Genomic DNA, 144,179 nt, shown 5'->3' on the forward strand with positions numbered 1-144,179 from the left:
CCTGCGCAGATGAAGATGGGACAAGTGAGTGACAGTCCCTTACACATGAGACAGGAGGAGGGAGAGCTCAGATTTCCACAACATAGAACCCTGGGATTCTGAAAGATTCAAGTCAGAATTCTGTCTCCAGTGTTGGCTGTGTGGCCCGTACAACATTCTTCCCCTCTCTGGGCCTCACTCCAGCTGGAAATCGGAGTCTGAGAGCGCTTGGCTGTTTGCCAGGCCTGCTTTTGGAGTGATGAATTTATTTTCCATTTCAGTTTTTTTGTCTTTTCCTGAGACCTGGTTTCTTGTAGCCTAATCTAGACTTGAACCTCCTCTACATACAGCCTTGAAGTTCTGGTCCTCCCGCCTCCACCTCACAAGCGCTGGGACTGCAGATGTGAACCACTGTGAGTGGCTGGAGCCATGATTTCCTTTTTTCTCTTTCTTTCTTTTTGTTATTAACAAATTTTCTGTTCATTTTATGTACCAACCACAGGTGCCCCTCTCCTCCCTCCTCCCGCCCCCCAGCCTTCCTCCCCAATCCACCCCCTATTCCCACCTCCTGCAAGGCAAGGACTCCCACGGGAGTCAGCAGAGCCTGGTACATTCAGTTGAGGCAGGTCCACGGCCCTCCTCCCTGCTTTGGAAGGTGTCCCACCATAGGCACTGGGTGGATGATTTTCAATTGCAGTTTTCAAACCCAGAGATTGAACCAGGACCTTAAGAATGCTAAGGCTATGGTCTAATGCTGAGTTATACCACCAGTTTGTCAAAAATTGTATCACCATGGAAAAATGAGAAAAGTATTTCAAGTGACTGCTCTTTTTTTAAAAAATGTGTTTGATACATTCTGCTCCTAGTTCCTGGGCCCATGTACTATGTACACATCCATTCAGGGTTGACCAGTACTGGCGGTGGTGGTGACATCTGTTAAATCCAGCACAGGAGAGGCTGAAGGCGGAGGTTGGCAAGTTTCTGGGCAACCTAGACTATCAGACCCTGTATCAAAAAAAGAGAATAAGCCAGGTGTTTTGGTGCACACCTGTAATTTCTGCGGAATTCAAGGCCAGCCTTGTCTACATAGCATGTTTGAGGTCACTTTGGATTACATGAAATGTATCACACACACACACACACACACACACACACACACGCGCGCGCATGCACGCACGCAAGCACGCACACACGCACACGCACACGTGCACACGCACACACACGCACACATGTATACATATACACACACACACATGTACACACACACATACACACACACACAAACTGAGTGTTAATTGATATCACACCTGTTGTTTTATGGAAAGCCCTGCACAACTGCACAGAATGTGAGTGTGAACATTCACACACTCACGGCCTGGAAAGGAAAACTGCACAAAAGGAAACATGGATCATCCTTCCTGAATGGGATCTCGGTTGTTTCCGTTCTAGTCATTCTCACTGTTTTGAGCCAGCAGCACACTTAACTGACCTGACAGCCTCTCAGCTCATTTCCCAAACCTATGGTGTGTCTGTGAGAAACCAAGGTTTGCCCTCCGGGCCGAGCACTTAGTGATGATGAGGGGCAGCTGACCACTGCGCCAACCTGGATTCAAATTTGAATTATCTGTCTTCTCAGACTCAGTGCACAGTCTGTCCTGAATTGTCTGGTTGTCTGTCCTGAATTGTCTGGTTGTCTGTCCTGAATTATCTGCTTGTCTGTCTTCTCACTGTGCGGTCCGTCAGGACAAGGTGAGATGATGTGTGCTTAGTTCTGTTCGGTTTGATTTCCTTCAGAAAACGTCTCAAGTAGCCCAGGCTTGCCTCAAACTCACTATGTAGCCAAGCATAGCTTTGAATTGCAGACCCCCTGGCCCCCACCTCTCAAGCTCTGGGATCATATTCAGGCCTCTGCCACCAAGACCGATTTCTTCCCTTTTTGGTTTTTGTTTTGTGTACATTTATTTGTTGCTTGATTTTTGAGACAGGGTCTCACGCTGGCCTCATTATGTGGCCTAGTCTGATCTCAGATTTGGGATCATTCTGTCTAAGCCTCTAGCAGACTAGGATTGCAGTCGAGAAGCACCAAGCTCATCGGACATAATTTCTATGAAGTGTTCACATGGAAAACGCAGCTGGAGATATACAGACCCATTTCTACGGCAAATGTACCTTTAGGAAACTTGATGATCTGGAGCCTCAGTTTCCTTGCTTATTCCTTGCCTTATTGTAGCACCGATCAAAATTAGGACACAGTGTAGTGATGTACAAACTCAGAACGTACAGAGTAATCCCTTTTTAACACCCCATGCTTGAATAATAATTTTGAAATTTACAAAAATGTAAAATGTCTTTAACATTTCAAATCCAGCTAAGTTTTCACTAAAATATTGAATTATGAACATGTAAGAAATTGGCTTACTTCATAGGCCAGGCGTGGGGGTGGGGTGGGGTGGCCCACGCCTTTAATCCCAGCACTTGGGAGGCAGAGCCAGGTGGGTCTCTGTGAGTTGAGGCCAGCCTGGGCTACCAAAGTGAGTTCCAGGAAAAAGTGCAAAGCTACACAGAGAAACCCTGTTTCGAAAAACAAAAAAACAAAACAAAAAAAAAAAAAAAAAAAAGATACTTCATGTTCTAAAGGATAATTACTTGTATTTCCTGCTGTTTCTCAGGCTTCATCACTCCTTAGGAATCTGGCTATTGCTAAAATGAGGAATTGCTTTTTTAAAAAACACTTTCTCTGTTATAAAAGCTTAATTTTTAAAAGTCATACCCTTTAAAAGTCACTGACCTCTTCTTTCTGATAGCTCCGGAATTTCACTGGTCAAGGACCTTATGTACCTGGGAAGGGGTCCCCAAAGGGGGCTCTCCTTTGCCTACTGAGGCAGCGCTGGGCTGAGACTCCATGACAAGATGACAGATGAAGGACTGCAGACCAGCAAGGTCTATGAACCTCCCTTGAAAGATCCCTACCCTGACCCCACACGGAAGCGGGATTCTGCCAACCTTCCCTCCTTCACCAGCTCCGCGGCTGGACTCATCATGGCTGGCTGCGCCTCTCGGGTCCTCCCATGGGTCTCCCCGCAGCAGACCTGGGCAACTTGCATGATACAGCCTCCCTGGCGTCCAGATCTCAGAAACACAGGAATGTATGCCTACACCCCTGGCTTGCCACTACCCGGTCATGGACAGAGGATCCCACAGCACTGTGAAATCTCACCCTCTTGTGGCCACTGATTGACATGACACCCATTCACGTTGGATGAATGAAGCCAGAAGGGTTTTGCTGTGGATATTTTTAAGTCCGGGCTTTCTGAAGGAGAGCCTAGCGCCCTGTTGCACATTAGGCACTTAACTTTGTGCACGAACCAGTATTAGCTTATGTTATATATGAATGCACAGATTACTTAGGAATGGAAACAATATGACAACTTTTCTTCTCTGTACCAGGTGGCTCCAAAGACACAACTCTATCATTTGTCATTGCCTGTTAGGTGTTTCGTCTCCACTGGATAAGGCTGGGACTGCTCATGAGATGCCTACAAGAGAACTTAGATTCTAGCAGACTTGAGGAGATAGTTGGACAAAAATGCAGTCTGCTTAACTTCTGTGGAAATGATCCCAGTCAGTGAGAGTTCATTTTTCACAAAATTCTAGAAAACTAATGTGAAGATCCTGGAATAAACAGAAAATGTGATTGCCATTTCTGGTGACACCAATTTCTTACTAAGTTTAAGGCAAATGTAAGGCAAATGTAAGGCAAAAGTTGTTCACATCAAAAGTCTAGAACACAAACTCACAATAGGATAAATCCAAGTTCAATCATCATTTCATGTTAGCCTCATTGCATGGAACTCTCATTTTTTTCAAACCACCAGAGGAAGATATTTTCAAATTTTATCCAGACTGCTAACCATTTATATACCCTGTTGTCTTACCTCATATTGATCAGCCATTTTTTCTCCAAAAACATCCCCAACTTTCTTGTATTTAATTAGAGTTGCTTGCAGAGTTTTGGAGGAATATATTTACTTCAGCAAGAGCAACTAACCACAGGCTTCACTACAGAGGAACAGACTTTGTCTTCCTCCAAAACCCACTAATTGCCTATGTATGGGATCTTTTAAACCCATAAAGGAATGTTGATGGCATACTCTTGTGCAGTTAACTGTGGCTTCTTAGAGTCCATGTGGTTGAGAGTTACATTGTGTCCAGAAGAAAGTATTTCTCAACACTCCTTCATAAAACTAAGCTTTTACATTCTTTTTTTCCTCTTTTACAGTGCTTCCTTAATATTGGAAAGATTCACACAGATTTCCTATTTATGTCTGAGCACCCAACAGTCACCTATTCTCAATGATTTGTCCAGTTATTAGACTCTGAATTTCTCACCAGCCCCTGTAAAAAGAAGCTTCTCTTATTAATGCAGAGAACACCACCAATACTTAGAAGAAAAATGAGTACAATTTTTAGTTACCCAAAAAATAGTAGTAAATTCCTAACCAGGGCTTGTGACCTACCCAGTAGGGGCTTTTGATCATGTTTACCCTATCAGGCCTGAATGATCTCCTGTGGTGAGGCCTCAAATCCAGTTTCACACATTATAGTTATAACTTAGTAATTTTATATCTAAGACCACGGATGATTTTTTCTCTCCCAGCAGGCTGCACAGTAATGTTTCTCACCCTAACATTTAACCAACAATCCCCAGAGCTGCAACAGAACAAAGCTGCAGCTTCCCCTCCCCTGTGTCCATGCCGGCTGGAGATCCCACAGACTACGGCCCCTGGCCTTCCCTTCTCCTTGTTGGTGTGCTTCAGTCTCCAACGCCGGCAGATACCCCTGCTCAGCCACAGGCCACACCAACCAGAATACCAAGTAGGCTGCCTGTGGATATTCTCCACTGTCTCTGTTCCCCCAGACCCAGTTCTCAGGGTCACCCCTAGTGCTGTGGCAGAACATCAGCTGCAGCTCCCCTCTACCCTGCCATGACATGCCTCCTGTGGATCCCACAGACTATCTGTCCTTAGTCTCCTCTTCCTGCCTCCTGTGCCCCAGCCTCCAACACAGGCAGACACTCACTGCTCAACCACAGGCCATGCCTTCCAGAAGACCACCAGGTAGGCAGCCTGGTGGACCTTCTGTACTCTCCCTGCTAGTCCCAGACCCAATTCTCAGGGCTGCTTGCACAGGAGTCCATTCAGCTCTTACACAGTCTTAGGGGACATCTATTATTTGGTAGTTCCTGTAAGGTTACTGGATAAATTAAGGTTGGCTGTCTGAAAGCCTTAGGCTTTTTCTATGTTACCTTATAATGCAAAATTGAATTTGGTGCCCCTTTAGATTCCTCTGTCTGGGTCTGAATATCTCTATGGTCTGTTTTAACAAGTTTTTCTAAGACTTGTCTCTTGGCACTCATATAAACCAACTTTTTTAGGGATAAAACAAGAATGATCAAACTGATAATGTTTATAATTGATATTACATAAATCCCATCTAAGTTAATTATCCTCACATTTAATTTTTCCACTTTCAAACCATCTAGCATATTATCAAACAGAGACCAAACTCCTTCCATTGTAATCGTGTTTCCCATTTTTTAATGTAGGAAAAAACTCTTTTTAATTGCTCCTTTAAAAAATCCCAATTGACATGCTAAATCTATTTATTGACAGTGATGATTCAGATGGCAGTGTGGCAGTAGCCCAAGGAGGGGCCCCAAGGAAAGCCACAACCCACCAGGAGAGGAAAGAAGCAAAAGAGCCAGCTGTCTGCACGGGGGAATGTATGAAAGCAGCTAACTCCTGTGACTTTTGGAGCCCAAGAGCTTATGGAGTTTGCTGCAGATAGGCTGCAAGAGAAACTTAGGTGGCAAGGTAGGATCTCCAGCCCAGGTAGGGTGGAGATTCTGGCTGCATGTAGCTCCAGCCTGAGCCGGTGGCTGCAAAGCCATAGGCAAGTGGCTTTTTCATGGATTTGTGCCCCATGTTGGGTGCCAGATGTTGCACGAATTCTAAATGGTCTTAATAAAAACCCAGAGCCAGATATAAGGGTGAGGCAGAGCAAGCCACAGCCTCTACCTCTTACCTCACCAACTCTTCGGTCTGAAAAAGGGTGAGTTCCTGTTTTCCTCCCACTTTATATGCCTTTCTCTATCCAGCCATATCACTTCCCCATCTCAACCTTCCTAGTGCTGGGATTAAAGGCGTGTGATTCCAAATGCTGGAATTAAAGGTGTGTGCTACCATTGCCTGGATCTGTTTCTCTTTTAGACTGGATTAATCTTGTGTAACCCAGTGTGGCCGTGAACTCAAAGAAATCACACAGATCTCTGCCTCTGCCTACTGAGTGCTAGAATTAAAGGTGTGTACCACCACTGCCTGACCCCTGTGGCAAATTCTGTGGCTGACTCTGTCCTCTGATCTTCAGATAAGTTTTATTTCTTGGATTATAAATGATATATCACCACACTGTTCCTATATACAAATCAAACAAGTGAAAGACTAGTAAAATAAAAACTTTTAAGACATTGAAGAAGATATAAGAAGATGGAAAGATCTCCTATGTTCATGGATTGGTAGAGTTAATATGGTGATATTTTATTTGTACTGAAATGTGTAGATGAACAGTCTTATTAAATAAGAAACACAGAGCCAATCGCAGAGTTAAAAGCCCAAGAGGTCAGAGCAGTAGCTGAGAGCTGAGCTTACCCTTCGCTGCCACTGCCATCCTTCCTCTCAGCAAGAGTGCTACTTCCTGTGTATTTTCTGTCTTTTTATTGACTTTCTGTTCTGCCTTCTCATTGGTTGTAAACCCAACCACACGACCTCCTTGTCACTGCCCATCTATAGAGACCTCCAGGTCTTCTATGGTTGGTATTGAGATTAAAGGCGTGTGTCTCCATGCTGGTGGTATCCTTGAACACACAGAGATCTGTCTGTCATGTGATCGGGATTAAGGGCGTGTGCTACCACTGCCAGACTTCTGCTATGGCTTGCTATCAGCTCTGACCCCCAGGCAACTTTATTTATTAACATACAAATAAAATCACATTTTAGTACAAATAAAATATCACCATAGAAATGTGATTTTATTTGCCTGGGGGTCAGAGCTGATAGCAAGCCATAGCAGAAGCCAGGTGGCGATGGTGGACACCATTAATCCCAATCACATGACAGGCAGATCTCTGTGTGATCAAGGATACAGCCAGCATGGAGACACACCTTTAATCTCAATACCAACCATAGAAGACCTAGAGGTCTGTATAGACGGGCAGTGACAAGGAGGTCATGTGGTTGGGTTTACAACCAATGAGAAGGCAGAACAGAAAGTCAATAAAAAGACAGATACACAGGAAGTAGGTCTCTTTCTGAGGGGAAGGACGACAGTGGCAGCAAAGGGTAAGAAAGGGTTTTTAGTATCAGCTTAGCTACTGCTCTGACCTCTTGGGCTTTTAACTCTGCATTTGGCTCTGTGTTTCTTATTTAATAAGACTGTTACATCTACAAGTTAATATACTAAAAATTGGCCCTCCTACCTGTATTAGTTAGAGTTACTATTGCTATGATGAAATGCCATGACCAAAAGCAAGTAGGGGACATAAGGTTTTACTTGGCTTACATTTCCACATAGTAGATCACTGACAGATGTCAGGACAGGAACTTAAGCAGGGTTGGAATATGGAAGCAGTAGCTGATGCAGAGGCCAAGAAAGGGTGCTGCTTACTGGCTTACTTAGCCTGCTTTCTTATAGATCCCAAGACTGCTAGTTCAGTGATGGCCCCACTCACAATGGGCTAGGCCATCCCACACCAATCACTTATTAAGAAATGCTCTGTAAGGTTGCCTACAACTGAGACTCCCTCTACTCCCATAACTCAAGTTTGTGTCAAGTTGACATAAAATTAGCCAGCACACTACCAAAAGCAGTCTATAATTCAATACTATCCCCATCAAAATTCCAACACATTTTTTTTTCACAGAAATTGAAAGGCTACTTTTCAGCTTTATATGGTAACACAAAAACCCAGGATACTAAAACAATCCTGAATAATAAAAGAATTGCTGGCAATTTTACCACTTCTAGCCTCAAATTGTACTATAGAGCTGTAGTAATAAAAACTGTATGGCACTGGTTAAAAATCAGACATGCAGATCAATGGAACTTAATTGAAGTTCCAGACATAAGTCCACATACCTGTGGACACCTGATTTTTTATAAAGAAACCAGAAATACACACTGAAAAAAGACAATATCTTCAACAAATAGTTCTGGTCAAACTGGATTGCTGTATGTATAAATATACAATTAGATTCTTATTTATCACCCTGAATAAAACGTAACTCCAAATGGATCAAGGACCTCAACATAAGGCTAGATCTGCTAAATCTGACAGAAGGTAAAGTGAAGACTAGTCTTGAACTCATTGGCACAAGAAGAGACTTATTGAACAGGAAAACAATAGTATAGGCATGAAGGTTAATAAACTGGACCTCATGAGACTGAAAAGTTCATGCCTCTGCATGAACACCATCACTGGACAAAGTGGCTGTCTACACAATGGAACAGATCTTCATAAATTACACATTCTATTGAATGTGGCTAACAATGGCTTATGTCTAAAATATATAAAGGACTAAAAAAAATGGACATCAAGAAAATATTCCAACTGAACAATGGGGTACTCAACAAAACACAGAATTCTCAAAGGATGAAACACAAACAGCAGAGCAACACTTACAGATATGTTCCACATCCTTAAAAATCAGTGAAATGCAGATCAAAACTACTTTGCGATTTCATCTTACACCAGTAGGAATGGCCAAGATCAATAAAACAAATGGTAGCCCATGATGGCAAGGATATGTTGTAAGGGAAACACTTGTCCATGGGTGGGTGTACAAAAACTTGTACAGCCACTGTGGAAATCACTGTGGTGTTCCTGTCTCAAGAATCATCTACACCACTCTTCGGCATATACCAAAAGGACTGTATACAATGGGAACACTTGCTCATCCATGTTCATTGCTCATCTACTCATAATAGCCAAAAATTGGAAACAGCCTAGATATCCATCAACAGATAAATGGATAAAGAACATGTGATACATTTACACAATGGACTAGTATTCTGCTGTTTAAAATAAATGAATTTTGCAGTTAAACTGATGGAGCTAGAAAAAATAATTTTGCATGAGTAACCCAAACCTCAGCTGATGTCAAGACACCTTCTTGTTTTTTAAAGCATATGAGAGAACAATCTACATGATGAAGTTCAGCTGTCAGCACAAGGTATAACTGAGCCACCTCTGCAACTCAGCTTCTGTGTGAGGACACACTTACTAAAGGATTTCAGCTCAGCATTGCTGGTGTCTCCTTAATCACCCCTAATTTCTCAGCTCCAGCTTGCCAGCATCAATTGTCCCAGTAAATCAAAGATTTTACTTCAGTGGTGCAGGTCTCATTAGTCATGGCTAATTCTTCAGCCCTACCTGAACAGACCCATAGATTCTTTATTCAAGGTATCAAATGGCCCTGATAGAGCCCTTAAACTTCCCTCTAAACTTCACAGGTTGGGCCTCCATCAGCTGCACTACATTGAGCATTTTCTTCCAAGCTCCAATACAACAGGCCACTGAGCTATCAACACTCAATGGCTTTTCTAGCTCAAAGTTGCAAAGTCTTTCTCTGATCCTCCACCAGACAATGTTTTCAGGTCTGTCTCAGCACTTCATACAAACCGGGCTCCCATTTTTTTTTTCCTTAGGAGGGTTATTATTACTGTGATCAAACACCATGATCAAAACTACCTTGGTGGGGGAAAGGGTTCATTTTGCTTATATGTCCATATCACTGTTCATAATCAATAGAACTCAGGTCAGGAGCTCAAGCAGGGCAAGATCCTGGAGGCAGGAGCTGATGCAAAAATCATGGAGGGGTGCTGCTTACTGGCATGTTCCTCATGGCAGGCATGCTCCTCATGGCTTCCTCAACCTACTTTCTTGTAGAACCCAGACCACTAGCTCAAGGGAGGGGGTGATGACAGTCACAATGGGTTGGACCCTCCACCTACTTTTACTAATTAAGAAAACAGTCTAGCCTGCTAACAGCCCAATCTTATGGACTCATCTTCTCAATTGTGTTTTCTGCTAAGTTTGAGCTCTTTCCTTGGCTTCCTTCAGGGCTACTATTGTGTTAGGGAAAGCTACTTGAAGTGGAAAGCCTTATTTGACTGGTATCTTGAATCACAATCTACTGAAGGAAGCCAAGGAAAGGACAAGCCATACGAAATGTGATTCCTCTCTGTCCATCTCTCCTAGAATGAAACTAAGAAGTGTCTTGTGTCTGCTTCCTCAGTTGCTGCTTTTGCGTCCACCCATCTTTAGACCTGCTCTCATCCAGAGCTGGACTTCGGCAATTCTGCATTATTACAGAGCTTGATCTGTATAGGAATGCCAAGGGGTGGAGCAAAAGACCTCCCCCTAGCTCAGCCAAGTGTAGACCCTTCCAATCACCTAGAAACCATGAACATGGTCAAACAATCCACCAATGCAGCTCTGCTGGGTAAAGCAAGCTCAAATCGCACTAGGAAACCTTTGTGTGCCTTTATAAACTCTTGCTGTTAAGGGCTGGAAATGGGACAATGTAACAATTCTTATGAAAGCTGATGTTAAGAATAAAACCTATGGTGATTCCTTGGGAGAATTGGCTATGCAAGAAACTGAATCTTCTATAGAACTTATTACTCAAGTGGTTATAAATAAGCATGAGAAATAGGATGTGGAACAAATAATTTAAGAAGAAAACCTTAGGAAAATTTTAGAAGCTGACAAATTATAACTGAATCATTAGGTTTTCATCCCCTGCCTAGAAACACAAAACTAGTATGGACAAGGAAAAGATTTGATTCTAAAGTTAATGACAGGCCTTGGTGCCCTCCTGAAGGCAAAATAAGCAGCTTTAGGAATCTTGATGTTCCTTTACTCTTTGCAGAATTGTAATAAAGACAGAGACCACATTGAAACAAGAGTTTATGACAGAGACACAAAGAAAACCACCTTGGCTCAGTGAACTGCCTGGCTGCTGAGCAGACTTGTCAGACCAGTACTTCTCTGATTGTGGAGAGAATAAAGAGTAGAACATGGTATTTCAAAGGTCACAGGAAAGGGTGGTGGTCTTATGTTAGATATAAAATAAAGAATTTAAACAAGGGACCGAGGAATTAGATTTCTGTAGGAAGATCAAATATTCATGATAGTAGATTAATAGAATAACAGGTAGTGGGCAATAACTTCTGATCTATTAACTTACTAGTCAAACTTAAATAGAGACATCCTGTCTAGTCTTTCTGTAACTGCAAGGCTTTATGACACCAATGTTAAGGAAAAGGATATTGAATTAAAAGAATTGATTTTATTGTAATGTTATATTTTAGTTCTCATGAAATTTACTATTTGCCCATTTCATTTCTTTTACTTTGATATGCTTATGTAATTATGGAAGACTTTAGAAAATGTATGTACCATGAAAAGACTTCGTAAGCAATGATTAAAGTCTGTGACGAAACGATTTTGTGTATAAATAAGGCCTGTTAGAGATACGGGTTGCCAGAGTAGGACAAGCCATACCAAGATGTGACTCCTCTCTGTCCATCTCTCCGAAAAGGAAACTAAGAAATGTCCTGTGTCTGATTCTGCTGCTGATGCTCTTGCATCCACCCATCTTTAGACCCTGCCCTCATCTGGAGCTGGACTCCACTAATTCTGCATGATTACAGAGCTTGATCTGCCATGCCCAGACCAGGCCCTGCCTGGGGAGTTAGTCTGACTGAGTTCCCTGCTGGTCTTCTGCTCTGGCTGGAAGAGAGCTGCATAGCAGCTTTTCCAGGTTCCTGCTCCGTTCTAAGGACACTAACCCTGTGTCTCTCCAGTCCCTTTCCCAGCACCTTTCTTATCTGCCCTTAGATGACCTGAAAATCCCCAGGAAGCCACTTCTGTGTGCTGACTGAAGCTAGGCCAGGTTCCCCACCTCTTCTTACCTGGAATTGGAGTCACAGCAGCTACAGCTGGGCTCAAGCAATGTGCCCCTGTGCTGAGAACGGAGCCAGGGGCTAGCTGAATCCTAAAATGAGAGGAAGAACAAGAAGACATAAATCAACCCAGCTTCCCATGCTTAGAGCTTATAAGCTCTATGGAAGTGTGCCGTGTGAGTGAGATGGCTCGAAAAATCGTAAACACTTAAATATATGGGTGTGCGTTTCAGGGGGTGCTGAACAGAAGGGAAAAAGGAGCAGGAAGGAGGACAGTGAAGTGTGGGGGGGGTCATTTTTAGGGTGTCCCAGGGAAGTTTCAGATAGATGGGTGTCATAGCAACTAGGCCATGGCAAAGAAAGGGACAGAGCATTGTGGGAATCCCTCCAGTGTGGTAGATTATTATTTTTAGGTGTGTTACTTTTGTTTATGTTGCATTTGTTTAACTCTGTGAAGCTGTGTTACTGTGCCTGTGTAAAAAAACCTGATGGTCTAATAAAGAGCTGGCCAATAGCAAGGCAGGAGAAAGGATAGGTGGGGCTGGCAGGCAGAGAGAAAAATAGAAGGTAAAAACTGGAGTGAAGAGATCTAGGAGCCAGAGAAGGAGCAGGACCCGGGGGTCAGACACCCAGCTATACAGCCAGCCACAGAGTAAGAGTAAGATTTACAGAAGTAACAGAATGGAAAAAGTCCAGAGGCAAAAGGTAGATGGGATAATTTAAAGTGAAGAAAAGCTGACATGCAACAAGCCAGTCTAAGGCCAGGCATTTATAATTAAGAATAAGCCGCCATGTGTGATTTGTTTGGGAGCTGGGTGGTGGCCCCCAAAGAACAAAAGACCAAAAACCAAAGAACACCCCAGTGAATTAGAGGAACTGGAAGCAGGCAAGCAGAACTCTACATTTTTGGGTGAGTGGGCTAGGAGGATGCCGCTGGTCATGCAGAGCCTAAAAGGTAGAGGTCATAGGTGTAAGGAGGACTATCACTGACACAGCAAAACAAGGAAAATGGGAAAACTAACCTAATTGGAAGGTGCTAGAGGGCCTCAGATACTCACAAGTCTGGTCCACTAAGTGGCAATGGTCATCACTGTGTCTGAGATGGCGAGGGCTGATAGCTGTGGCAAAACTAGCTGGCACATAGGGACTCCTGTTGTTCTCCACAGGCTCCTGGCCTGGTCTGCTACCAGGCCTCATAGAAACAGTGTGTCTAGGGGGCCTCCAAGGGGGCTGAGAGGCTGCAGAGAAGAGGCAGGAAGAGCATAGAGCTTCTGCTGGCTGCTGCTTGGGCAGGCAGTGGAAGGAACACAGTAGCATGCAGCCCGGGGAATCTCAGCAATTTCAAGCGTTAAGGGCAGGGAAAGAAAAAGTCCAATTGTGATTGGAAAACAACACCCTAAACACGAAGTGGTCATGCGAGAAAGCACTGGCCCATCTTACCTTAAATTCTTGGGGATCGCTTCACAGAACTTCTTTTACTTTGTCTTCTGCCAACTCAGAACAGCTGAAGGATATTCTTCACAATTTTTTTGTTGATGACTTACAGGATCTTTCTTGGCTGGAGCATTTCCTGGAAGATGTTCAGCAGTATGTCACCTAAGTCAACCAGGCCATTTTCTACCATCAACCTGCTGTGGGATGTTCTGTATGGCAAATGTGTTGCTCTGATTGGTCAATAAATAAAATATTGATTGGCCAGTGGCTAGGCAGGAAGTATAGGCGGGACTAACATAGAGGAGAAAAGAAAGAACAGGAAGGCAGAAGGAGTCACTGCCAGCCACCGCCATGACAAGCAGCATGTGAAGATGCCGGTAAGCCAGGAGCCACATGGCAAGGTATAGATTTATGGAAATGGATTAATTTAAGCTATAAGAACAGTTAGTAAGAAGCCTGCCACAGCCATACAGTTTGTAAGCAATATAAATCTCTGTGTTTACTTGGTTGCGTCTGAGCAGCTGTGGGACTGGTAGATGAGAGAGATTTGTCCTGTGAGCCAAGCAGGAAAACTCTAGCTACATCAACCAGAGCAGAAAATGCAAGATACAGTTGGATCAGATCTGGTCTGGATTAAAGATTTAAACAACAGTCTGTCTGGATTAAAGACAGACTCAGCAGTACACTGAAGATCTCTTAAATGAGAATTTGCCTGTTCTCCATAACTTAGGCCCAGGAGCTACTTACCAAGGCACTCAGGTATCAGCTCATCACAGCTGTCCATGATAAATACATTACAGACATAGAGTTTGATGTTGTTCTTGTTGTTCTTATAAAGGTCAAAGGGAGCTTGCCAAGGAATGAAGATCAGTGCTCAGAATTCCAAGTGACCTTCACCAGAGAAAAACCCAGGAGTACATTTCAGGATAGTATTGTTTCATGTCCCAATATCAAACATCTGACATTGGATCAATTCCACACTCTTGAAGACCTAGTGACTGAATAGAAACTATAGGCAACTACAGAGAAGATAGCCCTAATACCAAGTCATCCTAGAAAGCTAGTAGCAAAATGTCCCTCCAATCAGAACCCTGGCTGTAAGGGCCACCACGCTGATTCCCACCAGAAGGGAAAAGTGAAACAAACCACTGCCAGGCACAGACTTCCCTGAGTAGATCCTAGTTTGTGAAGTCACTTGGTTTCACGGCTTTCAGTTCTCAGCTATCAACCAGTTAGGAAAGTTGTTCCCTACCACCTCTAGCACATTCAACGCTCCTCTCCAGTTTATACAACATGCACCTTAACTGCCATGTGGTCTTGCCTATACTTGGTGAAATGGTTAAAGAATTCATCATATCCCTACTGAGTGATGCCAGAAAAGTTTCTTGTCCAAATGGTCTTAGTCTTATTCAACTCTTCCTGATTAATGTATTTCTCCTTGATCGTCTTGGTTTTTTTTTTTCTTATCTTTGCCACCATCATCCTCATCTGTTTCCACATCTTCAGTCTTACGCTTCTCCTCACCATCCTTATGTTCCTCCTCTTACCTTTCTGTTCCTCTGCCTCTTCTTCACTGATCTCCCTCTCTCCTTCCTTCTCCAAATAAATCATCAAATGTATTAATGAGTTGTGGAGAACTCAGCATCAATGAAGCCAGAGGCCAGGAGCCAACACAGCAGCCTGTTCACACTGCCAAGCCCGTACTCACATAGAAGGTGACAGGTAGTCAGTGTTTCCTCATTACTTCCTTGACCCTCCTCTCCTCTAAGTAGTCTGTCTGGTCTTCTTTGAGGTGAAGGATTACTTTGGTACCCTGGCCAAAGGGCTCACCTATAAAGAGATGAGTCAGAATAAGATATGAAGACATGGAGTTAAGACAACAATTAAAATATCTGACAATGATAGAACACTTTAAAATACAAGCTCAAGACTTCCTCCTGAGAATTCTATCAATCACCACAATGTAGAAAGTCAACTCACTATAGTCTGCACAGACTTTAAAGGAGCCACCAGTAGCAGACAACCAGGCATACTGTATCATTTTGCTTTGTGATTACAGCCACTTTCTCTCCCACCAGAGAGCTAGAATAGAATCTAACAGCAAACTGCTCAATCATGGAGAGGCATGCAACAGTTGGCAAACAGTTTTAAAAGTTGAGAGAGACAGTAAGATGGTTCTGGAAACATAAAAGTGCTTGCTGAGCAAGTACAACAATCAAGAATTCAGTCCCCAGAACCTAGTGGTCAAAGCTGTCCTCTCACCCTCACATGTACTAACTCTAAAAATTCACCACATACGCCAGTCAAACAAGTTTCGAAAAATTATCAAGCCAAAAGCAGTAATGAATTGAGAATGGTGTAGATGAAAGGCCACACACTTGGATAGCCTCCATGAAAGTTTTTGTGCTAGACTTAGCAATAATCTCCAATTTATTTACGAAGTCAGCCTTGGTCATGCCAATGCCTGTCCAGCAAGGCCAGCCTGCTCTTCTTAGGGTTGGAGATGATGTCAAGTTTTAGCTCTTTACTGTCGCCCAACTTAGAAGGGTCTCTCAGGCTATCATAGTGAATTTTGTCCAAGACCTATAAATACATATACAGAGTCACATTATTCCATTTGTCCAGTCCCTTTCAAACTTGTGACACATTTTTGGGATCAACTGCTGCATTATATCACTCAATCACTCACACTACATGTCACACTACATGTCACTTCTCCCACTTCTAAAAAGTTTTAAGAATACAACAGAATACTCACATCTGAAGCATTGGAGATCAACTCCTGAGGAAAATACATAGCTTGTATTGATGATGGGGGCAGGAGGTGAGCAATTTCTGCCTGGCATCTAAGAATGAAAAGATGGTGTATGACCAGGGACCATGATGGCTGTATATTTTAAAATCCAAGAGTTCACCTGTTTCAATTAAGTCCTGATTCAGAGGCACAGTTAAAACAGCTTCCAACTCCCAGGAGATGAGAACTGCCACTTCTTGAAAGGACCGTGAAGCTACAGCGAAAAGAAAAATCAAGAGTGAAAAGACAAGACAAAACAAACAAACAAACAAACAACAAAGGAAGGTTGTTCAACCAAATGGGAAGTCTTACTTTCTGAAAGGTATGTTATGAGGTCAGCTAGGTGCCTCAGAAGCTCAACACCTGCTGATATACCTTGTAAAAACCCAGAATGAAAGCGTTAAGTACATTAAGAATCCCACACAATCCCTGATGTGCACATATAAATGGGAAATTCGTTAGCAGTCAAATTTTCACTTGAATTAAGAACAAACTAATAGGAACGGTAGCCATTTCTATGTGCTGTGGCAAAAATCCATCAAAAGAGTTAGCTGTTCCATCCAGTAGGGCAAGAGAACCCATTGGGCAGTAGTGGAGGCGCTCAAGGGGCAATTAAAACAGGACAAAGAATGTGTGAGGTAAAAGCTCCACCATAACCACATTGAGTCGATCTGCATAGGTCTAAACACAAGAAAAAAGGTGATCCAGGCATGCCAGCCACACTCGTCATCCATGAACATTCATGGGAAAGAGCCACTGGGGAAGGGGCACCACCATACACTCTCCCATCATCAGGCAAGTGGACCCGGGCACAAGAAGTTTCCACAACAATCTGTGCTTTGGGGAGAAGAGGAGTAGGTGAGGAACCTATAAAAACTCCCCTTGCCTGCACCATCCCCATTTCTCCTCAGCCACTGGGGGAACATTCAAGATCTGGAAAGGGAAAGCACTGTGGGAAAGTGTCCCTGCCAAAGCATCCCTGTGGACTCCTTCCCCCAAATGAAGCAGGTTAGGAAACAGGTCCAACACAGGTGGCAGAGTCGGCTTCCCTGGGCAGCGCTGAGTCACCAACAGGGCAGCCCTCCACCGCCCAGATGACTGGACCCAGCGGCCCCGCCAACAATGTGAGGGCAAACACGGCTGCGTGCCCAGTCCGTGGCTCCCCCGGGGTGGCTGCCCACCACCTGGGTGGGTCGAGCCCCCGCCTCGCGCGCTGCCGATCCGCCCGCTCCCAGGCACCCGGGGAAGACTCGCGGCAGGCTTGCGCCGGAGTCAGCCACAAGCATTGGAGACTCTCCAGGCACCTCATCCCAAAGGTCACCCTCCCTCCTTTAGGACACATGAGAATATGGGGAGGCTCCCGGGGAAGGAGCCGCCACCGCAGGAGGCCAAGGCCTTGCCTTGACAAGAAAGCACCGGCGTAGGACACAGAGCGGTGGGCTGGGATCCTCTGAAATTGAGATGTATGTGGGTGACTTGGAGAGCGTTTCCCAGGGTGAGCCCGGGACATCCCTGGGATCTATTAGCCTTAAAGGAGGGGCTTCTAGCTGCCCAACCGTCGTTGCCGCCCACCTTGACGTCTTGACGTCAAAGTCACGATTTCTGGAGCCGGAGGGAAGGAATTGGTTCCTGGATCTGGGCTTGCCCAGGCTCTAGCCGGCTGTGGCTGAAGCAGCGGGAGCTGCCGTATTATGATTTTTTTCAGCAGTTTCTGGTCAGGTAAGGGAGAACCAGACCTCTGTCTTTTTCTTCCCAGGGGTGTGGGAGTACGCCCCAGAGCTATGAGTGGTGCTGGCGAGTTTGGCAAAGTTCATTCCAGAGGCAGCATTTGTGGAGCAGGGGAACTTAAGAGTGAAGACTAGGAAAGACCCAAAGCTGCCTCCATTTCCTGTTCTTTGAAATAAGGAGTGGCTGGGGCGTAGTCAGCAGACTGCTTGCCTAGATCCAGGATATGGTAGTACATGCCTGCAATACCAGCACTTAAGAGGTGAAGGCAGGAAGAACAGTTCAAGTTCATCCTCATGTACATCTTTTCTCACAAAAACAAAGTGAGCATAAAAGAAAAACTAACCTTTCTGTATCTAGGCCACATTCCAGGTGTCTGTACTCCGGCCTCTCCCTTCTTTGCGGCTGTAGCAGGGGGACTCTGCAGCCCTCTGAGGTCAAAGCAATTTACCATCCCTTTATACCCAGGCCTAACCTTGGGTCTTGCTCAATCCGGAGACACAGGCTGCCCGCCCGCCTTCTGTCCTCTTCAAGGGGTTAAGCCTTGGGAGGACACGGACCCCAGTACACACGGAGCTGTGGAGAGGAAAAAAGGTTATTTAGTCAGAGAGCCTCTGAAGGCACCTGGTTTCTGTCAGCATGAAAAGGCAGGAAGATGACACGGTTTGGGGACGTGGAGAACAGTCACGGAAGGAAGGATGGAGAGGGAACATCATCAGATCACATGATACACCAGTTAGGCCTGCCACCCCCACCCCCGTCCTTGTGATAGGTCTCTCTCAGCCTAGGAGTCGCTTGAGCTTGGCTTAAGCAGGGATCCATCAGAGCTGTCAGTGAGAGACTGTACCCCTTGCATCCTGACCCCTCAATCCCAAGTCCATCTGCTGAGGCTCCCTCCCTGGGGTCTGGACATCAGAATCCAGCACAGGGCAGAAGAAAGCAGAAGCTGGCTAGGAGAGCAAGTCTCTTTACCCCTGCTCATCCCAGACAGAGAAGGTAATGAGCAGTATTGAGAAGGTAAAGAAGCAGGCAGGCAGTGTAGTCCTGTCCCCATGTGGTCACACAACTGCCCTTACTAAGGAGAATACAACTCTCAGAGCCAGTCCCATAAACAAAGAAGGCTGTGATGATTCCCGCTGTCTCCACTTCAGCTGGCTTGCCTCTCCTAAAAGATGGAAGGCAGTGTAACATTAGGAGAGCCTAGGCCAGCCCTGCCCCAGCGTATCAACCTACATCCAACCCCAGCCCACCTCTTGGAGGGTTATCCTCCACCCTGTCTCTATCCCCGTCCACAACTCAGCATAAGCACACCATGGGGGGGGGGCGGGAGGGGGATGCCCTTACCTCCACTGCCCCTCACAACCCCCTCCCCACCCAGGCTAGGCATTCTGCTCCCACTGGCTTCTTGCAGCTTGGAGACTGAGTACTTTCCTATTGTCATTTCTTGCTATACTGAAGGATACCCCTGGGACTCTTTAATTAAGTCCTTGCAGATGCCACCAAATTCCCTCATGGCCCCACCCACTTGGGCCCAAAACACATGCAGAGGCTGGTAAGGTAGTCATTGGAAAAGGCAAGGGCAGGCATGAAGATGACGAACCAGTTGTCACCCTTAAAGACCAAGACAGGTAGGAGAGCTTTCCCACCATGCATAGCAACCGCAGGGGAAACAACAGGAGCCTGGTGATCACCAAACTTGGCAGACAGTGCCCATCTTTACCAGGCTGCACGGAACAGACAATACCTCAGTCCAGGTCATTCCTCGTACTCCACTCAGGGCCTGTAGAGACGTGGAGAAAATCTCTAGGCCTGATTACCTTTTGGGGTGCTGAGTGCCAGGCGCACAGTGGTGGTACCTGTGGAATACTGAATTTTTTGGAATGCGCATTTTTTTTTAAATTTCTGGTTTTGAGACAAATTCTCATATATCCCAGGCTTGCCTCAAGCTCAATAGGTAGCCAAGAATGACCTTAAATGTCTGATCTTCTGTTTCTACCTCAAAAGTACTGGGAATGCATGTGTGCACTAACCTACTTGACTTATGAGGTACTCTGGATCAAACTCAGGGCTTCAGGAAGTATGCTAGACAAGTAGTCTTAACACCTGAGCCACATTCCTAGTCTCAAATACTGGAATATATCTTATGATATGGGTATACATGTGTGCATGTAGATACACACACACACACACACACACACACACACACACATACACACATCTCTGTCAGGTTATCTACCTATTCATGGTACGTGTGGGTAGGAGAAATGTCTCAGTGGTCTAGAGTGAGTACTGCTCTTACAGAAGACCCAGGTTCAGTTCCCAACCCCCACACCAAGCAGCTCACAACTACCCAGGTCCAGGGGATCTCATGCCCTCACCTGGCCTCTGGGCACCTGCACACACATGCATGTATCCACAATCATATATCCACATAATTTAAAAATAATTTTAAAATTATAGCTAGACACGGTGGCACATGCACTCAGAAAGCAGAAGCAGGTAGATCTCTGTGAGTTCTAGTCCAGACTGCTCTACATAGCAATTTCCTAGACAGCTAGCACTGCATAGTGAGACCCTGTCTGAAAAAAAAAAGAAAAGAAAACAGAACAAAAACAAAAATAATAATCTTAAAACCTAAAAAATTTGTATACATAGTTACAATTAAGTTATGTCTAAATTTGAAAACAATGGTTGCCTTAGCATTGTATTTTTTTCCCCATCTACAGTGCTACAGGTAGAACCCAGGAGACATGCTAGGCATTCCCTCTACCACAGAGCTGCACTCCCAGCCACAACTTTATATATTCTTGGGGGTCCCTCTTGGTCTCCCTTGGACCTTTTTGATCCCACAGAGACTGTAGCCCATCCTCTACTTACCCACATGCAAACAGCTGTGAGGCCCCAGCCTACACAGTCAAACACACTGAAATGCAAGAAACAAGACACAAGAACGAAGTAGCTTCCTGGAAGAGAGAAGAGAGACTCAGACTTAGCCCCTGTCTCTCTTGGGCACAGCTTCCTCACTGTAAAGTAGAAGAGATGTTTCCAGCCAAGGGCAGGGGGACCAGGCCCATGAAGATCCAGCTGGCAGAATCCTCTCCAGGTTGCATACATTCTACCCTTGTTCCTGCTCTAGACTTTGGCTGAATCCATCCCAGGGATCCACAACAGCCTTTCTCCAGGTACACTGGTGCCTGAGATGCTGGATTTGACCTTAGCAGTCACAGCAGGGAACAAGGCAGTAAATACTGTGAAGTTGAAGCAGAGGTTGAGAGCCAGGACTGAGATCTGGAGAGCAAGGGTAGAGATTCATTCAGGTTCTTGGTTGTTCATAGTTGCTGTGTATAAAAGACCAAAGAAAACATGCACGCACGCACGCACGCACACACGCACGCACGCACGCACGCACACACCCTACCCACAGCACGGAAGCCAGAAGAAGGCCCTGTCTCAGGTCAGAAAGGGCAGTGGTGAGAGGGTAGATACAGCAAAATGTGAGGAAGGGGTGAGGAAGGGAGGGCAGGACACCTCCACTCTGAAGCATGACACTGATAGAGTTGTTTCTGCACTTTTGTGTATTTATTACATCAGTTGTAGTCTAGTTTGTATTGTGATTATTTGTTGGTGTGTCTTTTTTCTCAGCTGGAACAGGAACCCTTTAAGACAGGGATCTGCTGAGCTACAAGCATTGTAGTAACTTAACTACAAGCACTCTACTTACTGAGCCACAGGCACTCTACCCACTGAGCTACAAGTACTCTACCTGTTGAGCTCCAGACTAAGCCAAAGCTGTCTACCCTCTGTACTACAAGCAATTTGCCAGGAAGGCCACAATAACCAACACCTCTTCCTTGTTTCCCCATCAGCCCTCTCTTCTCTGAAGAAAAAAAAATAGTTTAAGGCAGAGCAGTCTTGTTGTTCCAATCTTAGATGGCCTTTTAATAGAAAACCCAGAGCCAGATATCAAGATGAAAGCTGAAAGATCAGAGAAGCAGAACAGTCAGCCACAAGATCTTACCTCTATGAAATTCTCAGCCTAAAGAGAGTGAGTTCCTGTTGCTCATGCCTTATATACCTTTCTCTGCCTAGACATCACTTCCTGGGATTAAAGGCATGTATGCTTCCAAGTTTTGGGATTAAAGATGTGTGCCAACACTGCCTGACTCTGTTTCCATTGTGGCCTTGAACTCAAAGAGATCCAGACAGATCTCTGCCTCCTGAGTGATAGGATTAAGGATGTGTGCCACCACTGCCTGACCTCTATGTCTAATTTAATGGCTGGCTCTGTCCTCTGATCCTCAGATAAGTGTATTAGGTTATATAATATATCACCACATTTCCCTTTTTTGTCTAATAAAAAGGTTATAACTAATATAAGAAAAACTATATACAATAAGTACATACAATATATACAGTCAATAATTACATTAACAATATCCAGTCCATAAACATTTGACAAATTCAGAGAAAATGCTCCTATTTTGGTGAGTCCAAAATGTACCTAATTCACTTTTTATCTTAACTTGGATTACCAACACAAAACTGTCCTTTGATGTCTTCCAAATTTTATACCTCTTTAGTGAGTTTCTTTTCTGAATTTGTTAACAAGGAAAACTATAACTATCTAATCTTCAACTCCCTCAGAGACCCAAGGAAGAAATTATATTACCTAAGTAAGCAGGAAGTGCAAACAAGCAACTTCCAAAAAATGTGAGAAATGACAGAAACAGTTAGCTGCCTGGACAGTCACCCAAGGTTCCTCTGCAAAGTTAGGGCATCCATCTTTGGCTTACAGACCTAGCATATCTGACAGACTCATCTGTGAAGCAGGATTTTCTGAAGGGCCTTCCCACCTTGTCTTGGCAGGGTTTGGCAGTCCATCCTTTTGTGTCCTACTTGTCCATTTTGGACAGCATATTATCAGCAGTCGAGGCAAGGGCATTTTCTTGCCCAGTGGCTAACTTTTGCCATGAAGAAAGTAAACTCCATATGAAGCTTCTTCAGTGTCCATCATCTTCTCTGAAGTAGATTGATTCTGCCAGGAGCAGACATGTCTCATAGTCATTAAAAAAAAAGAAAAACTCTATATTATTAAAGCATCTTAAATACCATATTCTGTAGATCTCTGAAGTGTTTGAAGATGACCTATCTAAAATATATTTCTGTTTAACCTTGAAAATATACTTAATATGACTACAAGTTTGATTGTAATGACTATTAACTTGCATTTCTTATATCCTAATTAGTTGGTAATGACTAGCAATTTATATTATATTGTTAAATGAACTATATAGGTACAATACTTTGAACAAGATTAGAAGTGTATATACAGTATATTCTAACAATTAATCTCAAATTTGTATCAATATACAAAATTTGTAAACAATATACAAAATCCAATCCAATGTAAAATATTTAAAACTAGTAGTTGCTTTCTAAAAGTAGATTCAATAATCTACCTTTTTATCTTATCATATCCATATTCTCTGTTTTTTTCTTTTCAGAGTAGATTCAATAACCTACCCTTTATCCATCATTTCTATTTTTTTTCACAGTAGATTAAATAAACTACCTTTTATCTTATCATATCTATATCCTCTTTTTTCTCTTCAGAGTAGATTTGATAATCTGCCCTTTTATCCTATCATTTCTATATAATACATTTCCATATCATATCCCCTTTCTTCTTCTAGAAAAAGATTGACTATGACAAATAACAATTTTTAAACAACCCCTAAACAAAGACAAACATCCATAACCCATTTTTTGGGAATGTGGATATAGTTTTCTAGGCTACTTCCTATTGATTAGGGGCACTGGTAGTCTTATGGGGACACACAAAAAAAAATTAGGATTATGGTCAAGTCCTGACTGGTATAGTCTGTGAAGCTGGATCATCTCAGCTAGTTGTCTTGATATTGTTCTGAACAGTTTGTAATCCAAAGCCAATCTTTGGATGGTGTTTGTCAGCTTGGTGGCATTATCATAGTCCTGATGGAATCATCATTGTGGGGTCCCCTCATCTTTTTGGAGACTTCAAAGTTGCTGTTAAATGTGGTTATGGTTCACTGCAGAAAATCTTTTTTTGTGAGACATTTTTTTTTCTGGATGATTTGTCTGTTTTCTTCAGATATCTCATTTGTCCAGTGTTCTTCAGATTCCTTAGCCTTCATTCTCCTGAAAGACAAAAACAAAATCATTCCCCAACCCTAACTTTGGGGAGTTTCCAAATCTAATCTTTATCAATTTTGATTTATGGTTTCTCCTGAATTTTTTGTTCTCTCTTTTATAGATGTTCTATCATTCTGAGCAGTATAGTTTTTTTACAATAGACATTAGGTTCTTTAATTGCTCTGGGAAGGAGTTTTCTCCATGACGACAGGACAGGAATGAACAGAATTTAACATGGGGGCCTGAGAGAGGCTTCTCAGGGTGTTTCCAAATGACAAAGGCAAGGGATTACCCTTGTCTGTCCCTTGTTGACCTACATTCATTAGTCCAATGTCTGCCTTTGCCGCACCTTCTGCATAATCCAGAAGGGAGGAGCATTCTGTTGCCATTGTTCCTTGAAAAAAACATTGTTTCTAGGAATGCCCTGTTTACAATCCCTTTTTAGATGACCTTGTTTACCTCAATTGAAACATCTGACATTACTGTTTTTCTTAAAACCTTTGGAAATCACCTCTCCTATCCAAGTATCCTCATGGTTGTGAGAATCAATATTCATTGTATCTTGGATCCATTCCTCCAATGATGCTGATCTTGCCTTTAATGGCATAATTACCATTGTATATTAGCATTTTCAAAAGCCAGAGATTCAATTATTATTTGTGTAGCTTCTGAGTTTGGTATCATTCTATTTACTTCTGAAGGCAACCTTTGTAAGAAATCAGTGAAGGTTTCTTTTGGGCCCTGTATAAATTTTGTAAATAACTCAATTTTCTTTCCTATTTCTTCAGTTCTGTCCCAAGCATTCAAGGCTGACATTTGGCATAAAGCTAGGGTGTAGTCATCATATAGAGATTGCCTTTCTACATTAGCACTATCTCCCTATCCAAGAAGTTGATCTTGGGAGATTTCCATACCTCTGGCCCTACTTCATTGTTCAATGATCTTAGCCTCATATTTTTACCAGGTCCTCAATTGTAATTGGGGACCAGCTTCTAACACAGCTGTAACCAAATCTCTCCAGTCTTGAGGAATAATTCTATTACAAGCTGACCATGAGTTTAATATCTGCTTCACAAATGGGGAATACAAACCATATGACACTATAGCTTCTTTGAATCTCCTCAAATTTAACATTTGCACAGGAGTCCAGTCAACTCTTACACAGCCTTGAGCATTTGGCAGTTTCTTTAAGGTTACTGGATAGATTAAGGTTGGCTGTTTGAAAGCCTTAGGCTGTTTCTCTGTAACCTTATAATACAATACTGAGATTGGTTCACCTTTAAATTCTTCTGTCTGGTTCTGAATATCTCTATGATCTGTTTTAACAAATTTTTCTAAAACTTTTATCTTGGCATGCATATTAACCAACTTTTATAATGATAAAACAAAAATGATCAAACAATATTTATAATTGACATTACATAAATCCTCTGTACATTAATTATCCTCTCATTTAATTGTTCTGTTTTCAGAATGTCAATTCTATTAACAGAGACCAAACACTCTCCATTGTAAAAATGTGTCCCATTTTTTAATATGAGAAAAAACTTTCTTTTAACCAATTTCTCCCTTTAAGAAATCTTAATTGACTCACCAAATCTGCTGATAATAACAATTCAGATGACAACGTGGCAGTAGCCCCAGCAGGTGGCCCAAGAAAAGCCAAAGGGAAGAAATTAGAGAGCCAGCTGTTTGTATGGGGGAATGTGTGTGAAAGCAGCTAATTCTGGCATTTTTGGAGCCTGGGCCTTGGGAGTTTGCTGTAGAGAGCCTGCAACAGAAACTTAACCAGTAGGATACTGATTGCAGCCCAGGTGGGGTGGAGATTCTGGCTGCGTATAGCTCTGGCCTGAGCCACAGGCAAGACTTTTTCATGAATTTGTGCCCCACAAGTTGGATGCCAGATGTTGTTCAAATCTTAAATGGTGTTGTAATAAAAAACCCAGAGCCAGATATCGGGGTGGAAGCTGAAAGATCAGAGAAGCAGAGCCGTAGCCAACCTTGCCTCACCAACTCCTCAGCTGATTCTATTTCCTCAGATTGAAAGCCTCTGAGTCCTCACTCAAAAGAATCTCAGCTGAACTGCCTTAATTCCTGTTTCTCCGTGCCTTATATACCTTTTCTGCCCAGACATCACTTCCTGGGATTAAAGATGTGTGTGCTTCCCAGTACCTGGGATTAAAGGTGTGTGCTACCACTGCCTGTCTCTATTTCCATTGCGGCCTTGAACTCACAGAGACCCAGACAGATCTCTGCCTCCCCGTGATAGGATTAAGGAAGGGTGTGTGCCACCACTGCCTGACCTCTATGTCTAATCTAGTGGCTGGCTCTGTCCTCTGATCCTCAGACAAGTATATTAGGTTAGACAATATATCACCACACGGTCTACTCATTGTAGCTTCATCTTGTGCCATTGTTTTCCCCCAAAAAAACTACAGGTCCCTGGGTGCAGTGTGAGGCCTTGTTGCTTCTGTCCAGTCTGAAAGGGGAACAGCTGCTTAGCTCAGGGTTTGAGTCTGATGGGCATGATGTGTGTGCTTAATGAACAGTGAGTATCTCTAGCTAGACTGATGACAAGTTGACCACATGAAGAAAAAACACTGTATTTGTCAGAGTGACTAAGCCATTGCATATGTCTGTTCTCCAAGACAGCACGACACATGTGGTAAATACCTGCTCTTTATCTGCCATCTAGAATAAAATGAGATTTAATCGTAGACTCAGATATTGTATTTTAGGTGTTTTCTACCAGTTAGAAAAGCTGACAGTAATGTGCAATGATGGAAAATGTGAGAGCCCCTCAAACCTTTTCTCATGAAGTGACTGATCAGGGGTTTGTGATGGTGTGTTCCTATTGGAGATAATTTTCTGTATTTATCCTAAGATCACACAATCTTCCCTAGTAGGGAAGCAGTCATTTTCCTGAGCTGTGAGCTTGAGATACTGTCATTAAACTCTGCACTCTTGCCTTACCCACTGAGCATGGCTTCACCATAGCTTTTCTTAATATTAGCCATTTTGACTAGGGTGAAAAGCACCGGAAGTTGGTTTTGACTTTGCAGTTTCATGACTTACTAAAGATGATGAGTGCTTTAGAACATATTTTTGGTAGAGATGACTCAGCCATTAAGAGCACGTACTGCTTTTTCAGATGGCACTGTTTGCTTTCCAGCTCCCACGTGATGGCTTACAATTGTTTTATGTCCAGGGTTATTAATGCTATGTATTTACACTGAAATTTTGTGTGACATAACAGAATGATTTCATCAGAAGACATAGATTGTTTCAACTGACTTAATGAGATATTTGTGTAATTTATAGAGAAGCCAAATAGAAACTTTTCTACATTAATGAAGAAATTTAAAACCTGGTTCTATATATTGCAGACTATGAACCAGGATTTTTTTTTTCAAGTCAGAGATTCTCTGTGTAATAGCCCTGGAACTCTAGGCTGTCCTGGAATTCACTCTGTAGACCAGGCTAGCCTCGAATTTATAGAGATATGCCTGCCTCTGCCTCCTAAGTGCTGGAATTAATGGTGTGCATCACTACCACCCAGCTGAGCCAGGACTTTTTAAGGGGAGAAATGGGGACTTCTGAATCCCTAAACTCTTGCTTTCTATGACCTTCCCCTTAAGTATACTATCTATATGAAATATGTGCTTATAATTACAGCTTAAAATTGGTACTTTGCTTGGGAACTTTCTCTGTATCTTAAAGAGGTTCCAAACATTGGTAAGAAATATTTGCAAATTAGAATTTGTATTTCAAAAATAATTCACATAGTACTAAAAAAAAAGAACATTTAAAAATGTAAAGCAACCAAGTGTTGATTAGTGGTGTTTTATTTCCTAATGAGACATTTATATATGATTTTATTAGTTATCAAACACTTTGATGTGTTTGAGAGAACCTGAGACCTGACAATGGTGAAGGTCTAAGGTCTTAATCTGGTGACATCATAGGCCAAACAAGGCCTATAATTTGTTTAACCAGCACTGTATTATTAAAAACAAAATGGAATATATTGTTTGTATTAAAAAAAATCCTGACTGTCTTGGAGTGAGAGGGTAAGTAAGGCTTCTCCAAGTTACATGGGGGCAGCCTTTTGCCCATTACTTCAACTCCATTCTCACTTTAAAGTGTCTTATTGATATTTTGTTGCCCCAAGCAGTGTATTGGTTGCATGCTGGTACCACAATGCAATTTCTGTCCAACAATTGTCCTTTATACATGTGAAAGCCCACCAGACCTGGCTTCAATCAAGCCCTCCCCAGTAGACTGGTGCCTTCCAGACCTAAGTCGGGCTGCACCAGGCCAAGCTGCAACCACCTTGAGGATGTTTTTACTGTCTGTTTAAAATTGCCATTTTCTAGGTGACAGAAGTTACACTTTAGGCACCTGACCAGTGCTTTTTAGGTTTTTGTTTTTTAAATGAGAGTTTAAAACAATTTAGTAAATGAAAATTAGATTGCTTTGACTCTGTGATGGCTCATAGTTGTCTGTAACTGTGTCTAGGGGATCAGATTCTCTCTTCTGTCCTCTGTTTGGACACTCATCTGGTGCACATCCTTATATGCAAGCCAAACATGCAGTCATAAAATAAAAATAAGTAATAATTTTAAAAGTTAAAAAGTTTACACATGTGCATCTTTTGGCTTTTTTGTTTTGTTTTGTGAACTCTGTGCCTAATTTTTGGATTATGCCATTTTTGTATCAGATGTTTTGGACTTCATGTGTTTAAGCAGAACTTTGTACCGTCTATATATTAACCTTCGTAGTGTAAAGAAACCTGATTGTTTATTCCACTCTCTTAGCTGCACTCCCTCTTTGTATTTTCCTATTACTTCCACAGCATTTCACCGCATGGAATCACTTTACAAGCTACCCTGGTTATGTTCTGTGCCTCTGTAATCTATTTCAGACAGTGTTTACTAATTTTTTGAAGCATTTGATCATGTTTTTCTTTTGCACATGGACAATCATTTTGCCAACATAGAATGTTCAAAGGGATCTTTCTTCCTGGGTTCATATTTGACACATTTGCCTAAATGAGGTCGCAGCAGTTTGTATTTATTTTTGGGCTCTGTGTTCTGTTCCTTTTCTTCTATGTTCCTATAAAGGACAAAGCTCCTCTGTCTCTGGGACTCTGTATTTAAGGTAATAACCGCAGAAATACTCTTTCTTAGGGTTAATTTTGACATTTGTAGCTTTCCTCTTTCCATATCCATTTTTGTGGAAAATGTCATAAAATTTGGCTGATGGGAATTGCATCAATTCTATCACCTGCTATTAGTAATGTAGCCTTTAGCCACTTTGTTTGCTGTCAGAGTACATGGAATTTGTGTAATACTTCTTTTCCTGTGTACCTTAAACATTTCCTCTTAGAAGTCATTTAACTCATTACTCAAGCCTTATTCCTAGATCTTTTTGAAGCAACCTGAATGGGTTAATTTTCTACTTTATTTATGAAATTGCTAGTACCTGGGAAAATTAGCCATTTTTTGTTTTAGTTTTTGCAGTTTTCAATAATGCTTAAAGCATTTATCAAGTCTGGGAGTTTCCCATTGGGCCTGTGGGAAGTTCTGTATGTGATGACATCATCATTAAAAAGGAGTTGAATTTCTCCTTCTCCTACATGTATCTTTGTTTTCTGTAGGCCACACTCATGACTCTGGGTTAAATAAGACCTGAGAATGAATGAATCATCCCCTTCTCTCTGTGTTCCTGCTAATGCAGTTCATGGTTAAATTACTGGCAGTATTTTTCTTCTCTTTGCTTGGAAATAGTGTTTGTTTTGTTTTGTGAGTTGAACATAGTTTTCCCCTAGCTCCTCTCTATTCATCTATTCCTCATGTAAAATGTCTTATTTCCTGTGTTCTCATGGATACCTTCTGATATTTTCTGTATACTTTGCCTCTAATTATTACCTTCAGTTCTGTGTGAGTGAATGACCTGAGTTATGTCGTAAATCTCTTCATGTGCACTTTCTTCTCCATGACTTTTAAAATCTGGTGTTTGTGCAGTGATATGATTGATGGTTGTTGTCTTTCAGCACCCTACAAACATCCTTCTGTCTGGAGGAATGTTGACATAGCTGTTGGTATCATTCTGCTGTTTGGGTCTTTTCCTGGGGTAAATGTGGTATAACATTGTCCATAACAGAGTTGTATTAATTTTAGGTTTGTGCTTTTTTACGTCTTGACATGAAATGTCAACAAGGATTCCTGTCTTTGTTCCTGAGACCGAAACTCAGATAAGAGCAACGGGGAGATGGCTGAATCTGTGGTAAATGCACCCCAGGTTAGTTTTGTGTCCATATTTATTTGAAAAAACAACTGAAACCATGCGATTCTTCATTCTCTGTCTGGTAATTTCACCTGAAGTGTTTATTGCATATGATTCTTTTTTCTTCTCTGATAATCAAGATTAAGTCTTTAAATCTTGTCAACCACACAGCACAGACATGCCTCATTGTGTCCTTCCTTGTTTATTGCTATGAGGACATATATTTTCATGGCCTTAAGACTTGCAGTTTGGAAAGAGATTCCATTGTAAGTGATGATTAATGAAATATATTGGTGCCTAATTCCTAAAGAAGATAGACTTATGTCCTTATATGTTAGTGAGGAAAGAACGTCGCATGTGCCACATGGGATGCATTTAGGGATGGTCAGTGTCAACTTTTCAGCCAACCTAAGCAGATCTTGTCTGCTGGACCTGGGATCTGAGGACCTGAAAGAATGGGGCAGACTGCAGTCTAATGCTGTAGACAACCACACTTCGGTTTCAGTGTTCTTTTATACACAAATGTAACAAAGAATGCAATGATTCAAGGAAGGTTGTTTGAGATCAGAAAAAAACATGTAAACAACTGTCAGTAAGCACATGCTAAATATTAACAGAGCAGACCTTTCCCAGAACTTCCTCAGGACAGACCAGTTTAAATATAGTTGCCTGGCACATACTATAGATTATATCTGGGAAAGCATGGAAACAAGGCAGAAGGCCATATCAGATTCAGGGTACACTGACCAGATTGGGTTCTATAGCTATGTTCTGACATCCAACAAGAATAAATGTCTTATTAATTTAATGTAAATGTTTGTTGCAGGAGGTACAAAATCATATCCAAGTATAATCCAGGGAACAAAATGCACCTGATGTAAGAGGCCCTCTGCCTTTTTCCCTGGAGCTTCTCTCACAGTTCCCCAAAGCTTGCTCACCATGTGTTATTCTTTTGACTGTGTTCTGACATCTCCCCTTTTTTCATTTTTTTAAAGCAACAACAGTCAACATAGTAGATAAAACTGAGTGTTCTCAGGCATTCATTCTTGTTTGTAGCTATCAACATTCTAGGAGAAGCATAAAAAGACTTATGATAAGTGCAGTGCTCGATGCAAGAGCTCTCACCGAGCTGACGCTTTGCCATCGGGAACAAGGGTCCATATCTTGCAAAGCATCAGCAATTTCTTCTGCCATTGATTGTCCTGAGATTCCAGGTAACTGCTTAAAAAGTGTCTGAAAATGTTCATTCTGGTACACAGGGGTCTAGTTCTTTATACTATATGGGACAGGACAATGGCTGCAGGTAGGGCTGAGCATCCTGAAAATGCCAGGAAGCTTGAGTACTAGGTTTCCATTGGGGCAAGTTTAAAAATTTTAAAATAAGTAAAGAGTAAAATAAGTAAGTAAGAGTATCTCAGGGAATAGTTGCTCCCTTTTTATTTTTTAAAAGCTGCTTTTTAAGGGTAAAATGCGTACATTCTACAAATCTTTGATATTGTTGGTTATAAGGGATTCTAGTGATATATTGAATTTGCCATCAATAATAGAATTTCTTAAAATTCTTACTAGTAAAAGCTGGATCATGTCAGTTTTTAACTGTATAGTAATACCCATAGCAGTGAATGTCTGCAGCCAGGCAGAAATAAGAGCTATGGAAGAGGGTAATTTATCTAACTTGGAATGCTGAATAGTTAATATTTTATCATGAAAGCCTCGAACATCAATACTTAAATTGTCATGTGACAATCTTTACTGGGGGAAAAGTATGATTAGCAAGATCTCATAGTCATTGTCATCAACAGGAATGTTATTCTCTTTCCCAATTAACAAAAGGAAGCACAAGAGGATTGGGTACATAAGTGCACTCTGTCTCAGCAATAACAGGTGCATTCAACAGAGAAAGATAGCAAACCCAGCAGTTCTGCAGTCATACCCTTCCCCTGAGATTTCACCAACTCTTTTCCTCGGTCATTCATTTCTTTATCTGAGTCATCGTTGCTAGGGAGAACTTGTTCTTTTGGTTTGATGACTCGGTCACTCCATTCTCTTTCTTTTCTTCAGGTGTAGCTTCTGCACATGCATTGGAACCTCTTTTCCCATCTTTCACAGGTCAAGTCAGTCTTTCAGGTATCTACACTGACTATTCAGCACCTCGAGGGAAACAAAACAAAAACCACAGCCCTGACTCCAGTGAATTATTGAAGTCAGGCCATTCAGTTGGCCTGACATAACATCTCTCCAAATAACTGTGACCCTGAATTGTTTTGGAGGGGGCCAAAAATGCTTTACAGCAATAAGGCCATCTTTGCCCAAATTAAAATTTTTTGGGAGGGAGGTTCGAGACAGGGTTTCTCTGTGTAGCTTTTGAAGTCTGTCCTGGATCTCTCTCTGTAGACCAGGCTAGCCTCAAACTCACAGAGATCCACCTGCCTCTGCCTCCCAAGTACTGGGATTAAAGGTGTGTGCCACCACCACCTGGCCCAACTCATTCCCTTCTTTCCTTCCTTCCTTCCTTCCTTCCTTCCTTTCTTTCTTTCTTTCTTTCTTTCATTCTTTCTTTCATTCTTTCTTTCTTCTTTATGCTGGAATTATGCCTTTCATTCTACCTTCACCCTTTATTTGGAATAAAGGGCAACATTATATTTTTAAATGAATAAACATGGTGATAAAAGTGTTGAAAATAAGTATGGCCTGAAATTTGGAGAGCAAGTAAGTGGTTTTCCAGTTTGGGGGTAGGAGAGAAAACAGATGCAAGATCATCTCCAAAGGAAAATAGAACACATACTCAGTGAGCCACCAAAGGGTTAGGCTTCCACTCACTAAGGGGAAGCTTTATTTTTAAATAATGTTTAAGTTGTCCATCAGCTCTTTCCATGAAAGACTGGCCCTGAGGATTACATGGAACACATGTGTTATGGGTTATATCAGACTGTTGGCAAAAATTCCTGAAAAGACTTGGCAATGTATGCAGGAGCATTGTTAGTTTTAAAATTTTTTTGTTTTGTTTTTGTTTTTTGTTTTTTTGAGACAGGGTTTCTCTGTGTAGTTTTGCGCCTTTCCTGGAACTCACTTGGTAGCCCAGGCTGTCCTCAAACTCAAAGAGATCCGCCTGGCTCTGCCTCCCCATGCTGGGATTAAAGGTGTGTGCCACCACCGCCTGGCAGTTTTTAAATATTTTACAGGAGCATATAATGGCAAAAGTCAGTGCTAAGTCATCTGAATTATTTAATAAATATTGTTACTAAAAATTTTATTATAAATTATATTATCTGATAGACAAGAGACAAAATATATCCATTTAAATTGCCCTCCCAATTAAAAGAAAACCAAACTTTGGAGTTTATTCAGATATCAAGAACAAGGTATTCATGCCACATCCTATAGGTTCTGGAAAAAGAATTATGTATATAGAAAATGTACTCTTCACACATTATGTGTATCATTATATTATTTATGTATGATTTATTATATAAAATATATTATAAAATGTATTTATTATGTAGTATTATTATACAGTGAATTAGACATGCTTCTAAGTACTGACATAGATTTTTTTTGTTTTTCGAGACAGGGTTTCTCTGTGTAGCTTTGCGCCTTTCCTGGAACTCACTTGGTAGCCCAGGCTGGCCTCGAACTCACAGAGATCCGCCTGCCTCTGCCTCCCGAGTGCTGGGATTAAAGGCGTGCACCACCACCGCCCGGCCTGACATAGATTTTTAAAATGAATATTATTCAGGTACAATGCACTAACAGAAATTAGTATAGATTTAGATTTTAAATGTGTTAGATGAGAATTGCTAAATGTACATGCCTATGTGACCACAGCCACAACAATTGGTAATATTTCTGTGATAGAGCTCCATAGATAGAAAAAGCTCCATCAAATTTCTCATTCACCCTTTTTAGTATTTCTGGATGTAGGTAGACATGGCTCAGAATTTGAACATCACAGGTAAATTTTTTTAAAGTTTGACTTCTTCTGAATCAAACCTGACAATATATGCTTTTTGTGTCACTTTTAGTTTTCTAACTATGTGTGTGAAATTCACACAGTTTTTTAATGTGTCAGATGTTAAGTACAGAAAACACAGCATACAAAAAGCATTATAGATGCACTATAACATATTTATGCAGTTATCTGCTAAAGTACAGTTAGATGATGATGATGACGATGATGATGATGATAATGATGTTGAGTTTTGGTTTTTCAAGACAGGATTTCTCTGTGTAGCCTGGCTGTTCTGGAACTCTCTCTGTAGTCCAGGCTAGCCTCAAACTTGCAGAGATCCACCTGCCTCTGCCTCCCAAGTGCTGGGATTAAATGAGTGAGCCACCACTACCCAGCTATTTAGATTATTTATAGTTTGTGTTAGTACCAATAAAGTCATTAAGAATATTTATACACAAGTCTCCGAGTCAGCACTATGCTTTTATTTCCTTTGAGTAAATACCAAGAAATGGAATTATTAGAAATAAATGTCAAGACTAGAAATATATACTTTAACAAAGTAAGTTCATAAGTAACTGTACATGATATTGTCAAAACTCTTTATCCAAGCTGATAATATTGCATCTTCTTCACTAGAAACTTTAGATAAGAATAATATATAGAAGTAAGTAAAAAGAAAGAATATCATCTTGAATACTTCTAGGAGTTGGTCTATTCAATTGGCTATTGGCCAGGATAGAACAAAGAAGCAAAGAAAATTAAAACTTTACAATTATTTCTCTCTCTCTTTCCTACCTCTTTGAAGGAGGAATATGTTTTTCCTGCTCTTTGACATCTGAACATACATTTATCTGGCTGTTGTCCTCCAGAACTTACACTAGTGGCCCTTTCTGATTCCTTAGCTCTTCAGCTTTTGGAACAGCTACACCATCAGCTTCCTTCATTCAAGTTTTTAGACTTAAAGTAAGCCATGGTCCTTGTATTCCTGGGTCTCCAACCTATCATGTCTCAGTCAAAGCTTGCATAATTGTATGAGCCAATTCCCTTATTAATCATCCTCCTCTACCTGCTTTCCTTCCTCTCTCCCTTCTTTCCTATTCTCCCCCTCCTTTCTTCTTTCTTTGGTTAAAAGGAAGAGAAAGAAGAAAAAGGAAAGTGATCCATTGTAGAGACAAATGTATCGTTACATTGAAAAATGATATTAACTTTGAAATAATCATTATTGAGAAGAAATAGCAATTAATGCTTTGTGTGTTTCTTAAGATGTATGTGATAATTAAGAATTTTTGTCCAGCCTTGATATGAGCGATTGTGCCTAGTCTTATTGTAACTTGTTATTCTGTGTTCAGTTGGTATTCCTGGGAGGGATAGCTCAGGGGAAATGGAATAGGCATGGCTCTGGGGTGGGGGTGGGGCTGGAAGGTGTGGATGGAGGGGAAACCAGTCAGAATGTATTGTATGAGAGAAGAATAAATAAATTCAAATTAAATCTAATAAACTAATTGCCTTCTGTGAGATGGTAAAGAGGTTGTTGATGAGAGAAAAATGAGATTCTCAAAGGCTAACCTTCCTAGAATGAGTGGCATAGAGTACCAGACAAAAGAGATGCACAGACAGGGAATCCCCCACATAAGAAGATGTTTCTCCTCAAATCTGCTGGTTATATACCAGGTCATGCATATTAAGAATGCATTCAGTGGTATGGAAAATAACGATCAGCAGTGTTTGGTGTTCACTCAGAGACAATATAATATTTCCTGCTGCTTAGCCCAGCCTGAGTGATTCCATGGTTTATGTAACACTGGGAACAATGTCCAAAGCATTTGGAGAAATGTGCTGTTATATTCAACCTCACAAACCCAAAAGACAAGAAGAGGAAAAATGGCTGTTTCTAAATAACTTATAGAGCACATCACCCAAAGGATATTTATGGACTTATAAACATTTAAGAATCCAGTAAAGTAAAAGTCAAATTATTTGAAATTTTATCAACAAGCTTTCTGTTATTGTAACAAGTACCTACAATAATAAACTCACAAAGATGAAGAGTCTACTTTTCCTCATGGAAGTTATGATTAATAATCACCTAACCTATTGGTTTTAGGTCTTTTATGAAACAGGTAAGGTTTCCAGAAATAGTCTTATGAGCATGGGCATGCAAATACTTGGAACTTTTTAATGGCATTACTGAGCAATTTATGGAGAAGTAGACTTAGAAGAAACAGAGACTCACTGTCTTGAATCCTAATACTAAATATTTTAGCACTGTAGAAAGTATAGATGACAGAAAGAATATGTAGCTTCCACTTGAGGAGATGTAGTTAGCAGTAAACTGATTTATTTCTATGGCATTTGATATCACATAGTGATGATATACCTATGGGTATTTTTGTACTCCTGAAATCTATTTGTCTGACAAGAGTTCATGTACATATTATTCTCTTAATTCCAATGCTCAGTGGTAAGTTCTTAATGTATCAGTATTTCCTCTTTTTCTTTTGTTTTATTCTTCAGAGCGGGTACTATTATGTGAGCATTTCTGGCCCCAACTTTCTATTGCATGATGTGGAATATATCATTAGAATTTTCTAAAAAGTGTTGACTTTGTGCTGTGCATAAATCACAATTTTCAAGCATAAACAATTGCCCCTTTAATGATTGTATTCTTTTCTTTTGGAGGAGAAAAGCTCCCCCACCCCGTGTTTTTCTTTCCCTGAAGCTACTATATTACTCAGGTAGAGATTCTGATGAGGTTGAAATGGACAAGTTGACATTTCTTTCTTTAAAAATTTTATTTAGCTTATGGGTATTCATCTGTGCTACCTGAGTACATGATGAGCATAAAGTCCTTAGGCTGGCACCAAAACCTTGGGACTGAAGTTGGGCACTGCAGTGAGCTGCCTTGCATATAGAGAGAAATAAACTTGAAAAATCTCTCTGAAAGAACAGCAAGTCCCTTTACCACTAATCCACCTCAATGTAAATTTCCAAGTTTACATTTCTGATGAACATTTGTCAATGAGCCAGTATATGACGTTGCACCTTCTATTATCAGAAAAATAAAAGAAATATCATAAATGATATTTGTCTATGCAACCTAAAATCCTCTTAAATGATTGAGCTCAATATTGAAGAAATGAATAGAATTGAAATTATGTGATTCAGATTTTCAGTTGAGCCAATCTCATGAATGATGGTATATTGAAAATTAATGGTTATTATCATTCTCACAAAATAATACATTAATTTTGATCACAAGAGAGCTTTCTATTTCTGAATGCATTGTCACTTAGGCCATTTGTTTATACATTTCTGTAACTATTTTGTAGCAAAACCACATACTGATTTTGTGAAAGTGGTACTCATCTGTATTGACTTGTGTGGTGGTAATCTAATTGTACTGAAATGTGATTTTGATTGTATGTTAATAAATAAAGTTGCCCGGGGGTCAGAGCTATTAGAGCCATAGCAAGAGTGTGGCGGTGGTGGCACATGCCTTTAATCCCATAGATCTCTGTGTGTTCAGGGATACAGCCAGCATTGGAGACATATCCTTTAAGACCTAGGGGGCTGTACATTCAGACAGTGACGAGGCAGTCATGTGTTCGGGTTTACAACCAATGAGAAGGCAGAACAAAATACTATAAATAGACGAACAGACAGGAAATAGGTCCCTTTCGGGAAGCTGAAACACTGCAGGCGGAAGGGTGAGATTTTAGCTCTGAGCTCTGACCTCTCGGCTTTCTCTTTTACATTGTTTCTGTGTTTCTTATTTAATAAGACGGTTGGTTACATCAATATCTGGCACCCAATGTGACAAGAATCCATTAAAAACCGCTTGGCTTGGCAGCAGGTCCGCTTTCCCACAAGGGCAGCAGACGGCCGGCGGCGGCCGGCGGCGGCCAGCGGCAATCGGCTTCTTAGTCCGAGCGGCGGCTTCTTAGCCTGGGTCTAGGTCTGCTTGAGCTCAGGCTGGACTATCGGTGAGCTGCTTGCTTAAATCCTGCTTGCTGAAAGCCGGTGTTACAGGTGTTACAAACAACTCAGACCTGCCCTGCCGAACAGGGCCCTGCCTGTAAAGCCAACACACATGGTCGGAGCTTAAGGAAGCCAGACCCAAGCCTTGACTCGGCACAAGAGGGAACACGTGGCTGGATTTAAGCTTTAGCCGGCTACGCTTTCTTGTGCGTTCTCTCTCTCTCTCTCTTTCCTCCCTCCCTCCCTCCCTCCCTCCCTCTCTCTCTCTCTCTTTCTCTCTCTCTCTCTCTCTCTCTCTCTCTCTCTCTCTCTCTCTCTCTCTGGATTTACACTGGGACACTAGGTGGCTGCTTTGAAAATCCCCTCGGATTTCTACTGTTCTATGCAGATTTGGTAAGTCATAACATATCAGATATTTTAAAGGAAACTATCTAAAAGAGAATTTTTTCCACATTAAAAAACAAATGGGTTTTATGTGTACATTGGAAGAAAATTGGTTTTTGTTCGAAATTTTAGGCAGTCTGACAATGGAACAACTATATAATATTAGTATTGGTGGAATTATGCAGCTTATCACTATGCTAATCCACATTTTAATATTTAAAAAGATAGTCAATTTAAGTGCCAGGATAACAGCTTTAGAAGAACTTGTTAAACCTGTAAAAATTCAGACAGAAGAAATTAACAGTGAAGTTGTTTCAAGTCGGGATCATAAGGTTGCAGAAAGAAAGCCTGTTTTCACACAGTCACCCTTAATTTATCCTGTAACCGTACAGCAGATGCCTGATCAAATGGCTACACAAAATATTTGGGCTCCAATTGAAATGTTGGATTTAAAAAGGTTTAAGGAGGCAATAGTATCTTATGGCATGCATTCCCCATATGTAAAGCAAATGTTGAACTCTTGGTCAACATATAATAGGATAATACCACAGGACTGGCGGGACCTTGCACAAGGTGTTCTGGAACCCAGCCAGAGACTTCAATTTCTGACCTGGTTTAAGGAGGAGGCTAAAAACATAGAAAAACAATGGAGGGATAAAGGAATACAAGTTTGCCAGGATCAGCTTATTGGAGAAGGCCAATATGCTTCAGTACAAACACAATGTTTATATGATGTCCAAACCCTAATTTTATGTCAAACGGCAGCCTTGAATGCATGGGACAGAGTTGAGGAACCAGGAAAAAAATCTGAGTCATTTACAAAGGTGAAGCAAGGCCCAAAAGAGTCTTTTACAGATTTTTTACAAAGACTGGCTTCAGCAGTAAAGAGAATGGTCTCGGATTCAGAAGCTGGTAAGGCAATAATTGAATCTTTGGCCTTTGAGAATGCAAATGCAGCATGCAAAAGAATAATCAAGCCATTAAGGGCAAGATCTGCACCTATGGAAGATTGGATTAGAGAAACAATTAATGTTGAGGTTGATGAGCATGATGATACGTGGGTAGGAGAAGTAATTTCAAAAGGTTTGAGGAGTGTTAGATGTTTTGGATGTGGAAAGCAAGGACATTTGAAAAGGGACTGTAGACAGGTCATTCCTAAAAAAAATGTTTCTTCAAGGAACAATGGCAACAGAATGCCCCTTCCTTCTGGAGTATGCAGAAGGTGTGGTAAGGGAAAACACTGGACCAACGAATGTAGATCAACAAAGGACAGACAGGGTAATCCTTTGCCTCAGTCTTCGGGAAACTCCCAGAGGGGCCTCACGCAGGCCCCGGTTGCAAATCCAGTTCAAACCTTTCCTGCAGCCATAGAGGAAATCCCTGCTCTGAGCGATTAAATAACCAAATGCCTATTGGAATAAATCATGCTGGTCAGGATGATGAAACAGAGAGAATAGAAAATTCAGGAGAAAACATAAAGAAAATTTTTTGGCAAACTTCTATTAATGAACAAAGACCAAAATTAACAATAAAAATAAATGGTGCTTTGTTGTCTGGTCTGGTAGACACAGGTGTGGACGTTACCATAATTGCACCAGAATTTTGGCATCCAACTTGGCCTCTTCAGGAGGTAAATGTTCAACTGTTAGGAATTGGGACATTATCTCAGGTGAAACAGAGTGCAAGATGGCTCGAATGTATAGGTCCAGAAGGACAGAGAGGAAAATTAAAACCATATGTGGCTAACATAACTATGAACCTGTGGGGTCGAGACTTGTTGCAAGAATGGAATACTCAGATTAACATCCCTCCAATCTCAGAAACAAATCATAAACTAGCACATGTTACTGAGAGAAATATTAGAAGATATTGTTCTAATGAGTGGTCACCAGCCATCCATATTATACAAGAACAGGGCACAATAACTGATGATCTTCCAAAGACACCAACAGCTCTACCTTTAAAATGGTTAACAGACAAGCCTGTATGGGTCCAGCAATGGCCTTTAACAACAGAGAAACTCCAGGCTTTAGAAGAGCTGGTAGAAGAACAGTTAAATGCTCAGCATATTGAAGAATCAACCAGCCCTTGGAATTCTCCTGTATTTGTTATTAAAAAGAAATCTGGTAAATGGAGAATGGTAACAGACCTTAGAGCAATTAACAAAGTAGTTCAGCCAATGGGCTCTCTACAATCTGGGATGCCTTTGCCTACTCTGTTACCAAAAGGATGGCCTCTCATAGTTATTGATTTAAAAGACTGTTTCTTTTCAATACCCTTACAAGAAGAAGACAGAGAAAGATTTGCTTTTACAGTGCCTACTTATAATAATTCTCAACCGGTTAAAAGATTTCAATGGAGGGTCCTCCCACAGGGAATGTTGAATAGCCCAACTCTGTCCCATTGGAAGTGATACGTAAAAAATTTCCTAAATCTATAATTTATCATTATATGGATGATATTTTACTAGCTGACTCAAATGCAGATACTTTAGAAATAATGTTTGAAGAAGTAAAGAAAATTTTGCCTTGCTGGGGATTACAAATTGCTCCTGAAAAGATACAAATAGGAGATTCTATTAATTATTTAGGATATAAAATAGAGCTACAAAAAATTAGACCCCAAAAGGTGCAAATTCGGAGAGATAGACTACAGACTCTTAATGACTTTCAAAGATTATTTGGAGATATTTCTCATCTATGAACTATTGTTGGGGTAAAAAATGATGAACTGACTAATTTGCTCAAAACCTTAGAAGGTGACAAGGACTTAAATAGTCCAAGAGAATTGTCACCTGAAGCTGAGAAAGAATTGGCCTTGGTAGAAAAGAAAGTGCATGAAGGACACGTGGATCGTATTGATCCAAAGCTGGATTGCATTTTGGTTATTTTACCTTCTAGGCGTTCTCCTACTGGAATATTAATGCAGAGGGAAGATATTATATTGGAATGGATATTTTTACCAAATAAACCAAATAAAAAATTAAAAACTTATGTGGAAAAAATCTCTGACTTGATTTACAAAGGAAAATTGAGACTTCGTCAATTAGCAGGCATAGACCCAGCAGAAATTGTCGTACCATTAATTAAGGAGGACATTGAAAAATTATGGACAGAAAGCAAACCTTGGCAAAGAGCTTGCAGTAATTTTTTGGGAGAAATTAACAGCAAATATCCCAAAAGCAATAGAATTGATCTTATAAAGAGAGCTGATTGGATCTTGCCTCGAATTGTATGGCAAAAACCCATATCTGGAGTTTGTACATTTTATACAGATGCCAACAAAGAAGGAAAGGCAGGTTACAAATCAGAAAATTTGAGTAAAGTGGTTGAAAGTCCGTATAATTCAGTTCAAAAATCAGAATTGTATGCTATTTTGTTGGTATTAATGGATTTTTCAGAACCTCTCAACATAGTAACTGACTCTCAGTATGCTGAAAGAGTGGTGTTACATATTGAGACTGCAGAATTTATCCCTGATGCTTCAGAATTAACTTCACTATTTATTCAATTACAAGATACAATCAGGAAAAGGAGTCATCCTTTATATATAACTCACATTCGATCCCATACTGGTCTGCCAGGCCCTCTAGCACAAGGCAATGATGAGATTGATAAATTATTGATAGGAAATGTGCTGGAGGCCTCAGAATTTCATAAAAAACATCATGTCAATAGTAAAGGCTTAAAAAAGGATTTTTCCATAACCTGGCAACAAGCCAAAGAAATAGTAAAGAAATGTCCTACTTGTTCCTTCTACAATCAAACGCCATTACCAGCAGGATGTAACCCAAAGGGTACTCAGAGAAATGAAATCTGGAAGATGGACGTGTTTCACTTTGCAGAATTTGGAAAATTGAAATATGTACACCACACTATCGATACTTATTCAGGATTTCAATGGGCAACTGCTTTGAGTTCTGAAAAAGCTGATTCTGTAATCACTCATTTGCTAGAAGTTATGGCCATCATGGGTATACCTGCACAAATCAAAACTGACAATGCTCCATCATATGTCTCTGTTAAAATGAAACAGTTTTTTGCTTATTACAATACAAAGCATATTACAGGCATACCACATAATCCTACAGGTCAAACAGTTATAGAAAGATCAAACAGAACTCTAAAGGATATGCTAAATAAACAGAAATGGGTAACAAAAACCCCCAGAAATAGACTGCATAATGCTCTTCTAACTTTGAATTTTCTGAATGCCAATGAGAAAGGAACAACAGCTGCAGAGAGACATTGGATAATAGAAAAAACTACAGAATTAAATCAGCCTATATACTTTAAGGATGTGCTGACCTCAGAATGGAAACCAGGGTATGTATTACATTGGGGACGAGGTTTTGCTTTTGTTTCTACAGGAGAAGATAAGCTGTGGGTACCATCAAATTTGATAAAGGTTCGATTTGAACAAGAGAGACCTCTTAATTAGAGGAGGTGATAGTTCATCAACCAGCATGAACATCCAATTTAAACTAACTTGTATCAATAACACATGCCTTTTTATTTAATCAGATAATAACTTGTCAAAAGGAAACATCCCCAAAATTAGTCTTGGGGAAAGGTTTTTGTTTTTGTCTTTTAGGAGAATGAACGTTAAGGAATCTGAAGAACACTGGACAAATGAGACAACTGAAGAAAAGGGACAAATCATCTATCCCAAGAAACTGAGTGAAACGGTGTATGGGTATATATTATCTAAAAAAAATTTTATGTCTTCCTAAATGTTTGTTTCTGCTTTTCTCTAAAGATTTAACACTATTAGTCTTCTAATAGTCCTAGTTCAATTAAAATTTAAAGCTGACTTTGGAGTTGGAGAATGGCTCTCTCCTTCTTTAAAATCAAGCATGTTGTTAAAAGGAAAATGCAAACTCCCTGTATCATGCCAGAATAAAAGAGCCATCTTCTACTATGGTACAGGACAAAAGCAAAATTAATTAAGGGACTATTCTATTACTAATCTCAACTCTTTTGATTCTATTCTGATTCTTTAAACTTTTCTTAGAGTATAAATTTTATATCAAAATTTACAAGATTAATATACATATACATTTTAGACTTTGTTAAGATATGAATGGTCATATAGAGTACTAACTAATTCTAGAAAAAAGGCTAGCTGCATATATATGTTTTTGTGTTCAAGTCTCTTATCAATTTTCTGCAGGAAATCGCGGCCAGGCCTAACATCAACTGAAGTCTCCAGAAAGAAGATGGGGCCCCACAACAACAACAATTCCACGTGGACAATAATAATATCATTAAGCTGACAAACATCATCCACAGATCAGCTTTGAACTACAAGGTGCTCAGAGCAATTTTGAGATGACTAAGATGATCCAGTCTCAAAGGCTACTTGAATAAGGACTTGAGATAAACCCTGAACTTTGGCATTATACACAGGCTGGATAATGAAGGATATATTTACCTTTCCTGGAATTTGACAATTAACCTAAAATTTTTCTTTCAGGATAAAGAAAACTTCGCCCATACCCAGCAGGAAGCAATTTTAAGAATACGACGCCCACATTCCCAAAGAGGTGGTGTGGGGCGGGTGGTTTTTTGGTCTTTTTAATGGGTTTTGGGTCTGGGATAATTTTCAGTATTTAGGGGGGTTGGTTACAAGTTGTTGTCAAGGGTTAGGAAAAAGGCTAAGCAAAGGAGATTAGATTTAAGGTTCTTATTTTAAAAAAATAAAATAAAATAAAGAGAAAGAAAAGAAAGAAAAAGACAATTACTAGTTTTAAATACTTTACATTGGATTGGATTGTTTTATATTGTATACAAATTTGAAACTGATATTGTTAGAAAATGCTATATGTATATTTCTAATTGTATTTATACCATTCATTTAACAATGTAATGCAAATTTCTGATCCTTGAATGTTATTATTACCAACTATTAGGATATAATGAAATGAAAGTTAGTAGTTAGACATTACAATAGAACTTGTAGTCATATTAGATATGTTTTAAAAATTGAGCAGAGATGTTTTAGATAGGTCATCTTCAAACCTTTCAGAGATCTACAGAATATGGCATTTAAAATGTTTTAATAACTTAGAAAATTTTTCTTTTTTGACACATGTCGGCTCCTGGCAGTACCAATCGACTTCAGAGAAAATATGGGCATTGAAGAAACTGCATATAGAGTCAACTTTCATTGTGGCAAAAGTTAGCCACTAGACAACAAAGTATCCTCGAATCAACAGGACAAAATGGACAGACAGAACACGAAACAAGGGACTACTGATTCTTGCCAAAACAAGTGTGGTTATGGCTTTATCAAAAGGCATCTTCTGAGGCCAGAACAATATGGCCCCATCCCTGAAGTGGCCTTTGCATCCGGAAAAGGTACGGTGCCCTTTTCTTCAAAGGCAGCTTAACAGGCAGAGGGCCGATGGCTTCTGGTGTGCAATGGAACAGCAGCTGAAAGTTCTTGCCTCTCGAAAGTAGACTGGCATTTAATAGAGGGATGTGGAGAAGAAGGGGATGCTGAGATGAAGCCATATATACACAGCCAAGAAGAATGGACAGCTGAATTTAAAAACTGTCAACAATTTCCAGAATTTAAAATCCTGAATCATGGCAGGACACTAGTGGAATTCAGGTGTTTCTGGTACGTGGAGTGCTCTCACCCAATGTGAGGTTGAACTGTTGACCTTGTGTACATCCTACATCACAAATGTATCTGTCAGATACACTAAGCCTATAGGCTGAAGATGATGCCCCAACACTGCGGAGAAACCTCAGGTGACTGCCCAGACAGCTGGCTGTTTCTGTCAACTCACAAATTTTTTGGAAGTTGCCTGCATGCACTTCCTGTTTTTATTTTTGTTAGCTAATATTATTCCCTTCTTGGGTCTCTGAGGGAGTTGAAGATTAGTTAGTTATGGTTGAAGATTAGTTCATTATAGTTGAAAATTAATTAGGATAGAAAGTACATTAGATACATCTTGGATTTACCAAAATAGGATAGATAATGGAATTACTTTCTCTGATTTGTCAAATACCTGTTTAGTTATTTATTATTTGTATATATTGTATATAGTTACTGTACTTTTGTATATAGTTTTTCTTTTGTTAGTTATAACCTTTTGCTTTCTTTTTCTTTTTATTAAAATAGAAAAGGGGAAATGTGGTGGTAATCTAATTGTACTGAAATGTGATTTTGATTGTATGTTAATAAATAAAGTTGCCCAGAGTCAGAGCTATTAGAGCCATAGCAAGAGTGTGGTGGTGGTGGCACATGCCTTTAATCCCGTAGATCTCTGTGTGTTCAGGGATACAGCCAGCATTGGAGACATATGCCTTTAAGACCTAGGGGGCTGTACATTCAGACAGTGACGAGGCAGTCACGTGTTTGGGTTTACAACCAATGAGAAGGCAGAACAAAGTACTATAAATAGACGAACAGACAGGAAATAGGTCTCTTTTGGGAAGCTGGGACACTGCAGGCAGAAGGGTGAGATTTTAGCTCTGAGCTCTGACCTCTTGGCTTTCTCTTTTACATTGTTTCTGTGTTTCTTATTTAATAAGATGGTTGGTTACATCAATAGACTTGTGTCTTTCAAAAAGTTTAGACAATATTAACATTGTCTAACACTGATTTTCTTGTTCTTATTTCATGGTTGTCAAAATATTCTCATAACATAACCTCACAAGTTATTTGATTCTGTGTGTTATTTAGAACATGTGGTCTATGCAATGTTATTACAGTACTGTTAAAAATCAAGTCTCTGACTTTAGTTCTTCCACATTCTGTCTCTGTTCTACAAAGGGTGCATCTTTGCACCTGGTCCACAACATCCCAACTGAGCATTTTAGATTAGAGTTAGTTAAGGCCTGGTTTCAGACAGAATTGATCTGTTGTCCATATGTGAGCAGCATTGACAGTTGCAGCATTTGGAAGCACAGTTTTTCTTATCGTAACTTTTCTATCTGAGATGAGACATTGGGATCCTGTTTGATACCAACATACCCTTCAGAAAGGTACATCCCTGCATGTACAACTAAAATGTGTATTTTATATTCCATATATATGTAAGATTGTTAGGTCATTCTCTTTTCATAAAAGTAAAAAAATAGTATATAAGGTATGCGTATTCTAGAAATTTTTTTTCCTTTATTTTTCTTTTTTTCTCCAATTCCCTCCCTCTACCAACCCTTTCCCCCCATCCACTCCTCTGTTTCTGTTAAGAAAGTGGCCGATCTCCCATGGATGTCAACAAAGCATGGCTTATCAAGTTGAGGTAGGACTAAACTCCTCCCCTTTTATTAAGACTGTGCAAGGCAACCTAGTATGAGGAATAGGTTCCTAAAAGCCAGCCAAAACATTAAGAATAGGCCCTGCTCCCATTCCTAGGAGTCCTCCAAGTAGACCATGCTACACAACTTTCACATATGTAGAGGGCCTAGGTTGGTCCCATACAGGTTCCCTAGCTGTCTGTTCAGACCCTGTGAGCTCCTGTGAGCCCAAGTTAGTTGCTTATGTGGACTACCTAGTGATGACCTTGACCTGCATAGCTCCTACAATCCTTCCTTTCTTCAACAGGATTCCCCAAGCTCATCTCAGTGCTTGGCTGTGGGTCTCTGCATCTGTTTCCATTAGTTACTGGATGAAGGCTCTCTGAAGACAACTGGGGTAGTCATGAATCTGATTACAGGAGAATGCCAGTTCAGGCTACATATCTACTATTGCTAGAAGTCTTAGCTGGGGTCATCCTTGTAGATTCATGGGAGTTTCCCTTGTACCAGGTTTCTACTAGACCCCCAAATGCCCACCATATTAAGACTTCTCTTTTAGTACTCTCCCCCTTCCAACCTCATGTTCCCATCCCCACCTATTCCCAGTGTACCTAGGAGATTTCTTCTGTTTCTCCTTCCCAGGGAAATTCATGAATCCTTTGAGCTCTCCTTATTACCTAGCCTGTCTGGGGTGTGTATTGTAGCATGATTATCCTTTACAGCTAATATCCACGTATGAGTGAGTACATACCGTGATTTTCTTTCTGACTAAGGATGACCTTTTTTTCTAGTTATGTCCATTTGCCTTCAAATTTCCTGATGTCATTGTTTTTAACAGCTGAGTAAAACTCTACTGTGTAAATGAACCAAAATTTTCTTTATCCATTCTAGGTTGTTTCCAGGTACTGGCTATTATGAATAATGCTATTATGAACATAGTAAAGCCAGTGTCTTTGTGTTACAGTTGAGCATCCTTTGCGTATATGCACAAATGTGGTATAACTGGGTCTTGAGGTAGATTGACTCCCAAGTTTCTGAGAAACTGCTATATTGATTTCCAATGTGACTATATAAGTTTGCACTCCCACCATCAGTGGAGGAGCATTCCTCTTGCTCCCCACCTTTCTACCATAAACTGTTATTAGTGTTTTTCATCTTAGCCATCCTGACTGGTGTAAGATGGTATCTCAGAGTCATTTTGATTTGCATTTCCCTGATGCTAAGGATGTTGAGCTTTTCTTCATGTGTATCTTAGCCATTTGAGATTTTTCTGTTGAAAATTCTCTATTTAGATCTGTACCCCATTTTAAAAATTAGATTATTTTGTTTTGTGATATCTTGTTTCTTGCATTCTTTGTATATTTTGGAAATCAGCCCTCTGTCAGATGTGGGGTTGATGAAGATCTCTGCCCATTCTGTAGTCTGCCATTTTGCCCTATTGACAATAGCCTTTGCCTTACAGAAACTGTTCAGTTTCATGAGGTTCCATTTATTAATTGTTAATCTCAGTGTCTCTGCTAATGGTGTTCTATTCAGGAAGTTGTCTGAAAGTATCTTTTAATACAATTTACTTTCCTGTTTGTTTTATGGATGTAAATGTATTTGCCAGAATGTATGTATGAGTGCTTTATGTGCCTCCTGTGTGTAGAGTTCAGAAGAGAGAATTGGATACCATGGAACTGGATTAGAATCACTTGTTTGGTGCCATGTGTGTGCTGGAAACCTAACCTGTGTTCTCTGGGAGAGCAGCTAGTACTTTTGACTGCTGACCCATCTCTGTTTACCCTCTAGGAAATTATTATCTTTGAATAATTGTCATGCCTCATGTATATCACAAAACTGTCTCTAATTCCTTAAGTCTCTTTTACCTAGTGTCTTAGTTATAGTTAATTATTTTCTGTAACTAAATATCATGACCAAAGCAACTTAGGAAAGAAAGGATTTATTTGTCTTGTACTTCCATATCACTGTTCATGATAGAAGAAAGTCAGGACAGGAATTCAAACAGGGAAGGAACCTGGAGGCAGGAGCTCACACAGAGACTGTTGAGGGGTGCTGCTTACTAGTTTGCTCCTCATGGCTTGCTTACCCTACTTTCTTGTAGAACTCAGGACCACCAGCCCAAGAAAGACACCGTGCACAATGGAATGGGATCTCTCCTATCAATCATTAATTAATAAAGTGTTCTGAGGCTTGTCTGTAGTCTAATTATGGCATCCTGTATTTTCAACTGAGGCTCCTTCCTCTCTGATGACTCTAGCTCATGTCAAGTTGGCATAAAACTAGCCAGTAAAACTGATCCCTTGTGAATTTGACACACAAACACATCACTGTTAAGCCTCAACCTTTCTTTTCTTGTTTATTCCCAAGATCACATATTAATATCAACACCAAAATATAAAACATTTTAGAAACTTAAAAAGGCACATGATCTCTATAAATTCAAATACTTTAAAATTCAATCTCTTTAACAATTCAAAATCTGTTTTAAAACCTAAAATTTCCTTACAAATTCAGTCTTTCAAATGTGGGCTCTTGTAAAATAAAAAAAAAAGTGAAATACTTCCTTCAAGAAGGAAGAATCAGTGCAGACTTGCCATTTGATCACAGGAAAACAAAATTCCAACAACATAAATAACTTAATGTCTAAAATCTGGGATTCACTCATGAACTTCTAGGTTCCTCCAAGGAGTGTGGCTCCTTCTGGCTCTACCTGCACCACACACAGCTTGTCTTCTAAACTCTGGCAGGTTTTACTCCAAGACTGTTGCTGTTCTTGGTGGTCATCCCTTAATACTAGAATCTCCCAAAATCCTGGTGTCCTTTGCTGAAACTGGGCTGTACCTTAACCAGTAGCCTCTCCTGGTCCCTCTTCAGGAAGTCCAGACCTGCCACACAGTGCCAAGCCTTAGCCACTCTCCATGACCCCTCATGCCTTCATAACTAGTACCACCTAGGGGATTCTTTACCTCACTATATTCAACTAACAGCATGATAAAGAACCTTGGCAGCTTCTAGAACACAGCTTCTGTGTGCTGACCCTGAGGAATCACTTCCCAGAAGATCCTACCTCAGTGATGCTTATCTCTCAATCACGGCTGCCGATTCTTTACCCATAGCTAACCAGCATCCATTGTCCCAACAAAGCAAAGGTTTTACTTTGGTGGTTCTAGTCTCTTCTTAATCATAGCTGATTCTTTAACTCCAACTAACCAGATAACACAGATCCTTCACAGAAAAGGCCAGAACAATCTTTGCTTCTCTTGTAAACGTCACAAGCCAGGCCTCAATCATCTATATTGTTTTCAAAATTTACATCTTTCAAGTAACTACAAAACAGCTCACTGAGCTCTGAATACTCAATGGCTTTTCTAGATTAATGTTCCAAAGTCCTTTTACAATCCTTTCAAAAGCAACGTGATCATGTTGGTCACAGTAATACCCCACTCCTGGTACCAGCTTGATGTAGTTAGGGTTACTATTGCTGTGATTAACCATGATGGCCAAAGCAACTTGGGGAGGAAAGAGTTTATTTGGCTCACACTTCCATACCACTTTTCATCATCTAAGGGAATCAAGATAGGAATTCAAATGACAGGAAACTGAAGACAGGAGTTCATGTAGAGGCTATGGAGTGAAGGGTGGTTGATGGCTTGCTCCTTTGGCTTGCTCAGGTTGCTTTCCTATAGAACCCAGGAGCACCAGCCCCAGGGATGACACCAACCAAATGGGCTGGGCAATGCCCCATCAATCACTCATTAAGAAAATGCCTTTCAGGCTTACCTACAGCCTGATTTTATGGATACAATTAGTTAATTGAGGTTCTCTCCTCCCAGATGGCTTTAGTTTGTTTAAAATTGGCATAAAAAGAAAGCATTTTGTCCAGCAGCACATGGTGAATGGATAATTTTTCTTACAGGGTCTGCTGACATTCAGGGATGTGGCTGTAGACTTCTCCCAGGAGGAGTGGGAATGCCTGGAGTCTGCTTGGAGGGATTTGTACATTGATGTGATGTTGGAGAATTACAGCAATTTAGTCTTTGTAGGTAAGTACTTTTCTTTTTTCTTTCTTCCTTCCTTCCTTCCTTCCTTCCTTCCTTCCTTCCTTCCTTCCTTCCTTCCTTCTTTCTTTCTTTCTTTTTTTACTCTTGAGACAGTTTCTTTGTGTAGTTCTGGTGCCTGTCCTAGATCTTGCTCTGTAGATCAGGCTAGCCTCAAACTCAAAGAGATCTGCCTAGCTTTACCTCCCAAGTGCTGGAATTAAAGGCATGCACCATCACTGCACACACTGCCTAACGCTTTTTTTTTTTTTTAAGAATACTTTCCTTGTAGGATTCTTTTTTTGTTTTTTGTTTTTTTGGGTTTTTTTTTGTTTTGTTTTGTTTTGTTTTGTTTTGAGATAGGGTTTCTTTCCTGGATCTCACTCTGTACAGCCCAGGCTGGCCTTGAACTCACAGAGATCCGCCTGGCTCTGCCTCCTGAGTGCTGGGATTAAAGGTGTGCACCACTGCCGCCCAGTTCATTGTAGGATTCTTGACTAATCTTTTCTATTTACCTACTTTGTGCATATGTAAACTCTCTGGAATGTTTAGAGACTACCAGAAATAAGAGAGATTCTAGTAATAAATGCAAGTTTTTCATGGTGTTTCCTTCTTCTCTGTTCTCTGCAAGAGCAACCAATGCTGTATACTTCACAGTTTCTCCAGCACTTTTATCTCGTTTATAATGAAACCTTCAAAGGGAAAATTGAATATTCAGAAAAAGTAAATTCATTGAAGTACATTTAGTAATTGAAATGTTTTGATTTTACTATTATATTAAACTATTTGCCTATTTCTGATTTTTAAAAAATAGAGAGGTTTTACAATAAAGAGGTGATTGTGGTAAGCATGTTGTTTATGTTTAATCTTTCCATTTATTTTGAAATGTGGTTCCTACATTTATTCCTAGCACAACATGATTTTAATCCTACCTCTATGAAAACTGAAGCAAGAAGTTCTGGTGAGTTCTGTGTGTAGTGAGTTCATAGCTGGCCAAGGCTATACGGTGTGATTCTCTCTCATAAATATAAACAAGAAAACAAAGGAACATCCTACATATTGTTATTCAAAGAATTTCTATCTCAAAGTACATTATTGCTCAATCACGTACTACGTTCTGCAAGGTATGCAGTTTAGATAACAATGAAAAGGCTATTATTGATCCTTGAAGTTTGATGGAAATTAAGGTGGTAGTTCTTTTGAGCATTCACTTAATGATAGAGAAACACAAAAGACCTCTATTGAGCGCTCTGTTCCTATGAATTGCTAGTTTTCTTGTTTTTGAGAAATTAAGGATACATTAGTTATTGAACCAATGCCCATTAGCCCAATTTATGCTTATTTTCCAGGGAAACATCATGAGAAGGTCTTGGATCAAGGCTCAAAGCACATTGTCTACGAGTTTATGAATATTCAAGAGAAGTCTCATAAATGTAGTGAACTTGGAAAAATGATTCATGAATCCTCCAAGTGTACATCTTACAGCACAAGTGATATCACAGAAAACTGCAGTGAGTACAGATGTGGAAACAGCATGGAAGCCTCTATTGATTCATCAAACCTAAACAGACATAGAATTGGGAACATTGGAGAAGACCCCTGCAAACATAAAGGCTGTGGGAAATGTTTAAATTTGTGTTCCATCATTAGTCAAAATCAAAGAATGCATATTGGGAAGAAAGAACACAGAAATGCAGAGTATGATAAATCATTTGACTCTAAACATAAACTCATGTGGAAACAAATCCTTAGTGGAGAGAAAGCACAACAATGCATGGAATGTGGAAAATGTTTCTGGGACTACTCAAGCTTCAGTAGACATCAAAAAATCCATTCCAGAGAGAACCTCTACAAATGTAAAAAATGTGGCAAGGGCTTTTATCAGTTGTATCAAGTTAAAGACCATTATAAAACTCATACTGAGGACCGGCCTTACAAATGCAGTGATTGTGAGAAATCCTTTACCAGTGGCTCATATCTTAGAAAACATCAGAATATTCACACAGGAGAGAAACCATATATATGCAGTGAATGTCACAAATGCTTTAGCCAGCTGACATACCTAAGATCCCATCAGAGAATTCATACAGGAGAGAAACCTTATAAATGTAGCATATGTGAGCAATTCTTTACATGTGGGTCAGGACTTCGAAAGCATCAGAGAATTCATACAGGAGAGAAACCTTACAAATGTAGTGAATGTGAGAAATCCTTTACACATGGCTCAGATCATAGAATACATCAGAGAATTCGTACAGGAGAGAAACCATACAAATGCAGTGCTTGTGAGAAAACCTTCACATGTGGCTCAGGTCTTAGACAACATCAGATTATTCATAGAAGAAAGAAACCTTACAAATGTAGTGCATGTGAGAAATCTTTTACTTGTGGCTCAGAACTTAGAATACATCAGAGAATTCATACAGGAGAAAAACCTTACAAATGCAGTGAATGTGAGAAATCCTTTACATGTGGCTCAAATCTTAGAAGACATCAAAGAATTCATACAGGAGAGAAACCTTATAAATGCAGTGAATGTGAGAAATCCTTTACATGCAGCTCAAATCTTAGAATGCACAAAAGAATTCATACAGGAGAGAAATGTTACAAATGTACTGAATGTGAGAAATCCTTTACATGTGGCTCATATCTTAGAATACATAATAGAATTCATACAGGACACAAACCTTACCAATGTAGTACATGTGAGAAATCATTTATATTGTCCTCAGATCTTAGAAAACATCAGAGAATTCATACAGGAGAGAAACCTTACAAATGTAGTGAATGTGAGAAATCTTTTTCGTGTCTCTCAACTCTTAAGAAACATCAGAGAAGTCATATAGGAGAGCACCCTTTCAAATGTAGTGAAAATTGCAAAGTCTTCACTCCCTTCTCAGGTCTAAGAAAATATCAGAAAATTTGTACTGGGCAGAAAAGTTTCCATAGTAAATAATGTGGCATATACCTTTTCAAAGCTGTCACTAGAGACCTCTGCATTCTCTACACTAGAGTATCATTATGAACATGAGAAACGAGAAGGCCTTTAAGTAATGTTCAACTCATAGAAAACATCAAGAGATTATGCTGAGAAAAAATTCTGAAAATGTGACAATGTAAAAAAATTTTCATTAAAACATTTTTTTCCAACCTCAAATACTACATACAAGTCCAAAATGGAGAAGCCTGAAAAATGTGCTATAGTGCAGTAGTTCCTTGGAGACTGAAACATTTTGTGCTGAAGAGAAGCTGATTAAAAAGGAAGTAGCACCTCTGTATAACTTCAGGAAGTCCCTGAAACTGATAGGATTAGCCATACATAACTCCCATGAAGAAACTCAGACCATGCTTTTAAGCATGCTGCTTAAAAGAGGCTCTAATGAAATGAAATGAACCACCAAGAAAAGACACTCTTCAGCCTGTAAATATGCCTGCACGTATGCTCTGGAAGTCCAGGGTTCATAAGCTGTATCCCATGCTGGGTTTGAGTTTCATGACTTTTGTAAGCAACTCTTTCCCCACATTCCTGGTAGTGACCCCAATAAAATTTCTTGGCTCAAGAAGATTGACTTCAGTGGCATCATAGTTATGTCTGTTGTTGGTTCCCATTTTTGTGTAAGTAGATGCATCTCTATGTTGCATCTTCCCAGGAAAGTTTTATCATACATGTGCTGACCCCATTAATTGTTCCTCCAAACTTGTTTTACACCAGAAAATTGAAATTAGAGAGGAAGCTTTTTAAGTGTCAGATTGGTGCTTCATTACACCTTAAAAATTCCACTTTAGAGAACCCGAAGAAATGCATTGAAGCTGTGAAACATTTACACAGAGATACCGGTGTAGGCTTATTTGAAAATTAAATGTTGAGGAAATAAAAAGTAAACCTAAAGTGTATAGTTTGCAAACACTTACTGGTGACCACAGAGGTTAGAGGAGTATTGTTCAAACCCCAGTAGCAAGCTGTTAGGATCCATGTGATGTGGTGCTGACAAACAAAATCAGGTCCTCTTGATGAATAAAGAGTTTTCTTTATTGATGAGCCATCTCTAGCACCACTTATTTTTAACACCAAACAAGCCTGATGACCTGAGTTTGATCCCCAGAACGCGCTTAAACATGAAAAGAGAAAATTGACTTCACAAAGTTGTCTTCTGACTTCTATATATTTATTGTGGCATGTGCATGTCCACATACATGCAATATAATAAAAATGATTTTTAAAGTATTTCAGGTGACTATAGTTTTGTTTTTGGGTTTTTTGTTGTTGTTGATGTTGTTGTTGTTGTTGTTGTTACCTTGGTGCAATTTCCAACCGTAGTGAAATATACTTATACATTTTGCTTCTCAGTTTTATTTTATGGATAAAGTTGATTTGCTCATAACAGTTATAGCCACAAGACTGTGTTTTAGTTTTAGTCTTAGTGTTTAGAGATACAAAGATGTTATTACTGTTGACATTGTTGTGAAGCAACCATTAAAGTGTCATTTACTATTAAGTTGTTATTTTACTATGTCTCTCAGGCAGTATCTAAGGAAAGAGAATAGTGAGTTTGAGGCCCATTTATACTACACAGTGATTTCCAAGTAGCTTGGTCTCTTGGACCTCTCTCAGATTGGAGATGGGGAAATCTTTTCCTACTCTATAAGCTGCTACTTTGTTCAGTTGATGGTATCCTTTGCCTTACAGAAGCTTTTCAGTTTCATGGAATGCCATTTGTTAATCTTAGTGCCTGCACTATCAGTGTTCTGTTCATAAAGTCATCTCCTATGCCAATGCATTCAGTGCTATTCCCCACTTTTTCTTCCATCAGATTTAGTGTACCTGGTTTTATGTTGATGACTTTGATCTACTTATACTTGAGTTTTTTACAAGATGCTAAGTATGAATCTATTTGTATTCTTCTATGTGCAGACATTGTTTGACCACCACCATTTATTGAATGTGATATTTCTTTTCTATTGTGTATTTCTGTCTTTGTTAGAAAAATTAAGTGTCCATAGGTGTGTGGATTTATGTCTGGCTCTTGAATTTGATTTTGTTGTTCAATATATCCCTTTTATGCCAATACCTTGAAGTTTTTATTACTATAGCTCTGTAGTACAACTTGAATGCAGGAATGGTGAGACCTTCAGCAGTTCTTTTATTGTTCAGGATGGTTTATCTATTCTTTTTCTGTGTTGTATGTGTGTGTTTCCATATTAGATGAGAATTTTCCTTTCAATGTCTATGAACAATTGTGTGATAATTTTAGTAGGGATTGCACTGAATGTGTAGATTGCCTTTGGTAGGATGGCCATTTTTACTATGTTATTCCTACTGACCCATGAGCATAGGAAAGATTTACATCTTCTAGTGTCTTCAATTTCTTGAAAGACATTTAAGTGTTTATTATACAAGTCTTTCACTTGCTTGGTTAGAGTTACACTCTAAATATATTATACTTTTTTATATAATTGTGAAAGGTGTTGTTTCTCTGATTTCTTTCTCAGTCCATTTGTCATTTATGGATAGAGGGCTACTGATTATTTTGAGTTAATCTTGTATTCAGTCACTTTGCTGAAAGTGTTTATCAGATGTAGGGTTTCCTGGTGGAAAATTTAGGGTCATTTATGTATATTATGCATATTATATACATTATGTATATGTATATCATCTGCAAATAATACTTTGACTTCTTCATTCACAATCTGTATCCCCATGATCTCTTTCAGTTGTGTTATTGTTCTAGCTAAGACTTCAAGTACTATTAAATAGGTATGGGGAGAGGCCAACCTTGTCTTGTTCCTGATGTTAGTGGAATAGCTTTGAGTTTCTCTCCATTGAAGTTGATGTTGTCTATAGGCTTGCTGTAAACTGCCTTTATTACATTGAGTTATGTCACTTGTATCCTTAATCTCTCTAGAATTTATTAAGAAGGGGCTTTGGAGTATGTCAAAGGCCATTTCTGCATCTAATGAGATGATTGTGTGTTTTCTTTCAGTTTGTTTATATGGTAGATTACATTTATTGATTTTCAAATATTGAACCATCCTCACATCTCTGGAATGAAGCCTATTTGATCATGGTGGATGATACTTTTGAAGTGTTATTGGATTTGGCTTGCAAGTAGTTTATTGAGTATTTTTGCATCTATGTTCGTTAGTAAAATTGGTCTGTAATTCTCTTTCTTTGCTGCACCTTTACGTGGTTGAGTTATCCAGGTAACTGTAGTTCAAAAAATAAATTGAGCAATGCTCCTTATGTTTCTAGTTTATGGAATAATTTAAGGAGTACTGGTCTTAACTTTTTGAAAGTCTAAAGAAACATCTGGCCCTGGACTTTTTTTTTTTCTTTTTTCTTCTTTTGTTGGGAGACTTTTAATGACTGCTTCTATTTAACTAGGGATTATAGTTCTCTCCAAATAGCTTATCTCATTCTGATTTAACTTTGCTAAGTAGTACTTATAGAAAATTCCATTTCTTTTAGATTTTCCAGTTTGGTGGAATTTTAAAAAGTATGTCCTTATGATTCTCTGGATTTTCTCAGTGTATGTGTTTTATGTCCTTCTTTTCACTTCTGATTTTGTTAATTTGGATATTTTCTGTACATCTTTTAATCGGTTGTGATAAGGGTTTGTCTATATTGTTGATTTTTTTTAAAAAAATCAACTCTTTGTTTCATTGAGTATTTGTATTGTTCTCTTTGTTCCTATTTTATTGATTTCAACCCTCAGTTTGATTATTTCTTGCCACTTACTCCTCTTGGGTGTTATTCTTTTTGTTCTAGATTTTCAAGTGTGCTGTTAAATTGCTAGTATGAAGTTTCTCCAGTTCTTTCATGTAGGCATTTAGTATTATGAAGTTGTCTGTTAATACTGCTTTCATTGTGTACTATAAGTTTGAATGTGATGTATATTTATTTTTATTGAATTCTAAAAAGTCTTTAGTTTCCTTGTTTCTGTCTTAACCCATTTTTCATTCAATAGAGACTTGTTCACTTTCCATGAGTTTGTATGCTCTCTCTCTCCTTCCCTCCCTCTCTCCCTTTGTTTCTTTCTTTTTCTGTTGTTGATATAAAACTTTAATCCAGTCTGATAGGATGTAGGGAGTTACTTCAATTTTCTTGTATGTATTAAGACTTGTTGTGTGAGTATGTGGTCAGTCTTGGAGAAAGCTTCATAAGGTGTAGAAAAGAATGTATGTTCTTTTGTGTTTGGTTGAAATGTTTTGTAAATATTTGTTAGTCCATTTGGTGTATAAAGTCTGTTAGCTCAGCTTTATATCTAAATGCACAGCAGTTCTAATAGCCTGCATGAGACCCGAGCTAGCCAAGCCAGGCCAAATCCCACTGTGAAGAATAAGAGTTTTGGGTGAAATCCATCCCTAGCAGAGTATTGTTAGCTGCTGTTCAAGGAATAGTCTGTAGCTTCCCTCCCTCTCTTTTTTTCCATGTAATATATGCATTCATATTCTTTTGGCTCCCTCATGTCCAAATTTCTTCCTCCTACATTCTTATCTTTAAACTTCATTTTTTTTTCCTCTTGGAAAAATATCAAACCAGCCAACCAACCAACAAACCTACAAAAACAACAACAACATAGCAAAACAAAACAAAAAGCCTACTTAGTGTTGATCAACTATTCCTGGCATAGGCCCTGCCTGTAGTGTGGTTGATAAGCTCAGTGCGACTGCGTTAGAGAAAACTGATTTTCCCTTTCCTACCAGGTATCAATTGCACACAGCTTCTTGGTAAAAAATGGGACTGACTATGTCTCCTTCCTCCTCACTGCTGTTTTTTTTTTTCCTGGATTCAATACATGCAGCCCTTATGCATGCTGTGACAGTCACCATGATTTCATAAATGTAACAACTATTATAGAAGTAGTGTAGAAGATGCACTTTTGTTATAGTCATAAAAATCTCTTTGTATACTTTCATAACCTCTATTTCTCATAGATTCCTGAGCGAGGGGGGGGGCATTTAATAATGATATCCTATTTAGAGTAAACTGCTCTAGAGTCTTTGCACAATTCTTTCCACAATGGGTGCCTATGTTAATTACCATTCACTGCCAGAAGCTTTTTTGACTAGGTTTCAGTGATGTACTGATTTTTGGGTATAACAGTATATCATTAGGAGTTATTTTATTATTATGTCCCTTTAACAGAATAATAGGAGGTTTCCCCTTGGGCCCATGACTTACCTCGTCTCGGGTTCTTGGCCACACCAGCAGGATCAGTTGTGCATTCCATCTCATGAAATGGGCCTGAAATCAAATAAAAAAGTGGTTGATTACTCCCAAACATCTGTGACACAATTGCACCAGTATATATTGCAGGTACAAAGCTAGTGGAGTTCAAAAGGTTTGTAGCTGGGTGATACTGATGATTACTTTCCTCATCTGTTGCATGTATATTAACTTCAATCACTATGAATGATAGTCAGGTGGAACTTTGACGAGGCCATCAGTTGGTTTTTGTTTTTTTTTTTGTTTTTTTTTTGTTTTGTTTTTTTGTTTGTTTGTTTGTTTTTCGAGACAGGGTTTCTCTGTGTAGCTTTGCGCCTTTCCTGGAACTCACTTTGGAGAACAGGCTGGCTTCAAACTCACAGACATCCGCTTGCCTCTGCCTCCCGAGTGCTGGGATTAAAGGCGTGCGCCACCACCGCCCGGCCGGCCATCAGTTTTAATTCCCCACATTCAATGACATAAGTGCTGTGTTCAGTAACAAATCTTAGCATCTGGTTTTAGCATGTAAATATCATTGGCAATAGCTTGTAATGTTTATGAGGCCCATAGCAGCTCATTGGCCAACAATAAAATAAAATGTAACCTCTTAGTGGTACTAGGGGTTGAACTTGGTACCATAAGATGTCTAGTTGGGGGCTTGTCTCCCTCATTCTATTGTGATTCCACTTTAAGTTTTTCATATGTGTATAGGAATCATCTATAATAATATTTTTATATGGCTTTCCAAAATATGTTTGGTGTGTTTTCCCTCTTTCTATTCCACCCATTACCCTTTATTCCATGCTTCTTACCTCTCCTAGTCTAATTACTTCAGTATTCCTTTGTAATACTATTTTCTATTTCCTCTTTCTTGATAGTTTCTCTCTGGACCACCCCCCCATTCCCGTACTACATACATAACCTTTGTCTTATTCTTAGTGAAGTAAATATATGTAAAGCTTAAAAAATAACATATACACAAATGATAAACCACAATGTGAGTCTTTCTGAGTCTCTGTTACCCCACCTTTGTGATTATTTCTGTTTCTATTTATGTACAAATTCAATATTTTTATTTTTCTTAACAGTTGAATGATATTTCATTGAATAAATATACCATGTTTTCATTATCAAGTGATGCATAGGGAGCCTGTTTCTAACTTCTGGGCATTATGAACTGGGCAGCAATGAACACAGATGAGCAGGTGTCTCTGTGGTAGAATCCTTTGGGTATACGCCAAAGAGTAAAAGAGCTGAATCTAGTGTTAGAGCAATTTTCATTTTTAAAGGAACTTTCATACTAATTTGCATAGTGCTGCACTAGTTTGAACTCCCATCAGCAATAACTGTTTCCCTTTCCCCACATCCTCATCAGCATGTGCTGTCATTTATTTACTAATGCAGAGTCATATATATATAAAATCATATCATCTGCAAATAAGAATACTTTCCTTCTTTCTTTGTTTTCCATTGATGTCCTCCTATTATCACTCAAACTAAATTTCAAATACTACATTGAATAGGTATAGAGAGTCAAATATTATATTGAATAGTATAGGATACACACACACACACACACACACACACACACACACACACCTATACACCTTTGACCTATTCCTGACCTTAGTGAAAATGCTTTCAGCTTATCTCTGTCTGAGACAATATTGGCTGTGGGATTACTCTAACTTGTCTTTATTATGTTGACATGTGGTCCTTGTTTCCCTATTCTAACAGAAGTTTTATCATAAAGGGGATGTTGGATTTCAAAGGCTTTTCCTGTATCTGTTTATGTTGTGGGTTATGTTTATTGGTTTCTGTATGTTTAACCATCCTTGCTTCTCTGGAATGATGCCAACTTCATTGCAGTGCATTGTTTAGGTTTGCAGGTATTTATTGAGATTTTTTTTAACTTAAGTTCATAAGAAATATTGCTCTATAATTTTCTGGGATTTTTCTTTTTGGGGGGCTTCATGTGATTCTAGTGTCAGTTGTGTTAGTCATTTCAAATTAGTAATTAGGAAATGTTCCTTCAAATTATATTTTGTAACACAATTTGAGGAATATTGCCATTAGGTCTTCTTGGAAAGACTCGCAGAATCCTGTCAGGAATCAATTTGGCTCAGGATTGTTTTGATTGAACAATTTTAATTACTGCACCTTTTTTACTAGGGGTTGTAGAATTGGTTTATATTTATTGCATCTTGATTTAATTTTGGTAGGTCATCTATATCAAGAAATCATCCATTTCTTTTAGGTTTTCCAGTTGACATGAATATAGATTTTTAAGACACAATTCTCTGAGTTCCCTTGGTATTTATTTTAATGTCTCTGTTTGTTTCTAATTATGTCAATATGGTTCTGCTCTCTTCTATGATTAATTTAGAAAAAGATTTTTCTTTTTTTTAAATAAATTTTTTATTAAGATATTTTCTATTCATTTTACATACCAACCACAGAATCCCCTGTCCACCCTCCTCCCACAACCCAGCCTTCCTCCCCATCCAATCCCCCCATTCCTACCTCTCCTGACGAGTTAGGAGAGCCTAGTACATTTAGTTGAGGTCAGGTCCAAATCCCTCCTCCCTGCACCAAGGCTGAGGAAAGTGTCTCACCACAGGCACTGGGTTCCAGAAAGCTGGCTCATGTACTAGGGACAGGTCCTGGTCCCACTGCCTGGGCCCCCCCTAAACAGTTCAAGCTAGACAACTGTCTCTCTTATCCAGAAGGCCTAGTCCAGTACTATGGGGGCTCCTCAGCTATTGGTCCACAGTTCATATATTTCCACTAGTTTGGCTAGTTGTCTGTGTACTTTTTCCAGTCATGGTCTGGATATCCCTTGCTCACAGAATCCCTCCTCTCTCCCATCTACTGGACACCTGGAGCTCTGCCTGGGACCCAGCCATGGATCTCTGCATCTGTCTCCATCAGTCACTGGATAAGGGTTCTATGATGACAGTTAGGGCATTCAGCTGATCACCAGAGTAGGTCAGCTCAGGCAGCTTCGTGACCATTGTCTATGGGGGAGTCATCCCTGTGGGTTCCTGGGAAACCACTCCCCAGCACTCTGTTTCTCCCTATTCCCATGGTGTCTTCATTTATCATGGTATCTCTTTCCTTGTTCTCCCACTCTGTTCCCACTCCAGCTTGAACCTCCTACTCCCCTAAGCTCTCATCCCCCATCCCTTGCCCTACATTACCCTCCCCTCACCCCAAGTTTGCTCATGTAGATCTCATCCATTTCCCCATCACTGGGCAATCCATGCATCCTTCCTAGGGTCCTCCTTAACTAGCTACTCCTGCCTAGAGCTGTGGGTTTGCAGTCTGGTTATCCTTTGTTTTATATCTAGTATCCACTTATGAGTGAGTACATACCATGTTTCTCTTTCTGAGTCTGGGTTACCTCACTCAGGATGATATTTTCTAGTTCTATCCATTTGCTTGTGAACCTCATGATGTCATTGTTTTTCTCTGCTGAGTAGTACTCCATTGTGTATATGTACCACATTTTCTTTATCCATTCTTCAGTTGACGGGCATATAGTTGTTTCCAGATTTTGACTATTATGAATAATGCTGCTATGAACATAGTTGAGCATGTGTCCTTGTGGTATGATTGAGCATTCCTTGGGTATATGCCCAAGAGTGGTATAGCTGGGTCTTGAGGAAGATTAATTCCCAATTTTCTGAGAAACTGCCATACTGATTTCCAAAGTGGCTGTAAAAGTTTGCATTCCTACCAACAGTGTAGGAATGTTCCCCTTGCTCCACATCCTTTGCAACATAAGCTGTCCTCAGTGTTTTTGATCACAGCCATTCTCACCAGTGTAAGATGATGTCTCAGAATTGTTTTGATTTGCATTTCCCTGATGAGTAAGGATGTTGAGCAATTCCTTCTGTTGAGAATTCTCTGTTTAGCTCTGTAGCCCATTTTTAATTGGACTATTAGATATTTTGATGTCTAGTTTCTTTTTTTTCTTTTTTTTTTTTTTGGTTTTTTTTTTTCGAGACAGGGTTTCTCATGTAGCTTTGCGCCTTTCCTGGAGCTCACTTGGTAGCCCAGGCTGGCCTCGAACTCACAGAGATCCGCCTGCCTCTGCCTCCCGAGTGCTGGGATTAAAGGTGTGCACCACCAACGCCCGGCAATGATGTCTAGTTTCTTGAGTTCTTTACATATTCTGGATATCAGCCCTCTGTCAGATGTGGTGTTGGTGAAGATCTTTTCCCATTGTGTAGGCTGTCATTTTGTCTTATCGACAGTGTCCTTTGCTCTACAAAAGCTTCTCAGTTTCAAAAGGTCCCATTTATTAATTGTTGCTCTCAGTGTCTGTGCTACTGGTATTATATTTAGGAAGTGGTCTCCAGTGCTAATGTGTTCAAGACTACTTCCTACTTTCTCTTCTATCAAGTTCAGAGTAACTGGATTTATGTTGAGGTCTTTGATCCACTTGGACTTAAGTTTTATGCATGGTGACAGATATGGATCTATTTGCAGTCTTCTACATGTTGACATCCAGTTATGCCAGCACCATTTTTTGAAGATGCTTTATTTTTTCCATTGTACAGTTTTGACTTCTTTGTCAAAAATTAGGTGTTCATATGTGTGTGGGTTAATGCCAGGGTCTTCAATTTGATTCCATTGGTCCACATGTCAGTTTTTATGCCAGTACCAAGCTGTTTTTATTACTGTAGCTTTGTAGTACACCTTGAAGTCAGGGATCATGATGCCTCCAGAGGTTGTTTTATTGTACAGGATTATTTTTAGCTATTCTGGTTTTTTTGTTTTTCCATATGAAGTTGAGTATTGTTCTTTCCAGGTCTGTGAAGAATTGTGTTGGGATTTTGTTGAGAATTGCATTGAATCTGTAGATTGCTTTTGGTAAGATTGACATTTTTACTAAGTTAACCCTACATAACCATGAGCGTGGGAGATCTTTCCATTTTCTAATATCTTCTTCAGTTTCTTTCTTCAGAGACTGAAAGTTCTTGTCATACAGGTTCTTCACTTGCTTAGTTACAGTTACCCCAAGGTATATTATTATTTGTGACTATTGTAAAGGGTGATGTTTCTCTGATTTCTTTCTCAGCCCTTTATCATTTGTATATAGGAGGGCTAATGATTTTTTTTTGTGTGTGTTAATCTTGTATCCTGTCACATTACTGAAGGAGTTTATCAGCTGTAGAAGTTCCCTGATAGAATTTTTGGGGTCACTTATTTATACTATCATATCATCTGTAAATAGCTCAATTTTGACTTCTTCCTTTCCAATTTCTATCCCTTTGATCTCCTTTTGTTGTCTTATTGATCTAGCTAGAACTTCAAGTACTATATTAAATAAGTATGGAGAGAGCTGACAGCCTTGTCTTGTTCCTGATTTTAGTGGAATCACAGTTTCTCTCCATTTAATTTGATGTTGGCTGTCAGCTTGCTGTAAATTGCCTTCATTATGTTTAGGTATGTTCCTTATGTTCTTTATCTCTCCAAGAACTTTATCATGAAGAGGTGCCAGATTTTGGCAAAGGCTTTTATAGCAGCTAATGAGATGATTGTGTGGGTGTTTTCTTTCAGTTTGTTTATATGATGTATTACATTGACAGATTTCTGTATGTTGAACCATTCTTGAATCCCTGGGATGAAGCCTACTTGATCATGGTAGATGATTTTTTTGATGTGTTCTTGGATTTGGTTTGCGAGTATTTTATTGAGTATTATTATTATTTTTTAAAGGCTGTTTTTTAAAGATTTTATTTATTTATTATGTATACAGCATGTATGACAGCAGGCCAGAAGAGGGCACCAGATCTCATTACAGATGGTTGTGAGCCACCTTGTGGTTGCTGGGAATTGAACTCAGGACCTCTGGAAGAGCAGTCAGTGCTCTTAACCACTGAGCCATCTCTCCAGCCCCCTTATTGAGTATTATTGCATCAATGTTCATGAGAGAGATTGGTCTGTAATTCTCTTTCTTTTTTGCATCTTTGTGTGGTTTTGGTATCAGGGTAACTGTAGCCTCATAAAAGGAGTTTGGTAATGTTCCTTCTGTTTCTATTGTGTGGAACAATTTGAAGAAGACATGAAGAATAATGTTCTACCTTTCATGAAGGGTTAAGTTGAGGAACTACTGATGTATTTTGGCAATGTTGTTTGCCATTAAGGAGATCAATAGCAATCCCCAACTATCACTCAATACATCTCTATAATTTGGGATCCATAGTGTTGTATTCAGTATTATTATTATTCAGTATTACTATTATTCAGTATTATTATTCAGTATTATTATTGCATTAGTTCACTCTAAGGAAACTCATAACCTCACAGGGAAGAGATTCACTATTCCTAATTACAGTCGCACATAAGAAAACAAATCAGCTGCTGTACTTACAGGAGTATCATGGATAATATCTGGAAACTTAGGGATATTTACAAATTACCAAAGGTGACAGAGGGTGGAGTGAGGGAATATGGAGTTGATGACATTTCTGGTGGTTGCTAGGGAAACTAGATAAGACATGAATTACTACTCATCACTGAAGGGAAAGTATGCTTACCTTTGTTGATGAATCTCCATCACTGCATCTTGGATTGTAGAGAAGTGGGTGAGCGAAACAGGCACAGCACATCTGAGTAATGTCATGAATCTTCTGGATCACTTAGGAATTAAGGTGCTACTTTAAAAGTAACATGAGTGATATTAGTCCTAAGGGCTTCTAACTATTGTTTTAGGGTTGAGTTGTGTGCTATGACAATGTTTTTCTTTCTGATATATTTTTCCCATCAGTTTACTTTTGACCTTTTGATACTATCCTGAGTGATCAAGCCAGGTGTCTCTGTATCAAGTGGCCCACAAGGATATATCTTTGCCACTGGGCATGACTTCTTTGATGAATTATTTCCAGTGGGCCTGGGTGGGGCTGTTCATTTCAGATGACCACAAAGGCACTCAGATTGTATCAGACTTGAGAAGAAAGATGGATAAAAGTGGAGTCTGCATAGCATTTGTGGAAATAATCCTAGTCAGCAGGGGTTTATTTCTTACTAAATCTTGGGAAAGATGGGTACATTTAATTTTATTAACTGTGATTATTATTTATGTGGATACTGATTCTCCATTAAAATTAATAGTAAATATTATGCATTGGTCACTCACCTGGAAAATCTGGGTTCTAAACTCACAATGGAATGTTTCCACAGTTGATAAATACCACATATAGTCATTGCACAGGACTCTTGTTTTTTCACACTATCAAGAGGAAATAGTTAACTTTACAGATTTTATACAGACAACCAATCCTTCCAAACACTGAGAAGAAATTTAGCTTCATGCATTGTGGACATTGTTTTTCAGCTGCTCATTTTCAAGGAACAATTGTAAAATTCTGAATAACTGTCTTCACAGTATCTCCTTGGGATTCTTACCTGGGAATATATTTTACATGGCCATGAATGAAGAGAGTTACAATGTATACAATGTTTTATATGGAATGGCCCACTATCTACATGAGATGTTCTTCCTCTCAATCAAGTATAAATCAATTTCATGGAAATGGGAAAGAGAAAGTATAGGCAGAGTTTTTTTGTCCCTCCAGCCAACTCCCAAATAAACACACAGAGAATTAATATTAATTATAAATGCTCAGCTAATAGCTTAGGCTATTTATTAACTATCTTTTATAATGTAAATTAACCCATATTTCTTATCTCTGTTCTGCCATGTGGTGGTACCTTTTTTCAACTTGACAAGTTCATGTTGCTTTTCTCTTTAGCTCCTCACTATCCAATGACTGTGCTTCTTCTTCTTCTTCTTCTTCTTCTTCTTCTTCTTCTTCTTCTTCTTCTTCTTCTCCTTCTTCTTCTTCTTCTCAGCATCCCTCTGCTCTGAAAATCCTGTCTAGCTATGGATAAGTCAGCTCTTTATTAATGACTGAGAGTAATACATATTCATATTGTACAAAAAGAGTATTCCACAGCAAGAAAGTGTTCTTTCCCTGACAGGTAATATTACTTCCATAGTATTGTAACATCAACAATGTGTCCCACTGTGGATTTATAAAGGCACTTGGGCTAGGCAATACATAATTTAGAATATTTTGTCAACAAGCCAACATGACAGGCTCTACTTGTCTCACTGCCTAATGATAGATAGAAACCAAGGTTTCAATGTCTCAGATGAATGTGGTATCTGTAATAAAGAGGGCCTTTGTTTTAAGTCATTACAGTTTGACTACAATGAGCCTTGTGATCTTCCCACGACAAAATGTTCAACCTAAATAATCCATATATCTTCTGACATTTCTCACACCAGAGATGGTATGAACTAGACTGGTATGAGCACTTTTATTTTGTGGAGTAGAGACACAAACACTATTCAGCATGATCAATGTCTAAATTGAGAGTCTGTATTAATACACCAGTGACTACCTGGAGAGAAACACTTCTCAAAGAACAGCCTCATATTCATTTTATAGGCAGCTTTAAAATGCAAAGAACACAGAAAAACTACATCATGGTTGGCAGTTGTAAGAGGAAGTAAAGCAAGCAAGCAAGCAAGCAAGCAGTTTAATAGAAGCCAAAAACATGCAGTTAGCTGGGGCATTTCAACCCTGAGTTTCTAGAACATGGTTGGGGACTTTTCACTGTAGAGGTAGAAAATGGGGCTCAGTTTCAATCTAAACCAAAGATAGCTCCACCTGAGACAAGCTGGAAGAACTTTGCCCTGTCATATTCTACAAACATTGTGCTAAACAAATGATCACATAATATTCTATTAAAAAAATCATTCACTTTATGCAGTGCAACTGTAAATAGTCTAAAAACTTACTTGGGTGTTATCTTTTCAAGAAAGTTGGGATTTGTCTCAATACATTTTCATTATTTAGGAGTGCTTGGCTATACGTTTTCTTTTCAAAATGACTGATCTTTGAGGAACATAATGCTTTGTCCACTTTTCTAGGCTTTCATTTGTTCAACATCATGGATGCCCATGTTAAAGTCACTTTTAACTTGGTAATTAAAGTCAGTAGGAGATTGTCCTTAATTCTGGCTCAGTTTTACCTTTATGGGGCCTATTTATCACAAGATCATGCACCTATTTAGGTTCACCCTTTTCGGAAGAGCACCCAACTGACCAAACCTGTTGGAGACCATGTGGTTCTTGACTGGAATGGGAAATCAGACACAGACTATGGTATTCTCAATGTTTGAGGTTTCTCAAAGGGTTTAGTGCTGAGCATGGTAATAGGAACAGTTTTCCCAAGTGATTCCCAGGGACACTTGTCTTTATCAGAGCACATGATACAATGGCCTACAGGACTTACAGGGTTGGTTTTCAAATTATCTCAATGTTTTCACCCATATATAAATAACAAAAATAAGTTTCCAATTGTCACATGGTCTGTCATTGCTACATTGGGGCCCATATAAATAAATACAATGTCCAGTATCCTAAAGAATTGTCTACCAGTTAGATCATTTATTTTTAAATCCATTAATTCATGTTATATCATAAATAAATGACACATTTCAGTTTATTCTTCTGGCTAGTTTTATGTCAACTTTATGAAACCTAGAGTCATTTGGAAAAATGGACACTCAATAGAGAAAATGCTTCACCAGGTTTACCAGTTATGAAAAATCATTCCCCACATTACTGTTTTTCTACATCTGCAGAATATAAACAAGTGGAATATATCTGTGAGTGAACTGTAGAAATTATCTTCTTCCTTCCAGCTGTAGGTAAACCACTGGTTCCACTTCATTTTATTTCCCACTGAAATAACACACTTTAAACATTGCTTCCTACAAAAACCACTCTTTCCACATTAGAGCAATGCAACATTTTACCATGAACTTGAACACAACCCACTATAAGTACCAAGTCTTCATGACTTTTGAGAACACAGCTCAGTGTTCTCATTTAAGCCTTTTGTCTTTTGCATCTCAAACTGCATGATTGCCAGCAAGGTTCCAAATACTCAGCATATAAGAAAGGTTGTGTTTTATTTTCCATATTTATATATACCTATACATACATACATACATACTTTATGAGTACAATAAACAATATATTATGCAAAAAAATCAAGATTATGATCAGTATGCAGCAAACACATATTGGGCCATAATGGGAGAATATAACTGAATCCATATTTACAGTAGAGTACTGTGTCTAATTTAATGTTTTATTCAGAAGAAAAATATTGATATATCTATTAATGAAGATGACCATAGAGTTATATAATTATATAATTTCTGAAACTTGTGTGTTGAATCTCAGCCACATCCTGAAATTTTCAAATCTCAAATCTCTGCCTCAGATTAAAGGTGTACCATTGACTGATTTCTATGTTTTATATGGTGGCTGGGGTTTTCCTCTGATCCTCAGATAAGCTTTATTAGGTTGCACAATATTTAGGGGTACACAATATATCACCACATTTCCCCTTATGTTATCTAAAATAAAAATATAATATAAAAAACTATATATAGTAAGTACAATAACTATATACAATATATACAAGCAATGAATACATCAATAATGTCTAGCCCATTTGCATTTGACAAATTCAGAGAAATTATTTTATTATCGATTCTATTTTTGTGAATACAGAGGATTGTATCTAACGTACCTTCTATCCTAATTTACATTACAAAGACTATCTTTTGGTAACTTTCAAACTGATAAGTTTTACACCTCTTTAGTGAGTTTCTTTTCAGAATTTCTTTATAAGTAAAACTATAACTATCTAATCTTCAACTCCCTCAGAGAACAGAGAAGGAAATAATATGACCTAGTAAAACAGAAAGTGCAAATGAGTGACTTCTAAAAAATGTGAGTTATGACAGAAACAGCTAGCTGCCTGGACAGTCACCCAAGTTTTCTCTGCAATGTTGGGGCATCATCTTCAGCCTACAGGCTTATCATATCTGACAGACTCCTCTGTGAAACAGGATTTTCTAAAGACCCTTCCTACCTTGTCTTGGCAAGGATTGGTAGTCCTTTTTTTTGTGTGTGTCCTGCTTGTCCATTTTGGACAGTATACTGTCAGCAGTCAATGTAAGGGCAGTTTCTTTCCCAGTGGCCAATTTTTTGCCACAGTGAAAGTAAACTCCATGTGGAGTTTCTTCAATACCTATTGTTTTCACTGAAGTAGATTGATGATGCCAGAGGCAGACATGTCTCATTGTCATATAAAAAGAAAAAAATCTATGTTATTAAAACATCTTAAATGCCATATTATGCAGATCTCTGAAGTGTTTGAAGGTAACCTGTCTATCTTAAATATATCTCTGCTTGACCTTGGAAACATACCTAATATGACTACAAGTTCGATTGTAATGACTAACTACTAATACATGTCTCTATATACTAATTAGTTGGTAATAATAACTTTCAAGGATTAGCAAATTGCATTACATTGTAAAATGAATTGTATAGGTACAATACCTTGAACAAGATTAGAAATATATGTACAATATATTCTAACAAAATCAATCTGAAATTTGTATCAATATATAAAATTTGTATACAATATACAAAAATTCAATCCAATGTAAAATATATTAAAACTAGTAGTTGCCTTCTAAAAGTAGATTCAATAATTTACCTTTTTATCTTTTCATATTCTCTCTTTTTTTCAGTGTAGATTCAATAATCTACATTTTATCTTATCATATTTATATCCTCTTTTTTTCTTTTGAGAGTAGATTCAATAATCTGCCTTTTATCTTATATCTATATCCTCTTTTTTTTCTTTTCAGAGCAGATTCAGTAATCTATCTTTTATCTTATATCTACATCCTCTTTTTTTCAAACAAGAACTTTAAACCTAATCTCCTTTGTTTAGCCTTTTTCTTAACCATAAACAATAAGAACTTGTAAACAACCATCCTAAACAATGACAATTATCCATAACCCATTGAAAGACCAAAAACCACCCACCCACACCTCTTGGAAATGTGGGCATCTTGTTCTTAAAATTACTTCCTGCTGTTTGGGGGTGAAGGCATCTTTAGGGGATCCCGAAAAGAAAAATTCTGAGTTAATTGTCAAGTTCTGGGAGAGTTAACTACATCACTTGTTGTCCAGTTTCTGCATATGGGAAAATTCAGGACTTGTCTCAAGCCCTTGCTCAAGTAGTCTGTGAGGCTGGATCATCTCAGCTAGTCATCTTGAAATTATCCTGAGCAATTTGTAGTCCAAAGCTGATCTTTGGGTGGCGTTTTCCAGCCTAGTGGTATTATTATCAACCTGATGGAATCATCATTGTGGGGCCTTACCATCTTTTTCAAATTTGCTGTTAGGTGTAGTCATGGTTCCCTGTAGAAAAAATGATAGAAACTCAAACCCAAAATAATGTACAGGAAGCTAGATGAAGCCTTCTTTATACAATTAGGTAGTACTCTATATGACCATTAATATCATGACAAAAGTTTATATATATATGTCTTGATATAAAATAAGTACCTTAAGAAAATTATTAAACAGTCAAAATAGAACCAGAGAATTATGAGATTAGTGGCAATAAAATAGTCCTTTAATTTTGGTTTTCTTCTCTCTCTTATCAGATGGCTCTTCTGACATGATATAGAGATTTTGGATTTTCCTTTTAACAAGCATGCTTGCTTTACAGAAGGAAAGAGCCACACTCCAACTCCAAAGCCAGCTTTAATTTTTAATTGAATTGGGACTACATAAAGACCATGTGTATTATGTTGATGGGGGAATATCTTTCTATATGCTGTGAAAATGTTGCTCTTTAAAAGTAGATTCAATAATCTACCCTTCCATCCTATCATATCTATATCCTATCCCCATTTCTTCTTTTAGAAAGAGATTGACTATGACCAATAACAATTTGTAACCAACAACCTAAACAAAGACATACATCCATAATCCATTTTTTGGGAATGTGCGCATAGTGTTCTAGGCTACTACCTTCTGATAAAGGGTGCTGTATTCTTATGGGGATCCTGAGAAAATTAAGAGTTATGGTCAGGTCCTGACTGGAATAGTTTGTGAGGCTGCATTGTCTGAGCTAGTTGCCTTGAAACCATTCTGGATATTGGATCATCTGGGCCATACTGTCATCAGAGACCTTTTATGAGGTCTTGGCTGGTCAACCTATATTAGCCTGGAAGCAATCCACAGCTTCTCATCTTCTGTGGAAACAAAAGCAGAACCTCTTTTCCAAAGCAATATATCCTTAGACATAGATTTTGAAATCATGATACCTTTAAAATATACATATTGATTTAACTAAGCAGCTTTTACAATCAAATGTCTTTCTGCAATTAAAAATCCCAAAGACAACACAATCCAGATTCTCTGTGTAATTCCCATCTTTACATGGCTTATTTTTTTTATATTACCTTTACTTTCTCTTTAAAGACTTTATTTTTAAAAACTATTTCTTTATATAACTGTCTATATTTCTTTTCCTCTCTCTACCAAGTCTATGTACATTTTTACACACACCAGAAACCATTTACAGGTTTATTTAATCTGAATCTGACTTATTGTGAATCTATTGCTTTAAACTGTAGAATGAAAAGGAGTGAAATGGCAGCTTTGGCTGCTGGCTCTGCCAACCTCAGCTTCCCAACATGGTGGAACTATGTTTATAGCCAGCTCTAGGAACCATGCTCACCATGGACTCTGTGAAGCAGTGAGTCTATGCTTCCATCCATCAGCGTATAACCCAGAAACATCTTTTTTTTTTGTCTATACTAGCAAAAACTATATCCATCATGCACCATGCTGCATGGCTTGCAGATGCCTCTGTATACTGTGGTGAAAATCCATAGCCATGCCACTTAGCTCATGGTGGCTGGTGGCCAGCTCCATCTTGTAGGCAGCTGTTGGGAGACAAGTCTGTGCTGCTGCTGATATGAGATGGTGAGACTAGGAAGCCTAGTATGGTTTCATTTCGTGAAGTCAGAATCTTTAAGCTTTCTTAGGTCTATGAGGATCAATGCCCAACAGTGAGGAATCTTTAGACTCATAAATACAGGATAGATGGAATATTTTCTTTAATTTTGCCAATACAAATAGACTAGATATTATAACTGTAATTCTTGCTTGATATATGTAATTATACTAGGTTAAAGTTAAAACCTTACTTTTGTTTAGAAAGAAAAGGGGAAGTGATGGGGAAATGTCTTTCTGTATGCTATGAAAATACGTTGGTCTGATTGGTTGATAAATAAAGATGTTTGGCCTATGGCAAGGCAGCTTAGAAGTAGACAGACAATCCAAACAGAGAATTGGGAGAATGACAGAGCAGAGAAGAGACTGCCAGCCACCTCCATGAGAAACAAGGTGTAAAAGTATTATTAAGCTACAAGCCACCTGGCAAAATATAGATTTATAGAAATGGGTTAAATTAAGATATAAGAACTAGAGAGCAAGAAGCCTGTCATGGCCATAGTTTAAAAATAATATTAGCCTATGTGTGTTCATTTGTGTCATTGGGGCTACAGGATCAGCAGGTGAGAGAGATTTGTTCTGACTACAGGCCAGGCAGAACACAGGAAAACTTTCAGCTACATTATGTGTCTGTACAGAACAGCAGAAACAAACATTTAGGAAGACATGAAATTTTATCCTGTTAGATATATGATATACCAATAGGTCAATTTACTCTTTTTCTTGGGACATTTCTTCTGGATGGTTTGTCCTTTTTCTTCAGATGTTTCATTTGTCCAGTGTTCTTCAAATTCCTTAGCTTTCATTCTCCTGAAAGACAAAAACAAAAATCCTTCCCCAACTCTAACTTTAGGGAGGTTCTAAATCAAATCTTTATCAATTTTGATTTATAATTTTTCCTTACATTTTTTTTATTTTCTAAAGTTGCTCTATCTTCCAGAGCAGTATGGCTTTTTACAATAGGCATTAGGTTCTTTAATTCTTCTGGGAAAGTGTTTCTTCTATGATGGCAGGAAAGCACTGAACTGAATTTGACATGAGGGCCTGCAAGAGGCCTGTTAGGATATTTCCTAATGGCAAAGGCAAAGGATTACTTTGTCTGTCCCTTGTTGATCTACATTCATTAGTCCAATTGCAACACCTTCTGTTGGGATTATTCCTTGAGAAAACATTATGTCTAGAAATGCCCTGTTTACATTCCCTTTTTAGGTGATCTTGTTTATTACATTTGAAACATTTGACATTACTATTTTTTTCAAAATTCTGGAAATCCCCTCTCCTATCCGAAGTATCATCATGGTCATGAGATTCAATATTCATTGTATCTCGGATCCATTCCTCCAAGACTACTGATCCTGCCTTTAATGGCATAATTACCCTTCTGCATTGTGCATTAGCATTTTTTATAATTTAATTTAATCTTACATATCAGCCACGGATTCCCTTGTTCTCCCCACTCATGTGCCCCTCCCCCCCCCGCATTAGCATTTTCAAAAGCCAGAGATTTAGGTATTATCTGTCTAGTTTCTGAATTTGGTATCATTCTGTTTATCGCTAAAGACAGCCTTTGTAAGAAATCTGTGAAGGTTTCTTTTGGGCCCATTATAACTTTTGAAAATTACTCAATTTTCTATCTTTCTTCTTCAATTCTGTCCCAAACATTTAAGGCTACCATGTGGCATAAAATTAGGGTGTGTTAATCATATAAAGATTGTCTTTGTATATCAGCATAATCACCTTCTCCAAGAAGTTAATCTTGGGAAATTTCCATACCTCTAGTCCTACATCATTGTCCTGTAGTTTTATGCCAAAATCCAGCTCTGGATGAGGGCACAGTCTGAAGATAGGTGGGTGCAAGAGTGGTGACAGAGGAATCAGACATGGGGTACTTCTTAGTTTGTGGTGGAGGGAGAAGACACAAGAGACTTCTTAATTTTGTTTTAGGAGAGATGGACAGAGAAGAAGCACATTTCAATATGGCGTGTCCTACTCTAACAAACTGTATCTCCCACAGGCTTTATTTATACAGAATTTAGTAAATAGGGATGCATTCATGATGTTCCAAAACATAGATCATATTTTTGTTTTTGGACATGTGTTTCACTTCCTTTTGCTCATCTTTTAGTCATCATTAATAAACTATGACAGAACAGAGTTATAGTTTCCAATCATTTTCCCTCAAGTTTTGACATTATTAATAACAGAGCTATCATTCTTACTCATTAACCCCATAACCCAATTTTAAGAATCTAGAGTCACATGATGGCCTGTTCTCAAGCTGGTAGCTTTGGTTGCTTTAAGGACACTGGACCAAAACAAAATCTTTAAGTCACCTTGGGCATTTTGCTATGTCTCAAGCAGTGTATTACTAACTCTTAGTGGTCAGAGTGTCTAGGAAAAATCCTCAGGCTAAAGCTGCTACTGTTTTTATTCAAATCCTGGCATAATACAATGTTTATATTTTATATCTTTATAGAATTTGTCTATATGTCTAATCCTGGCATTCTGTTGTTCCTTGGTCATATGACATTATAGTGGCTCTAACTTTTAAGAGAGGGAGGTCCTGCCACCTTATAATTTCATCATCTTTCCATTCCATACTTTGTTCATCATATGTCTCTTGGGCAGAGTTGTATGTCACATAATTTTCTAAGTGTACAGTGGAAAGAGTCTTGTAATCTGAACTGTGGCCAACTCCTCTAGCCCATCGAATTTTGTTGACCTTTTTGAGTTTACTTTGTTTTGAATATCTTGTTCCTGTGTAAGTACAGGGACAGATGTTTCAAGAATGTCTCATTTCCCCATGAAGAGACCTCTGGCTTCTTTATGTGTCACAACCTCCAAGGCATAAGGGAGACCTTCAAGTAGATAAGGATATCTCCCTCAAAGTGGGGCAGGGGGATAGTATGTCCAGGACTTTCCTGGGGAAGCTTAGAAGCAGCATTCCTGGGAGAAGACATAAATGATTCATAAGGAATTTTCCATCAATCCAATATCCCCAAATTGTACAAATGTTAAAAGTGCCCCAAATATGTAACAGGTGGAGGTGAAAAGCAAAGGTGGCATGGCAGTATTCATGTGGCTCAGCTTTGCTGGATCTTTGTCAGGAAGCTGTGCTGGCTTTATGACTTTTGCCATTCCATCCAGCTATGGTTGTGACAGTTTTAACCTTCTCTTTCCACCAGGTCCTCCATTATAACTGGGTTACACCCTCTAGGACAGCTGTAACCAAATCTTTCCAGTCTTGAGGGATAATTCTATTACAAGTTGACCATGAGTTTAACATTTGCTTTACAAACAGAGAATGCATACCATTTGAGACTATAACTTCCTTGAATTTCCTCAAATCTAACATTTGCACTAGAGTCCAGTCATTCTTACACAGCCTTGAACATTTGGCAGTTCCTATAAGGTTACTGGATAGATTGAGTTTGGCTGTTTGAAAGCCTTAAGCTATTTCTCTGTAACCATATAATATAATGCTGAGATAGGTTCACCTTTAAATTCTTCTGTCTGGGTCTGAATATCTTTACAGTCTGTTTTAATAGTTTTTTCTAAAACTTTTATTTTGGCACTAATATTAACCAACCCTTTTGATGATAAAAAAAGACCAAACAAAAAATATTCATAATTAATATTATGTAAATCCTATCAACACAAACTATCTTCTCATTTTGTTGCTCCATTTTCAGACTGCCTAATGTGTTATCCGAGACCAAATTCCCTTCATTGTAAAAATGTTTCCCTTTTTTTAATGTAGAAAAAATTCTGTTTTAATTAATTTCTCCCTTTAAAAAATCTTAATTGACTCACTAACTCTGCTGACTACTTAGAACAGTAGAAGCCTGAGGGAGTTTCAAGGCAGTCACCTGGTGTTGTAACAGTCTGAGACGGGAATCCAGAGAGAGCCCACAACTCACTAGGAGAGAAGCCAAAGAAACTCCTGCCTATGTAGGGTGGAGACTCTGGCCATGTGCAGCTGGGGCCTGAGCACCAGGCAATTGGCTTTTTTGGGAATTCATGCCACAAACATTGGGTCACCAGATATAACAAAAATTGCTAACTGGTCTTATTAATTTAAAAAAAACAAACAAACCAGAACCAGATATTGGTGTGAAAGCTGAAAGACCAGAGGAATAGAACAAGCCAGCCATAAATTCTTAATGCTAGGAAATCCTCAGCCCAAGAGAGCTACTTCCTATAAACTTACACCTATATACTTTTCTGTACCCTGCCATCTTACTTCCTCTCTCAACCCAGCTACATCACTTCATCTTTCAACCCAGCTTTGTACAGAACCTCAGACCTCTACGGTTAACTACTGCTGGGATTACAGGCATGTGCCACCACCACTCCTGGCTCTGTTCCCATTGTGGCCTTGAACTCACAGAGATTCAGCTGAATCTCTGCCTTATGAATTAAAGGCATGTGCTACCACTGTCTGACTTCTATGTTCGATATAGCAGCAGTCTTTGTCCTCTGATCCCCAGGCAAGCTTTATTTGTTAGAGTACAAATAAAATATCAACACACACTACCTCAGAGTGAAAGGTTGGGAAGAGACTTTCCAGTCAAATGGGATTAAGAAGCAAGCTGGTGTGGCTATCCTTTTATTAACTAATTAAGAAATTTTTATCCATTTTACTAACCAACCACAGATCTCCCTCTCTTCCCTCCTCCCATCCCCCAGCCTCCTCCACACAATCCACCCCACCATTCCCTACTCCAAAATATAAGGCCTCCCATGGAGAGTGAGCAGAGCCTGGTACACTCAGTTGATGCAGGTCTAAGCACCTCCCACTGCATCAAAGCTGTGCAAGGTGTTCCACTATAGGTAGTGGGCTCCAAAAAGCCAGCTCATGCACCAGGGATGGATCCTAATCCTACTTCTTTTAATAAGATCAAGCCACACAATTGTCTCACTTATGCAGAGGGCCTAGTCCAGTCCCATGTAAGTTACACAGCTACTGGTCTAAAGTTCATGAGTTCCCACAAATTTGCTTTGGCTTTCTCTGTAGGTTTTCCCATCATGATCTTGATGCCCCTTGCTCATAGAATCCCTCATCTCTTTCTTTGATTGGATTCCTAGAGCTCAGCCTGGAGTCTGGCTGTGGATCTCTGCATCTGCTTCCATCAGTTACTGGATAAAGGATCTATGATGACAGTGAGGGTATTCTCTGATCTAATTACTGGGGTAAGCCAATTCAGACACCCTCTCCACTATTGCTAATAGTCTAAGCTTGGATCATTCTTGTGGATTCCTGGGAACTTTCCTAGCATCCAATTTCTTCCTATCCCCATGATGTCTCCCTCTATTATGGTATGTCTTTTATAGCTCTCCCACTCCATCCCTGTTCCAGCTTGACCATCTGATTCTCTTCTATTCTCATACTCCATCCACTGCCCTCTATTGTGCCCCCTTGCCCCTAGCATTACTCAGGAGATCTCATCTATTTCCCCTTTCCAGGGTGATACATGCCTTCCTCTTAGGGTCCTCCTTGTTAGCTAGCTTCTCTGGAGCTGTGGGTTATGATCTGGTTATCCTTTGCTTTACATCTAGTATCCACTTATAAGTGAGGAAATACCACATTTGCCTTTCTGAGTCTGAGTTACCTTACTCAGGATGATATTCTCTAGTTCCATCCATTTGCCTGCAAATTTCATGATGTCGTTGTTTATTACTGCTGAGTAGTACTCTGTTGTATATATGTACCAGATTTTCTTTATCCATTCTTCAGTTGAGGGCCATCTAGGTTGTTTCCAGGTTCTGGCTATTGTGAATAATGATGCTATCAACGTAGTTGAGCATTTGTCCTTGTGGTATGATTGAGCATTCCTTGGGTATATGTCCAAGGGTGGTATAACTGGGTTATTTATTTATTTATTTATTTATTTACTTACTTACTTACTTATTTATTATCAGCTTGATACAGTATAAATTCTTATCCTAATACTAAAATGTTTGATTGAGGCTTGCCCAGTATTTGAGTAAAACCAAAGCTTATTATAAGCCACAATCATCCTAGGGTCCCCCCTGCAATATAGCCTCCCTGGTTCTGTGGGTTGCAGTCTGATTGTTTTTTGCTTTATATCTAGAATTCACTTATGAGTGAGTACATACCATGTTTGTTCTTCTGGGTTTGGCTTACATCAATTTGCCTGCAAATTTCATGCTTTCATTGTTTTTCTCTGTTGAGTAGTACTCCATTGTGTATATGTACCACATTTTCTTAATCCATTCTTCAGTTGACAGGTATCTAGGTTGTTTCCATGTTCTGGATATTACAAATAGTACTGCTATAAACATAGTTGAGCATGTATCTTTGTGATATGATTGAGCAACAATTCTTCACAGACTTGGAAAGAAAAATACTCAACTTCATATGGAAAAACAAAAGACCCAGGATAGCTAAAAGAATCCTGTATAATAAAGCAACCTCTGGAGGTATCACCATCCCTAACATCAAGGTCTACTATAGAGCTAGAGTAATAAAAAACAGCTTGGTACTGGTATAAAAACCAACATACAGACCAATGGAATCAAACTGAAGACCCTGCCATTAATCCACACACATATGAACACCTGATTTTTGACAAAGAAGCCAAAACTATACAATGGAAAAAAGAAAGTATTTTCAACTAATAACTGGGTCTTGAAGTAGATTGATTCTCAATTTTCTGAGAAGTCACCATACTGATTTCCAAAGTGGCTATACCAGTTTGCACTCCCACCAAAAGTTCCCCTTGTTCCATATCCTCTCCAACATAAGCTGTCATCAATGTTTTTTATCTTAGCCATTCTGAAAAGTGTAAGATGGTATCTCAGAGTCATTTTAATTTGTATTTCCCTGATGAGTAAGGATGTTGAGCAATTCCTTAAATGTCTTTTGGCCATTTGAGAGTCTTCTATTGAGAATTCTGTTTAGTTCTGTAGCCCATTTTTTAATTGGATTGTTTGATATTTTGATGTCTCATTTATTGAGTTCTTTATATATTTTGGAGATCAGCACTGTGTCACATGTGGTGTTGGGGAAGATCATTTTCCACTCTGTAGGCTGTTGTTTTGTCTTATTTACTGTATCCTTTGTTTTACAGGAGCTTCTCAGTTTCAGAAGTCCCATTTCTTAATTGTTGCTCTCAGTGTCTGTGCTACTGGTGCTATATTTAGAAAGTGGTCTCCTGTGCCAATGCATTCAAGGCTACTTCCTACTTTCTCTTTTATCAGGTTTCATGTTACTGGATTGATGTTGAGAGCTTTGATCCACTTAGACTTGAGTTTTGTGCATGGTGATAGATATAGATCTATTCTACCTGTTGACATCCAGTTAGGCCAGCACCATTTTCTTGAAGATGCATTCCTTTTTTTCCATTGTACAGTTTGCCTTCTTTGTCAAAAATCAGGTGTTCATAGGTGTGTGGATTGATGTCAGGCTCTTCAATTCGATTCCATTGGTCCACATGTTGGTTTTTATGACAATACCAAGCTGCTTTTATTACTATAGCACTATAGTAGAGCTTGAAGTCAGGAATGGTGATGTCTCCAGAAGTTGTTTTATTTTACAGGATTGTTTTATGTAGACAAATTTCTAAATAGTCTTATTAAATAAGAAACACAGAGTCAAATATAGGGGTGAAAGCCGTAGAGATCAAGGAAATAATGGAGTCACCAGACCAGCTAATCTTAGCTGCCATAGGAAAGGTTGAGAGGCCAATGGACTCATAAAACAACAGCTCACTAAGCTCTCCATTGAACTCAGGTTGTCTTGGCCTTTCCTTCTCCACATGGCCCTTACCCACTTCTGGGCTACCCCAAGCTTTCCTACAGGCCTGAGTCCTTTATCGTATAGGATTCTTTTAGCTATCCTGGGTCTTTTGTTTTTCCATATGAAGTTGAATATTTTTCTTTCCAAGTCTGTGAAGAATTGTGTTGGGATTTTGATGGGGATTGCATTGAATCTGTAGATTGCTTTTGGTAAGATTGCCATTTTTACTATGTTAATCCTACCTATCCATGAGCATGGGAGATCCTTCCATTTTCTGATATCTTCTTCAATTTCTTTCTTTAGAGATTTAAAGTTCTTATCAAAAAGGTCCTTCACTTGTTTAGTTAGTGTTATCCCAAGGTATTTTATATTATTTGTGGCTATTGTAAAGGGTGATGTTTCTCTGACTTCTTTCTCAGCCCTTTTATCATTTGTGTATAGGAGGGCTACTGATTTTTTTGAGTTGATCTTGTATCCTGCCACTTTACTGAAGGAGTTTATCAGCTGTAGGAGTTCCCTGGTAGAGTTTTTGGGGTCACTTATGTATACTATCATATCATCTGCAAATAGTGAAAGTTTGACTTCTTCCTTGCCAATTTGTATCCCTTTGTTCTCTTTTTGTTGTCTTATTGCTCTAGCTAGAACTTCTAGTACTATATTGAATAAATATGGGGAGAGTGGAAAGCCTTGTCTTGTTCCTGAATTTAGTGGTATCACTTTGAGTTTCTCTCCATTTAATTTGATGTTTGCTGTTGGCTTGCTATAAATTGCTTTTTATTATGTTTAGAAATGTTCCTTGTATTCCTGATCTTTCTAAGACCTTTATCCTGAAGGGGTGTTGGATTTTGTCAAAGGCTTTTTCAGCATCTAAGGAGATGATCATGTGGTTTTTTTCTTTCAGTTTGTTTATATGGTGTATTACATTGACTGATTTCCGTATGTTGAACCATCCTTGCATCCCTGGGATGAATCCTACTTGGTCATGATGGATGATTGTTTTGATGTATTCTTGGATTCGGTTTGCCAATATTTTGTTGAGTATTTTTGCATTGATGTTCATGAGGGAGATTGGTCTGTAGTTCTCTTTCTTTGTTGCATCTTTGTGTGGTTTGGGTATCAGGGTAATTGTAGCCTCATAAAAAGAGTTTGGTAGTGTTCCTTCTGTTTCTATTGTGTGGAACACTTTGAAGAGGATTGGTATAAGTTCTTCTTAGAAAGTCTGGTAGAATTCTGCACTGAAACCATCTGGTCCTGGGCTTTTTTTTTGGTTGGGAGACTTTTGATGACTGTTTCTATTTCTTTAGGGGTTATTGGTCTATTTAAATGGTTTATCTGGTCTTGATTTAATTTTGGTAAGTGGTATTAATCCAGAAAATTGTCCATTTCTTCCTGGTTTTCCATTTTTGTGGAGTACAGGTTTTTGAAGTATGATCTGATGATTCTCTGGATTTCCTCATTGTCTGTTGTTATGTCTCCCTTTTCATTTCTGATTTTGTGAATTTGGGTGTTCTCTCTTTGCCCTTTGGTTGATTTGGCTAGGGGTTTGTCTATCTTGTTGATTTTTTCAAAGAACCAACTCTTTGTTTCATTGATTTTTTTGTATTGTTCTCTTGTTTTCTAACACAAAAGAATATACCTTCTTCTCAGCACCCCATGGAACCTTCTCAAAAATTGACTACATGCTTGGGCACAAAACAAATCTCAACAGATACAAAAAAATTGGAATAACCTCCTGTATCTTATCATAACACAAAAAATAACAGGAATTAACAATCACTGGTCATTAATATCCATCAATATCAATGGTCTCAACTCACCTATAAAATGACACAGGCTAACAGAATGGATAAGAAAACAGGACCCATCCATCTGCTGCATACAAGAAATACACCTTAACTTCAAAGACAGACACTACCTCCGAGTAAAGGGCTGGGAAAAGGCTTTCCAAGCAAATGGACCTAAGAAACAAGCTGGTGTACCTATGTCTTCAGTGTCAGAGATTCTCTGTTGATTTCAGCCCTCAATTTGATTATTTCCTGGCGTCTATTTCTCCTGGGTGAGTTTGTTTCTTTTTGTTCTAGAGCTTTCAGTTGTGCTGTTAATTCATTGGTATGGGATGGCTCCATCTTCTTTATGTGTGCATTTAGAGCTATGAATTTTCCTCTTAGCACTGCTTTCATAGTGTCCCATAAGTTTGGGTATGTTGTACTTTCATTTTCATTGAATTCTAGGAACTCTTTAATTTCTTTCTTTATTTCTTCCTTGAGCCATTGATGTTTCAGGTGGGCATTATTTAGTTTCCATGAGTTTGTGGGTTTTCTATAATTTTTGTTGTTGTTGAGGTCTAACTTTAAGGCATGGTGGTCTGATAAGATACAGGAGGTTATTCCAATTTTTTTGTATCTGTTGAGATTTGTTTTGTGTCCAAGCATGTAGTCAATTTTTGAGAAGGTTCCATGGGGTGCTGAGAAGAAGGTATATTCTTTTGTGTTAGGATGGAATATTCTGTAGATATCTATTAGGCCCATTTGAGTCATAACATCTGTTAGGTCCTTTATTTCTTTGTTAAGTTTCAGTCTGGTAGATCTATCTTTTGGTGAGAGTGGTGTGTTAAAATCTCCCACTACTAATGTGTGGGGTTTGATGTGCATTTTAAGCTTTAGTAGTGTTTCTTTTATGAATGTGGGTGCTTTTGTATTTGGAGCATAAATGTTTAGAATCGAGACTTCATCTTGGTGGATTTTTCCCGTGATAAATATGTAATGTCCATCCTGGTCTCTTTTGATTGATTTTAGTTTGAAGTCTATTTTATTAGATATTAGGATAGCTTCACCAGCTTGTTTCTTAGGTCCATTTGCTTGGAAAGCCTTTTCCCAGCCCTTTACTCGGAGGTAGTGTCTGTCTTTGAAGTTAAGGTGTATTTCTTGTATGCAGCAGATGGATGGGTCCTGTTTTCTTATCCATTCTGTTAGCCTGTGTCATTTTATAGGTGAGTTGAGACCATTGATATTGATGGATATTAATGACCAGTGATTGTTAATTCCTGTTATTTTTTGTGTTATGACTTTTTTGTCTTTAATGTTTTCTTTGACTGACGCATCTATTTTCTTTATCGTGTCTTCAGTGTCAGAGATTCTCTGTTCCATCTCTTGCAATCGGTTGGTTATGCTTGTTTCTGTAGTTCCTGTTCATTTAGTCAGGATTTCTATTTCCAGCATTCCCTCAGCATGTGTTTTCTTTATTGTCTCAAATTCATTTTTCAGATCTTGGAATGTTTCTTTCATCTGTTTAATTGCTTTTTCTTGGCTTGATTTGATTTCTTCCCATTTTTTGTTCGTTTTTTCTTCCATTTCTTTAAGGGAGTATTTTATTTCCTCTTTAATGGAGTTTTTCATTTCCTCTTTAAGGAAATTTTTTATTTCCTCTTTGAGGGAATGTTTTATTTCTTCTTTAAGGGCCTCTATCATCTTCTTAAAATCATTTTTAGGGTTGATTTCTTCTGTTTCTTCTGTCTTGGTATGTTCAGGTCTTGTAGGTATAGAATCACTAAGTTCTGATGTTGCCATATAGGTCTTTATGTTGTTGCCTGTATTTTTGCACTGGCGTCTACTCATCTCTTCCTCTGTGCAGTGCAGGTGGTGTCTGTGTCTGAGAGTGCCTCTCTTGTTCTAATTTTTAGTCTTGGTTTAGTAGGGGTTCTTGGTTAAATTGGTGCTATTGGGCTATTTCTTCAGGGGCAGCTGATTTCAGTCAGTGAAGTATATACTTATGATTCTGGTGATCTGGTTTGGTGCCTGGGTAGCGCCTTCTTCTGTGTTCCCAGGTCACGTTTTGTTCATTCGTCAACTCCTCAGCTGATCTTGTTTCTTCAGACTTCAAACTGTAGGCATCTGAATCCTCTCCCAGATGGGTTTCAGCTGAGCGTGGTAGTCTCACCAACACCTCCAAGTTGTTGGGTTTCACAGGATCAGCAGCTGGGCCCTGGGTTGTCCTCAGACGGAGTGTTCAGATTCGTTCTGGTTCTGTCCCACAGAGATAGCTTCTTCCCCAGGTGTTGGGGTTAGAGGTGTCCCTGTTCCAAGCTGCGTCTGCTTGTCTCCGTCCCTGGGCCTGTCTACCTCTGCGGTCCGCCGCCGGGCCTGTATGTCCCTGTCAGCTGCCGCTGGGTCTGTCTGCCTCTGCGGGCCACTGCCGGGCCTGTATGTCTCTGCCAGTTGCCGCCGGGCCTGTATGTCTCTGCCGCCTGCTGCCGCGGGCCTACCTACCACTGCTTGTCACTGCCACCGGGCCCATCTACCTCTGCGGGCCGCCACCAGGCCTGTATGTCTCTGCCAGCTGCCGCTGGGCCTGTCTACCTCTGTGGGCTGCTGCTGCAGACCTACCTGTGTCTGCTTGTCTCCGACTGTAATCAGATGGATAAATACCCTAATTGTCATCATAGAATCTTCATCTAGTAACTGATGGAAGCAGGTGCAGAAATCCACAGCCAAGCACTGGGCCAAGTCCCTGGAGTTTCAGAGGTTTAGTCTCTTTTCACACTGTAGAACACAGGTAGATATGGTGCAGGAGATATAGCTGAGAGTTCTACATCTACATCTTTGGGGAGCAGGAAGAGAGAGAGCCACTCTGCTTGGCTTAGCTTCTGAAAACTTTAAGCCCACCCCCAGTGACATGCTTCCTTCAAAAGGCCACACCTCCTAATCCTTCTAAGCTGTATTACTCCCTAATGACTATGCATTCAAATATATGAGCCTATGGGAGCCATACTCATTCAAACCACCACATTGCACTCCCTGTTCTCATAGGCTTGTAGCCATATCATAATACAAAAAGTTCAGTCCAACTTCAAAAGTCTTTAAAGTCTGCCACACTCAACGCTGGCCCAAACATCCACAATCTGGTCTCTTCTGAGTCTCATAACAGTCTCTGAAGTGTAAAACCCTGCAATATTAAAATCAAGTAGCAGATCCCAACCTTCCAGCATGCGATGGCACAAAATAAACATTCTCATTCCAAAAATGATTAAAGAAAATATAGTGAGGGGCAGCAGAGTGAGGAAATTCTGGACAAAGGCAAGACTACGAAACAGCTGGGCTGACTCCAAACTGCATCTCCATGTCTGATGTCAAACAACTCTTCAGAACTCTAGAAACTTTCAGCTTTGTTGACTTCAACACACTTCTTTCTCTTGGGCCAGTTCCACATACAGTTTGCAACCTTCCCTGGCAGGTATCCTGTGGAATAATCCTTCTGAACACTGTGAATATGTATAACTTTGATTGGTTTAATAAAGAATATGACTGGCCAAAAGCTGAACAGGATAAAGTTACGCAGCAGAGCCAAACGGAATTATGGGAGGGGGAGGGCAGAGTCTCAGGAATCATGGGAGTCTGAGGTCACCAGCCAGATGTTGAGGGAGCAGATTAGGATACTGCTGTGTTACAAGAAGGTACTGCCAAGTGACAAAACATACACTGGAAATATGGGATAATTTAAATGTAAGACTTCTCTAGTAACAAGCCTGAGCTATTGGCCAGGCATTTATAATTAATATTAAGATTCTGTGTTGTGGTATGTACTCAATCATAAGTGGACATTAGAAGTAAGGCAAAGGATAACCAGGCTAAATCCACAATCCAAGAGAAGCTAGATAACAAGGAAGACCCTAAGAGGGACATTCATGGATCGCTCTAGGATGGGGAAATAGATAAGATCTCCTCAGTAAACTGAGAGCATGGGGTGGGGGATAAGAACATGAGGGAATGGGATAGTTGAGTTGGGAGAGGGACAGAGTAGAACAGCAAGGAAAGAGATATCTTAATTGAGGGAGCCATTATGGGGTTAGAGAGAAACCTGGTATTAGGGAAATTCCCAGGAATCCACAAGGATGACACCAGCTAGGACTCTAAGCAATAGTGGAGAGGGTGCCTGAACTGGCCTTCCACTGTAATCAGATGGATAAATACCCTAATTGTCATCATAGAATCTTCATCTAGTAACTGATGGAAGCAGGTGCAGAAATCCACAGCCAAGCACTGGGCCAAGTCCCTGGAGTTCAATTGAAAAGAAGGAGGAGGAATTATATGAGCAAGGAAGTCAAGACCTTGATGGGGAAACCCACAGAGACAGCTGACCTAAGGCAGTGGGAGCTCACAGACTCTGGACTGACAGCTGGGGAACCTGCATGGGACCGAACTGGGCCCTCTGAATGTGGGTGACAGTTGTGTGGCTTGGGCAGTTTGAGGGTCCCCTGGCATTGAGACCAGGATTTATCCCTAGTGCATTAACTGGCTTTTTGGAGCTCATTCCCTAGAGAGGGAAACCTTGTTCAGCTTTGATACAGTGCAGAGGGGCTCGGTTCTACCTCAACTCAATATGCCAAACTTTGTTGACTCTCCATGGGAGGCTTTACACTCTCTGCAGAATGGTGGGGGAGAGTTGGGGGAATAAGAGAAGGGGAGAGAGGGGGGAAAGTGGTTGGTGTATAAAATGAAAAAAAATATATATTAAAAAAAAAACAACAACAACTCTGTGTTGGTTATTTGGGAAGTGGCTGCTCAGACAGAAAAACTCTGACTACAAGAATCCTACCACTCTGGCATCTCTAACATCTTGGAATTTCCAAGTCAATCCAATTCATCATCACAGTTTCATACAATGGCTGCTTCACATCTAATACATGACTGGCTTCAGCAACTTTCCTGACCACAAAAGCTGGCAGCAGAAAGAAGAAGCCATTGGGCATGGATGGCATGGGCTTCTGAAACCTCAAAGCCCACCCCAGGAAGATATGTGCTACAGCAAGGCCACACCTCCTAATCCTTCCAAGTAGTGTCACTCCATGATAGCTAAGCATTACAATATATGAGCCAGTGGGGGCCTTCATTAGTCAAACAACCACAGATGCCGAGTCCTTAGCACCTCCACAAACTCACAGGCATCTCAAAGGATAAAGACAGGTGACTAAATTCAGTCTGAGCTTCACCAGGAGCTGCATGTGGCTGGGTATTCACTATCACCATCATCACCCAAGAGGATAGACCTTCAAAGCAACTGCCCTAAAAGTGCCAGTCCCTTCTCCAAATTCCTAACTTAACTCACAGCCTACTTTGAAGCTGTAGCCAGGTTCAGACCAGAAGACCAGGCATCATCTCTCTTTGGGAGTGTGCAAAGCACCCAGGGCCTTTGTGCAGGTACCTGCTTCCCCAGCCAGCGTCTTGAAAAATCTACCAATGTCCCTCTATCTGGGAAGGGAAATTTCCCAGCCTATTCAGTTTTTGTTTTTATTGTTGAGGATGGGTGTGGGTGTGTGTCCCTGTTTGCTATATATTTGAGATCTTAGTGCCAGATTTCTGAATGCACTATCCCAAAGAACAAAAGATAACACCTGGTTAAAGTTGCCATTTCGATCCAGGAAGCTTAGTTTAAGGGTGATACAAGGGTACCTGCTTGGAAATGCTTCCAAAAGAAGGTTGACTAGACTCAGCATTCTTGGGCAGGCACTAACAAAGACAGTTTCTTAGCTACATGAGATCTTACCTCCACCCTCCAGCCCTCAAAAGCTGCCGGGGTAGAACAGGACTGCTTCATGCCAACTGTGACATTTTGTCCCTCTTAGCCAGTTTCTTCAGCTGGTCAGGCCTAAGGCACCCCCAAATCAACTCTGACAGGAGTGAATCAGTGTATCTAACCGGGTGGAAGACAATGCATGGTAAGGCCTGGGAGAATCCAAAGAGCCATGCCTGGGCACAGGCCTGCACTCAACTCCAGCAACTGTCTGCAGCAAACAAAAATATAGCTGCTACTTCCAGGTTTTGGACTTTTGTTAAGAGACAATCTCATATTTCCTACACATAAAAAAAAATTCAGTCAGGTGGGGTGGCACATGCCTTTAATCCCCATACTCAGAAAGCAAAGGCAAGGAGGATCTCTGAGAAATTGAGGCCAGCCTGGTCTACATAGTGAGCTCTGGGACAGCAAGAGCTACATAGTGAGACCTTGTATCAAAAACCAAACGAACAAACAAAAAAATACTCAAAACATTTTATGCTTATCCTTCCAAACTTGCAACAATAACAAATAGGCCAGTTGATTGGATCACATCAAAGGTCATTCCTAGCTCAGATATTCTACATGATTTATTTCAGAGCTCATCTAAAGCTTTGGGGTTTTGCCATGCCCAGACCATGCACTATCTGGGGAGTTAGTCTGACTGAGTTCCCTGCTGGTGTTCTGCTCTGGTGGGAAAGGAGCTCCTTACCATCTTCCTAGGTCCCTGCTGCCATCTCTAATGACACTAACCCTGTTTCTCTCCATTCTCTTTCTCAGCACCTTTCTTATCTGCTCTTTGATGACATGAAAATCCCCAGAAATGTGCTATGTATTGGCTGATGCCAAGAGAGGACACCCACCTTTTCCTACCTGGAATCTGGAGTCACAGCTGCTACAGGTGGAGCCCAAGAAATGTGCCCTGTGCTGAAGCCAGAGCCTGGGGCCAGTGCAATCCTAGGAGAATAAGAATGAGAAGACATTAGCTTTCCATGCTTAGAGCTTATAAGCTCTATGGAAGTGTGCCATGTGAGTGAGATGGCTCGAAAAAATTGAAACACTTCAATATATGGGTGTGAGTTTCAGGGGGTGCTGAACAGAAGGGAAAGGTGAGCAGGAAGGAGGACAGTGAAGTGGAGGGGTCATTCTTTGGGTGTCTCAGGGAAGCTTCAGATGAATGGGTGTCACAGAAACTAGGACATAGCAAAGAAAGGGACAGAGCATTGTGGGAATCCCTCCAGTGAATTAAAAGAGCAGAAAGCAGGCAAGCAACTCTACATTTTTGGCTGAGTAGGCTAGGAGGATGCTGCAGGTCATGAAGAGCCTAGAATGTAAAAAAAGCTCAAAGGTGCTAGGGGGACTATCACCCAGCAAAACAAGGAAGGAGAGATCCCTGTTAGAAAATGGGAAAAATAACCTAATTTGAAGGTGCTAGGGAGCCTCAGATACTCACACTTTGGTCCACTAAGTGGCAATGGTCATCGCTGTGTCTGAGATGGTGAGGGCTGATGGCTGCGGCACAGCAGGCTGGCACATAGGGAAGGTGTCACTTCCATGGTTCCCCACAGGACCCTGGCCTGCTACCGGACCTCACAGTGGGCTAGGGGGCCTCCAAGGGCATTGAGGGGCTGCAGAGAGGAGTCAGGAAGAACAGCCCTTCTGCTGGCCGCTGCTGAGGTGGGCGGTGGAGGAAGCACAGGTGGATGCAGCCCGGGGAATCTTCAGCAATTGCAAGCGTTAACAGCAGGGAAAGAACAAGTCCAATTGTGATTGGAAAACAACACCCTAAACACGAAGTGGTCACGCGAGAAAGCACTGGCCCATCTTATCTTAAATTCTTGGGGATCGCTTCACAGAACTTCTTTTACTTCTCTTTGTCTTCTGCCAACTCAGAAGGGAGCACAAGGCTCTTCTTCACAATGATTTTGGTGATGATGTTCAGGATCTTGCTCTGCTGGAGCAATTCTCAAGTTGTCAGAGATGTCCTTGAAATCAACTATGCTACAGGTAAAGTCTTCAATGAAGCAGAGCAGACAATGCAGGAAAAAGTTGGATCAGACCTGGTGAGGTCACCAGATTAAAATACATAGTAAATGAAGGTCTTAAGAGCCAAGGACTATAGTTGTCTGGGTTAAAGATGGTCTCAGCTGTATGCTGAAGGCCTGCTGACAAAGACTTTGTCTTTGATACATACATCACACCCAGGAGATATCGAGGTACTCAAGTGTCACCTTAACACAGCTGCCCATGATGAACACAAGACAGACACACAGTCTGATGTTCTTCTTCTTGTTTTTAGATAGGTCAAGGGGAGCTTGCCAAGGGATGAAGAGCAATGCCCTGAATCCCATGTGACTTCCTACAGAGAAGTGCTGAAAGAGAACCCAGCAATGCATTTCAGGACAACATTGCCTCAAGTCCCCAATATCAAACAACTGACACAGGAATAATGGCATACTCCTGAAGCCCTAGGGACAGAGTAGAAACTATGGGCTGCTCCAGAGAAAACAGCCCCAATACCAAGTCAACCTAAAGGCTCTTAGCAAGAACTGTCCCTCCAATCAGAAGCCTGGCCGTGATGACCACCACCAGAGCAAGGGGGGGGGGGGTTCCCCCAGAAGGGCAGGTGAAATCACTGCCAGGCACAGGCCACTCTCAGTCATTCCTAGTGGATCACGTCATGTGCTTCCATGGCTTTCAGTTCTCAGCTATGAAGCAGGGGGAAAGTTGTGCTCTACCACCTCCAGCACATCCTGTACACCCTTCTAGTTTACACAACATGCACTTGGACTGCCACATGGATTTGCCAATCATTGGGGAGATGGTGGCAGCATTTACCATATTCCTCCCCTGTGATGTCAGTAGCCTTTCCAGTCCAAGTGGTCTCAGCCTTAGTCAACGCTGCCTGATCCACGCATGTGTTTCTTCTTAGTCTCTTTGCTTTTCCCTTTCTTACCATTGCCTCTGTCATTATCCTCATCTGCTCCCACATCTTTACTCTTACGCTCTTACTCCAGATTCTCACCTTCTCCTGCTTCCTCATCCTTCTCTTTCTCTGCCTCATCTTCTCTGATCTCCTTCTCTTGTTCCTTCTCTAAGTAAACCTCCAAATTTAATGAGTTGAGGAGAACTCAACACCCAGCTAAGCCAGAGGCCAGGAGCCAACACAACAACCCACCCAAACACTGCCAAGCCCATACTCACATAGAGGGTGAAGGGACCTTAATGAACGGTGAGTGTTTCTTCATAGCTTCCTTGACCCTCCTCTCCTCTCTGCATTCTCTCAGGTCTTCTTTTAGGAGAAGGCTCACTTTAGTATTCTGACCAATGGGTTCACCTATAGAGAGATGAATCATAATATAATAATAAGAAAGGGAATTAAAACTACAGCTAAAATACTCAACAAAGATAGACCGCTTTAAAACACAATGTGCAAGACTTCTGACTTGCTTAACCCAGACAATTCCCCCAATCCCCACAATGTAGGTAGCCAACTCACATGGTCAGTACAACTTGAAGGATCCACCAGTAACAGGCTCCCCGGCATGCTGCTCACCATCCCTCTGCCTTGTGACCACAAACATTTTCTCTGCCACCAGATAGACAGAATAGAAACCATCATCCAAGTGTCCAGTCATGGAGATGCATCCAACAGCCTGCCAAAGGGGTTTCAAAAGTTCAGAGATCCAGCAACACGGCTCTGCACAAGCAAATCGAGATCTTGCTGATCAAGTATAGCAATCACGGTTCAGTCCACAGAACCTGGTGTTCAAAGTTCTCCTCAGACTTCCACATCATACTCAAAAGATCCAGTGCATACACCAGTCAAACATGTTTTCAGAAATTATCGAGCTAAAAGTGGTAATAAATTGAGAACGGTGTGGATGAATGGCCATACAAGTGCATAGCCTCCATGAACACTTTTGTGCCAGACTTTAGCAAGGGTTCCAAAGTCATATACAGGGCCAACATTGGTCATGCAAATGCATGTGTCTAGAATGTCAGCAATGCTACTGAGGTTAGGAATGCCAATTTTCAACTCATTACTATTTGCCTACTTTTAAGGGTCTCTCAGGCCCTTAAACAACAACAACAACAAAATCATCTTGTTCAAGGCTTGTAAATACACATAAAAAGCCACATTGTTTCATTTTCCAAACAGTCCCTTGCCTTTCAAATGTGGCAATATTGTGGGAACAACTGATAAGATTACTCCTTTCAACCCCCTGTACTACATGTCACACTACTCCTGCTTCTATGAAGTTTTAAGAATACAACAGAATATTCACATCTAAAACATTAGAGATCAACTCCCCCCAAAAAAGTCCTTGTTTGCATAGGATGTATTGATGATGAGGAGAAGGAGCTGAGCAATTTCTATCTGAAAGAAGAAGGTCTCCACCTCTTTTTCTGGCATCTAAGAATGAAAGCATCATGTATTACCAAAGACCATTATTGCTGAACATTTTAAAATCCAAGAACTGTTTCAATTAAGTCCTTATTCAGAGGTACAGTTAAAAATGCTTTCAACCCCAAGAGATGAGAAAAGACCTTGAATCTACAGTGAGGAAGGAAATCCAGAGAGAGAGAGAGAGAGAGAGAGAGAGAGAGAGAGAGACAGAGAGAGAGAGAGAGAGACAGAGAGAGAGAGAGAGAGAGACAGAGAGACACAACAACATTGGAAAAAATCCAGAATGAGAGTTACTAGATTTAGAACCCAAGCAACTCTTGGGCACAGAAAAATGGGAAATTCCTCAACTAGAACTTCTTCATTTGGACTAAGACCAAACTTTAAAAGAAACATCAGTCATTTCTATGTGCTGCTCCTCCTGGGCATAAGTCAATCCAGCAGACGCTCCCTTCCATGCTGCTGGGCAAGAGAACCCAATTTGTAGCAGAGGTGCTTAAGGGGCAAATAAATCAGGACAAAGGGCCCAGGAGACAAATCCCCACCATGACAGCTCGCTGTGCAGACTTGCATAGGCCAAAAGCCAAGCAAAACACTGGCCCAAGCTGTCCAGCAGGCGAGTCACTGCAGAGCATGGGTGGGCAGGAGCAATGCGGGGAGGCAGCGCCAAGGTTCACCCTCCCATCGCCCGGCATCTACTTGCGGGAAGCCAGAAGCTTATAAAACGATTTGCGCATTTGGGACGGGAACCTATGAATCTTCCTGTGCCTGCCCTTTCCAAATTTCTCCCCCCCCCCCCCGCCACCTCCACCTAGAGCGCAGAAAAGATCTAGAAAGGAAAAGCACAGTGGGTTCAAGCATCCCTGCCAAAGCGTGGACCCCTCTCCCAAACCAAGCACATTGGGAAATGCGTCCAGGACAGCTGGCAGGACCATCTTCAAGGGACAGAGCCGCCAGTCACTGAACAGATGCTTCAGATCCAGCAACTACATCTTTAAGGGGAGGGGAAGCATGGCTGCTTACCCGGGGTCCGAGGTTCCCATCGGCTGCTGTCCCCAGTTGGGTAGCCCCCCCCGCCCCCATAGCACCAGGTGCCCCTGCCTTGTGAGCTGCTGATCTACCCGCCTAGGGGAGACTCTGGGGGTGGGGTGGGGGGAAGGGTGAGCGTCCTGCAGCTACAAGCAGTTATAAACTATATGGACACATTAACCCGCTGGCAGAAGCCTTTGGGACAGATGCAAACACGGAAACGCTTCTGGGAAGGAGCCACTGGGAGCAGCAAGGGACAAAAAGCCAAGGCCTTACCTTAACTGAAAAACGAAGTAGAACGACAGAGCCGGGTGATCCCAGACTGACTCACACTCAAAATGTACGCCTGGAGGAGGTGACTGGAGTGAGCGCTCCTAGACGCACCAGGACCTCCTTTATTTCAGAGGTGCTCAGCTCAAGACAGCCTGCTTTGGATCTCTCAGACTTAAAGGACCCGCGTCCACCCACCAACAGCCCTGCCCCCGCGCCTCGGCGTCCTGACGTCACGGTTGCACACCCTGGAGGGGGCGGGGAGAAGCAGGAGCCTGGGTCTGGACTGGAATTGAATGTTTGGCGGCTCCTGCTGAGGGAGCTGCTGTGGCACTGCTGTGTTTTCTTCTGGCAATTTTCGCATCAGGGTCTGGTGCCAGGTAAGGGAGAACCCGGGCCATCTCCTGCTAAGGGATCGGGGAGTATGGCCAGGAGCTAGGGGTTGCTCTGGCCAGCCTGTCAGACTTCATTCCTGGAGATGAAGACCGCGATTGTGGGGGGCAGGGGATGTAGCAGTGAAGGTAAAGAACAGACCCAAAGCTGCCAACATTTGCAGTCCCGTAAATTAAGAAACAGGGTTGGGGCGTCCCTCAGCACGGTGCTTACCTGGCATATACAGAGCCCTTGATTCGATCCCTAGATCCAAGACATGATGCTGGAAATGCAGGAAATGCTGCAATATCAGGATTTTTTCTTGTACCAGGCCCATACATGGATCTTGCTCCTCGCCAGACCCAGGCTGCTAGCCTTCTATCCTTTCCAAGTGGTTAAGCCTTAGGAGGACACTGGGAGATGTGCAGGTAAAATAAAAGTTTGTTTAATCAGAGAGCCTCTGAAGGCCCATGGCTTCTGTCAGGGTTAAAAGAGAAAAAAAAAAAAAAGGCAGTAAAACGACAAAGGGGCGGTGACATGGAGAATAGGAGTAGAAAAAAGGAAAGAGAAGGAACCTCATCAGATCACATGATACAGCAGTCAGGCCTGCCCCCTCCACCTCATCCTTGTGACAGACAGACAGATCTCTTGCAGCCTAGGAACCTCTTGTGCTTGACTTCAGCAGGAGCAGTCAGAGCTGTCAGTGAGAGCTTGTGTCTCCTTGCTCTTCTGACTAATCCCAAGTCCACCCACAGAGGCTTCCTCCTCCCTGGGGCCTGGTCATCTCTGGGCAGCACTGACCAGTAGGAAGGAGTTGGCCAGAAGAGCAAACCTGCTCCTGGCCCCAGCTTATCTCTGGCATGGAAGAAAATGAGATGGAAATGAGCAGGACACAGGCAAGCAATACAGTCCTTCTGTCCTAATGTGGTCACACAACTGCCCTTATACAAAGGAGAATATGGCTCCCAGAGCCAGGGCCAGAGACAGGAAGAAGGCCATGATGAACCCCATTGTCTCCATTGCAGAGACCACTAAATATAGTAGTTAGAATCGATCCTTAAAAGATGAAAGGAAGCAGGTTGGTCCTCATGCTCTAATCAGGGCCCCTAGGATTAAGCCTCTAGGCCTGGTTATTTGGGGGAGTGCTAAATGGCAGGTGTATAGTCGTGGTGCCTATAGAATACTGAATTTTTATTCTTTCCTTTTTTGAGAAAATTCTCATGTCTCCCAGGCCACCCTCAAACTCACTATGTAACCCAAAATAACCTAGAACTTCTGATCCTCCTGTTTCTATCTGTCAGGTGCTGTGATTGCAGCACCACACCTGACTTCTGAGATGCACTGGATAAAACTCAGGGCTTCATGCAGTATGCTAGGCAGGCATTCTTAACAACTGAACCACATTCCTAGTCCCAAATACTGGGATGTACCTTTAGATCTGGGTATATATGTGTGCATGTACAGTCTTGCACACCTCTGCCTAGTGGCACACCTAAGAACTCTACACTTGGGCTGAAGGGCTCAGTGGTCTAGAGTGAGTACCTCTCTTGCAGAACAGCCAGATTCAGTTCCCATCCGCCACACCAATCAGCTCACAACCACCTGTGACTCCAGGTACAATTCCATGGTATCTGATGCCCTCTTTGGACATCTGTGGGCAGCTGCACTCACATACACACACACCCCACAAACATATAGACATAATTTAAAAATATCTTTAAAATCTTAACTGGATGTAGGAGCACATGCACTTGGGGGCAGAGGCAGTTGGATGTCAGTGAGTTCAAGTCAAGCCTGGTCTACACAGCAAGTTCCAGGACAGCCAGAGCTACAAAGTGAGACCTGACTCAAATGAACAGAAAGAAAACCATAATGACTTTAAATTGTAAAAAATATTAAAAATAGTTACACGTAAGTTTCATCTAGATTTGATGCAAGCACTGCTTTTTTGGTTTTGTTTGTTTGTTTGTTTGTTTGCTTCCCCCTCCCCCACATACACACTTCTTGCAGTGCTATAAATAGAACACAGGGCCACACTTGCTAGGCAAGCCCTCTCCCTCAGAGCTCCACTCCCAGCCCCACCTTTATACTTTCTTGGGGTCCTTCCTGATCTCTGTTAGACTCTTTGATCCCATGTGTCTTAAAAGTTCTCCTGTACTTAACGCACATGAATATAGCTGTGAGGCCCCAGCCTACACACTCAAACACACTGAAATGCAAGAAACAAGACACAGGAACAAAGTAGCTTCCTGGAAGAGAGAAGAGAGACTCAGACTTAGCCCCTGTCTCTCTTGGGCACAGCCTCCTCACTGTAAAGTAGAAGAGATGTTTCTAGCCAGGGCAGGGGGGGGGGTGAGGCCCATGGAGATCCAGCTGGCAGAATCCTCTCCAGGTTGCATACATTCCACCTTTGATCCTGCTCTAGACTTTGGCTCAATCCATCCCAGGGATCCACAACAGCCTTTCTCCAGGTACACTGGTGCCTGAGATGCTGGATTGGACCTTAGCAGTCCCAGCAGGGAACAAGGCAATAAATATTGTGAAGTTGAAGCAGAGGTTGAGAGCCAGGACTAAGATCTGGAGAGTGAGGGAACAGATTCATTCATTCCCTGTTGTTCATGGTTGCTCTGTACAGATACCAGAGAGCACACACACAGACATATTGTTCGGGGATTTTACTCTTTTTAGGGAGGCCTGCCACCTAGCTCCCAAATAAATCACACATGGAAGCTTATTATTAATTACGAATGTCCAGCCTTAGCTTGGCTTAGTTTCTAGCCAGCTCTCCTTAACTTAATCTGTCTACCTTTTGCCTCTGGGTTTTTCCCATTCTCTAACTTCAGAAAATCTTACTCTTAGTCCATGGCTTGCTGTGTAGGTGGTTGACTGCCCCCTGGAGTTCTCCTCCTTTTCTGGTTTCTAGATCTTAGCTCTCCAATCCCAATTCCCAGATTTCTCCTTCTATTTATATTCCCTGCCTGTCATCCCTACCTATCCTTTCTCCTGCCTTTCTGTTGGCCAGTTCTTTATTAAACCATCAGGTGTTTTACAAAGGCACAGCGACAGAACTTCACAGAGTTAATCAGATACAACATAAACAAACGTAGCATACATTAAAACAATATTATACTATATGCAAAGACACACATACACACAGACACAGATACACACAAACACACACACACACACACACACACACACACACACACGTCACAGAGGGAAGAAGCCAGGAAAAGGCCCAATCTCAGGTCAGAAATAGAGGTGGTGTGAGGGTAGGTAGATACAGCAAAAGCAGGTGAGGAAGGGAGGTCAGGATACCCCAGCCCCACATACACTCTTAAGTAAGGCTTTGATAGATTGGTTTTGCATGTTTGTATCCTTATTGCAACATGTGTAGTCTACTTTGTATCATGGGTTTTTGTTGGAGTGTCTTTTGTCTCACCTAGAATGAAATCCATTTAAGTCATGGACCCACTGAGCTACAAGCATTGTAATAACTCAGCTATAAGTACTCCACCCACTGAGCTAAAAGCCCTCTAATAACTCAGCTGAAAACACTCTCCTCACTGAGCTTCAAACACTCTACACTCAGAGTGACAGGACCCACTGAGTCAAGAGCTCTCTACACACTGAGCTACAAGCAGCATAATAACTCAGCTATCTATAACACTCTATCCACTGTGCTACAAGCACCTTGCCAAGTAGGGCACAAACACCAACACCTCTCCCCTTCTCTTCCCTCTGTAGCTCCCGTTGCATCTGGAAACCAGTTTAGAGCAGAGAAATCCACCCAGTGTAGCTTTGTCTCTTTCCATTCTTTATGCCCCCCAACACTTTGGGTGTCTCTGTGCAGTCTTAGGTCTTGTTACATCTGTCCCAGTCTAAAGAAGAAACTTCAATCAGCTGAAGGTTGGAGTCTCATGGACACACCACACCTACTTCAACAAGGCCACACCTCTTAATAGTGCCGCTCCCCTTGGGGTCATTTTCTCTCAAACCACCACACCTACAGAAAACACAGATATTTACATTACAGTTCATATCAATAGCAACATAGCAGTTATGAAGTAGCAAGGAAAATAATTTTTTCACTGTGGGGGTCAGCACAACATAAGTAAATATATTAAAGGGTCACGGCATTAGGAAGGTTGAGAACCACTGTTCTTATGGCTCTGGATTACATAAATGCACCTCCCTTCCCTCACTGTGTTCCTGCGAATGCTGTTCATTTTTGTCTCCTTCCTGTAATGTTGCCCTAGATGTGAAAAGTGCATTTTACTCTATGGCTATGTTCCATTTCTTCCTAGTTCCTTTAGGAGTTTATCACAAAATCTTGGTTTTGCTTATAGCTGGACTGTATTTCCTACATGTATTTTTGTTTGTGTGTTTCTTTTTTTGAAAATATGTTTTGTTTTTGCAAAATTACTGGCTGTATTTTTCCCCTCTACTTGGAAATACAGTGTTTTTTTTTTTAATGTAGTCAATTACTTCCCAGCTTCCTTCTATTCTATTTATCGTGTTAAATTTCTTATGTCCTAGGTTCTCATGGATAATTTCTCTGTGATTTTTCTATGCATAGTTTGCTTCTAATATGACCTACAGTTCTACCTGAGTCAGTGTTCTGTGTTATGTCATGTATTTCTTCAAGTGTACTTCCTTCTCCATGAACTATAAGAGCCAATGTTTCTGCGTGCAGTGATATGGTTATTTTCTTTCAGCACTCTAAGTATATCCTCCCATGCTCACCTGTATGTAGGAATGTTGACAGGACCTTTGGTATCATTATAGTATTGGGGTCTTTTATCTGGTTCAGTAGTGTCCATAACAGTTATATTAACTGTAGGTTTGTGTTTTTCATACCTTGATTTAGAATGTCAACAAGAGTTTTGGCTTTTGCTCCCGAGACAGAAATTCAGAGAATAGCAACAAAGAGAATGGCTGCATCTCCAGTAAATGCTCACCAGGTCAGTTTTGTGTCCGTATTATTTGGAATAAATTTGAATCCATGCAATCCTTTATTCTTTGTCTCTGATAATCTTATCTAAAATGCTTATTACTCATGATTGTTTTTCTTTTTCAGTTCTTTAAAGATTACATCGTTGAATCTTGACAACCACATAGCATAGATGTGTCTCATTGTATCCTCCCTTGTCCATTACTGTGAGGACATAAATTTACAGCCTTAAGTCTGTGGTTATGATGTCATTGTTTTAACAGCTGAGTAAGAAACTGGGTGCAGGGTCAGGAAAACCCACAGAAAGCACTAGCCTGGCTCATAAAAACTCACAGAGTCTGAACCATCAACAAGGAGCCTGTATGGGACCAACCTAGACCCTATTCATTTATGTGACAGCAGTGTGGCTTGGTCTGCATGTGGAACTCTGGTAAACAGGAGGAGGGGCTGACCTGGTGCTTTGAGGACCTGCTCTTGAGAACCTGTTCCTCATGCTAAATTGAATACAGGGGGTGGTGCTTGGTCTTATGGCAGTGTGATATGCCATCCTTTGCTGATGTGCATGGGAGGCCTGCCCTTTCTGAGTGATCACAGAGGAGGGGTGGATTGAGGAGAGGATGGAAGACAGGAGGGAGGGGGACTGGAAGAAGAGGAAAGGGAGGAGAGGCTGTAGTTGAGATATAAAATAAATAAATAAATAAATTTAAAAAGAGGGCAGTTCTGAAAGAGATTCCACTGTAAATGATCATCAAAGAAATATATTGATGCCTAGTTCCTACAGAGGATAGACTTGTGTCCTCATACATTAGTGAGGAAGGAAAGTCTTAGGTGCCATGCAGGTTGCATTTTGGGAAGGGCCGGGTTCCCAGAACCAGGCTTATCAATATGGCCATACAAATACATAGATCGTTTTTGCTGGTATCACCAGCAAATCTATGGAGAAATAGATAGAAGAGACTCACTCTATTGAATCTTAATACTAAATAGTTCAGCACCATAGAGAGCATAGATGATGGAAGGAATAAGTAACTTGCTCTGTCCTGAAAATGGTGTTTCTGTGAAAAGATGCAGATTGCGGTATACTGTTTCTCTCTTTGCTATCACAATGTGGTGATGTGCCTTTGGGGTTTTTGACACCTGAAATGTATTTGACTCAGGGAAGCTGCCGCTCATATCATTCTCTGGATTCCAATGATCAGTGTTAATGTCTCAGTAGACAGATCAGTATTTTCTCTTTTTATTTTGTATTATGTTTCAAACAGAGTACCATTGTGTAAGCAATGCCACGTATATTGCAGTATGTGGAATATATCTATATTGCATCATGTGAGATATATCTATAAGAAATTTCTAGAAATTGTTGACTTGGAGCTCTTCATAAACCATCAATTTTCAGATATAAATGAATGCCCTTAATGATGCTGCTGAAGGCTGTCCCACCTTGTGTTTAGAATAGAGTCACATGAGGCCCAGCTGCAGCTGGTATTAATCCAGTTTCCATATTTGATAAGGTAAACAGCTGTAGCATTTGCAAGTACAGTTTGCACATTGTAATGTTTCCAACTGAAATGAGACATACTTTTCCTGTTTCATAGCCACATTCCTTTCATAAAGGCACATCCCTGCATGTAGACCTCAAATATTTAATGTTTACTAGAGTTTATATGTCATCCTGTTTTTATGAAATATGAAATACAATATAGAGTATGTGTATTTTAGAAAGTATCATTTATAATTAACTTTCTTTTTATGTTTGGGGTATATTTGCCTCAATGTATATATGAGTGCTATGTGTGACTCCTGCATGTTGAGTTCAGAAGAAAGCATTGTATCCCATGGAACTTGAGCCAGAATCATTTGTGTGATAAAATGGATTCTGAGTCTGGAACATGTGTCCTCTAGAACAGCAGCCAGTGCTCTTAACTGCTGAACTATCTTGGCAGAACATACACAAGTTTTGTCTTTAAATAATTGTCATGCCTCATCTATATCACAAAACTGTCTTTTCTTGGGTGTCTTTTATCTAGGAAAGCATTTTTTTTCTAGAAAAACATGGGAATGGATAATTTTCCATTACAGGGTCTGTTGACATTCAGGGATGTGGTTGTGGACTTTACCCAAGAGGAATGGGAATGTCTGGAGTCTTCTTGGAGGGCTTTATACATCGATGTGATGCTGGAGAATTACAACAATCTAGTCTTTGTAGGTAAGATTGCTTTTCTTGTAGAATTCCTTATGCATCTTTTGTATTTACCTACTTTGTACATGTGTAAACTTTCTAAAATGTAATAAAGGAAATTATAGTAATAAACATAACTTTTCCATGGGGTGTCATTTTCCTATGTTAACTGCAAGAGGAACCAATGTGCTAGACTGCATGATTTCTCCAGCTCTCTTTTCTAGCTTTTAATGAGAACTTGAATGTTTAAAGGAAATGGGTATTCAGAACAAGGAAAGTCATTGAATTATACTTAGTAATTGGAATATTTGATTTTCAATTGAAGTGAACTATCACCTATTTCTGATTTTTACAAAAATGAAGTTATTTTAAAGTAGTGAAAGAGATGTTTGTGGTGAACATATTGTTGTTTTATTTTATTTTATTTATATAATTTGAGATATGGCTTCTATATTTAGGCCTGGCACAATATGATTTTAATCCCAATGCTGGGAAGGCTGAAGCTAGAGGATCAGATAAGTTGTAGGTCAGATTGGTTTACATAGTGAGTTCATTTCTGACCAAGGCTACACAGTGTAACTCTGTCTCAAAAACATAAACAACCAGAAGACAAAGGAACAATCCAAATAGGATCCTTCATGGATAGCCATTCTCAGAGTAACAATTGCCTAATCATCTATTTGTCTCACCTTCTGCAAGGTATGCAGTTTAGATAGGGAAGAGAAAATTATCAACTGTCCTTGTGGGTGATTGGAGATTGCAGTGGTTCTTTGGAGGATTCATTTAATGATAGTGTAGCACAGAAGACCTGTGCCGAATTCACTATTTTTGAGACTTGCTAGTTTACCTGTTTTAGAAAACGTATGGAGAAATCATTTATTGAATCTCTTACTCAGGCATCAACATCTATCATCCCTATTTGTGCTCTTTTTCCAGAGAAACATCGTATATGTAGAAAAAATGAAAAGTTCTTAGATCAAGACTCAAAGCACATTGCCTATCAGTCTGTGAATATCCAAAAGAAGCCTCATAAATATAACAAACTTGGCAAAATGGTTCATGAATCATCCCAATGTACACTTTATAACACAAATGATACTACAGAAAACTGCAACGAATATGATTGTGGCTACCACATGGATGCTTCTGTTGAATCATCAAACCATAAAAGTGTGAACAGTGGAGAAGAACCCTGTAAATGTAAAGACTGTGGAAAATGTACCACCACTAGTCAAAATCACAGAAAGCACATTGGAAAGAAAGAACACAAAAATACAGAATATGATGTATCATTCGACTCTAAACATAAACTCACATTGAAACAATTCCATAGTAGAGAGAAAAAACACCAATGTAGGACATGTGGACAATGCTTTCTGACACACTCGAGCCTCAATAGACAACAGAGAAATCATTCTGGATCAAAATCCTACAGTTGTGAACAATGTGGCAATTGCTTTTCTCAGTTGTATCAGATTAAAAAACATTTCAAAACCCATACTGGAGAGAAATATAGTGACTGTGAAAATTCCTTCACCAGTGTTTCTCATCTTAGGAATCATCATATAAATTACACAGGAGAAAAACCTTACAAATGCAGTGAATGTGGTAAATGTTTTACCCGACTGACACATCTAAGAACTCATCAGAGACTTCATACAGGAGAAAAACCTTACAAATGTAGTGAATGTGGAAAATCCTTTACTTGTGGCTCAACTCTTAGAGAACATCAGAGAATTCATACAGGAGAGAAACCTTACAAATGTATTGAGTGTGAGAAATCATTTAAACATAGCTCAACTCTTAGAACACACCAAAGAATTCACACAGGAGACAAACCTTACAAATGTAGTGAATGTGAGAAATCTTTTACATATGGCTCAACATTCAGAAACCATCAGAGATTTCATACAGGAGAAATTCCTTATAAATGTAGTGAATGCCAGAAATCTTTTGCATGTGTCGCAACACTTAGAAACCATCAGACATTTCATACAGAAGAAAATCCATACAAGTGTAGTGAATGTAAGAAATTCTTTACATCTGGCTCAAATCTTAGAAAACATTACAGGATTCATACAGGACATAAGCCTTATAAATGCAGTGAATGTGAGAAATCATTCACATTTGTCTCAACTCTTAAAAGACATCAGAACACTCATACAGGAGAGAAACCTTACAAATGTAAGGAATGTGAGAAATCTTTTACACATGACTCAAGTCTTAGAATACATCAGAGAATTCATACAGGGGAGAAACCTTACAAATGTAGTGAATGTGTCAAAGTCTTTACGCGCCTCTCAAGTCTAAGAAAACATGAGAAAATTCACACTAGGAAAGAAATTTTCAAGAGTCGATAATATAGCATACCTTTTATTCAAATCTGTGTCCTAGAGACCACTGCAGGCTCCATTGTAGAAAATCATTATGGACATGAGAAACCCATGAAAGCCTTAGATAATATCAAAAAGTTTATATTGAGAAAAAGTTCTAAAAATGAGAAATACGAGGAAAATTTGTACTTCAACAGTTTACTTTTTTACCCTTAAATACTGCATAATGAATAAAAAATATAGAATCCAAAACAATGTCGTGTGTTTGCAGCCATTTACTGGAGACTGAAATATTTCAAATGGAGAGGAACCTGAGTAAATGGGTAAAAATAAATCACTTTAGGAAATATTAGAAAGTGAAAGAATTCTCTCTGCTTAACTCACATGAAGAAACTTCAACAAGTTCTGCTGCTTAGATGAGGCTCTGACAAACTGGTCACCAAGAAAGGATGTCCTTCAACCTGTGGATAAGCCTGCAAGTGTGCAGTGTGCCATGGCTGTCCAGTTGTCCTAAGCTGTATCCCATGAAGCTTTGGAGTTAGTTACATTATGGAAACTCTGTGAGTCCCTTTTCCCCACATATTCCTGTAACTAACCTGAATAAAGCTCATTGATTCAACAAGATGGACTTCAGTGCTGTCGATACTTGGTTCTGGGTGAGTAGATGTGTATTGTGTTGCACCTCCATAGGAAGTCTATCATACAACATGTGCTGAACCTATTAATTCTTCCTCCAAACCTGTTTTACACCAGAAAATTGATGTTAGAGAGAAGGGATTTAAATATCTAATGTTATGTTAGATTCATGCCTCTTTGTACCCCATAATGTCCACACTAGAATACCCAAATAAATATATTAAAGTTAATAAACAGCCTAGTGCTAAAAGTGTAGACTCATGTGAAATTTGACCCTTAAGGAAACACCTACCTCCAAATGCTACAATAAAGATTCATGTTATCCAACATCAAAATATTGATTCTGGAGTGAAAACCTACCAATAGAAACAATGTGAGATCTTTATAGCTATAACCTGTGGATTTCACAACATAAATGTTTGTGTATAGATAGGAAATTTCTGAGAGTGTGAAAGAAATGAGCTTATCAGTACTCAGCAAAGTTTAAGAAATATTAATTAACTGAAGGAGCACAACAATTGTAGACAGTTCATATGGAAAACTATAACAGACAGATTTGTAGACATTCAACAAACCAAGTGTAATACAATTAAGAAACAAAAGGAGTATATGATCCTGTCTCACATGTCAGAGGGTGAGAATTGTTCTTTTTGACTGCTTATGAAACCTGTTTTGGAAATACCTTTGTATTGCTAGTATTAGAGTTGCGGTCATGTCAACACAGTCTTAAAATTATAGAATCCCACTGTCTAGGTGACATGATTATATATTAACATGCATGCTGCATCACTAGATCCTCTTTTACAGAAGCAGAGTAAGGTCGGGGCACCTGGGCCTCTTCCTCCAAATAGACTAGCCCCATTTCTGAAAGATGTAGGCTTACATCAGGCTTCCATTGAACAAGAGAGCAAATGTCTAGTGCCAACATTGACTACTCTGCCATCATCTGGCTTTCTGTTTCTCAGCTGGTTTCTGCTCTGCATTCTCCAGGTGGACCTTGGTGGACTATCTGCTTCCCAAGCTACTTGGAGGGTTGCTGTCCTTTTCAGGGCTTGTCTCAGCTGCAGATAATTTGCTAATCTAAGTTCATGATGTTTTTGCATGACTTCCACTTGTTCCCACAAGTTATAATGATCTGACCAGCTGATTGACAATGTGAACATAATCTCAGCTCCAGTTAACCTGCTGTTAGGACTCACGTCTATATGCTTTGGCCTGCTTCCACCATGTTCCTCCCAAAGATGGTTCCCTAGCCCTAATACACATCCTGCTTGTGACCTTACACCAGGAATGTTCATCTCCTTTTTCATCAGGGAAGACCTCCAGAGCCTGCAAAGGTGGCCTTGCAAACAGGCTCCCTCATCTCCAAGCTACACCACCCTGTGCGTGGCTCTGGCTTCTGAGGGTGCTGCCATCTGGGCCCTTTTGCCTATGCCTTCTGAATCACAACCCTGATGACTGTGGTAATGGATGATTGGTGTTCTGTGGAAACCCCAAATCCTGATGCCCTTTCATTGATTCTGTGTCATCAGCTCCCAGCACTTTAGGAAACACAGGAATTTCCTTTGTCTGTAGACATCACTAAATGGGCACTGTGAGTTCATAGCTCTGAGTTTCTAAGCATCCCTTGTACCTGAGTGGAGTGGATGAAGTCCTGAGTGAATATGTACTGTTGACATGGGTTACAGATTGCCAATTAGAGTGTAGGTAATGAAGAAATGAAAGATACATACAGAAAATTTGGGATTGCGTTGTCCCATGACTTCTGATGAAGACCAGCAGCGGCCTGGAAACCAAGGAAACAGCATTTTTTAATACAACTGAAATTCAGTATGTGGGGATATTGTATAGAGCTGAATGGGGAAGTAGGGTTAGTTAATCTTTTTGTGTGTTGAGAGAGTGTCTTTTTATTGGAGCAGAGTCAGGTTGCAGCCATCTATTAGAAGAAAGCTGTGGTTACTAGTTTTTGTACAAACAGTCAACATCATCACATGGGCCATACAAAAGATTTTCTATTTCCCTGTGCCTGAATACGGGGAAGGTTTTGTCATTTTCATGGATCTGAGACTTTCTGACCCTGGACATGGCCATGCCAATTTAAATAAACACATTAACTTATCTCCCCACGTGTACCTTTCTTAGTTTGGGTTTATATTATTGTGAGGAGACACCATGTCCGAGGCAACTCTTATAAAGGAAAACGTTTAATTTTGGCTGGCTTACAGTTTCAGAGATTAAGTCCATTATCATCATGGATAGAACCATGGTGGCATACAGGAAGATATGATGCTGGAGAAGGATCTGAGAGTTCTTGATCTGCAGGAAGCAGAAGGCACTAGGCCTAGTTTGAGTGTATGAGATGTCAAAGTACACCTCCACAGTTACACACTTTCTCCAACAAGGCCATACCATTTAATAGTGCCAGACATTCAAACATATGAATCATTTGGGCTATTTGTACTCAAAACACTACATAACCTAAGTGGAGTATGTTTGCTTGGCATTAAAGAAAGCTCAGAATGAACTAAGCATAGTTTCTTGGGGTCCTGAAAACTAGTGTTGTCTTCTTTAGCAGAAATTCTTCTGCTGAGAAGATCTGAGATGAAGGAATGTCCTGTTGATCTTTTTGCTCAGTTGGTGAGGGTGGCTATTTAAATTAATGTTCTTTAAGGAGCAATGTGTTTTTTTAAGGAGCCATTTCTCTTTTTCTGTGCTAAAAGGAAGTACCTCAGTTAGGAATCTGAGTAGATATCTGTCATTTTTTTTAATTTAATACCTGGTCTCATTTATCCATGCTGGCTTTGAACTCACTAAGTAACTAAGCTTGACCATGAATTTTTGATCCTGCTTTTACTTCCCAACTGCTAATATTGTAGGCATAAACCACCTCACATGATTTATACAATACTGGGTATCAAATGCAAGGCTTTCTGCATGCTAACTGAGATGTCTCTTTGGTTTCTCTCTTCTGGAATACAGCATCTGTGTTTCATCCAGCATGTATGTGTGTGTTTCAGTTTCATTCTGTTGCTCTGACAAATGCCCAAAAGCAACTTAGGAGGGAAAGGTTTATTTCAGCTTACAAATCCAGGTCACAGTTCATCATTGAAGGAAGCTAGGCCTGTAACTCAGGCAGAAACTAGATGCAAAACCATGTGTAAGGTCTGTTTACTGCTTCACTCACCCATAGATAGATAGCTTTTTTTTTTTTAAATACAGGCTAGGATCTCTTCTGCATCAACAAATAATCAAGATTTTCACTCACAGATTGGCTTATGGGAAAATAATCATTATAAAAGTGTGCAAGACTCAGCCTAATAGCACAGAACTTATGCTACAGATACTCTAAATGCCCCATGTCTGTAACCTAGAATTTATTGTGAATGCACTGTGTCAGACTCAAACCACTAAATCAGCATTCATGCTGCATGTACTCTGATTGGCTCATGACTATAGGCTAGAATTCATGGTGCATGCACTGTGGTTTGCTCTTGGATATAATGCAACCCTCATGGAACATATACTTTTTGGGGATGACACATGTATACCATCACTCAGTATGCAGGTATTGTCAAAAGCTCATTCCTAAAACTCAGGAATCATCATGAATGTACCATGTCATACTCAAGCACTCATGACTCATAAAATGTGAGAGGCTTCAACTGGTAACCCAGCTTTCATGGTATATGTACTGTGGGAAACTCATGCCTATAGCCCAGCATTCATGATATATTTACTGCAGGAGGCTCATAGCTCTAACCCTAAACTCATGGTTCATATACTATGGGAGAATCCAACCTTCATACCACACATATGTTGCATGTGCTGTGGAAGACTCATGCCTATACTTCAGTACTCATGGTGCATTTACTACGGCAGGTGTTGGAGCATATTTTTAGGTTTCCTCATGGCTTTACCCAGCAGGTCTGCATAAAGAGGATGATTGGACCACAGGTCTGAGTACAGGTGTATGAGATGGTCTGCACTTGGCTGTGCTGGGGGGAGGTCTTTTGCTCTACCCCTTGGCATTTCTTTAAACACCTTAGGGCAGAGACAGTTGGGGGCTGATGGGATTAGGATCCAGGCCCTCTTGAGGCTATCCTGTGTTTTCTATCTTTTCCTCTCCCATGTTTCTAACTAATATTTTCTGCTGCTTCTACTCAAGAGTACTCTGGGGAAATTAAGGGTGAGGGATGGCTCCCCACAGATGGCACCACTGAACAGGGACTAACATATATATATATATATATATATATATATATATATATATATATATATGAGAGAGAGAGAGAGAGAGAGAGAGAGCACTTGGTGAAAGGAGGAGTTAGACTCTGCCAGTAAAAGTAGTTGGAGCAATCTGATTTTGTAATGAAAAAAGACAGGGGTTTTTATCCTCAGCAGAAAAAGAAAAAATGGACTGGAAGAATGTCCGAATATGAGGCTGAAGCATAGAATCCTCTATCAAGATTTCTCTGTCTCTCTATTAATTTATATCTATGAAAAATAAGGAAAGCAGGAAATAGAAACATAGTGCTGGAAGAAATTTAGAGTAACGTAGTAAATGGAAATATTGGGTTAGGAATATAGAAAGAAAAAAACTTAGGATAAAGATAAGCAACTAGACAGAGAACTATGTCTTTAATTTTCTAGCTTTGGGGCTAGGAACACAAGCTGGGAAAGATCAGAGGAGAAGAAAAAACAGGCAGAAAAAAAGATTACTGTGGGAAGTTTTTGGTCCCAAGCAACAGGAGAACCTAATTCTCCCTGAGGCAAAATGCAGGAAAATTTGGTGGTCTCTCTCTTTATCAAAAACTAAACAAACAAACAACTAAAAAAAAAATCTCTTTCTAAAAAACTTAAAAAAAGAAAAAAACTTAATCTTTCTCTCTCAGAAACTAAAAAAACTTTTAGCATTTTCTCTCTGTTTCTTTCTGTAAGGGCAAAATTAGATTCACCTGGAAGAGCACAGGAATTCACCTGCAATTTGCTTAAAGAAAAGAAACAATAAATCCTATCTGCTAAAGTTCTGTCTCTCTAAGGTAGGAAAAAATCAGCATCGAGAAGTTCCCTATGTTTAGAGCCTAGTGAAAAAGGAAAGAGAGAAAGCCAAAACAGGGCCAGCTTCCCTGAAAGGTGAAGAGACAGGGGAGGGGCTGCTGGCGAGAAGGAAGCAATAGAAGCTTTAAAAGTCCTCCATTCAATGAAGGAGGCAGGGATTGAGTTCCCAAAAATCTCTCTTCTAAGCTCTGTTTCTTCAGGCCAGTAGAAATCCTTCTGCAGTTAGAGCCTAACCAAAGAATCTTGGGAAAGTGCAGGGCAGCTTTAGGAAGCTGCTGGCACAGACAACGCAATGAAGCCGAGCTGTGACTGTGGCTGCATCTATGCTGTCAAGTAAGGAACTCTGTCTGGGGCAGGATCTGAGCCAAGACAGGATGGAAAACTATGCAGGAGAAAAGCTCTCTTTTTTAAATCAGGGCAAGGACATTTCTGGGAAAGCTTTGTTTCAAGTGCTTTTGGTTTCACCCACTGACTCCTGGTGAGAAAAGGGAGTGAAGCCCTGAAGGGTTGGTGCCTCCAGCAATAAGCCACAAGACAAATAAATGCAACCACCTCAGGGACTAGGTCAGGTGAAAGGATAACAAAAACCTCCCTTGATAAAAAAGCAGAAGCTTGATTTCAGTATGAAAACAAACCACATAGACCCTGAAAACAGAAATGGAGAAGGGACAGATTTCTCCCTGAAAGGTGCAGGACCTGGGGAGAGCTGCAAGATTCTGAGGCAGATTCAGGGAGAAAATCCCCTACCACCAGAAGCAGCTAGCAGAGGAACAGAGTGGCAACCAGAGGCATCTGAAACTCTGCATCTGGGGTGGGCAGGACTAGATAAAGATCTATCAGGGAAAGTCTCCTGAAGGAGCTGTAAGAAAGCTCAGCTTTAAGTGCTTTTGTTCCTTTTCACTGACTGGCTGGGGCAAATGAACAAGCCCCTAAGGGAATTTTGGTATCAGGGATGCCCGATTCTATGCATACTCACAAGGTAGGTGTAATTCTGATCCCAGGCCAGTATCAGATAAAAAAACCTATTAATGTGAGCACAGGGAGAACAGAAATCTTTTGACTCAAGAAACCTCCCATAGTGAAGAAAAAAGCAAGTCTGGTAAAAGTTAACTTGGAAATTGACTCCCAGACCGAAAAAGAATTATGGGAAATGGAATCCAAAAGGTAACTCATCACAGCGGGCTGATATAAGAGAACTGCACTCTAGGAAAGGTAGTTTTTCTGATAAAGATGACAGGATTGCTCAGAAAAACTGTTTTTTCAGCTCGAAATGATGCTCATGGTAAACTTAAAATACAGTTTTTAGACAATTAAGGAGCTGGGTGGTGGTGGTGCACGCCTTTAATCCCAGGACTTAAGAGGCAGAGACAGGTGGAGGTCTGTGAGTTTGAGGCCAGCCTGGTCTACAGAGTGAGTTCCAGGAAAGGTGCAAAGCTACACAGAGAATCCCTGTCCAAAAAACCAAAAACAAACAAAACAAAAAACACACAAAAAAGAAAAGAAAATTAAGAAGGAGAAAAATTGTCTGAGAATCTATTGAGTGTCAGCCCCAATTAAAAATTGTAAGGATATGGAACTCAGAGCTGTGCTGCTTTTGGCTCTTTTGAGAAAATGCCTTATATTGCCTAATAGCTGTGCAAGAGATTTTTGCAAAGAGCTTTATGACAGTTCAATATGGTAATTTCACCCTCATCCTGAAGTGAAGCTTTTTGGTAGAGCAAACCAAAAGTTCTGCTGTTACAGAAACATTTGCTTGAATTGAAGCACTCAGGGGAGCTGTTTTGAATCTGGGTAAAGGGACAGCCTCCAGTTAGAAACAGTTTTCTGCTGAGTGCATCTCTGCTGGTTCTGGAACAGCTGAGACAGCTTGGTGGCAAGGGTGACTTTGGGGAGTGACATTGTCCTGAGAGTGTTACAGTGACCTAGCAACAAGTGTTAGTTACAGAACTCACTAACTCCAAGCATTGAAAGAGCCATTGACAAATTAGGCTCTTGTTTCTGTCAGGAGAACTTTCTGAATGATATCAAAGCTGATTATAAACTCTGAACTTTACTATTAACTCTGAACTTTAGACTTCCTGTCTTGTTAAGACAGCATTTCTAATAGTTCTATAGTTTTCTCTTAAATAGGTTCAGTAAATAGTGCTTCTAAAATCTTTTCTAAGAGATAGGTGATATGTAAAGTGATAATAGTTAAAAATTTCTTCCCAGTGTAAGTTAGTTCTGTTAAGAATAAGAAGTAGAAAATTGTTCTCTGTCTTGTTGGAAGTTGTTAAATCTGTTCTAGTTGTTAAGAGATCTCTTTTAGGTGTTTGTTAAGTTAGATATTTGCTAAGGGTAGCCCTATAGAGAGTTTGCTAAGAGATTCTTCCTAGTGTAATTAGTTAAGAGTAAGAAGTATCTTTGCTAAGGTAGTCCTATAGAATTTCCTAATGAATATAAGCTTGTATGAATATAAGAAGCATATTTGCTAAGGTAGTCCTATAGAGTTTCTTTAAGAATATAAGACTGTAAGAAGTATAAATAAGTATATGTTGAATGTGAGTTTGTGAAAAAGTGTAAATGTTCAATGTGAGTTTAAATGCTTAATGTAAATACATGTAGTAAATGGCCATGATAGTTGTCAATGTAAGTTTAAATAAGAAGTATAAATAAAGTAAGCTTTAGGCATAAAGTTTTTTTTTTTTTTTTTTTTTTTGGTTTTTCGAGACAGGGTTTCTCTGTGTAGCTTTGCGCCTTTCCTGGAGCTCACTTGGTAGCCCTGGCTGGCCTCGAACTCACAGAGATCCGCCTGGCTCTGCCTCCCGAGTGCTGGGATTAAAGGCGTGCGCCACCAACGCCCGGCTGCCATAAAGATTTTGTGTAGGCTTAAATAAAGCTTAGGTAAACTTAGGGCAGAGTAGGTTTTCCCACCTCCAAGCTGGGATGCATAAAACAGTGTCCATAGCAGACTGTCAACTTGGCAGTTCCAAAAACCACCAATAACAACAGGAAGCAGGTTCAGAGGCTGCCATCTTCAGAAAACAACAGCAGAACATGTATGGCTGAGACCCATGGAGCATCATAGCTCCTTAAGCAGCAGATGCCAAGAGCCAGTGCAAGCAGCAGCAGCAGCCAGTGAGTCTCAAAAGCTGAGACCCTCAAGATATCAACACAGTGCAGGTGGCAGATGCATGAGGGTCTACAAGCTTTCAACCAAAAGGAAGCCACGGTGAGAAGTGGACACTAAGCTGTGAGAAAGGCTAATGGCAGACAGCAGCATGGAAAGCTAGCCAAGACACCACACCACAAGAAAGGCGAACGGCGGACGAGACTTGGAGAGCCCAGTGGCTTATGTCACCTTGGGAAAGGTGAACAGAGAGCAGTGATGAGCAACGGAGACTGCGGAGACCAGACTGCTTCTGGAGGCTGAGAGCAGAGCAGTGTTAGCACCAGATGAGCAGCTGGGACATGCGGAAACTGCTGAATGCTACAGAGGATTCTGGGACCTGCAATGCTGAATGCTGGACAATTAGTGAAGCAGATAAGGGGTCCCCAAAAAGCTACAGTTCTTAGTGGCTGGGTTTCCTCCCAGAGCCAGGGTTGCTATAGGAAAGCCATGGGTCAGCTGTAGCAGCTGGAGTGTGGCATGAGGTGAAGCTCTCTAGCATTGGGACATAGAGGTCCAGGAATAGCTTGGTTACAGAAGGCTACAGAATGCAGTGGTAGCTGAGTATGAAAGTTGCAGAAACGCTTTCTTGTACTAAAATTGTTAACTGCAAATGTTTTGGTTATGGGACCACTCATATTTGGAGCTGTTTGCTATACACGTACTTAAGGGCAGCTGACAAGCCAGACCCTGATTTCAAGAATTCAGCGGAACTTTTAGTAATGGTACCAGAACTCTTTTTGCACTTTTGAACTTAAGGAATGAGATGGACAGTGATGATTTCATTACAATGGGACAGTTTGAATTTACTTATATATATATATTCTATAAATGCTAATGATTTATGAAACTGCTTATGGAATTGGTTTTGTTTTAAAAATGAAACTGTTTAAACAGAGTTTTGTTTTTTCTAAGTAGGCTCAAAAATTAATTTGAAAAATTATAAAGAAAAGGAGGAGTGTTGATTTTTCTCAGTCTATTTAATTTAAAATATTTTCATGTTACTTGAGTGAATTAACATTATGTTTTGTGCAGTTCTGTTAAGAAATTGTTTTTGAATGTAGGTTTTGTAGGTTGAATGTAGGTCTGTAGGAATTAAAATTGTGTATAGTAATGTTTATGTTAGAGTTATGTTAACCTATTGATATTGATACACCATGGTTTGGTGAAGTTGAGGAAGTATTTAAGTTTCTTGTGAATACATCAGAAGTTTATCCTATGTTTTGTTAGCAAGAAATTCAAACGGTTCTATTAAGAGTTTGTTTTAAGCTGTAATATTGAGAGACTTGTAATTATGTATAGCAATATTTATGTTAGAATTATGTTAATCTGTTAATGTTAATGATAAAGCTAAGGGAATTTTTAAGTTTGATGCCATTGCATCAAGAGTTTATTGATTTAAAAATGGGCTTGATGCAGCTAAGACTGCTTTAGTCACCTTACACCCATTCCAAAAAAGAAATGCCATCTTTATCATGCTCTACTCCTATACTGTGAGGTGTGACAACATGGAGATTGCTGTGAGCTCTTAAAGGGGAGTTGTTTTTTATATATTAAGAAGGGGGACCTGTTAGAGCCCATTTTTAGGTTTCCTCATGGCTTTACCCAGCAGGTCTGCATAAAGAGGATGATTGGACCACAGGTCTGAGTACAGGTGTCTAAGATGGTCCGCACTTGGCTGTGCAGGGGGGAGGTCTTTTGCTCCATACCTTGGCATTCATTTAAATACCTAGGACAGAGACAGTTGGGTCCTGATGGATTAGGATCAAGGCCCTCTCAAGTCTATCCTGTATTTTCTATCTTTTTTCTCTCCCCTCTATCCTTCTAACTAATATTTTCTGCTGCTTCTACTCAAGAGTACTCTGGGGAAATGTGGGGGTGAAGGATGGCTCCCCACAGGCAGATTTAAACAAGTATCCCAAATAACATGTTGTTTGTATTGTGGGATTATTATGCCTGCAATCCAGCACTCATTGTAAATGTGCTGTGGGATGCAGAATCCAGTAACTCAGCATTAATGGCCAATGTACTGAATTTGGGTCATGAATGTAAAGTAACATTCATGGTGCAGGTATTATAGGAGATTAATGCATATAAGCCAGAATTCATGCTGTATGTACTGTGGTGTCCCATAGCTGTAATCTATTCCTCATGGTGCATATACTGTGTGTAGCTTACATCTATAACCCAGGACTCATTGTGAATTGTTGGAGCCCACTGACATTTCCTAGTGGCTTTACCTAGCGTGACTTTATAAGAGGATGACTGGGCCATGGGTCTGGATACCAAGTGTTTGGAAGAGTCTACACTTGGTTGTATCCAGCAATGGGGAGGTCTTTTGCCTCGCTCCTTGGCATTGTTATAAAAATCCCTTTTGAATAAAGTTCTGGGCTGGTGCGTTTTGACCCAGGCCCTCTCTGGGTGCTCCTGTGTTTATGTCTTTCCTCTCATTGTCTAGGTATCTCTTTCTATCTAAATATTTCCCACTTCCTGCTCAAGAGTACCCTGGTCATAAAAGTGGGGACTGGCCCCAGAAACAGGGACAAACCAGGGACTTGGTGAAAACTGGGGAGTTGGCCCTGCAAGAAGCAATTGTACTGGTCTGGTTTTATAGAAAAAATGAAGGTAGGGTATTTATTCTCAGGAGTGAAGATAAGAGGCTGAAAAGATGCCTGCATGAGGCTGTAACAAGTGTCTGTCTCTGTCTATGTTTCTCTTTCTGTCTAGCAAAATAAGTCATAAGTTTAGTTTGATAAGTGTAGGTTTAGGTGTATTAGCATAGAATAAGACTTAGGTATAGCCGGGCGGTGGTGGAGCAAGCCTTTAATCCCAGCACTCGGGAGGCAGAGGCAGGCGGATCTCTGTGAGTTCGAGGCCAGCCTGGTCTCCAAAGCAAGTTCCAAGAAAGGCGCAAAGCTACACAGAGAAACCCTGTCTCGAAAAACAAACAAAAACAAACAAAAACAAACAAAAAACCAACCAAACAAAAAAAAGACTTAGGTATAATAGAAATTTAGAATACGGTAGTTTTTCCCCCTGAGTACAAGTGGAACCTGGGATGCAGAAAGCAGTGCCCATGACATACTGCCAGCTAGGCAGTCGGAGTGGCTTCAGAAGCTCCAGAAGTCACCAATAATGGCAGATGCTAGAGCCAGTGCAAGCTGCAGCAGCCATGCATCAGCACCTGAGACCCGTGGGACATCAGCACAGCACAGGTGGCAGATACCCAAAACAGCACGAACATCCAGGGTCTGCAAGCTTTCTGCCACTGAGAACAAGCTCCAGTGAGGAGCAGAGTAGAGATGCTATGCTGCCAGAGAGGCAAATGGTAGGCAGTGGCTTGGAGAGCCCAGCAGAGGTGCCGCACCATGGGAAAGGCGAACAGCAAGCCGTGGTGAGCAGTGGAGACTGCAGAGACCACACTACTGCCAGAGGCAGAGAAGTGGTATTAGCACCCATCAAGCAGCTGAGACACACTGGAGCTCAGGGAGCTGTGGGGGTGAGAGCCATGCTCCAGGCTGAACAGCCTGACTGGGGCTCTTCAGAAACTGCTGAGACTGATGCAGCCCACATTCCCAGTAGCAGGGTGTGGCTGGAACAATGGAGTTGCCCTGGGGCTACATTTGACTGTGCAAGCAGTACAGCATACTGAGGTTTCTGGGACCCAGGGTGCTGAGCACTGGGCTGCCAGTGAAGCAGCTAATGGGACCCAAGGAAGCTGCAGATAGTAGCAGCTGGGTTTCCTCCCAGAGCCAGAGTTGCTGTAGGAAAGCCACATCTCGGCTTATAGCAGTTGGGGGCATGAGCCCATGTGGCATGAGGTGATTGAGAGCTCTCTAGCCTCCGGACACAGGGGTCCTTCAGTACAGACAGATGAGGACTGTGAAAACCTGGAGCCAAAAGCTTTGTAGTTTCTGTTTGCTGGCTGTAAGATAGTCTCTTTTGAGAGGACTTTTTACCAACCAGCTCTTGTGGAGCTAACAACTTTCCTTCCTGAGGCCAGGTTGCAAGGAAAAGACTGCCATAAAATGCTCCTGTAACTGAAATGACCTCTGTGCCTGAGAACGAAAGTTGCAGAGATGTTTGTTTGAAGTAAAATTGTTAACTGCAAAAAGGTTTTGTTTGTGAGAAATATTTCTTCATATTTGGAAGACTGATACCATAATTTTTTGAACTTTTTGGACTTAAGAAATGGGATGGACAGGAATGATTTCATTGCAATGGGACAATTTTGAATTTACTTATGCATATAGACTCTATCAATGGTGATGACTTATGAACTTTTTCATGGAACTATTTGTGTTAAAAATGGAACTTTTTAATTAGACTCCCGGCGCTCCACCCAGGGCCTAGCCGTGGATGTCTGCATCCAGATTCCTCAGTCCTTGGATGGGGTTTCTGGCACAACTATTAGGGTGTTTGGCCATCCCATCACCAGAGTAGGTCAGTCCCGGCTGTCTCTCGACCATTGCCAGCAGTCTTTTGTGTGGGTATCTTTGTGGATTTTTGTGGGGAGTCTAATTAGCGAGAAAGAGGAGGGTTTATATGAGCGAGAATTATTGAAACCAAGGTTGGATAAAGCACAGGGACAAATAGCCAAACGAATGGAAACACATGAACTATGAACCAAAGGCTGAGGGGTCCCCAATTAGATCAGGCCCTCTGAATAGGTGAGACAGTTGATTGGCTTGATCTGTTTGGGAGGCATCTAGGCAGTGGTACCAAGTCCTGTTGTCAGTGCATGAGCTGGCTGTTTGAAACCTGGGACTTATGCAGGGACACTTGGCTCAATCTGGGAGGAGGGGACTGGACCTGCCTGGACTGAGTCTCCCAGGTTGATCTCAGTCCTAGGGGAGGCTTTGCCCTGGAGGAGGTGGGAAGGGGAGGTGGGCTGGGGGGAAGGGGAGGGGGGCAGGAAGGGGGAGAACAAGGGAATCTGTGGCTGTTATGTAGAACTGAATGGTATTGTAAAATAAAATAAAAAATAGAACTTTTTAAATGGAGAGGTTTTTTTTTTCTAACTAGACTCAAGATTCAGTTTCAAAAAATTATAAAGAAAAGGGGGAGTTAATATTCCTGTCTATTTAATTTAAAAAATATTTTTTGTTACTTGAGTGAATTAATGTTATATTTGTATAGTTCTATTAAAAATTGCTTTTGGATTTTTGCTAAAGTTTTTAAAGTATATTTTTTGATAAAATTTTAAATTGTTAATGGTTGAGAGTATTGCTTTTGAATGTAGGTTTGTAAGAATTATAAGTGTATATAGTAATATTTATGTTAGAGTTATTATGTTAACCTGTAGATATTGATACACCATATTTGGTGAAGCTAAGGGAGTACTTAAGTTTGATGTGGGTGCATCAAAAGTTTATCCTATGTTTTGTTAGCAAGAAATTCACATGGTTCTATTAAGAGATTGTTTTAAAGTGTATTTTTGTTAAAGCTTTTAAAATGTTAATGGTTCTATTAAGAGTTTGCTTTTAGATGTAAGTTTAAGAGAATTGTATTTATGTATATTAATATTTGTTTTAGAATTATGTTAACCTGTTAATGATGAAGCTAAGCGAGTCTTCAAGTTTGATGCAATTGCATCCATAGTTTGATTTATTTGATGCAGTTGCATCAAGTGTTTATTGATTTAAAAATGGGCTTGGTACAGCTAAGACTACATCTTAGACCAATTCCAAAAAGGATATTCCATCTTTATCATCCCTTACCTATGCTGGGATGTTTGACAAGCTATGGAGATTGCTGGGAGCTCTTAATGGGGAACCCTTTAAAATATTAAGAAAGGGGACCTATTGGAGCCCACTGAGGTTTCCTAGGGACTCTACCCAGCAGGACTGCATAAGAAGATGATTGGGCATGGGCCTAGGTACCAGGTGTTTGGAAGGGTCAACACTTGGTTGTATCTAGAAAGGGGGAGGTCTTTTGCCTTGCTCCTCAACATTGTTATAAAAAGCCCCCCCTTTTGGTTTTTCAAGACAGGGAAAAAGCCCTTTTGAATAAAGGTCTGGGCTGGTAGATTTTGACCCAATCCCTCCCTAGGCTGTCCTGTGTTTCTGTTTTTCCTCTTGTCATCTAGGTATCTCTTTCTATCTAAATATTTCACACTTCTCCTGCTCAAGAAGCACCCTGGTCGTAAAAGTAGGGGTTGGCCCCACACATTGAATGGACTGTGCAAGACTCAACCCAGTAACCAAGTACTCACACTGATGTACTGCAGGTGCTTCATGATGATAAACAAGAATTCATTCTGATTGTAGTATGGGGACCTGAACCAGTAAGTCTACATTCATGCTGTATATACTCTGGTGCATTCATGCTGTAAGCTAATATTCATGGTGCACATATGTGAGATTCCTCATGAATGTATTGCAGCAGTCATGGTGCATGTACTTTGGGAGGCTCACATCTAAAACCCAGCATGAATGGTACATGTAATGTGCCAGTCTCTGTCTATAACTCTGCATTGTTGGTGGCTGGATTTTGCAAGTTTCATTCTGATAACTATCATGCTTGACGCATATTCTATTTTGATGGTGACACCTGTAACCAGCAATGCTTGAAATTTTAGTATGAGAGGCTTATGCTTATATCACAAAAGCGACTGAGAATATCCTGTGTGAGATTCAAATCAGCACTAATTTTTCATGTACTGGGAGAGGCTCATGAAAATAATCAGCATTCATGGTGTGTGTACAGTAGGCTGTGAGATCTAATGCACTCAAACTAGGGCTAGTATGTTCTGTTTCCTGCAGATCAAGAATGCTTAGCTCCTTCTCCAGCACCATATCTTCCTGTATGACATGATGCTTCTCTCCATGATGATAATGGACTAAATCTCTGAAACTGTAAGCCAGCCAAAATTAAATATTTTCCTTTATAAGAGTTGCCTTGAGCATGGTGTCTCCTCACAATAATATAAACCCAAACTAAGACAGGGTACTTGTGGGGAGATAAGTTAATGTGTTTGTTAAAATTGGCATGGCCATGTCCAGGATCACAAAGTCTCAGATCCATGGAAATGGCAAAGCCTTCCCCATATTCAGGCACAGGGAAATAGCAAATCCTTTGCATGGCCCATATGTTGATGTTGACTGTACAAAAACTAATAACCACAGCTTTCTCCTTATAGATGGCTGCAATCTGACTCTGCTCCAAAAAAAAGACACCCTCTAAACACACAAAAAGATTAACTAACCCTACTTCCCCATTAAGCTCTATACAATATCCCCACATCCTGAATTTCAGATATATTAAAAAATGTTGTTTCCTTAGTTTCCAGGCCACTGCTGGTCTTCATCAGAAATCATGGGACAACGCAATCCCAACTTTTCTGTATGTATCTTTCATTTCTTCATTACATACCACTCTAATTGACAATCTGTAACCCATGTCAACAGTACATATTCACTCAGGACTTCATCCACTCCACTCAGGTACAAGGGATGCTTAGAAACTCAGAGTTATGAACTCACAGTGCTCATTTAGTGATGTCTACAGACAAAGAAAATTCCTGTGTTTCCTAAAGTGCTGGGAGCTGATGAAACAGATTCAATGAAAAGGATCTTGAAGTTTCCCCAGAACACCAGTCACCCATCAGCACCAGTCATCAGGGTTGTGATTCAGAAGGCATAGGCAAAAGGGCCAAGATGGCAGTACACTCAGAAGCCAGAGCCACACACAGGGTAGTGTAGCTTGGAGATGAGGGAGCCTGTTTGCAAGGCCACATTTGCAGGCTCTGAAGGTCTGCCCTGAGGAAAAAGGAGATGGACATTCCTGGTGTAAGGTCACAAGCAGGATGTGTATTATGGCTAGGGAACCATCTTTGGGAGGAACATGGTGGAAGCAGGCCAAAGCATATAGAGGTGAGTCCTAACAGAAGGTTAACTGGAGCTGAGATTATGTTCACATTGTCAATCAGCTGGTCAGATCACTATAACTTGTGGGAACAAGTGGAAGTCACGCAAAAACATCATGAACTTAGATTAGCAAATTATCTGGAGCTGAGACAAGCCCTGAAAAGGACAGCAACCCTCCAAGTAGCTTGGGAAGCAGATAGTCCACCAAGGTCCATCTGGAGAATGCAGAGCAGAAACCAGCCTGAGAAACAGAAAGCCAGATGATGGCAGAGTAGTCAATGTTGGCACTAGACATTTGCTCTCTTGTTCAATGGAAGCCTGATGTAAGCCTACATCTTTCAGAAATGGGGCTAGTCTATTTGGAGGAAGAGGCCCAGGTGCCCCTACCTTACCCTGCTTCTGTAAAAGAGGATCTAGTGATGCAGCATGAATGTTAATATATAATCATGTCACCTAGACGGTGGGATTCTATAATTTTAAGACTGTGTTGACATGACCGCAACTCTAATACTAGCAATACAAAGGTATTTCCAAAACAGGTTTCATAAACATTCAAAAAGAACAATCCTCACCCTCTGACATGTGAGAGAGGATCATATACTCCTTTTGTTTCTTAATTGTATTGCACTTGGTTTGCTGGATGTCTACAAATCTGTCTGTTATAGTTTTCCATATGAACTGTCTACAATTGTTGTGCTCCTTCAGTTAATTAATATTTCTTAAACTTTGCTGAGTATTGATAGGCTCATTTCCTTCACACTCTCAGAAATTTCCTATCTATACACAAACATTTATGTTGTGAAATCTACAGGTTATAGCTATAAAGATCTCACATTGTTTCTATTGGTAGATTTTCACTCCAGAATCAATATTTTGATATTGGATAACATGAATCTTTATTGTAGCATTTGGAGGTAGGTGTTTCCTTAAGGGTCAAATTTCACATGAGTCTACACTTTTAGCACTAGGCTGTTTATTAACTTTAATGTATTTATTTGGGTATTCTAGTGTGGACATTATGGGGTGCAAAGAGGCATGAATCTAACGTAACATTAGATATTTAAATCCCTTCTAACATCAATTTTCTGGTGTAAAACAGGTTTGGAGGAAGAATTAATAGGTTCAGCACATGTTGTATGATAGACTTCCTATGGAGGTGCAACACAATACACATCTACTCACCCAGAACCAAGTATCGACAGCACTGAAGTCCATCTTGTTGACTCAATGAGCTTTATTTAGGTTAGTTACAGGAATATGTGGGTAAAAGGGACACACAGAGTTTCCACAAGGCAACTCCAAAGCTTCATGGGATACAGCTTAGGACAACTGGACAGCCATGGCACACTGCACACTTGCAGGCTTATCCACAGGTTGAAGGACATCCTTTCTTGGTGGCCAGTTTGTCAGGACTTGTTGAAGTTTCTTCATGTGAGTTAAGCAGAGAGAATTCTTTCACTTTATAATATTTCTCAAAGTTATTTATTTTTAGCCATTTACTCAGGTTCCTCTCCAGTTGAAATGTTTCAGTCTCGAGGAAATGGCTGCAAACACAAGCCATTATTTATGCCTCTATATTTTCTGTTCATTGTGCAATATTTAAAGCTAAAATAGTAAGATATTTTAAGGAAATTTTCCTAGGTAGTCCAATGTTCACAATATTACTCAATATAAAATTTTTTATATTATCTAAGACTTTCATGGTTTCTCATGTTCCTAATTATTATCTACAATGAAGCCTGCAGTGGTCTCTAGAACAGAGCGTTGAATAAAAGGTATGCTATATTATTTACTGTTGAAAATTTTCTCTCTTGTGTGAATTTTCTTGTGTTCCCTTAGACCTGAGAGACGAGTAAAGACTTTGTCACATTCACTACATATGTAAGGTTTTTCTCCTGTATGAATTCTCTGGTGTCTTCTAAGATGTGAACTATATGTAAATGATTTCTCACATTCTTTACATTTATATGGTTTCTCACCTGTATGAGTGTTTTGATGTTTTTTAAGAGTTGAGACAAATGGAAATGATTTCTCACATTCATTACATTTATAAGGTTTTTGACCTGTATGTGTCCTGTAATGTCTTCTAAGATTTGAGACAGATATAAAGGATTTCTCACATTCACTACATTTGTAAGGAATTTCTTCTCTATGAACTCTCTGATGGTTTCTAAATGTTGAGATACATGTAAAAGATTTCTCACATTCACTACATTTATAAGGAATTTCTCCTGTATGAAATCTCTGATGGTTTCTGAATATTGAACCACAAGTAAAAGATTTCTCACATTCACTACATTTGTAAGGTTTGTCTCCTGTGTGAATTCTTTGATGTGTTCTAAGACTTGAGCCATGTTTATATGATTTCTCACACTCATTACATTTGTATGGTTTCTCTCCTGTATGGATTCTCTGATGTTCTCTAAGAGTTGAGCCACAAGTAAAGGATTTTCCACATTCACTACATTTGTAAGGTTTTTCTCCTGTATGAAGTCTCTGATGTCTTCTAAGATGTAAGCTACATGTAAAAGATTTCTCACATTCTCTGCATTTATAAGTTTTTTCTCCTGTGTGAATTCTTTGATGATTAATAAGACATGAGACACTGGTGAAGGAATTTTCACAATCACTATATTTGTAAGGTTTCTTTCCAGTATGGGTTTTGAAATGTTTTTTAATCTGATACAACTGAGAAAAGCAATTGCCACATTGTTCACAATTGTAGGATTTTGATCCAGAATGATTTCTCTGTTGTCTATTGAGGCTTGAATGTGTCAGAAAGCATTGTCCACATGTCCTACATTGGTGTTTTTTCTCTCTACTATGGAATCGTTTCAATGTGAGTTTATGTTTAGAGTCGAATGATACATCATACTCTGTATTTTTGTGTTCTTTCTTTCCAGTGTGCTTTCTGTGATTTTGACTAGTGGTGGTACATTTTCCACAGTCTTTACATTTACAGGGTTTTTCTCCACTGTTCACACTTTTATGGTTTGATGATTCAACAGAAGCATCCATGTGGTAGCCACAATCATATTCATTGCAGTTTTCTGTAGTATCATTTGTGTTATAAAGTGTACATTGGGATGATTCATGAACCATTTTGCCAAGTTTATTACATTTATTAGGCTTCTTTTGGATATTCACAGACTGATAGGCAATGTGCTTTGAGTCTTGATCTAAGAACTTTTTATTTTTTCTACATATGCGATGTTTCTCTGGAAAAAGAGCACAAATAGGGCTGATAGATGTTGATGCCTGAGTAAGAGATTCAATAAATGATTTCTCCATACGTTTTCTTTTTTTCTTTTTTTTAAAGATTTATTTATTTATTATATATACAATATTCTGTCTGCATATATTCCTACACCCCAGAAGAGGGCACTAGATCTCATTACAGATGGTTATGAGCCACTTTGTGGTTGCTGGGAATTGAACTCAGGACCTCTGGAAGAGCTGCCAGTGATCTTAACCTCTGAGCCATCTCTCCAGCGCCCTCCATACGTTTTCTAAAACAGGTAAACTAGCAAGTCTCAAAAATAGTGAATTCAGCACAGGTCTTCTGTGCTACACTATCATTAAATGAGTTACTAATTATTAATATTCTAATTACTAAATATACTTCAATGCCTTTCCTTGCTCTGATTATTCAATTTCCTTTAAACTTTCAAGTTGTCATTAAAAACTAGAAAAGAGAGCTGGAGAGATCATTCAGTATGAAACATTGCTTGCTCTTGCAGGGAACATAGGAAAATGACACCCCATGGAAAAGTTATGTTTATTACTATAATTTCCTTTATTACATTTTAGAAAGTTTACACATGTACAAAGTAGGTAAATACAAAAGATGCATAAAGAATTCTACAAGAAAAGCAATCTTACTTACAAAGACTAGATTGTTGTAATTCTCCAGCATCACATCGATGTATAAAGCCCTCCAAGAAGACTCCAGACATTCCCATTCCTCTTGGGTAAAGTCCACAACCACATCCCTGAATGTCAACAGACCCTGTAATGGAAAATTATCCATTTCCCATGTTTTTCTAGGAAAAAATGCTTTCCTAGATAAAAGACACCCAAGAAAAGACAGTTTTGTGATTTAGATGAGGCATGACAATTATTTAAAGACAAAACTTGTGTATGTTCTGCCAAGATAGTTCAGCAGTTAAGAGCACTGGCTGCTGTTCTAGAGGACACATGTTCCAGACTCAGAATCCACATTTTATGACACAACTGATTATGACTCAAGTTCCATGGGATACAATGCTTTCTTCCAAACTCAACATGCAGGAGTCACACATAGCACTTATATATACATTGAGGCAAATATACCCCAAACATAAAAAGAAAGTTAATTATAAATGATACTTTCTAGAATACTCATACTTTATATTGCGTTTCCTATCTCATAAAAAAAGGATGACATATAAACTCTAGTAAACATTTGAGGTCTAGATGCAGGGATGTACCTTTATGAAGGGAATGTGGCTATGAAACAGGAAAAGGGTGTCTCATCTCAGTTGGAAACATTACAATGTGCAAACTGTACTTGCAAATGCTACAGCTGTTTACCTTATCAAATATGGAAACTGGATTAATACCAGCTGCAGCTGGGCCTCATGTGACTCTATTCTAAATACAAGGTGGGACAGCCTTCAGCAGCATCATTAAGGGCATTCATTTATATCTAAAAATTGATGGTTTATGAAGAGCTCCAAGTCAACAATTTCTAGAAAATGCTTATAGATACATATCTCACATGATGCAATATAGATATATTCCACATACTACAATATACTTGTCATTGCTTACACAATGGTACTCTGTCTGAAACATAATACAAAATAAAAAGAGAAAATACTGATCTATCTATTGAGACATTAATACTGATCATTGGAATCCAGAGAATGATATGAGCAGCAACTTCCCTGAGTCAAATACATTTCAGGTGTCAAAAACTCCAAAGGCACATCACCACCTTGTGATATCAGAGAGAGAAACAGTATACCGCAATCTGCATCTTTTCACAGAAACATAGTTTTCAAGACAGAGCAAGTTACTTATTCCTTCCATCATCTATGCTCTCTATGGTGCTGAACTATTTAGTAATAAGATTCAATAGAGTGAATCTCTTCTATCTACTTCTCCATAGATTTGCTGGTGATACCAGCAAAAAGTTCCAGGTATTTTTATGTCCATATTGATAAGCCTGGTTCTGGGAACCTGGCCCTCCCCAAAATGCAACCTGCATGGCACCTAAGACTTTTCTTCCTCACTAATGTATGAGGACACAAGTCTATCCTCTGTAGGAACTAGGCATCAATATATTTCTTTGATGATCATTTACAGTGGAATCTCTTTCAGAACTGCCCTCTTTTAAAAATTTTATTTATTTTACATCTCAACTACAGCATCTCCTCCCTTTCCTCTTCTTCCAGTCCCACTCCCTCCTGTCTCCCATCCTCTACTCAATCCACCCCTCCTCTGTAATCACTCAGAAAGGGCAGGCCTCCCATGCACATCAGCAAAGGATGGCATATCACACTGCCATAAGACCAAGCACCACCCCCTGTATTCAATTTAGCATGAGGAACAGGTTCTCAAGAGCAGGTTCTCAAAGCGCCAGGTCAGCCCCTCCTCCTATTTATCGGAGTCCCACATGCAGACCAAGCCACACTGCTGTCACATAAATGAATAGGGTCTAGGTTGGTCCCATACAGGCTCCTTGGTTGATGGTTCAGACTCTGTGAGTTTTTATGAGCCAGGCTAGTGCTTTCTGTGGGTTTTCCTGACCCTGCGCCCAGGTTCCTACTCAGCTGTTAAAAACAATGACATCACAACCACAGATTTAAGGCTGTAAATTTATGTCTTCACAGTATTGGACAAGGGAGGATACAATGAGACATGTCTATGCTATGTGGTTGTCAAGATTCAAAGATGTAATCTTTAAAGAACTGAAAAAGAAAAACAATCATTGGTAATAAGCATTTTAGATAAGATTATCAGAGACAAAGAATAAAAGATTGCATGGATTCAAATTTATTCCAAATGATACGGACACAAAACTGACCTGGTGAGCGTTTACTGGAGATGCAGCCATTCTCTTTGTTGCTATTCTCTGAATTTCTGTCTCAGGAGCAAAAGCCAAAACTCTTGTTGACATTCTAAATCAAGGTATGAAAAACACAAACCTACAGTTAATATAACTGTTATGGACACTACTGAACCAGATAAAAGACCCCAATACTATAGTGATACCAAAGGTCCTGTCAGCATTCCTACAAACAGGTGAGCATGGGAGGATATACTTAGAGTGCTGAAAGAAAGTAACCATATCACAGCACACAGAAACATTGGCTCTTACAGTTCATGGAGAAGGAAGTACACTTGAAGAAATACATGACATAACACAGATCACTGACTCAGGTAGAACTGGAGGTCATATTAGAGGCAAACTATGCATAGAAAAATCACAGAGAAATTATCCATGAGAACCTAGGACATAAATTTAAAATGAAGAATAGAATAGAATAGAATAGAATAGAATAGAATAGAATAGAATAGAATAGAATAGAATAGAATAGAATAGAATAGAATAGAAAAGAATAGAATAGAATGGAGGGAAGCTGGGGAGTAATTGACTACATTAAAAAAAACTGCTGTATTTCCAAGTAGAGGGGAAAAATACAGCCAGTAATTTTGCAAAAACAATATATATTTTTGAAAAATGAAACCGACAAACAAAAATACATGTAGGAAATACAGTCCAGCTAAGCAAAACCAAGATTTTGTGATAAACTCCTAAAGGAACTAGGAAGAAATGGAACATAGCCATAGAGTAAAGTGCACGTTTCACATCTAGGCCAACATTACAGGAAGGAGATAAAAATGAGCAGCATTAGCAGGAACACAGTGAGGGAAGGGAGGTGCATTTATGTAATCCAGAGCCATAAGAGCAGTGGTTCTCAACCTTCCTAATGCTGTGACCCTTTAATACACTTATGTTGTGCTGACCCCCACAGTGAAAACATTATTTTTCTTGCTACGTCATAACTGCAATTTTGCTATTGTTACGAATTGTATTGTAAATATCTATGTTTTCTGTAGGTGTGGTGGTTTGAGAGAAAATGACCCCAAAAGAAGTGGCACTATTAAGAGGAGTGGCTTGTTGGAGTAGGTGTGGTCTTACTGAAGTAAGTGTGTCAATGTGAAGGCAGGGTTTGTGGTCTCATACATGCTTAAGAGACTGACCAGTGTTACAGACCACTTTCTCTTGCCTGCAAGATGTAGGACTCTCATCTGCTTCTCCAGTACCATGTCTGCCTGCATGCCACCATGTCCCACCATGATGATAATGGACTGAACCTCTGAACTGTAAGCAGGTTACAGTTTTCCTTTCTAAGACGTGCCATGGTCATGGTGTCTGTTCACAGAAACAGAAACCCTAACTAACTAAGACAGATGGTTTTAGGCAACCCCCATGAAAGGACCATATGCCACACAGGATTCATAAAACAAGCACATATAAGCATAAGCATGTCTATGTATAAAGATTTTTTTAATATTTAAAAGAAGTACTTTTTATCTGATGTGTATGCATGTTTGTCCTGCACATATGAATGTGCAACCCATGAATATCTGGAATCCACAGAGGACAGAAGAGACAGAATCTAATCCCCTGGACAAAGAGTTACAGAAAACTGATCCATCACATAGCTGTGAAGGAATTCACATCTTCTTCAAGAACAAGTGTTCTTAATGGCTGAGCCATCTCTACAAACACCTGGAATTATATGTTTTATAGTTCTCTTCATCCTTAGCCATAAAATTACAATGTCAAAACCAACTTTTAGTGTTTCTCACACTAATAAGAATGGCTAATTATCAGAAAAGCCATGATGTAGCCAGGTAATGTGGGAATGCCTTTTATATCAACACTCAACAGGAAGCTGGTGATCTCTCTGATTCCATGCCAGCTTGGTCTATCTAGTCAGTTGCAGGCTAGCTAGATCTACACAGAAAGGTCCTGCTTCAAAAAATTAATGAAAACAAAAATGAATGACAATATATGCCCATGGAAGCGATGGAAATGTGTGATCCTTATATACTCCTGGTGGAATATCAACTGGTACCAAAGAGTAAATTAATTTTGGAGATTTCAAACATTACCCACCACCATTAAACTTAGTTCTCCCTCACAGTTCCTACAGTCCCCCCACAGATGGATTTGCACACACAGGGTTACTACTGCACTGTTCACAAGAGTCAGGGAGCAGAATTGGCCAAAATGCCCACTAACAGAGATACAAGAGAGTGGAGTGCATTGCTGTGGAATTATATTTGCCACACATAAAAGATTATTATGAACCTAATATTAAAATCAGCAGTAGTAAAAATGATATTGAATGAATGCCTAATGGGAAAGAAAAATATTCCATGTTTTCTTGTATTAATGGATTCCATATTTTCTTTTTGTCAGTGTGCATGTCATAACAGTTGATGGCTCTCCACAGAGGAACATGAGATAAGAAAGAACAAGAGGTCTGAATGGAATTAGGAATAAAGAAAATAATGGATATGGGAGGACTGACTGGCTGTGGTTGCTTCATAAAAGGCAGGTGACACAGGAGCCCCTCAGGAGCATGGTTGATAGGATGGAGGGCATGGAAAGCATACTGTGACCTTGACATAGGAGATGATCACTGTGTTCCTCATATAGCTTCTGTAAGGCAAGACTGCAGAGTTTAACGACAGTAACTCAAGCTCACAGATCAGGAAAAGGGCTGCTTCCCTAAGAAGGTTGCACTCATAGCTCCTAATGTCCTCCCAGACAGACTTGGACTGTGTTTTCAGCACTGAACACTGCTGCCAGCAGCAACTTACATTGCGTACTGAGTTAAAGTGTGCCTTTCCAAGTTCAGGATTCGGAAGTGTGAGAATCAAGCACAAGTACTGTGTCCATGAGACTCCCACCCTCAGCTGATCTGAAGTTCCCTCCTTGGACTGGGACAGAAGTAACAAGACCTGGGCATAAAGAATGGAATGTGACAAAGCTACACAGGGTGGATTTCTCTGCTCTAAACTGGTTTCCAGATGCAAAGGGAGCTACAGAGGGAAGAGAAGGGGAGAGGTGTTGGTGTTTGTGCCCTACTTGGCAAGGTGCTTGTAGCACAGTGGATAGAGTGTTGTAGCTGAGTTGTTATGCTGCTTGTAGCTCAGTGTGTAGAGAGCTCTTGACTCAGTGGGTCCTGTCACTCCATGTGTAGAGTGCTTGAAGCTCAGTGAGGTGGAGTACTTATAGCTGAGTTATTAGAGGGCTTTTAGCTCAGTGGGTGGAGTACTTATAGCTGAGTTATTAACAATGCTTGTAGCTCAGTGGGTCCATGACTTAAATGGATTCCATTCCAGGTGAGACAAAAGACACTCCAACAAAAACCCATGATACAAAGTAGACTACACATATTCCAATAAGGATACAAACATGCAAAACCAATCTATCAAAGCCTTACTTAAGAGTGTATGTGGGGCTGGTGTATCCTGACCTCCCTTCCTCACCCTCCTTTTCCTGTATCTACCCTCCCTCACACCACCTCTATTTATGACATGAGATTGGGCCTTTTCCTGGCTTCTTTCCCCAGTGTGGTGTGTGTGTCTGTGTGTCTCTAAGTGTAGTAGAATATTATTTTATGGTATGCTACTTTTGTTTATGGTCTATTTGTTTAACTCTGTGAAGCTGTATTACTGTGCCTGTTTAAAACACCTGATGGTCTAATAAAGAACTGGCCAACAGAAAGGGAGGAGAAAGGATAGGCAAGGCAGGTACTCAGAGAGTATAAATAGAAGGAGAAATCTGGGAGGGGCAATTGGAGAGCTAAGATCTAGAAGCCAGAGATGGAGGAGGACTCTAGGGGGCAGCCAAGCACTTACACAGCAACCCACGGAGTAAGAGAAAGATTTAAGAAGCTAGAGAATGAGTAAAGCCCAGAAGCAAAAAGAAGACAGGATAAGTTAAAGAAAGCTGGCTAGAAACTAAGCCAAGCTAAGGCTGGACATTCATAATTAATAAAAAGCCTCCGTGTGTGATTTATTTGGGAACTGGGTGGAGGAACACCAAAAAAGAGTAGAAACCCCTAACAACAATGTGTGTGTGTGTGTGTGTGTGTGTGTGTGTGTGTGTGTGTGTGTGTGTTCTCTGTCTCTGTACAGAGCAACCATGAACAACAGGGAATGAATGAATCTGTTCCCTCACTCTCCAGATCTCAGTCCTGGCTCTCAACCTCTGTTTCAACTTCACAGTATTTATTGTCTTGTTCCTTGCTGGGACTGCTAAGGTCCAATCCAGCATCTCAGGCACCAGTGTACCTGGAGAAAGGCTGTTGTGGATCCCTGGGATGGATTGAGCCAAAGTCTAGAGCAGGAACAAGGGTGGAATGTATGCAACCTGGAGAGGATTCTGCCAGCTGGATCTCCATGGGCCTCACCGCCCCCCCCCCTGCCCTGGCTAGAAACATCTCTTCTACTTTACAGTGAGGAGGCTGTGCCCAAGAGAGACAGGGGCTAAGTCTGAGTCTCTCCTTTCTCATCCAGGAAGCTACTTTGTTCCTGTGTCTTGTTTCTTGCATTTCAGTGTGTTTGAGTGTGTAGGCTGGGGCCTCACAGCTATATTCATGTACGTTAAGTACAGGAGGACCTTTAACACATGTGAGGTCAAAGAGTCTAACAGAGATCAGGAAGGACCCCAAGAAAGTATAAAGGTGGGGCTGGGAGTGGAGCTCTGAGGGAGAGGGCTTGCCTAGCAAGTGTGGCCCCATGTTCTATCTGTAGCACTGCAAGGGGGGAGGGGGAAGCAAATAAACAAAAAAAAAAAAAAACACAAAAAGCAGTGCTTGCATCAAATCTAGATGTAACTTACGTGTAACTATTTTTAATATTTTTTGTGTAACTATTTTTAATATTTTTTACAATTTAAAGTCATTATGGATTTCTTTCTGTTCATTTGAGTCAGGTCTCACTATGTAGCTCTGGCTGTCCTGGAACTTGCTGTGTAGACCAGGCTTGACTTGAACTCACTGACATCCAACTGCCTCTGTTCCCAAGTGCATGTGCTCCTACATCCAGTTAAGATTTTAAAGATATTTTTAAATTATGTTTATATGTTTGTGGGGGGGGGTGTATGTGAGTGCAGCTGCCCACAGATGTCCAAAGAGGGCATCAGATACCATGGAATTGTACCTGGAGTCACAGGTGGTTGTGAGCTGATTGGTGTGGGGGATGGGAACTGAACCTGGCTGTTCTGCAAGAGAAGTACTCACTCTAGACCACTGAGCCCTTCAGCCCAAGTGTAGAGTTCTTAGGTGTGCCACTAGGCAGAGGTGTGCAAGACTGTACATGCACACATATATACTCAGATCTAAAAATACATCCCAGTATTTGGGACTAGGAATGTGGTTCAGTTGTTAAGACTGCCTGCCTAACATACTGCATGAAGCCCTGAGTTTTATCCAGTGCATCTCAGAAGTCAGGTGTGGTGCTGCAATCTCAGCACCTGCCAGATAGAAACAGGAGGATCAGAAGTTCTAGGTTATTTTGGGTTACATAGTGAGTTTGAGGATGGCCTGGGAGACATGAGAATTTTCTCAAAAAAGGAAAGAATAAAAATTCAGTATTCCTGAAGAAACAGCCCAATAGCACCAATTTAACCAAGAATCCCTACTAAACCAAGACTAAAAATTAGAACAAGAGAGGCACTCTCAGACACAGACACCACCTGCACCGCACAGAGGAAGAGATGAGTAGACGCCAGTGCAAAAATACAGGCAACAACATAAAGACCTATATGGCAACATCAGAACCTAGTGATTCTACACCTGCAAGACCTAAACATACCATGACAGAAGAAACAGAAGAAATCAACCCTAAAAATGGCTTTAAGAAGATGATAGAGGCCCTTAAAGAAGAAATAAAACATTCCCTCAAAGAGGAAATAAAAACTTTCCTTAAAGAGGAAATGAAAAACTACCTTAAAGAGGAAATAAAAACTTTCCTTAAAGAGGAAATGAAAAACTTCCTTAAAGAGGAAATAAAAACTTCCCTTAAAGAGGAAATGAAAAACTCCATTAAAGAGGAAATAAAAAACTCCCTTAAAGAAATGGAAGAAAAAACGAACAAAAAATGGGAAGAAATCAAATCAAGCCAAGAAAAAGCAATTAAACAGATGAAAGAAACATTCCAAGATCTGAAAAATGAATTTGAGACAATAAAGAAAACACATGCTGAGGGAATGCTGGAAATAGAAATCCTGACTAAATGAACAGGAACTACAGAAACAAGCATAACCAACCGATTGCAAGAGATGGAACAGAGAATCTCTGACACTGAAGACACGATAGAGAAAATAGATTCGTCAGTCAAAGAAAACACTAAAGACAAAAAAGTCGTAACACAAAACGTCCAGGAAATTTGGGACACCATGAAAAGACCAAACCTAAGTATAATAGGGATAGAAGAAGGAGAAGAATACCAACTCAAAGGCACAGAAAATATATTCAACAAAATCATAAAAGAAAACTTTCCTAACCTAAAGAAAGAAATACCTATGAAGATACAAGAAGCTTACAGAACACCGAATAGGCTGGATCCAAAAAAAAAGTCCCCTCGCCACATAATAATCAAAACACTAAACACACAGAACAAAGAAAAAAGATTAAGAGCCGCAAAGGAAAAAGACCAAGTAACATATAAAGGCAAACCCATCAGAATAACACCAGACTACTCAATAGAGACTATGAAAGCTAGAAGATCATGGACAAATCTCATGCAGACACTAAGAGACCACAGATGCCAACCCAGACTATTATACCCAGCAAAACTCTCAATCACCATAGGCGGAGTAAACAAAATATTCCAGGATAAAACCAGATTTAATCAATACCTGTCCACAAACCCAGCCCTACAGAAAGCACTAGAAGGGAAAATTCAACCCAAAGAAGCTAAACACGTCCATGAAAAATCAAGCAATAGATAATCCCACACCAACACACACCACAGAAGGACAACACAACACAACACAACCACAAAAAATAACAGGAATTAACAATCACTGGTCATTAATATCCATCAATATGAACGGTCTCAACTCACCTATAAAAAGACACAGGCTAACAGAATGGATAAGAAAACAGAACCCATCCGTCTGCTGCATACAAGAAATACACCTTAACTTCAAAGACAGACACTACCTCTGAGTAAAGGGCTGGGAAAAGGCTTTCCAAGCAAATGGACCTAAGAAACAAGCTGGTGTAGCTATCCTAATATCTAGAGAAAAAGGATGTTTCAAAAGAGAAGAAGTCTTGTGGCAATGCCTCAGTGGTCTAGGTAACTACCAGAACTCGGAAATCCGCGACGGAGACTAAGGCAGCAGAGACGAAACACATAGATGTACATACAGGAAATAATAAAGAAAAAGTCAGTAAAGCCAAGAAGAACAAAAGAAAGGTGAATGCTGATGCCCATCTGTCAGATGAGCCTGTGAACGAGGAACCAGTGACAAAAAAGAAAAAAAAGATGGAAAGCAAATCCAAAAATAGTACCGAGGTGCCAAAGGATGACAGCAAGACGGAGGAGACTAAGGGGGACAATAAAAAGCAAAATACTTCCATTAAAAAAGGTGCAAAGAAGAAACCTCAAAAAGGTAAATCAAGTAAGAAAGGCAGCGGACCTGCTCAGGAGATGCAGAAGGAGACGGCTCCGGCAGAGCCTCCTTCCATGGAGCTGGCTCAGGAGGAGGTCTCTTCCGGTCCTGCGCTCACTCAGGTGGTGGTCACTCCTACAGGCTCTACTCAGCCCGGGCTTCCTTCTCCCATGGATATTGCTCAGACTGGGCCTGCTCAGATGGAGCCGCCTCCTCCCCTGGAGCCTGCTCAGAGGGAGCTGCCTTCTCCCCTGGATCTTCCTCAGAGGGAGCCGCCTCCTCCCACAGAGCCTCCAAAGATGGAGCAGCCTCTTCCCATGGAGCTTACTCAGATGGAGCAGCCTCCTCCCATGGAGCCTGATTAGATGGAGCCTCCTCCTCCCATGGAGCCTGCTCAGAGGGAGCCACCTCCTCCCATGGAGCCTGATCAGAGGGAGCCGCCTCCTCCCATGGAGTCTCAGCGGGGACATTGTCGGAAGAAGCTGCTTTGTCCTTTGGACTATGCTCAGGTGGAGGTTGCTCAGACAGGGCCTCCTCACATGGGATCTGTTCAGAAGGAGCCTCTGCTGTCATTAAGCCACCTCTTCAAGTGAAACCAGTCACCAAAAGGTCTTCTCCCCGAAAAGAGACTACCAAGGAGAAGTCGGGCATGCGGAGTGAGGTGGTGCGGCAGGAGCAAGTCCTTATTGAAGTTGGCTTAGTGCCTGTTAGAGATAGCCAACTTCTGAAGGGAAGCAGGCGTGCACAGGATCTTCCAAAGGGAAACTCAAGAAGAGACGAGACACCCAAGGACCAAGAAATTGGCTCTGATGGGGAAGGAAATAAAATGGCCCCTCTTAAGAAAGTGGGAAAAGAGGAAGCTGGCAAGAGTCTAGCTATGCTTGCTGCTCTCAAGGAATCTACCAGTGTCTTATCCTCGGAACAAAACTCAAATGGGTCAGGTGGTGAAACGTTGCTTGCTAAGTGTCAGACTGGTTCAGCTGGGCTTTGTGAAATGGAAGTGGACACTGAGCAGAACCCAGACAGTGTCCCTGTGAAAGCCTCAGCACCCGAACCGGCGTCACCATTGCCTCCTGTCCCATCACCAACCGTAACGGCCTCGCCTCCTATCACTTTGGCTGAAAACAAGTCACCGGACATTGATGAAGATGAAGGCATCCACAGCCATGATGGAAGTAACCTGAGTGATAATATGTCCGAGGGAAGTGATGATTCTGGGCTGCATGGGTCTCGGCCAGTGCCACAAGAAGCAAGTTCAAAAAGTGGGAAGGAGCGGTTGGCAGTTAAAATAACCGAGGGAGAGTTTGTTTGTATTTTCTGTGATCGGTCTTTCAGAAAGGAAAAGATTACAGCAAGCACCTCAATCGCCATCTGGTTAATGTATACTTCCTTGAAAAAGCAGCCGAGGGGCAGGAGTAGTGAGCCGTCCGGTGGAGCGTGGCTCGTCACAGTTTGTAAGCAATGCCTCACTTTTAGTTTAAGGCAGTAGACACACACAAGCTCGCTTTAATTAGTGTCCAGTGCTGATTTTTAAGTGACATTATTTCCTTAGGACTGTATGTGTTATCTAGAGACTTGCAAAAACCTTAGCAAATCCTAGGGAGTTAATGTAAGAAAACAGACACTTAATCTGTTAGCTTGTGCAGTGCAGTGAAGAAAGGCGGGATGGTAGGTGATGTTCTCCGAGGTGTCTACCTGTGTGGAACCCGTCGGGTGTTCTGCCCTTTTCACTTCACTTGCTATTTTTAGTTCCTTGTTTAGGCTGATAAAAATTGGCGTAGCAAATTACTTGAAGAATTTGCCTGCTTTATATAAGTAAAGTTAGCACTTTAAGGTTTCTTTAGAGATGAGAAAAGACATTTAAATTGAAGAAAAATTCTTTCAACAGTGGACATTGTATCTGTCCAGGTAATTGCTTCCTGACTTATGGTCGATATTTTGTGCTTCTATGTTAATCATTATGAAAAGTGATTTTTGGTGGGTTTTTAATTTTTTTTTTATTTTGGTGCTTTACTGGCTTAAGATGTTGCACATGGTTTTTTGTTTTTCTTTCTTAACCTATACAGTTAATCCCCCCCTAGAGATAGCATTGTGTTTAATAGTAACACTTTATACATATATGCATGTTATTTTTTTTTCTTTTTGGGGTTACTTTTAGGCTTGTTTGCAAAGGGCCATTTTTCTTTGCTGCAGTTGTCTTTTTTGCAGAACAATAGTGTGTGCAAGTTTATAAGCAATGGAACATGCAGGTTCAATCCATTGTTTTTATTTTTTTAATCTTAACCTCTTGATCTATGCCAGAAGCAGTTTCATGTAAGTTATTTTGATGGTGAGCATATGTGTAATTCTACAGCTCTCCGGGTCTGGTTTTTGCAGTAAGCCACTAGATCCCATATTGAACACAATTTAATCTCAGTATCAGCCATTAGAGTTTTTTTACTTTGCTGTTTCTAGCTTATTTCTTACAGAGTGAGAAGTCATTCTTTGAGGAGTTTCTTTTTTCAATAGATGGTTGATGTTGGGATGGTTACTCAAATTAAGTGATGAGTGATGAACTCCAAGTCATCCTTGGAAATAGCAAATCTGTAGCCCAACATAATTATCCTTTAAACTAGAGAATATCACTTGTGAGAAAGCCATCATGGCCACATGGCTGATCTAGAGTGGAGTGCTGAGTTCTGGCAAACAGCTGCATCTTTCTTCCAGTGAGTACCTGAACAGGGCTGATGTGAATTATGTACAGTCCAGATTTTAAGAATCATACTTTCTCAGGGATCTCTACAAACTAGTGGGTGTCCTCGCTGCCCCTGTGAGACAGCCTCTGTATGGGAGAGGCCTCACGTGACTTTGTCCCTGGTGTTCCTCTGGGGATACCTGTGTGAGAAACTGCATGCTCCAGAACCAGCTCTCGTGTCCTTTGGCCAATGCCAGAGTGTGAAATGGTCCAACGTGGGATTTTTCTTACTGGTAGTAAACAAAGGATGATCCCAACGGAATCGTGACTTTTTTTTTTTTTTTTTTTGATGGTCATGTTCTGTTTTGAAATAACCTCTGTGTATTTCATTTATTTTCTTTTACCTGGCGATCTCTGAGCAGGCTTCAGATTTTGACAGTTGATGAAAGATACGACAAGCATTAATGTGTGGGTGAAAGCTTGGTGAAATTCTGAGTGAAGTTTTAGTTAAAGTTGGTTGAACTTGGGATTGACTGGGAGGCCAAAGATTTAAAAAGCAGAAGATTCTCTCAAGACACAAGTTGTGTGATAATAGTGTGTTTTGTGTGTGTGAATGACAATTTGTAAATGTTGAATTCTAGGCTCGACAATCATTGTCAGTGCAGATCAAGCTGTAAGTATTTATGTTTTAAAACTTAAATTATAAAGCTAGTTACGTCTTTCTAACAACTAGTTTTAATGTTTATGAGCATATTTTACCTACATTACCTTTTCAGGATGTTGAGAAAGATGCATCACAAGCACAGGCTGGAGGCTGGGGGCTAGATGGTTTTGAGGAAGAGGTCTTGGTGGACTCTTTCATAGAGCAAAGGGAAGCAATGCCTTCTGGGAAATGAGCTAAGTTTTAATCTAGTCTTTAAGATTAGAAGTCAAAAACAAAAATATTAAGGAAAGTAAAACCTAATTGATCTTTGAAGCACTGTTATGTGGAATTGAGTGGGACTTTTGAGGCCTTTCTTCCAGAAAACAAGGACTTGGTTGTCAGGCCTATATTAGGCCTAAACCTTGGTGCCATGTAGTTGTACTTAAATCATTTCAATGGAAAGTGTCTTAGTGATTGGAACTTCTAGTGCAGTTTGGAGTTCTTCCATTTGAAAAAATGTGATATTTGCATGGGATTGTTTGAATCTTGTTTTCTAGTCCCTCCCCATCACCACCCTCATAGTCTGAAGGTAGATTTTTCTCTTGATAAAGGAACAAAAAAAGTGAACATCTTGTTTGTAAATTGGTATCTAGTAACTAGTGGTAAACTTGAAATGGTAGAATTCTTTAAAGCCTAATTCTAGGTAGCCTTAGGAAAATGTATCTTAATTATTTTTGAACCTGTATTCACCTTGTTTTTTTCAAATATCTTTTCTTTTTCACAGCTGCTTCTTATTTGGGGCTACTTTTTTTTTTTTAAATTGAGGCGAAATTTATAAAAGGGTACATTGTTTTGATGAGACTTTTTACAACTGTGGCTGGATGTCTTTCTTTAGTCTTCCAAGAAGGGCCATTTTACTTTTTTAGAGTTACTTTTTAAAGTCATGAGGTCAACAACTTGGACTACTATGCATGTAAGTACTAATGCAAATTAAAGCCCAAGTTGACCTCCAGCAGCAGTTCATTCTATGTTGACAGTGAGAGAACACTTTGCCTGTTAGGATACTGTTACTCGTGGACTGAAATGCTGAAGAAACCCCTCCCCCTATTTTGTTTTTTGCAAAAATCAAGGTATATTCTAGGGTTTCCTGGTTGACCTCAACAGATAAACTGAGCTGATAGTCTTAGTTCAGAAATGATCTGAATGTAGATTTACAGTCTACACGTACAGCTGGCTAAGTGAGATCGCTTTCACAGTTCTGCATGTATCCCATCGGCTCCCCATTAGTTACTGAACTCTTAAAACTGGTATTGTAACATTAAAAAAAATTATCTCTTACATTCTAAGAGACAAACTTTTGCTGAACCTCACAGCCAGAGTGAATCATATACCTTGAAGTTACTTAAGATTTAAGACTGCTAGCCACCTATGTATTCAAACTGTTAGCTTAACCTGACTTTAAGAGAACAATGTAACAATATCAGTTGCCTTGGATATCCCATATGATCAACTTTTACAACTTAAGCTAATGCATAGCTGCAATCTTATGTACTCTTCCATGTCCCAGATCCCGTAATACATGTGTATCATTTGCTGAAAGCAAATACAGAAGTTGAAAGCAACTTCCTAGAATCTACCATAGATGTTGAAATCAATCATTTAGTGGTATTGGTTGATAAAAAATGATGCTTGCTATTGAAATCAACCATTTATGGGTATTAATTGATAAACAATTATGTCTGCTATCTGGGTCATTTGGAATCCACTGGAGCCAGTGATTTAATCCCTTGTAAACCTCTGTTAAAGATTTCTGTAAAGTATCCCATTTCTTCCCCATGTGATATTTTCTGTTCTGTTCAATAAATGCAGAGTGAAAAAAAAAACAGTATTCCATAGGCACCACGACTATACACCTGCCATTTAGCACTCCCCCAAATAACCAGGCCTAGAGGCTTAATCCTAGGGGCCCTGATTAAAGCATCAGGACCAACCTGGTTCCTTTCATTCTTATAATGATCAGTTCTAACTATTATATTTAGTGGTCTCTGCAATGGAGACAATGGGGTTCATCATGGCCTTCTTCCTGTCTCTGGACCTGGCTCTGGGAGCCATATTCTCCTTTGTATAAGGGCAGTTGTGTGACCACATGGGGACAGAAGGACTGTATTGCTTGCCTGTGTCCTGCTCATTTCCGTCTCATTTTCTTCCATGCCAGAGATAAGCTGGGGCCAGGAGCAAGTTTGCTCTTCTGGCCAACTCCTTCCTACTGGTCAGTGCTGCCCAGAGATGTCCAGGCCCCAGGGAGGAGGAAGCCTCTGTGGGTGGATTTGGGATTAGTCAGAAGAGCAAGGAGACACAAGCTCTCACTGACAGCTCTGACTGCTCCTGCTGAAGTCAAGCACAAGAGGCTCCTAGGCTGCAAGAGATCTGTCTGTCTGTCACAAGGATGAGGTGGAGGGGGCAGGCCTGACTGCTGTATCATGTGATCTGATGAGGTTCCTTCTCTTTCCTTTTTTCTATGCCTGTTCTCCCTATCACTGCCCTTTGTCAATTTACTGCCTTTTTTTTTTTCTTTTAACCCTGACAGAAGCCATGGGCCTTCAGAGGCTCTCTGATTAAACAAACTTTTATTTTACCTGCACATCTCCCAGTGTCCTCCTAAGGCTTAACCACTTGGAAAGGATAGAAGGCTAGCAGCCTGGGTCTGGCGAGGAGCAAGATCCATGTATGGGCCTGGTACAAGGAAAAATCCTGGTATTGCAGCATTTCCTGCATTTCCAGCATCATGTCTTGGATATAGGGATCGAATCAAGGGCTCTGTATATGCCAGGTAAGCACCGTGCTGAGGGACGCCCCAACAAACTTTTTATTTTACCTGCACATGTCCCAGTGTCCTCCTAAGGCTTAACCACTTGGAAAGGATAGAAGGCTGGCAGCCTGGGTCTGGCGAGGAGCAAGATTCAAGTTTGGGCCTAGGTACAAGGAGAAGGCAGAACTCTTGGCCTCAGAGGGACAGCAGTGGTTCCTGCTAGGACTGAGGAAAAGAGGCAGGCTAAAGCCAAGACACCCAGACTGAGACCCAGACCTAGAAAGGCCAGTTTTTTTCATTTCGACCCTTCTCTCTCCTGTCTGTCTTTCTTTCTGTCTGTCTCTCTTCATCTCCCCTTTTCCTGTGTCTTCCGTCTCCAGTTCGCTCTCTCTGAGACAAGATGGACAAGAGGATGACCTCTTGCTTTCACCCCTTAAGTGGTGGTATTGCAGGAATGTGCCATTATGTCCTGAATCTAGGGATCGAATCAAGGGCTCTGTATATGCCAGGTAAGCACCATGCTGAGGGACGCCCCAACCCTGTTTCTTAATTCAAGGGACAGCAAATGTTGGCAGCTTTGGGTCTGTTCTTTACCTTCACTGCTACATCCCCTGCCCCCCACAATCGCGGTCTTCATCTCCAGGAATGAAGTCTGACAGGCTGGCCAGAACAACACCTAGCTCTTGGCCTTACTCCCCGATCCCTTAGCAGGAGAAGGCCCGGGTTCTCCCTTACCTTGGCACCAGGCCCTGATGCGAAAACTGCCAGAAGAAAACACAGCAGTGCCACAGCTGCTCCCTCAGCAGGAGCCGCCAAACATTCAATTCCAGTCCAGACCCAGGCTCCTGCTTCTCCCCGCCCCCTCCAGGGTGTGCAAAAGTGACATCAGGACGCCGAGGCGCCGGGGCAGGGCTTGTTGGTGGGTGGACGCGGGTCCTTTAAGTCTGAGAGATCCAAAGCAAGCTGTCTTGAGCTGAGCACCTCTGAAATAAAGGAGGTCCTGGTGCGTCTAGGAGCGCTCACTCCAGTCACCTCCTCAAGGCTTACGTTTTGAGTGTGAGTCAGTCTGGGATCACCCGGCTCTGTAGTTCTACTTCGTTTTCCAGTTAAAGTAAGGCCTTGGCTTTTTGTCCCTTGCTGCTCCCAGTGGCTCCTTCCCAGAAGCGTTTCTGTGTTTGCATCTGTCCCAAAGGCTTCTGCCAGCGGGTTGATGTGCCCATAGAGTTTATAACTGCTTGTAGCTGTAGGAGGCTCCCGCCCCTAGAGTCTCCCCTAGGCGGGTAGATCAGCAGCTCATGAGGCCAGGGCACCTGGTGCTATTGGGGGCCGCCTGTCCAATTGGGGACAGCAGCTGATGGGAACTTCGGACCCCGGGTAAGCAGCCATGCTTGCCCTCCCCTTAAAGATGTAGTTGCTGGATCTGAAGCATCTGTTCAGTGACTGGCGGCTCTGTCCCTTGAAGATGGTCCTGCCAGCTGTCCTGGACGAATTTCCCAATGTGCTTGGTTTGGGAGAGGGGTCCACGCTTTGGCAGGGATGCTTGAACCCACTGTGCTTTTCCTTTCCAGATCTTTTCTGCGCTCTAGGTGGAGGGGGAGGAGAGATTTGGAAAGGGCAGGCACAGGAAGATTCATAGGTTCCCGTCCCAAATGCTCAAATCGTTTTATAAGCTTCTGGCTTCCCACAAGTAGATGCCAGGCGATGGGAGGGTGAACCTTGGCGCTGCCTCCCCGCATTGCTCCTGCCCACCCATGCTCTGCAGTGACTCGCCTGCTGGACAGCTTGGGCCAGTGGTTTGCTTGGCTTTTGGCCTATGCAAGTCTGCACAGCGAGCTGTCATGGTGGAGCTTTGTCTCCTGAGCCCTTTGTCCTGATTTATTTGCCCCTTAAGCACCTCTACTGCACATTGGGTTCTCTTGCCCAGCAGGATGGAAGGGAGCCTTTGCTGGATTGACTTATGCCCAGGAGGAGCTGTTAGTTATTTGCGGCACTATAACTAACACGATAGAATCCGCTAATAAGAGTTTTATTAAAGATAAAGGGACAGATTGTGCGCAGGCCTGTGAAAGTGACATGTGTGTGGAGAAGAAGAAGAACTGGGAACATGGCGCTGGCTCTTAAAGGCTGGGCGTGAACAGGTTACGTCACTATTCTACGCATGCGCGTAGATCACATGGCTATGCTTGCTTATGTAGCCTTGCAACATCATGGATCCTGGTCGAGTGAGATGCCTTGAAATTACTATCCTCACCTGGAACTGGCTAGGTGGACATGTCCATGTCCACTGGGCATCCTGCTCACGAGAGATGCCCTGACCCGGAAATGGCTATCCTGACCTGGAACTGGCTAAGCGGACATGGCCAGGTCCGCTGGGCATATGTAAACACGCCCAACCATGGGGTCGTGTTCTGAACCCTTCAGGAGCCACACATAGATATGACCGCTGTTTCTTTTAAAGTTTGGTCTTAGTCCAAATGTAGAAGTTCTAGTTGAGGAATTTCCCATTTTTCTGTGCCCAGGAGTTGCTTGGGTTCTAAATCTAGTAACGCTCATTCTGGATTTTTCCAATGTGTTGAGATTCTGAGCTACCCGTCTCACTCTTAGATGCCACTCATAAAGTCAGACTTCCTTTATGTTTGACACAATCCTTGTGGTTTTTTTTGTTCTCTCTCTCTCTCTCTCTCTCTCTCTCTCTCTCTCTCTCTCTCTCTCTCTCTCCCTCTCCCTCTCCCTCTCCCTCTCTCTCTCTCTCTCTCTCTCTCTCTCTCTCTCTCTCTCTCTCTCTGTCTGTCTCTGGATTTCCTTCCACACTGTAGATTCAAGGTCTTTTCTCATCTCTTGGGGTTTAAGGCATTTTAAACTGTACCTGTGAATAAGGACTTAATTGAAACAGGTCAACTCTTGGATTTTAAAGTGTTCAGCCATGATGGTCTCTGGTAATACATGATGCTTTCCTTCTTAGATGCCAGAGGAAGAAGTGTCCTTTCAGATAGAATTGCTCAGCTCCTGCCCCTCATCATCAGTACATCCTAGGCAGACAAGGACATTTTTGTGGGAGTTGATCTCTAATGTTTTAGATGTGAATATTCCGTTGTATTCTTAAAACTTTATAGAAGCAGAAGTAGTGTGACATGTAGTAGAGGTGGTTGAGAGGAATAATCTATCAGGTGATCCCAAAATATTACCACAAGTTTGAAAGCCAGAGGACTTTTTGAAAAACAAAACAATGTGGATATATATACAAGCCTTGAACAAGTTTCTTTATGAGGGCCTGAGAGACTCTTACAAGTGGGCAAATAGGAATGATTTGAAAATTGACGTCCCTGCCGCATGGTGGTGACACTTGCCTTTAAAACTGGCCCTCGGGTGGCAGAGCCAGGCAGATCTTTGTGAATTCAAGGCCAGCCTGGTCTACAGAGTGAGTTCCAGGACAGGCTCCAAAGCTACACAGAGAAACCCTGTCTCAAAAAACAAACAAGCTGCCGGGCGTTGGTTGCGCACGCCTTTAATCCCAGCACTCGGCAGGCAGAGGCAGGCGGATCTCTGTGAGTTCGAGGCCAGCCTGGGCTACCAAGTGAGTTCCAGGAAAGGTGCAAAGCTACACAGAGAAACCCTGTCTCGAAAAACCAAAACAAACAAACAAACAAACA

At 40.4% G+C, this 144,179-nt stretch overlaps 3 protein-coding genes and 1 pseudogene across 3 annotated transcripts; 2 read left to right on the top strand and 2 right to left on the bottom strand.

The window, feature by feature from the left end:
- Positions 1-13,498: 13,498 nt before the first annotated feature.
- Positions 13,499-93,001, bottom strand: LOC114685699 (annotated as a pseudogene).
- Positions 30,401-54,934, top strand: LOC114685700 (zinc finger protein 883-like). Its single transcript, XM_037198258.1, has 3 exons — positions 30,401-30,430; positions 50,898-51,028; positions 52,345-54,934. The coding sequence occupies exons 1-3, from the start codon at positions 30,401-30,403 to the stop codon at positions 53,972-53,974; spliced, it is 1,791 nt and encodes a 596-aa protein (XP_037054153.1). The 3' UTR covers positions 53,975-54,934.
- Positions 93,002-94,175: 1,174 nt separating the features above from the next.
- Positions 94,176-104,622, top strand: LOC114685710 (zinc finger protein 883-like). Its single transcript, XM_028860350.2, has 5 exons — positions 94,176-94,545; positions 94,869-94,965; positions 99,408-99,501; positions 101,571-101,697; positions 102,607-104,622. The coding sequence occupies exons 2-5, from the start codon at positions 94,958-94,960 to the stop codon at positions 104,028-104,030; spliced, it is 1,653 nt and encodes a 550-aa protein (XP_028716183.1). The 5' UTR covers positions 94,176-94,545; positions 94,869-94,957; the 3' UTR covers positions 104,031-104,622.
- Positions 104,623-122,013: 17,391 nt separating this feature from the next.
- Positions 122,014-141,625, bottom strand: LOC114685701 (zinc finger protein 420-like). The gene is made up of 4 exons (XM_028860342.2): positions 141,265-141,625; positions 126,784-126,877; positions 124,596-124,722; positions 122,014-123,931 (listed from the first exon to the last, which is right to left on the bottom strand). The coding sequence occupies exons 2-4, from the start codon at positions 126,874-126,876 to the stop codon at positions 122,499-122,501; spliced, it is 1,653 nt and encodes a 550-aa protein (XP_028716175.1). The 5' UTR covers position 126,877; positions 141,265-141,625; the 3' UTR covers positions 122,014-122,498.
- Between the last annotated feature and the right edge of the window lie 2,554 nt (positions 141,626-144,179).

This window comes from Peromyscus leucopus, chromosome 22 (genome assembly GCF_004664715.2).
Source record: "Peromyscus leucopus breed LL Stock chromosome 22, UCI_PerLeu_2.1, whole genome shotgun sequence".
Classification (NCBI taxonomy): Eukaryota; Metazoa; Chordata; class Mammalia; order Rodentia; family Cricetidae; genus Peromyscus; species Peromyscus leucopus.

Bases quoted from the DNA above. Each gene is read 5' to 3' on its own strand.
- LOC114685700 (XM_037198258.1), top strand. From the start codon at position 30,401: ATGGCTGAATCTGTGGTAAATGCACCCCAG. The intron at 30,431-50,897 runs GTTAGTTTTGTG...TTTTTCTTACAG, and splicing joins CTGTGGTAAATGCACCCCAG to GGTCTGCTGACATTCAGGGA. The intron at 51,029-52,344 runs GTACTTTTCTTT...AATGCCCATTAG, and splicing joins AATTTAGTCTTTGTAGGTAA to CCCAATTTATGCTTATTTTC.
- LOC114685701 (XM_028860342.2), bottom strand. From the start codon at position 126,876: ATGTCAACAAGAGTTTTGGCTTTTGCTCCTGAGACAGAAATTCAGAGA. The intron at 124,723-126,783 runs GTCAGTTTTGTG...TTTCCATTACAG, and splicing joins CTCCAGTAAACGCTCACCAG to GGTCTGTTGACATTCAGGGA. The intron at 123,932-124,595 runs GTAAGATTGCTT...CTCTTTTTCCAG, and splicing joins CAACAATCTAGTCTTTGTAA to AGAAACATCGCATATGTAGA.
- LOC114685710 (XM_028860350.2), top strand. The intron at 99,502-101,570 runs GTCAGTTTTGTG...TTTCCATTACAG, and splicing joins CTCCAGTAAATGCTCACCAG to GGTCTGTTGACATTCAGGGA. The intron at 101,698-102,606 runs GTAAGATTGCTT...CTCTTTTTCCAG, and splicing joins CAACAATCTAGTCTTTGTAG to AGAAACATCGTATATGTAGA.